This window comes from Erigeron canadensis, chromosome 7 (genome assembly GCF_010389155.1).
Source record: "Erigeron canadensis isolate Cc75 chromosome 7, C_canadensis_v1, whole genome shotgun sequence".
Lineage (NCBI taxonomy): Eukaryota > Viridiplantae > Streptophyta > Magnoliopsida > Asterales > Asteraceae > Erigeron > Erigeron canadensis.
The window spans coordinates 3,337,785-3,447,632 of record NC_057767.1 but is presented as its reverse complement, the minus strand read 5'-3'; the positions used below and the strand labels follow the sequence as shown (position 1 = coordinate 3,447,632).

Here is a 109,848-nt window from a genome sequence, read left to right as displayed (position 1 = left end):
GGCACTATTTTCCATTTCACTTAAATATATAAACAAGGGATATATAGCCCACCTTATAACATTGTTATGTCACTATTTTATTTTAGACTATGACTCTATGAGTGTCACTATGTAAAACTCATAGTCAGATGGGACTTAGTAGACGACCGGTCGAGGTCCAATTTTTTAACGGTCACGACTTTTTTATTTTTTTTATGTATATATATATAATATGTTATTAACTATTTTTGTTACAAATTTTAATAATTATCCAAAAATTAAACAATAGTACTTAACAAAAAACTCACGTATCAATTTGCTATATCATTTTTATATCTTGGTTTATATAATTATAATTGTTGCACTTATCCTCCGGAGACTTTTTTTTTCTCGGCAGAGGTCCATAAATCCTCAAAGACGACACTGCTCATAGTCTAATTGATATATGTGTAATTCATTATAATTGAACGGGCTTAAGCCATATATCCATACATTATTCTGATATTGTAGAATGTAGATTAATATCATATGAGATTTACTATAAAAATACCATGAATTCAAAAACAATATGTTATATGATATATAATCTATTGATGATATTGTATGTATATCGTTTTCAAACCTACTATTATTATACATGAGATCATGTAGTTTTTATTAATTTACTCTTTTCTTAACCTCTTATTGTGCAAATTAAAAGTTATTTCAACATCTTAAAATTTGTAAATTGGTAAGAATATTTTCTTTTGGAGACAAGAATATTAAATTATAGATTGAGAGATAACAGAATTATATAGACTTTGATCATCGAGAATATATATATATATATTTATTTTTTGGACAAACTGTAGATTAAAAGATAACGGAATACATGTAACAAAAATGCATATAAAGTTTGATGAATTAATAGAAGATTTGCATATGTACCCTACGCTCAAACGTCCTACATTTTTCTTCACCTTAGTATTTTCAAAAAAGCAATTTAATATGTCTTGTCCAAGTTCAAAATGTAAAGTTGTAAACCATATTTAAACCAAAGGCACGGTCTTCATAAGTATAGAATATATGCACTCGATAGATTATAGATTTATAGACATATAGTTAAAGTTAACTATTGTGGCCATTCTTCGGGTTTTTAGTGGACAACTTTTGTCCCATTTTATCTTTTCTATACTAACAGCTTTCCAAAAGTCTGATAATGATACACTTTATGGAATCTTATCAGATATATGTGTACTTTAAAAACTACTTTGTGTTAAGAAAACTTAAATATGGATTTTAGCAAAGAATAAGACTTTTTTTTTTAAACAGTTAAATATTACATTTACTAATATCCTACTTCTAAATTACCCATGTATTCCTATGCCAAGGGTTAAACCTTGGTTTATTCTCCAAGAGGCATAAGCCTCTACCAAGTGGGCTAGTCCCACATTGACAAAAATAATACTCTCTTATTTTTGACACATTTTATGTTGAGTATGTAGTCATAATTATATAATTATATACTATGAGAGATAGTGTATGCGCATTGCGGCAATAAGATAAAAGAGGTGATAGGTCAAGTCATAGAGTATGATAGTCAAATGTCTTAGCCATACGGTTCGGATTTATAAATTCGTCGAAATTATATTGAATCACATCCCTCAGACTCTAATGAAAAAGAATGAAATTTTAAGAACAGCCATACAATTTTTATAATTTATCGACATACGGTGTTTAAGATAAAAGATTTTTTGAATGAATTAAAAGAATAAGATGATTTATGGACGAAAGAGAGAAAATGAGTGGTTGAGATTTGAGGAAGAAAAAAAAATGAGTGGTTGAGATTTAAGATTATTATAGGTATATTAGATAGAAATGTTTAAATTAGTAAATAAAGAATAAAGGTAGTTTGGGTAGTTCAACTTCAAATCATCTTTTCTTAAAAAACAAAAAAGGGCAAAATACTTTATAAAATAGTACTCCCTCCGTCCCAATTTAAATGTCCAAGTTTGACTGTCCAAGTCAATCTTTCGTAACTTTGACCGTTAATATTATTAATTGTGTTTTATAATACTTGACGAAAGTTATATCATTATAAAATATATCTAAAACTTAATCGATTCATGTATATTACATCAAATATTACGTAACACAAATAGATTTCTAGACGGTCAAAGTTAGACAAAAAAGACTGAAAATGTCAAACTATGACATTTAAATTGGGACAGAGAGAGTATTAGATATCAATTATATCTAAGTTTAGATAAATTCTTCACTGTAAAGTAACAAACATACTTCTATTATTAAACCATTTCATAAAATCTAACAAAGTTTTTTATAAGACTAAATAGTATAATAGGATAGTTTTTGAAACTTGAACAAATGATTAGGTGGTGATCGATTTTCAGTAACATGTAACATTATTAGCTTATGCTCAAAGACGGTATCAGAAAAAAATTTCAGAAGAGCAAACTTAGAAAACTTATGAAAAATAAATCTAAAAGGGGGAAAAATGTTAAAAACCTATATAATTATTTTTTTTTTTAAATCTATGAAAAATTTAAAAATACATGACAAAATTTAAATTTGGAGGGAGGCATTGGATCCCCTTGCCCCCCTAGTACCGCCCCTGCTCATGCTCCTGTTTGCGGTCATCAATTGTTTAAGTAAATTCTTTACGCCACCTTCTTCTCTACTCAAATGTTATGACCTCACTTTGTCACACAATTCCATTGTTTAAGTACATCTTAGGAGCAAAGATGTAGAGCCGATTTATCAATTTTTGGCAAAGTTATAACCAATCAAATTCCAACACATGGCCTTTGTAAAATATAGCCAAAAGAAGCCAAAATCTACAAAATATAAAGGTATAGTAGGAAAAGTGAACCGATCGGCTCTTTCTATATCTATATCAATTTTTGGCAACATTAACCAATCAAATTCCCACAAGCACATGGTCCCATACACCGCAACGTTCACATGCATCTGTCAAAACTAGCCGATGTACCTTGCTAAAACTTGCCAATATTAGCCGATGCATGTGTTGTAGGATTGCCAATGAGCCGATATTAACCGATGCTTTTTGCCGATTACACCCTTGCTCCTTATTTGGGCCTGACTTTTAATCAAGTCATGTAGTTTAATTACACAATAATTAATCAACAACGAAGTTGCAGACTTTGTACATAATATTATTATACTTATTTAATTTATACGTACACGTTAGTATATTAAAAAAATAATATATCATTCTAATAATTAGCCTAATAATTCTTCTAAAAGTTTTAAAACATGACAAATAAGATCTACATACTCAGTTTATTTCCTAATATCATCATTTGATTTTATTAAGTGCAATGCGCATATAGTTAAGAAGATATTTAGTAAGATTGTTTAGAATAATTTATTATTTTTTAGATTAAAGTACATCAATAAATAAATATAAAACAAATTAATACCAAAGCCAATAATATTGTGACACATGTCATGGTTATCTCATAACGCCAACTTTTATAAAAGAAAAAAAAAAGCGATATTCAGTGCACGAAAAGGTGCATGAAATGTGAAAGAAAAATAAAAAATAAAAAAGAAAAAAGGCTGCATCACCACTACTACACTACATATATAATCTCTCACTAGTCACTACAGTCTATATATATACCAACCGTCTTTCCTGACGTCACCACCGTGCCTGACCAACATCACGCCGCCGTGCCGTAGCGACATCGCGCCGCAATGGAAATTTTGACGTTTTTATGCCCAAGTTCTCCTTACGTACGTACGTATATTGATTATTATATATTTGATATTTATTTATTTGAGTTTGATAATCATTTCAATTTTCAACCAACATGTACGTAGAATATTTTATTACGAGTTAATACCTAAGCCCAGAAGCAAAATGGTCATGTATGCTATTTTTTTTAAAATTTTAAATAAATGTTTAGGCTCATTTTTTTTAGGGATAACAAGTATGCTGCTAGAAGCACCATACTTCCATGATTTTGTGAGGGGGAAGATTTTGTATTTACACATGTGATTTTCATGGGGGAGTTTGTGAGGGGGAAACATGTTTCTTCCCTACTGCTAGATACATATTGGTTTTTTCCTTTTTTTTTTATGTATTAAAAATTGTTATGTGAGGGTATTTTTTACCTAATTTTGTGCCTAACATCCCTATATATATATATATATATATATATAGGAAGAAGTTATTTTAGGAGATTGTAAAATATATAATATGTGTAAATTAACTGATTTTGGATTCAATTAGCTAGCTAGCTTTAGTTTTTGTAGTTAATTAGTGATCTTGCTTAAAATGTTTGTAACTTGTAACTCTTTTTACAGATATGGGATGGAAATGGAATTTCAAGATGTTTCAACAACCTATATCCTCTATTCCTTTCTAAATTTTTTTAAACAACGAGTTGGTAGTCGGTAGTTAGCATTCAAGAGTGGGCAGTATGCAGAGCTCGAACTATATATAGATATAAAGAAACAATCACAGGATCATTAATTTTTATTATACTTTATAGGTTGTATCCTCTTAACAAGATTTACAGTGCTAGGTTTTGGAGCAAGTATGATAACATGTGTTATATTTGTTGTGACCACAATGACCGAAAGGACTACCAGAGGACGTCGAAAGGTAACTGTTAGATATATAAATTAGTGGTGTTAAATTGTAAATTTCCATTAGTGGAAGGGGTGTTAGTGTTAAATTAGGCTTATGTATAAATATCCCCTTCCACCCATTTTGCAACTAATGCTTTCATATCAATAATATCTTTTTTATACATTTATCAAGTTTCTCTCAAAACACACACTAGACATAATCCACCATATTTCCATAATTAAGCTTAATTCTATATATTACAGTAACCAATGAAGTAGTGATTATAAATCGATATGATGTTGGTGTTACAGGCTGATTACACGATTCTATTCGTTGCAGTCCATACATACAGTATTTTCCGACTTTATATGGTGGATCAACTAGTGTGCGTTAAGTTCAATATGATCAATACATGATGTAGTTATATCAGTTTTTCAACTTGTACCAATAGTTAATTGGATAGCGGATGCAATTCATTACGTATAGTTATTATGTTGATTTGTTGTTTAATGATGTTCATTACAGATATACTTCTATGAGAAAGTCTTTTTGCTACTTCTACCTGTCATTGGGGCATGCATTGCATGTTTTGACATGATTATGCTATTAAGCAACACAAAAACGGGTCATCCTGCTTTATATCACGAGTGGCTTGTTAGATCTTCTCAACTCATAGTTTGGGTAAGACTGCCTCTGATTCTTGCGTAGGTGTGAAGTATTATACTTGTAATAATTCTTTTGATGTACATTACAGGTCACATTACTTCTTGTCTCAAGGTGTGATTGCTGGTTATTTGTTTTATCTAATCGGGTCTTGTGCTTTTGGTGGATTATGAAACCGTTCTTAGCAATTCCATCTTTACAAGCAAGCTTCTCTTATTTAGAGGTACTTTTTGTATGTTCATATATTATTACTATGAAGGCTTCTGTTTGTTTCCATGACCTTTTCTTATATATCTACCATGTGAAAGACTTTATACGATTCTCAACTTTCTTCGTCGTTTAATAATGATCAGAGAAAAATCTTACCGGTAGGTGCTTTATTCTATAGAAAGAATGAAAGACATAAGTTAAGTTATGACGTTGTTCTGCAGGTTTTTAGCTGTATTAATGAGAGCTTAATAGTTCTAGTGGATGTTCTGTTTGGTACCTTGGTTAATATCATCAGAGTGAAGCAGGCATCTCGTAGGAACAGGTAAACCATGACGAATTTCAGTCCTCTTTAAATTGCAGAGAATCTTTTTTAAATTTCACTCCCCCGATTTAAAGTTTTTCTAAGGAACTATAGTAAGCAGCTAAATATGTTGGAGATTATTATCAGACGAATATTTATTTGAAAGATCCAGAGAGCATAAACCCTGCCAAGACATGAATTAGTGTTGCATACTTTTCTAAGTACCATCTATAAATATCTATTTTCCTGGCAATTGAAGAGCAAACATTATTGTTCCTAAAACTGAATTTGTTTCTTTCAAACATGTAGTTCAATGGAAGAGTCGCTACTGTCCAGTGAAATGGCTATCGACGAAACTTTTCAAGAAAGTCCTGTATGTTATTTATTTCTGTCAGAAGCAACTTTTATAAAAGATTAACAATATCTCATTGTTACCTAGTTTGGAATAAAGTAACTTATGTGTCATTTACTTGTTTATCAAAGGGGGGTCTTGCCAGATTTTGGAATGTCATGACATTTAAATCTATCAATTGTGTAATGGAACACGGTGCAAAGAAACAACTAAACTTCGACGATTTGATTCAATTGCCGGTTGACATGGATCCCTTGTTCTGCCATGATTCTTTGCTAAAATGTTGGGAAGATCAAAGAGGACTTGATTGCTCTCATCCTTCTTTGTTTTGGACTATATGTTATGCATACGGTTGGCAATACATTTGCTTAGGCCTGTTAAAGGTACTTTTGAGGATTATATCTTTCTTTTTTTCTAGATTACATAAAAGAAACAAATATCGAAGTTTACAAAATAGAACATAAGGATATCGTACACTTATGAGAGTTACTTTGATCATTTTAGAATGGTATGGGTAAAGTAGTTGATTTACAAAAACATGGGGACTTTTTTGCCAAGAAACGGCCGAAAGCAACATGGGTGGCCTAACTATACAATATCACAAACAACAATAAAGAAAAGTTAAACCCTTAGATTAATGAAGTAGTAGGCTTATAATGTCAATTATCTTCCAATTTCAGGTAGTCAATGATCTTCTTGGTTTTGCTGGACCCTTGCTTCTTAATATGCTGATCAAATATCTTCAAGAAGGTCAATTGCTACATTTGCATCTCATTTGGTTTCTAGAATAGTATTGTATTGTCCATGCTTCCTATAAGAACGGTAGGCCTTTACAACTGTCATGCATAAAGTTATGGTTATCCTTCTTCCTGTTAATCACTTATGATTACAGTTTTCTGTATGTGTAATTAACGTTGAATTTTCAAGAGTCTTATGACTTTTTCACATGCAAATGGAATATTAAAAATCATAAGTTTCTATATACAGGATCAGGAAACTTTAATGGTTATCTCTTCGCCATTTCCCTCGGCTTAACTTCCATTTTGAAGTAAGTCTTATGGTTATATTTTGATTACTTTAGCATAAAATACTTATTCGTATTAATGACGTGTTCCGAGGTACAAGTCTAATACAACTGTGTTTCTTCTCATGATTAGATCATAACTTGTACCTTTTATTCCATGAAGTATTCATGTGTTTCACTGATAAAGGTGTTTATACATTGCTTCTAAGTTGCAAAAAGAGTCTAAGATACTCACTGATGTAAACTTATGTTCTATCATAACTTGTAACAATTCTTGTATGAACTCATTTCTGCAGATCTTTTCTTGATACACAATATACATTTCGCCTCTCCAAGTTAAAGTTAAAGCTACGTTCTGGTCTTATGACTGTTTTATTTCGAAAGGCAAGTACTTATCGTCTGATATATTGTATCTATTTATAGATAGAGACACACATATATGTATGGATGTATAAATTCAGGTAAGTTATGAGCTAACCATCAAGGTTCCCGTCATGAAAATTTCAGTGTCTCCATGTAAGCCTAGCTGAAAGATCTAAATTTTCCGAGGGAGAAATTCAAACATTCATGTCTGTGGATGTGGACCGGACCGTCAATATGTGCAACAGTTTTCATGACATGTGGAGGTCTTTATCTATTTTTTTGACATATCTGCAACCATAGGTGTTGGTCTTTTATGCTATCATTATAGTTAAGGTTAACATGTTTCTAATAGAGTAATAAGCCTTATCGGTCGTATTGATTCTCTAAACCTTTCAGCTTGCCACTACAAATTGGAATTGCCCTGTATCTGCTCTATACCCAAGTTCAGTTTGCTTTTGTTGCGGGAATCACAATAACTATATTGTTGATACCAGGTAAAGTCTCCTTGCATTTGTTTCTTTACATGAATACAGTATGTAAGTAACGGGTCAAAATCGGTATATTTTCTGTTAGAGTCAAAACAGGCCTGGTCAGGCTGACCCGGAACACTTTTGCTCCAAACATTATCTGTTAAAAGTTAATGTTAGACACGATTACAAAAGATGAATGTCTGACATTACATATAAATTGTGGGTAAACTTTGACCCTTTGATCTGTTTTCCTTTCAGATATTCTCTTTTTATACATTTTCACATTTCTTACTTCTTTGATATATGATATCTATGTAATATTGTAATCATTTATTCATACTGATAAAGTTACAATAACAACATGTAGTAAATAAATGGATTGCTGAGTTGATTGCTAGTGCCACTACAAATATGATGAAGCAAAAGGATGAAAGGTGAGTGCACTTTGCAGATATCTTCATAGTTGTTACCAAACCAGTTTTCTCTGTTATTACTAATAGTCTAATAGTATTGTTTTGGAGACAATTGTATCTTGAAGTCTTTGTGATAGAGTTCTAGATTAAAATATAGGCCTAATTTATAACATGTAACACCTGGGACAGGGTTAGAAGAACTGGAGAGCTATTGACATACATTCGAACTTTGAAAATGTATGGTTGGGAGCTTATTTTTACTAGCTGGTTGATGAAAACAAGATCCTTAGAAGTGAAATATTTGTCAGTAAGAATTACTCTTTACATTAAGATACATTGATATAGCTGGCATTTCGATTCATCGATATATGAATGGTTTGATTCATGTTATGTACTATCTTTAATGGGTCAAACATGCAAAATAAAGAAGTTGGCTAACGAAACAGTCAAATTAATTTAATGGTCAAATGGGTTGAAGCCTAGATTATATTTTGAGTTCGTGAAACCTTATAATCATTTAACTCGAAATATTTATAAAAAGAAGTGGAACAAAAGTGCTTTTGGTCAACCCCAAGACAATCTGTAAAAATTCCCGTTTTGACGGGAACTTTGCTTTGACATGCCACCCCTAGTTGAAGCCTAGATTATATTTTGAGTTTATAAACCGCCTTTCATCATAATGCAATGAATCTTTATTCTGATCTCTTTTTTATAGACAAGGAAGTACTTGGATGCATGGTGTGTATTCTTTTGGGCAACAACACCAACTCTTTTTTCTTTGTTCACATTTGGACTTTATGTAATGATGGGAAATCAACTTGATGCAGCAACGGTATAACAGTTCTTTCAATACTTGGAGTTCCCTGTGGTTTTTTCTTATTAGCATTTTGATTTTTTGGTAATTTTATCATCGAATTTTGCAGGTTTTCACTTGTCTTGCTCTATTTAACAATTTGATCTCTCCATTGAACTCATTCCCATGGGTCATTAATGGGTTGATCGACGTGAGTTATGCAAATGCCCTCTTGTAAACAAACAGCTTCATGATAAAGTTTGTAAATTAACAGGCAATATGTTTTGTTTCTGTTAAAATTTCTCCACAGGCATTCATATCTACAAGACGGCTGGGCAAGTTCCTCTCATGTCATGAGCATGAGCCTCGTAACTTGCAGACAAACAATTCTTCATCATCATATGAAGAAATGGATATTTTCATGAAAGATGTTTGTTGTGCATGGTCAAACAGTGATCAGGAAGTCAAGAAGCCGATTCTGAATCATGTCAATCTTGCAATTCCAAAGGGTTTTCTAGTTGCTGTTATTGGAGAGGTCAACTCTGCTCTTAGGAGTCTTGCCACTTTGATTGGTCATTTAACTTACCACAGAGTATATCTTGATCTGGAAAACGAGAGGGTCGGGTGGGTCAAAAACAAATGGAGTTTCTTGTCTGGATTAACCATCAAACACATTTTTGTCCAGTTTAATATCAATATATATATACACACACACAGACACACACACACACACGAAAAGTTTATTATTACACTAATAATCTCAATATTTGACCATTGATTTAGGAGGTTGTAATGGGTGTCTTTAAACCCATTTTGCCATGATAGACAGCTACACTTCATACAAAAGTCCATAAATTTTTACTACTGTATAAGATTGTGATATAATTGTCAGCATTACATAATGGAATGCATGTGTTCAGGTTGGTTCAGGTAAATCATCCTTGTTAAATTCCATCCTTGGAGAATTGAAGCTTATTAAGGGATTTATATATTCAAGTGGATCTGTGGCCTATGTCCCACAGGTTTGATAATAACCTTACTAAATATGATGAGCTCATACTTTCTTTGAGTCATAAATTTATAACTTATACTTATTAACCTATCCATGTTTGGAGCTGTAGATTCCGTGGATTCTTTCTGGCACTATCCGTGATAATGTCATATTTGGGAAGGACTATGATCCGATAAGGTACTTTTCTCTAAGAATGAACTTGAACAAACCTTTCAAAGATATTATTGATCCGCAGAGTTTGATCCCTAATCTGTCCAAGTGTACTCCATTTATTTGAGGTGGCAAAATGTGCAAGTTGGGTAATCGATAGGAAGGGGCAAATTTCTAGCATAGTTGGAAATGGGTCAAATCAGTTTGACCCGAAACATTCTGTACACAAAATGATACAAAATTTATAAAATCACAACAGCAATCTACTTATTGTACAAAATGATTTAGGAGGTTATACGCTTTAAGCAAGTTAGAATGCTTTCTCCATTAGAAATAAAACATAGCCTGAAGTGACCCATTCAGAATTACATTTTTTGTACAGAATGTTCACTTTGAAGATAAGGAGTGCAATACATTTTGAAGATCTCTATTGTTTGGTAATAACGTATGGGTCAATTTCTTTGTACAGGTATTCTGCTGTTCTAGAGGCATGTGCCCTTGACACAGATGTGTCCCTCATGGTTGGAGGTGATATGGCTTATATTGGAGAGAAAGGGATTAATCTTTCAGGTGGACAGAGAGCTCGTCTTGCACTTGCCAGGTGCCGTTATCTATCGTTTCTCATTGGCATTCACAATTGATAATGTGCAAGAAGTTTATTGTTATTCATGAAAGTTCTTATACTTAAGGGGATGAACAGGGCTGTTTACCATGGATCTGACTTAGTCATGCTGGATGATGTCCTTAGTGCAGTTGATGCACAAGTGGCTTCTTGGATATTATCACATGCACTCCTTAGTCCTCTTATGAATCAGAAAACACGCATTCTTTGCACCCATAATATTCAGGTAATGACTGTATGTCCTTGTTAGAGGTAGCTATGTTGATGCATTTACTTACGAGTGGGTTGATTTGGGTTATGTTTTATATCTAATGGGTCAAATAAGACACAAAAAAGTTTATCTTATTAGAATATTGGTTCAATGGATTGGAAGCCGCCCAAATTATATCTTTAATGCATAAAATCACATGAACCATTATATTAAGAAATTAGATGATGGATGAAATGCTCAAATTTGTATTCATATCTGACACACTAATTATTTCTAACTCTTTTGACCAAGGCGTTTCAGGTGAATCCAACACGACTTGGCCCATTTCGACCGAAACAATAACTTACCCATTTTGACTTGTTAGGCTGTTACCAACCCGGCCATTTTGTCACATATTTTCCTTGCTAATAAATAAACAACTGCTGAAATTCACTGGACTTCATACACTAAATAATCTTTTACATTTAACAGGCAATATTCGCTGCAGATATGATTGTTATAATGGACAAAGGACAAGTGAAATGGGTAGGGAGTCCAACTGAATGTTCAACTTCTTCATACGCATCATTGTTTAGAACTGAAGAGTTTAACACATCTTCTGAGACCAAATTACAAGGAGAAAGTGGAGATACTTGTATGGAAGTTGAGGAGAGTGTTATGTTAAAGAGCGAAGGTGTAGATATTATGGATACCACTGACAATATTATCGGGGTTGAAGAGAGAAAAGAAGGCAGAGTTGAAACAACCGTGTACATGTGAGTCAATCTTTCAGTGAGTGACATTTTTCAAACCATCATTCTTGTGAATATGCAAAGTAAAAAATTTTAAAACTTTTTTATAGATGCAAGAATTTGAATATAAGTTCCAAGTAAAATGCTCTCTTTTATCTGTATCAACATTGCTGTAATTATTTAAAATCAATTGTTTCTGCAAACAACGGTGTGTATAGATGGCAATATCGACTTGTTTATTTGTTAATGCGGGTGCATTTTATCTCAAATGGGTCAAATAGATAGAAGAAAATTTAATAGAAGAGGAACTAGTTAAATGAGTTAAAAGCCATATAACATTTATTTTTATTGCGTACAACCTTGTCATTTTTGTTCAAAGATTTAGATTATGACTATTGCTTCATTTTACCTGTTTCCCAATCCCCCATCCTGCTTCTTGTGACCTTTAAGAATGTGTTTCAGCATACTTGCTAGGTTGACACTTAATTTGAAAAGAAAGGGCAGTGGTCCAAAAAGTCGCCTTTTCTATATTAGTGTATCCTGTCTAAAATTTATAAAACGGACTAAACTTCAGTTATTTTCTTTTATTGTACAGGAGTTATGCTGCATTCACTGGTTGGTGTATTACAGCTGTAACATGCCTGTCAGCAATTTTAATGCAAGCTTCTCGAAATGGAAATGATCTATGGCTGTCTTACTGGGTTGATATATCAGCATTAGAACAGCATCCAACATCCTTTTATCTGGTAAATTTTATTACTTGCTGATGGTCGGATTTCATGCTCACACTAACTTTAGGCAGTATTAGTGAATCATAGATTGTCAATATAAACCGAACTAATTCCAAGAGCTCAATTCCTAACGAATATGAGTCTCACAGGAATCTTATGCTGCAATCATATTCATATAAGAAATCATCCTTTGAACTTTAAAGTGAATAAGTGACAAGCTGGGTGGGTGAGGTAATGGGTCCAGGTTATATCTATAAACGTTTTAGTAGGGATTAAAACCGATTGGATTGGTTGGTTTGACCATAAAGTTTTTATATCCATTCCCCTTTAAGAAACTTTTTTGTTTTGACCCATTTGAGATTCTTGACAGCCAATAGTTAATCAATCGAAATTGCCACTCTAGCATTTATAAGGACCACATGCTTTTCTGTTTACTCAATGCACTCTTTTGCATGTTTACAATGCAACTGCGCATGAGACTGCAGATGCATAGCTACGTAACTGGCAAAATAGGCATTTGTGAACTTTTTATTGACACTGCAGGTTATACTCTGTATCTTTTGTGTGGCGAACTCCTTTCTTACTCTAGTTAGGGCGTTCTCATTTGCATATGGCGGTCTACGTGCAGCAGTTCAGGTGCACAATAACCTGTTGAAAAAGCTTGTTGATGCACCTGTTGCATTTTTTGACCAGACACCAAGTGGAAGAATACTGAACAGGTAGCTTAAATTCTAAAATGAGCATTTCAGGTAATGGGTAATAACAGGCTGGGTAGGGATTGGCCACACAAAGATTTCCAGATTTTATTTTTACAATTACTTGAGTTTTGAATATGATTTACAAATAGTATAACACCACAACAATGATCTAATTTCCGAATCAAGATATTCAGAATGGATTAAAAATGCAATTTGGCAATTTCCGTCTCGTTTGACCAGTTTCCTTTAAGCTATTATTTTACTTTACATAACCCAAATCGGGCTAACTTCCTAGTAAATGGTCAGAATTACGATCTCTGATAAAACTTCTTCGATAAAATGAGTATCATCTTTTATGAATGTACATATTGATTATGTTTGTAGGCTGTCGTCTGATCTTTACACAATTGATGATTCTCTACCTTTCATTCTCAATATTCTACTTGCCAATTTTGTCGGCCTCTTAGGAATTGCTTTAATTCTGTCCTTTGTGCAGGTAACTAATTGATGAAATAGGGTCATAATTACATTTATTATATAGTTTATATATTAAATTTTACGAACTTTGATCGATATACTTTTATTGTAGGTCATGTTCTTGCTTCTCATATTGCCTTTTTGGTATATCTATAGCAAAGTGCAGGTATAAGCATGAAGAGGAAATCTTGTCAATATGTTTTTCTTGAGCTTGTTGCAATTTATCTTTCATATGCTTATGAATGGGTCAATTTGGGTTGTGGTTTAACTCAAATGAGTCAGTCAAACAATTTAGCTAAATGCCGAACAGGTCAAAATGTGTTAAAAGATTGCCAAAAGTACGTTTTTTGTATAGAAATTCCTAAATGGCTTTGTTCAAAGTTTTGAATTATCAACACGTGACCTTAAAAACCGAAAATCGTTTTGACCCAATATCCAACGCATCCATACTGCTACCTCTACAAATTGTATCAGTGTCACAATAGTGACATTACCCTCTAAATAAGGGACCATTCAGTTCTACTACAGGTCAACATCAAGAGAACTGAGAAGGCTAGACAGCGTATCACGATCACCCATATATGCATCATTCTCCGAGATACTTGACGGGTCATCAACTATAAGGGCGTTCAAATCCGAGGTAAATGCTGTGCTAAAATTTTGTTATATAAAGATTTTTATCTTAAAGACTCTTTACATTAGCAAAGTTTTCATATTTTAAGAGCCTAACAGGGATGAGCAAACCTATTAGCTTAAGATTTCATATATAATAGCTTGAAATTTATTACTAGTACGATACATGTATATGTACTTCAGTCTAATGAGACTAAGTAATGCTCTTTGTCTTTACGCAGTACTTTTTCATGACTGTATTCATGGACCATGTCAAGATGTATCAGAGAACTTCGTATTCAGAGTTAATTGCAAGCCTGTGGCTATCTTTACGCCTGCAGGTATTACCAATAAACACAGAATCAGTATGGCATTGTAAACAAGATTATATGCTAACGTGAATCTATGTAATGTAACTTTTTATTACAAATTACTTCAATGGAATCTTTAGAAAATATTACGAAATAGTAATTACTGTGTGATCTTAGTTCTTAGCAGCTTTTGTTGTCTCATATGTCGCGGTGATGGCGGTTGTTGGATCTCACGGATATCTTCCTGTCAATTTAGGTACCCCAGGGCTGGTAAGTTTTCAGTCTCTTTAGTTTGTCATTTAGTAAATTTTATTACTCATATTGTTAGTACTTAGTACATGTCTAAACCAAAATGTACAATAATAGTACTTATCTATTGCTTCTTTTATCTTTTGGTTTCTTAAACATTTAACAATCTGTCAAACATTCAACTGTCGGGTTATTAGATATTGTAACCTCAGATAGGAGAAACAGATCCAATCACTATCTTAACACCCCTTTAAGGTTATATGTCAGTTTTCTTATTCTTTCCATAAACATTATTTTTAATATTTGAAAACTTTGTAAACAGGTTGGATTAGCCCTGTCATATGCAGCTCCAGTTGTATCATTGTTGGGGAGTTTTTTGACAAGTTTCACCGAGACTGAGAAGGAATTGGTCTCGGTTGAGAGGGTTCTGCAGGTCTGAACATGAGAATTATGTTTGCTTGTTAATGCTTACTTTAAATAAATGAACAGTTGATTGCATCTGTTATAGTACATGGACATTCCACAAGAAAAATTTCAAGGGAACAAGATTTTGGATGCAGCTTGGCCATCTCATGGGCAGATTGAATTTCAAAATGTAGCACTCAGATATATGCCGTCTTTGCCTCCTGCATTGCGTAATCTAAGTTTGACTATAGCTGGAGGAACACAGGTTTGTATATTTAGTAACATAAATATATTTATATGTATTCTATTCCTATGCAATTCCTTGAAATGTTATTGTATATATGTCATACTTTATACAAACATCAATGTAATTTTAATCAGGTAGGAATTGTTGGAAGGACGGGTGCTGGAAAATCTAGCATTTTGAATGCTTTATTCCGCCTTAATCCAATATGTCAAGGACATATTATAGTTGATGGCATAAACATAGCGGACATTTCTCTAAGAGATCTTAGGTCACGTTTAGCGGTCGTTTCTCAGACTCCATTCCTTTTTAAAGGAACTTTAAGGTAGAATTGGATACATTTCACTGCATTGATTGGTGATAGAAAATCCATCTATGTCTCTTATATATGTTAACGTTATCTGATACAATATCCAGGGAAAATTTAGACCCCTTAAACTTGAGCGACGACCATATAATGTGGAAAGCTCTAGAGAAATGTCATATTAAAGAGGAGGTTCGAGCTGCAGGGGGATTGGATATGCAAATGAAAGAGTCTGGAACTTCTTTTTCAGTCGGCCAACGACAACTTATTTGTCTTGCACGTGCCTTTCTTAAGTCTACTATGGTCAGAACTCACCCTTTGTCTCTTGAACATGTGGCAAAATGGGTCAATTAGTAAACAGGCCAAATTGGATCAGGTTTATTGACCCAAAACACTATCTTTCCATAAAACCTTTAATATCTACATTATATATAATTAGCACGTTATAAATAAATTACATGAAGTATGTTGAGACCGTTTACAGCACAATCATCAAGCTAAAGGGGTTCAAGTCTAAAAGCAATTGTTAATAGAGGGAGTAACCTACAAGCTTATATACATGCTTAGAGTTTATATGATTTCTAATGTGGGACTTGGGTTTACACCCAACAAAAATATATTTTGGTCTGTTTGATCCATTTGATCCGTTTCCTGCGTAATAAACTTTTGGTATGGATCATTCTACCACTTAGAGATGACACATAACCCATACAGACCCATAAGTAGATGGGTCAGCATTGAAACCTGTATCTGGTCTTTGGCTTTTGTGCTGGTATTCTTTCTAAGTCTCTTAACGGTATTAAATGATGTAATGCAGGTGTTATGTTTGGACGAATGCACAGCAAATATAGACACTCAAACTGCTTCGAAACTGAAGGATGCCATATCTAGTGAATGCAGAGGGCTGACGGTGATCACAATTGCTCATCGCATCTCTACAATTCTAGACATGGACAATGTACTGATTCTTGATCAAGGAGTCTTGGTATGTTCATGGAATTGACATTGCTCATTCTTTACCTGTGTCACTTTATTCAACACTGCATTATAAAAACTTAAATATAGAGGATCTATAGGATAGCATATGGCACTGTAAGTCTAAGCTTCAAATTTTTTAGAGGTGGCAAATGGGAGAGCTGGGTTGAGGCAGTTTGGGTAATGGGTTAAAGTGTTAAACAGGTTCTGATTGAAACAGTTCTTTTCTAATATTGGGTTGAAATGGTGCGAGATGGGTTGACGTTGACCAACAAACAGTTTTTTCTTCATTTTGTTCTGTAAATAACTAATGTTTTAGTTATAATTATAGAACCATATCAGCCGGAAAACAGTATTAATGTTTGAAAAATTATCATTTAGGAGGTTGTATACTTGTATGTGTAGAAATTTGAACGACTTTCATCTCATGGTGACATGTTCCCCTTGATACTAAATTTTCGATTTGACGAGTTTGAGATGCAATCACACAATCCAAATCAATTCATTTATAAGTAAATTCTTAAAGTTGAGAGGACCTATAACATATGAGTTAAATTTTTTTTTTTTTCTATTGTAATGGCACAGGTGGAGCAAGGGAACCCTCAAATTCTAGTCCAAGAAGAGTCTTCCAGATTTTCAAGTTTTGCTAAAGCATCTTCAATGTAATGTAATTTTCATCACCACTGATCGAGTTTGTGTGTTTTTGTATGTGTTGTAATATTACATTACACACTGTGATAGCTAAACTTAGAACAACATAAAGTAGTAGTTTCTTGTAGTGTTTCTAGGCAATTAACCCTTTCTTGTAGTGTTGTAGTATCTATCTACATATTCTCAAGAGGATATAATACTTGCTCAAGTATGTATTGCTTATATGGTCATATTTCACCTTACTTTGCTTAAAATTGACAATCTTTTTTATTTCAAACGAGTCATGAATCTTAAAAATATGGATCATCAAAGTGGTCGTAGACAAATCAAAATACAATACGTGTAGAAAATTGATACTAATAAGTAAGCATGTGAATGATGCGCCAAGGACCACAAAGGATGTCCAACATATAGCAAAACTTAATTTGAGACACAAAAGTCCACCCGAGGTCTATGGTTCCAAACTTGGAGACGAAGGAGTGGATCATTTGTTATGCTCGTGGTCGCGTATGCCGTATGGAATTGTGTCAGTTTATGATGGAAGACGTGCCCACTATATGATTTTAATGTTTAAATTTTAATAAATATTTACAAGCATGTGGGTTTAAGAGGAACGAGAAGAGATATTTAGGAAACATTATTATGATAGCTTGTTGGTGTACTTTATAAAATAATGACAACGTCAAAATGAAGGGGATTGTGCACAGTACTAAGTCTCTGGGCTTTTTATTATGGTATAGTAGTAGTAGATCTAGGAATGGAGTTATTAGTTGGGAATATTAGTGTAAATTTAATATCTTGTAAGTAATTAGTTGTATATCGCTACCGAATTTGGGGGAGAAAATTTGGCAATTAAAATGTACTAGAAAATTTGATTATAAGGACTAAAAATATTAAGGACAAGTTTAGTTGTATAAAATGTTTTCTAGTTTTTTATTTTTAATTCTTTAAAAAACGGAAGGAGTTTTTATCTCTAAAGGAGTTTTTATCTCTAGAATATAAATGAAAATTTTAAAAATGCTAACATTATTTTCATTTTACTTATTAAAAAAGATGTTACAATATACTTAGTTAAATGGGAAGGGGCGTAGGTGAAAGTTAATATAACTTGATTTTCAAAATTTTAAAATAGAAAATGAAAAGTGAAAAACAATGAATAGATGCTTCCTAATTTCCAATATAAAAAAGCGGAAAACCATATTTTCTGTTTTTTTTTAAAAACAATTTCGAAAATATATGATTTGAACGTGTTTTTTTTTTTTGTTAAGTGAAAATTGGAAAATGATTTATTTTTTACTAAAGTGCATCCATGGAATGCAACTTTTTACTACCATTTACTTCAATGAACACTTGAAAATATTAGTAACTACTGTGTGACCTTAGTTCTTAGCAGCTTTTGTTGTATCATATGTTGCTGTGATGGCTGTTGTTGGATCTCATGGATATCTTCCAATCAATTTAGGTACCCCAGGGCTGGTAAATGTTAGTACATGTCTTCCATCAATATTTACAATAAAAGTACTTTTCTACCGCTCTTTTACTTTTTTCATCTTTTGTTTTCTAAAACACTTTAGAATATTTCAAACTTTCAACAGTCGGGTTGTTTGATATTTATGACCTCAAATAACAGAAACAGATCCTAACACTATTTCAACACCCCTTTAAGGTTATATATCAGTTTTACCATATGAAAACTTTGTATACAGGTAGGATTAGCTTTGTCGTATGCAGCTCGAGTTGTATCATATATTGTTGGGGGAGCTTTATAACAAGTTTCACCAAGACCGAGAAGGAATTGGTCTCGGTTGAGAGGGTTCTGCAGGTCTGAACATGAGGAATTATGTTCGCTAGCTTGTTAATGCTTACTTTAAGTAAATTAATGAACATTTGATTGCATTTGTTATAGTACATGGACATTCCTCAAGAAGAATTTCAAGGGCACAAGATTTTGGATGCAGCTTGGTCATCTCATGGGCTGATTGAATTTCAAGATGTAACGGTCAGATATATGCCGTCTTTGCCTCCTGCATTACGTAATCTAAGTTTGACAATAGCTGGAGGAACACACTTTTGTATATCTAGTAGCATAAATATATTTACATGTATTCTACTTCTATCCATTTCCTTGAAATGTTATTGTATCTTTGTCATATTTTATACAAACATCAGTGTAGTTTTAATCAGGTAGAAATTGTTGGAAGGACGGGTGCTCGAAAATCTAGCATTTTATTCCGCCTCAATCCAATATGTGGAGGACATATTATAGTTTTGCGGTTGTTCCTCATACTGCATTCCTTTTTGAAGGATCTTTAAGGTAGGATTGGATACATTTGATTGTGTTATTTGGTGAATTGGTGATAGAAAACCCACCTATGTCTGTTATTAAATGTTAACGGTTAACTGATATCCGATACACCATCTTGGGAGAATTTAGACCCCTTAAACTTGAGCGACGACTTGAAATTGTGGAAAGCTCTAGAGAAATGTCATATTGAAAAGGAGGTCCGAGCTGCAGGGGTGCTGGATATGCAAATGAAAGTCTGAACTTCTTTTTCAGTCGGACAACGACAACTCCTTTGTCTTGCACATGCCTTTCTTAAGTCCACTATGGTTAGAACTCATAAGCATTCCTTTGTCTTTTGTATGGGTGGCAAAATGGGTCAACTGTTTAACGGGTCATATTGGATCAGGTTTCATCACGCGAAACACTTCCTTTTCACAAATGTTTTTAATTTGTTATATAAATAAATAGTGCATTAAATATAATTATATGAAGATTAGTCATCAAGCCGAGTATAAGCCCAATGGGGTTCAACTATAAAAACCAATGTGGGACTTGGGTCTACATCCAACAAATATTCGTGGGACTGTTTGATCCATTTGATCGGTTTCCTGCATTATAAACTTTTTGGTTTGGACCATTTTACCCATTAGAGATTAAAAATAACCCATACAGGTCCGTAAGTAGATGGGTCAACATTGAAACCTCTATCTAGTCTTTGGCTTGTGTGATGATATTCTTCCAAGTCTATAACGGTGTTAAATGATGTAATGTAGGTGTCATGTACGTTTGGACGAATGCACAGCAAATGTGGACACTCAAACTGCTTCGAAACTGAAGGATGCCGTATCTAGTGAATGCAGAGGTTATCACAATTGCTCATCTCATCTCCACAATTCTAGACATGGACAATGTACTGATTCTTGATCAAGGAGTCAGTATGTTCATCGAATTGGCTATGCTCATTCTTTACATGTGTTACTTTACTCAACGCTGCGTTATGAAACTAGAAGAATAAAGGATATAGGATAGCATATAGCTATGTAAGTATCAAATTCTTTAGAGGCGGCAAATGTGAGAGCTGGAGGTTTTAATAGTTGGGTAGCAGTTCTTTTTTCATACTGGGTTGAAATGATCCGGGATAGGTTATTGACGTTGACCAACATACAGTTTTTCTTCATTGTGTTCTATAAATAACTAATCACTAATGTGTTAGTTATGATTACAAAACAATATCAGTTCGATAATAGTATCAATCTTTGAAAAACTACGATTTTAGGAGATTCTACGTATAAAAATTTGAACGACTTTCAACCCATTGTGACAAGTTTGAGATACGACACAATCCCAAATCAACTAAGTAATAAATTCTAAAAGTTGAAAGGACCCATAACATAATAGATATTAGATAACATTTGACTCAAAAAAGTGTTTCTATTGTATAGTATAATAGATAATGGGGAAAAGTGAGTATGAGTTTCATATGCATCCAATTTAGGTAAAAAACTTCTCACATATTAATTTTTTAATATTTTGAATAAATGTTTTGCCTCCTATGATTTTTATGGTTTAAAAAAAGGTATGTGGGGTGTTTTTACCCAACTTAGGTGTCTAACAGCCTCATATTCCCTTCCCTAGATAATGTTTTGATTAATTAAAAAAATTAATATGTAATAATACTAAAAAGATTACTAAAAAACATACAACTAATGAAAACAAAAATAATATGTGATAAATCATAAAAACTTTAAAACTTAAAAGCATTTTATAATAATAGCTCAAAATCATTTAATAAAATTGTAACAAAAGTGGTAAGGTTATATAATTAAAAGCTTAAATTGTAATATTGTATAACCATAGGAGGTTTAGAGACTTAAGTCTCAATATTGGATACAATTAAATTGTATATGGTACAAAATTAGTATTTGGTGTAGGATGAAACCACTCTTTTTCTTTTCAGTCAAAGACATTTTTGGTATTGAAGAGCACTTGGGGCTCGGGAGTACTATCAAGAAGATCTTCAAAGGAATCCTATTTGTTACCTGTTGGTTACTTTGGCGTGCAAGAAAAAATAAGAGATTTAATGAAGAAAAAATTGTGAAAGAGAAAGTATTTCAGGAGATAAAAGCTATTAGCTATTTTTGGTTTAAAAATAGATCAAGGAATTGTACAATTAGCTTAAATGATTGGAATATATTTGATGTTTGTAAATAAGAGGAAATTGTAATTGGGGTTTCTGCACACAGTTGTGGGTGAAACTGATTGTGAATGAAAGTTTAATTTTTCTTTTTAAAAAAAAGATACATTTAAATTGTATCTAATAAACTTGGTAAAGTCATCGTTTGAATTAATTAATGGAATATGATTAATTCTTCTAATAAAATAGTTTAAAAAATTTTCTAAGAAAGAGAATTAGTGGGTAACACATGTCACATTTTTAAAGTGTTAGACGGATTTTAGACTATTTAGTTAGAAAGATGTATCATTTTTTTAACGAATATTAATGATATGAGAGAAGAAATAATATAAAAAAAAGCAAAATCTTTAGTATTCATTATCACAAATACACAATTCATCAAATACGGACCCAATACAAAGTCAATACATATCACACACCTAATGATATAACATGTATTGAACTCGAATACATTCTCAATACAAGTCTCATTGGGAGTCGATGATAAGTTTTTATGGTGGGATAGTAACCATTTTTATATTAAATTAAAGTATTATTATTGTGTCTTATGATCACTAAAAAAAATTTTCATTTGTTTACATTTGGTTATAAAAAGTATGAAAAAGTTTATTAATTTAATCACATACAAAATTGTGTAGAAAAAAATTACATTTAAAAGTATGAGTAAATTTTAAAAGTTATAATTTGTTCACACTTATGTGTAAACAAAATGTTAATACTTAAAAGTGTGAACAATTATCAAATATTTGTGAAAGTCAATTTGTAACACATTATTTCTTCACATTCCCCATGTGTGAAGAAATTAGGTGTTACAAATTAACTTTAACACTTAAGAGTGTGAACAATTAACATATTTTTACACACTTGAAAGTGTTAACTTTTCTTTTTCACATGTATAAGTGTGTAAATATTATGATTTTTTAAATTTCTTCACATTCTTAAATGTATATTATTTCTATACACTTATAAATGTGATTAAATTAACAGAATTTTTCACACTTTTTAAAAGTATTAAAAAACAAGGGTGAAAAATGACATATTTGTTTGTAGTATGTCCTACAACAATCTTTACGAACTTTTGGCTTATGTAGGACCATGGAAACTAAATATCCTTTTGCAGCTGGAGTTTCCGATGTCACGTTCAATCAAGATTAGTAACTTAATAGAGTAAAATATTTACTTTTCTTCAAAAAGCAAGAAAGAAAAGATTTATACTGCGCTTTTGAATACTCCATCCGTTCCATTAAAAGTGTTTTACTTTTAATATTCAAAGTCTTTATTTGTAAACTTTAACTTTAAATAAAATTTTTTGTGTTATATAAAATTTGATAAAAGTTATACCATTAAAAAACACGTCTAAAACACAATCAATTCATATATATAACTTTCATCAACTATTATCTAATACAAATAAAATTATTTAAAGTCAAAGTTTCAAATATTAGACATTGAAAATTCAAAACATGACACTTTTAATGAGACGGAGGGAGTAGTTTTTTTTAAGCATACGGATCTTCTAAAGTTGAAAACAAACAACTTTAGGAATCTTGAAGTTTAGATTAAAATTAATGTTAAAATTAGAAAAAATATTTTTAAATATTGACTCTTGATTTTAATCAAAAGGTCAAAGAACCTCCAAACTTTACTAGTATAATTGTCTCTAACTTTAAAAATATCAAAAAAATATTTAAAGCATATGTTCAAGTAAATTGAAGGAAACAAATATTTTCTAATAAAGAGAACTTTCATCCTAAAATAATAAACTCGATTTATAATGTGTCAAATACATAAGTTATTTATGATCTTTAAAACTAAGATGAATTGTTAAATATATATATTTAAATGTAAAAGATATTGGTAAAATCAAATTAAAAAAATGTAATTTTAAAACATTGAATATAATTAACAGAATATATTTTTTAAACATCTAATGCATATATCGTATTTTATTTTATTTTTTGATATCATTTTGTAGACAATATTTGTTTTAAGTTTTTTTTTATCTAACATTTGTTGTTTATCATCACCTTAATATTTTTTTCGCTTTAACTCAAGATAACACACTTTACAATTGTCCGTACTTCAAAACTGGTTGTTGTAACTACAAATCAACTTTTGATAAAAATAGTTTAATACAATTTACATGATCGACATGTGACACCTTATTAAAGCGACACATATATCTTTTCTAAATTTATATAATAATTATTTTATTTATATACCATAAATAAATGCTTTAATTAAATTATCCATAGATTTAGATTTATAATACAATTAAAACTCTTATATTCCATTGGACGGTAATATTATAATAATTAAGCGGGAATATTATAATTAGTAGATACTATATGTTATTTCTAATACTTGTAGATTATTAAAAATTATAATGTAATAAATCTATTAGAAAATATTATAGTAAAATGATTACTAGATATTTTTAAATTTTATATTACATGTGTAACTACATATATAACTTGTAAGAATTTGTTTTAACAACAAAACTCTAGTATAAATTTTACATGGTATAAAAAAGAGGAATGTCATCTAATGAAGTTATATATACCGAATGAAATGATAAATGATTTTAAATTTGTAAATTCATTATTAAAGAGATAATAAAAAAAATAAATAAATTTAATGAAGCCTTTAGACTAATTGTAGAGATTACAAATCTGTTAATGTTTTATAAAAAAAAAAGTAACTTTAGTTGTATAATTAACAACGATCTCATTTTTCACCAAAATTTTCAATTACTTCTTATTCTTAACTCTTACAAAAATGACGTATAATTAAATGAGTTTGTTAATAAAACAAAATTTCTAAATATAATATTACAAAAGATGCATAATTAATTGAATTGGTCATAAAAGAAAAAAAAATGAAATCAATAAAAAAAATCTTGTTGAATGACAATAAAGTAAGAGGTAAAACTTAAAAGACAAAACAATTAATATATCTATCTTAGATGCACAAAACAATAAAAACATGATTTTCTCGATTTTAAAAGATCATTGTGTTGTTAAACACTTAAATAATGATAATTAGTTATACACTATGTTAGTTTTATGATATTTTAACACATCAAATAAAATTTTTAAATCATATTCTATTTTAAGAGTGTTTTATTTGATTGGTCCTCACTCTAAATATATAATCCTGGTCCTATTAAAACACATTTGATTATGATATGTAACATAACAACATTTGCTAGGTGTCTAATAATACACATCATATCATATCATTATATATTCCTATTATATATGTCGACGCCAACCAACGGCTTAATAATAAATAGATAAAGTTCATATGCTTTATTGTCATTATATATAAATATATAAATTATATAAACATGAAACACAAAGAATATACTTCCAACCATCATAGAACCTAGCTTTAGCCCAGCGAAAATAAATTCTTATATACTGTGCAGAGGTCATTTACGACCAATTTGTAACATATATATAATGGATGATCCGTTAGACAATTGGCGCTCCAATGAACACATAATCTTTGGCAAATACGAAATGGGAAGGCTGTTAGGGCAAGGAACATTTGCAAAAGTTTATTACGCCAGGGACTTGGCCACGTTAAAGAGTGTTGCGGTTAAAGTTATCAAGATAGAGCAGGTAATTAATTAATTAAACGTACACTTATATATATAGATCTAGCTAGGTAGTCTATGAATTATTTTATATATGCTCTCTTTCTATATATATATATATATATACACTATATAGGGTAACACTCCAGTGAGAACAGTCTTAAAATAAGAACGGTACAAACACTTAAAAAACATCATTTTGATGCATTAAAAGTCCATAAAACTAACATAGTGCTTCACTAATTATCATTATTTAAGTGTATAACAACACATTGGCCTGTAAAAATCAAGAAAATCATGTTTTTTGTTTTGTGCATCCATCTTGGATGCATATTCTTCAAAATAATGCATCCACCAAAAAACGTGATTTTTTCGATTTTGACGGATCAATGTGTTGTTAAACACTTAAATAATGATAATTAGTTAAGCACTATGTTAGCTTTATAGACTTTTAATGCATAAAAATGATATTTTTTAAGTGTTCTTACCGTTCTTATTTTAAAACTGTTCTTATTTTATTGTCCCCATATATATATATATATATATATATATAGTGGTATCAATTTGACTGTGACATATGAAAAATCAGGATGAGATTGGAAAAAAGAATTAGTGGTATCAATTTGTCACTACTAAAGCTATAATTAGAAGATTTTTAGGCTAATATTTTAGAAAGGATAAATCATTTTCTTTTCTTCAATTAATAATATTGGGTTTGGGTTTGGGATTTTTAACGTGTAGATGGATCCACCCGTGCAGGTAAAAAAGAAAGGTTTAATGGAACAAATAACACACGAAATTGCGGCCATGCGGCTTGTTCGTCACCCGAACGTGGTCCAACTAAAAGAAGTCATGGCCACCAAAACGAAAATATTTCTCATAATGGAGTACGTTAAAGGGGGTGAATTATTCGCGAAAGTTGTAAAAGGGCGACTAAAAGAAGATTTTGCTAGAAAATACTTTCAACAACTAATAAGCGCGGTAGACTATTGTCATAGTCGTGGCGTCTCCCACCGCGATTTGAAGCCCGAAAATCTACTCCTAGATGAAAACGAAGATTTAAAAGTTTCGGATTTTGGGTTATCTGCATTGCCAGAGCAACTATGGAATGACGGAAAGCTACATACGCAGTGTGGTACACCGGCGTATGTAGCACCCGAAGTCCTTAGGCAAAAAGGATACGATGGTGCTAAAGCGGATATATGGTCTTGTGGGGTGATATTATATGTACTTTTGGCTGGTTATCTACCCTTTAGAGAAGAAAATGTGATGCACATGTATGGGAAGATTTTTAAAGCCGAATATGAGTTTCCACGGTGGATTTCAACCGATGCACGGCGATTGATTACGAAACTTTTGGTTGTTAATCAGTCAAGGAGGCTTACGATTCCATTGATCATGCGAACTCCATGGTTCTTGAAAGGGCTCAAAACATGTGATAGTAATGGAGTCAAAGATGGACTAGCAGGTGCATAATTTTCCACTTTTTAATGTTTTCAAAGTCAACATATTTAGTATCAAGAACAAAATACTAGTAAACAAGTAGCATTAATTAATGTCATTTTTCACTTGGTCCCAATATCGTCTTAGACAATCCTGCCCTATCTAACGTAGAGAGGATTATTCCAAGATCTACCAAGTAAATAGGACCCTTGACCTTAATTTTGAGATAGAGTCAAAGGAGCTCCAATCACCACTTGATCCGATCTAGTTGGTTTATTTGGTATCAAAGACACTCTTTGAAAAAAGGTTACTCATATAGTTATAAATGTGTAAATTTTAGTTAAGTTGATAAAACAAAGAGAATTTTTATAAACTAAAGATGGTTAATTTTGAAATATAGTACAACCACCGTAAAGGTGATTTGTTGGTTCGGTGTGCTATTTCCTACACAAGAGGCGGTCTCAAGTTCAAAATTTTCTCTCGATAGACATAATTGCTGGAAAAATGGTACGAGTAATAAACAGTCACGTAGGATATTCCGGTTGAACCATATATACATATGGGTCAAAATTGATTAGTCATCCCTAAATAACTTGAATAGTCGAATAGTGATACCTCATCTATTTACTTGGTTTCATAATGCCTTTACGAATAGCAATTAACTAAAAAATTGACACACACACACACACAATATACATTTCAACATTTGTAAAAGTTGGATACATTGAGAAAGTCAAATGCATAATACATTTTGGCCGGTGCCCCCAACTACGCCTAAAGTACATGACACTTTTATGTTTTAGGCTTAGCACAAAAGCATCAATCAATCGTAATATATGCTGATATATATATGAATTTATATCTATTATTGCATCGATTGTTATACTAGTTACGGCCAAGTGATCAATCATGTCCTGTATTGGACAAGTATTTTCCCAAGCTCGACTTGATCTATTTAAATCTGACTTAAATTGCCACCCCGGCCTTGTAAATAAATTCGTTGTGTAGGTTATACATCTCAATTATTGCTTAGAACTCCAAGTCTAAATGAAGAGAAACAAATAAAAGATGACAAAGTATGTAGTGAAGAGGAGAATGCAATTAGAAGGTCAAAATCATCGCCGTCTTCCTACAATGCATTTGCATTCATCTCCTCCATGTGTTCGAGTTTTAATCTATCCGGTATGTTTCAGACCAACCTTAAACTGGGCTCCGTGTTCACATCAAAATTTAGCGCATCTACTATTGTGAATAAACTCCAAACTGTTGCTAAGAAAGTTAATTTCAAGATCTCGTACTCAAAGAAAAACGATTACAAGCTAAAGATGCAAGGGGTATCAGAAGGACGTAAAGGAAAGGTATCGGTGATGGCCGAGGTTTTTGAAGTGGCACCAGAGGTAGCCGTTGTAGAATTTTCAAAGGTGTCCGGGGACTCACTTGAATACGAGAAGTTTGAAGAGGACATTAGACCAGGGTTACAAGACATTGTTTGGAGTTGGCAAGGTGAGAATAGTAATGGTTAACTAATAACTACTGTCAAACAGTAGATAACATATATATAGCAAGTTGTACGATACTTTACTTACATTGTACTAAAGTACTGCTATGTATTTTTGGACTTATTAACATATGTATGCTTGAATTTAGGTGTGAATTATTGTATAAAGTAACTTGATGATTTTGCATAGTTTCATTTTTCCTCTTTCAGGATGTAACTTTTTTATTTATTTATTTATTACTGTATTATCATATAGAACTGCATTTATATATGTATGTTCACAGGACCATGAACGTCTGTTTATATCAAGGATAACAAAACTAAACTCCGAGCATGCTAAAGTTGTAGAAAATTCCAGTCATGAAAACGATTGGCTCCATCGGTATGTTTAGTTTTTCTTTGTGGAGAAACAAAATAGCCAAAAGTTGATTAAGCAGCACATAAGTTGGCAATACTGTAGGAGAGTAAGGATCAACATGGAAACCAAATGGCCGGATGAGATGGCAAACAAAGAAAGCAATCCAATTATCCTCACAACCTTAGGAGATGATTTTCATAAAAATCCATTAATGAACTTGAACTCCACATATTATAGACTTGGCTCATCTTGGCACCATCTTGTCTTGATATAAGAAGATACGTATAAACAAATAGCTCTACACAATGAACTTGCACTCCACTGCACATATGGTTAATGCAGTACATAACTATTTATAAGAAAAGTAAATAACCTCTCTAATAGTATAGATTTTGTAATCATATTGCCATAATTATTTGAAGGCTAACTTCAAAAAAGAACATAACAGAGTTGCTAAGGCCTGATGAAATTTGACCAGTTACTAAACCCAGCCAAACCCACCCATTTTGCCACTTCTAAAGCACTAGCTAGACTTGAAATCTTGTATTTTTAACACGTTATTTACATGATGTAAAAACAAGCTAGCTCAAATTAGTTCAGGAGTTGCAAATACAGATAAAAGTAACCCATTTATCAACAAAAGAACCTCACACATCCTGAAAATCATGTGTTGATCGCCAAACTAGCATGATTTAACCAGCCTTATAAAACTAGCTCAAATTAGTTCAGGAGTCGTTTTCAGCCCTTGTTTTTTATGTTCTTTTCAACAAGATGGAGTACTCTCGCGCACCTTTCAGCCTTTAAAAATCGTTCCTGGGCAGCCATGAGCTCTTCACATCTCTTTCTCAGATCTATCTGGGCAGCTCTCTTAACCATGTTTACTTTCGTTTCCATAAGCAAATCAGACCTTTTCATGGCCCCCTTCCTTAAGTGAAGGGCCTCCAAGTCAGCTCTAAGCCATGCCACATTAATGTTAACCGCCTCTGCATCTGACACCCGACACTCTATATCTTTCATTTTTTCAATAACATCACCTGTTTCAATTTGCACGACAACTTCACACACAACCTCAAGGAAATGTGATTTTGCAGAAGCTGTTTTGAACATGCATTCAGCTGCAATGTCACCATGTTTCTTGAAGATGGCTTCAAGAATGGGTGCAACATTCCGCTTCACATTGTAGCCTTGGACACAAATTGTGCCACATTGAGGAGATGAAACCTTTACACAAAAGCAATTACGTTATACACCTAGTATATTGTAGCATAATAAAAAAGAGCCAAGTAAAACCAATTTAAGAACATACAGAGAGGTAGAGAGACTTACAGAATCTGACATAGGAGACACATTCCCAAGTGGTTGAGGATTTCCCGAGGATATGGATCCTTTGGTGGTAGTCTTTTGTTTCTTCTTTCGATTCTCTGTGTTTATCCAAGCACATTCCCGAGGATATGGATCCTTTGGTGGTAGTCTTTTGTTTCTTCTTTTGATTCTCTGTGTTTAAAACAATCTTTAAAAAGACAATAGACACATGCACCCATATCCAATAGATCACATACGCACCATAGACAATAGTAGACTCATCTAATGTCATAATTTTATTTCACACCATGATTTCGATACTATGGTTTGTCCATGCTTTTAACCATCTCTTTAACTTTTTCATAAGGGATAAATGCAATTTGAGATAACGTATTATGCATGGATCCTCATTTTGGATAACATTGTTTTGCATCCCTCAATGTAGCAATACACTAATTTACCCTATTGTTATTCCTAATATTTTTTTGGGAATAAGGCCATCTACAATGGGGTACTCTATACCCTCCTGGCTTACTCTATCTCTAAAACTACTTTTTCTTAATAATCTACTTGTTTACTGCATAAAGGTTAAGTAGTAAAGGATAATGTAAATATATAACAAGATTCTTAGAATAATGGTCGGAGATGGATTTTTTTAGAGGAATATGCTATTAAAGATACCCTTTTTCCTCTAATATATAGAAATACAAATAGAGGTATGGTTAGAAATGGCCAAAGGGTAAAATAGTCATTTGTAGATCAACTTTACCTGCCCCAAATGTTTAATGGGTCTGTTTATAGGTTAAAACTATTAGAAAACAAGAATAAACCTACTTTTTTTCTAAATATGTTCCTCCAATATAGCTTCACAAAACAACTTTTATAAATCAAATTAGCAACAAAAAACTTGCAAAGATAGAAATAGATGAATAAAACTAATATTTTTAGATATAGAGAATGCAGTAGCATCATGAACATTTCAATGGGTTAGAAATCACCAAAATCTATTCAAAATGCATAAAGCTTCACATGTGAAATTTGGCCAAAAATATTAGTTCTCATGTGATAACATATATTTTAAGCAAAGTTAAGACATTATATATTTTACTCACCGGAAGCTCATCGAAGTCAGCCTGAGGGGGAGATGAAGGCTCGGCAGCCGGAGCTAATGGTGTTACTGGTGGTACCTGTTTTGATGACGTTATTGGTGTAGAAGCGTCAAATGGTTACCTCCTCTATATTGTTATATTTCAAAAGATTCAATAATTATTTTAACAAAAATGATCATTAGGCCAAAAACATGAGCCTAAACATATGCCAAAAATATGAATGGGACTTTTAGCAAAACAACATATAAATAGTAACCGTTCAAAATAAAAAAGATAAATAGTAGGAGAGGTAACGAAAGTATTCCATGTACTAGAAGTTGAATGGATTGTGTTTGATTTTAGGTCCATTTTTAAGGCGTATATATCATTACTCAAACATTAGATATATACTCACTGTCACTTCACTTGAGTTGTGCAGAGAGGGGGAAGAAGGTTCGGCAGAGGGAGCTGATGATACTACTGGTGGCAGCGATTCTGATGATGTTGCTAGTGGAGTAGGCAGCGGATTCTCACGGGAAGAGTCATAAATAGAAGGGGCAATTTCAGTGGCTTCTGCTGGTTGTTTCGGGTTGAAACAACCTCGTTTAACAAACTTTTTGGAGCTTTTTTTATTTGATGGGTTTGTTTCTTGATCTGATTCGCTCTCAACAAGCTCATCCAACAGAAGCGGAGGATCAGGTTGTTGGAACGCTTCACAACCGGATGGACGCACATAATGTTGTCGACATAACCGTGTAATGAGGGAGGGGAACCACAAATCCCCAGACTTTAGGCTAGCACATTTACGGATTTGTTTTGCAATTACTTTTCCCACATTAATCGGCTTTCCAAGCATGATACAATACAGCAAAATGGCTCTATCTTTTGAAATTGCTGTATCATAAGGAGTTGGAAGAAGGTTAAATTTGATGAACATAACCCAAATATCAAGGCCTGCCTTCAGATCCTCCCTGGAAATGTACATATTTTTTGCCCTCTTGCAAGTCACTCTTTTTCCGGTTAACTCCAGTATAATGTCCCTCATTGCAGAAAGCGACAATACTTTGGATTTGGAACCAGATTCAAAGAAACTAATTTGATGGTCCGTGAGTAAATATAAAGAGTTAATAGCTGATGCACTTGCATTTACTAACTTACCTCGAACACGCACTAAATTGGGGAACTCTGGATCATAATTAGCATAAAATTCTCTAACCAGGGGAATAGATGCGGAAGAAGGGTTCTGACAAAAGGTTTCCCATTTATGAGCCTCGATAACTCGAGTAATGGAATCCGGCAACTTGAGTAGGTCAGATTCTGAATCTGTGAACCCCCTTTCCATAAATAGGTCCCGGTTTGTAGTATACATTTTATATTTACTCGCTGCATCATCGGTTGGGAATCGGATTTTAAAGGATGGAATCGCCTCTCGTTTCAGCGGTTGCGAGTCTGAGTTTCTCCAGGCACGTTCCTTCGTCTTGGTCATATTTTAACCAATCTTTAATCTGACAAGATAACATTTACTATCAAAAACATAGACACATGAACCACCCATATCTAATAGATCATATGAGCACCAAGGCTAAGGGAGTGTATGGATTAGCCTTTCTTAAAGAGCTTAATCGCCAATTGAAGTATCTTAAAGCTATTAAGCACCTTAAAGAGTTTGGATAAGCATATTCGAAAGTGTGCATAAAGTTTTCGAGTGGGAATAAGCTAAAAGGCTTAAGCCACATTTCTTTTACAAGGAATAACTGTAGCTTGAGGAAATAAACAACGCATGAATCCTTATTTCGGGTACAATAGTCATTTGTAGGTCACACTATTACCCTAACTAAAGAAATTAGGATATTGCCCGAATTGGAGAAAACAAAAAGATTTACCAAAATTCAGGATTTATGCAAAGTATGGTACCTCATAATGCATTTATTAATTTATTTTTTCTATTAACACATGAACTCAACATTCATTCAATCAAAAAACTAGCTTTCGAAAACAATTATGCATAAAAAGAACAAAATGAGATACATTATTATGTCACATAAGAATACATTATTAGGTCTAAAACTTTAAGCATTTGTTTAAGCATTCGAAACTCCTAATCTCACCAACTATCTATCCCTTTTTGATTTGTCCCAAATGTACGGAACTTAAATTTGTAAACCTGTATACATTAACTGTGAATTACTTTATATACTGATATATTATATTATACAAATACATTATATAATATAATACAATATTCAAGAGGGAATTCATACCAGGGCTGGAAGTTGGTTGATGTGATGGTTGGAGATTGTGGCGGCTGGCGGTGGTTTGAGGTGGCCGGAGGTGTTGGTAAGTTCATGGATAAATTGGGGATTGGAGTGTAAAGATTGGATTAGAAACGAAATTACCGCAATTACTGATATCTAAATTGGGGTTCATGTAATTTTAATTTCTCATCTGTTTCGAGTCGAGACTAATTTGAACCGGATTCGAGTTTAAGTCACTCGTTAATAAACGACCTCGACCTTGAATTTCGGATACATAATTTTTAGTCCCAAAAATAACTTAAAATTTAATTAGTTAAAACATATTTCCATACTTACAGTGCCGTCTTTGAATATATAAAAAACTTTCAGAGTCTGGCCCGAAAATTAAAAGTGAATTTCTAATATAACGAGTCTATAATTAAATATAATACCATAGCATTATGACGATAAACGTCTCTTTATTAGGTAATTTTCTAATAAACAAGCTTGTAGTAAACCGTCTCCCATATCTATCCTTAGGAGTCTTTTCAATATTCAAATCCTTAGGCTGTGCAAGGACGGACTCGTAGGACTGTAACTTGACACAAGAACAAATAGGTTTTTTATTGATTTTAATATTTTTTATACAATATGAATGGTCAATTGATGGTAATTTGGAATTGGAAACAGAGCACAGAAGGATGTATGTTAAAAGTCCATGCCCTTTTTATTTCATTCCATGGCTTACAAAAGCCCACATATTAATTTAGACACCAAATTCAGAATTTTCGTACTAAAGATGTAGAAAATATCTCTATTCCTTTATAAAGCAAAAAGGCTCTTTTTATTTTTAGTAATTTCCGTCTTTAAATTACCAGAATTGTCTTTGACATTTATTTTAATAATTAACATTTTAAGTCTTTATCTTTTTAAATATTCCACTATCACATTTACATCAATCTACATCATTTAAGACTTGACACCGCTACCACCAGAAATAATACCGTCACCAACAATACTAGACCATCGTACCCACTACCGCCGCCGCATTGTGCGGGTACCATGCTCGTATATATAAACAACCTTTATAAAAAGTTCTGGGCCCCAAAAAAAGGTAGGCCCGACTCTTTAGCACCATATGAACTATGTAAAGGCCGGCCCTGTAGTCAGCTCAAGTCGAATAAAGGAGCTCATGAAAAAGACGATAAAGATTTTTGAAATAAATCAAGCCTAAATGATAACTTAAAAGATAAAAAGAACACAAGTTTTAGACCAACGTGTAGAATATGCACTTTTCAAATGAGACTTAGATAAGTAGCATGCATTAATTCCAAAACGAAAATTGAAGAAGAGAAAATAATATGAGTACCCAATTTTTAGAAAAAATATACCAGTTTAGCGAACTTTTTTTGGATTTTCACAAAATGCCCAGCAAAATCGCAATGAAAAGTGAAAATCGCAATGAGATTTTCAAAATCGTTATGAGATTTAGAAAATCGCAATGAGATTTAGCAAAATCGCATAAAGATTTTAAAAAATCGAATTGAGATTTTGTAAAATCGCATGGCGATTTTTAAAATCTCATAGAGATTTTGAGTTGTTTCTAATTTTGACCCTTTTTTTATTTTGATTATTTATTGAGATTTTGGTTTTTGCATTTTGACTTTAAAAAAAAAATTCGAAATCTCAAAATAAAAAAAAAAAGTCAAAAAACGTAATGCGGAAGTTAAAATTTAAAAAAAAAAGTCAAAATCTCATAAAGATTTTGAAAATCTCTATGCGATTTTGCAAAATCTCATTGCGATTTTCTAAATCTCATTGCGATTTCCATTTTTTATTGCGACTTTGTTGGGTATTTTATGAAAATCTAAAAAAGTTGACTAAATTAATATATTTTTATAAAAAATTGGATACTCATGTTATTTTCTCATTCAAGAAAGATGTTCCTCCAATTGTCTTGCAGATATATATTTGTAAGTTTATGTTTACCAAATATTATTCTCTCAATAATACTGCCTATCAGCAGTTCTTAGTGTTTGCTAAATTCTGTATATATCAAACATCATTTGTATTCAATGAAGAGTAATTTAGGATTATAGTTTGTCTTTTAATCATTTTATTCCACATTATTTATCGCAATTCTTTAATTATTCATTAATAAAAATTTTTATTGAAAATTTAACTTTGTATTTTTAATTTTCATTTACATTATTATTGTTAAGTGTTTAATCTTTCACTAAACAATTCAGACCTACACATAACTCGATTAAGCTCGAGCTCTAAATGAACTTTTATACACATACATAATTTAATAGGTATATAAATATCATTTATTATATATGTATAATTATGACTAACAAGATTAGATTCGATCATTTAGAGTTTATATGATAAAGGTTCGACCGAACTCGAGCTCTCAAAATTTTAACAAGCTTGAGCACTCCCATAATTGGCTTAACTCGGCTTGTTTCAACTTTCGTAATCATAAAAGCTTTATATTTTGGGAAAATTACTTAAATGGTCTATTTTTAGTATGTATATCTAAATATGGATACCTACTAATATTTTTACATATTTAGTCATTGAATTCTTATTACCTAACCTATTTAGGAAGAAATAAAACCACCCAATAAATTTATGCCAAGTGTTCATGTGGTAGGTTCCAAAACTTGTACTAATTAACTTCTAAAAAAGTACCTCCCAAATTTTTGGGTAATACTTGTTTAAGGAAATATCAAATATTTGTATAATGTACTGCATTATGATTATGCTATGTAATATAGTACTCAATTTCAGCGATGAGGGGTCGTGATTGTGAAGAAAAAAAATGAGGGTGAACAACATTAAGTTGATTTTGATGGTGTTTGATCCTTTAATGAGTTTTTTTTTTAAAGGTGAATTTCGCTTGAAAATTTCGTGTCGTGATTCGACAGCGGGAGGTCTAACATACGTTGTCTTAACCGGATCCGCGTTAGAGAGCTCCCTCGAAGTAGAAATGCCTATTTCAAATACCCGATGGGGGGAAAACCCCTTACTAATCCGCCCGAAGGCACGACGATCAATAGGGGTAAACCCTGCCTCCTCAGACTTGAACTTGAGTATACCTAAGCCAAGTCTTCATAGAAAGACTTCTTATGTACTTCCCAAGTCTTGAACCCAAGACCTCCTGCTTATAAGGCAGGTGCTCAAGCACTTGAGCTAATCAATAGGGGTAAACCCTACCTCTTCAGACTTGAACCTGGGTATACCCAAGCCAAGTCTTCATAAAAAGACTTCCTATGTACTTCCCAAGTCTTGAACTCAAGACCTCCTTTGATGAGTTTTGACAAAGCAAATTTGATAGTTTTATGACTTTATCATTATGATGCTTTCATCTGTAGTTTGAATAATAGATAAAATATATGAAATAAGAGCTCAGATCTTCTTAATCTTTTTATTTTAATGTCTGTGTATTATGTCAAAACTCTTGTTTTTAAGGGTTTTTTTTTTTATAAAAACTTACAAGTTAATAAATGTGAAAATGAAAATTTATAGTTTATGTGATACTTTGCTAGATAAAAATGAAACAGTTTTAATAACCAAGTTAGACTATTATTTTTTAGTACAAGCAGCAATAAAGTCGATAAATGAGAAAATGTATTAGAGGGCAAGTTTATAGTACAAAGTTAGTATAAGTTTTAGAACCTACGGTGAATACCATTATTTTATTGGAGGATAATTTTTCTTACTAAAAGTTAGATAGTAAGAATTTGTTTGACAAAATAGGTAACAAATTTAGTAGGTGTTTATATTTAGATATAGACATTAAAAATAGACCATTTAGGTCATTTTCCCTAGTATTTTTACTACTTAACTTTATATAGTACTTCCTAGTTAGCTCAAGTGGTTGAGCACCTGCCTTACAAGCAGGAAGTCTTGGGTTCAAGACTTGGGAAGTACATAGGAAGTCTTTTGATGAAGACTTGGGTTGGGTATACCCAGGTTCAAGTCCGAAGAGGCAGGGTTTACCCCTATTGATCGTTGTGCCTTTGGGCGGATTAGTAGGGGTTTTCCCCCCATCGGGTATTTGAAATAGACATTTCTACTTCGAGGGAGCTCTCTAATGCGGACCCGGTTAAGACAACGTATGTTAGACCTCCCGCTGTCGAATCGCGACACGAAGTTCTCAATCGAAATTCACCTTTCAAGAAAAAATACTTAACTTTATATAGATCATAATTTTTTTAAAATTTAACTGATTTAGTGTTATAAGTTCTAACCCTTCAAACCTTCATTTGAACAAGAGTTGACAAAATTCATCCTAGAACAACTCACAAACCCATCAACACCTTATGTTTGACCTAAAACCAACTCACTAGCATGTGAAAATGCCAATTGTTTGACAAGTGTGACCTGAAAATAACCTGATAACCCGTTATTCAACAAGTTAGGTTCGATTGGTTTTGGGTCACACACGTTAAATAGGTTGTCGGGTTGGTTTCAAGTTAAACATATCAAATGGGTTCATAGGTTTAGATGGATGTTTGAGGTATTAAAAACACCAACACTAGTAGTGAATACAATAAATAACTAAACTTAAGCATTTTAGTATTTTAAAAACTAGTATAACTCAAGCCCCGCATTGCGGAACCTCAATCTTCGTTTTGAAATTGTTGTGTTGTTTTAGAGTACTTGCGTTGAACCTCCATCCGCCTAATTTCTGTTATAGATAAGTCAAAGTTAGGAGTGGTAAAATGAAGTTAGTGAAGAATGGGTATATTATATGTATCACCAAAACCTCTCAATCTAACTTAAATTCCTTTCCCGATGGTAGAATTTGATGTAGTATTAGGTATGAATCGGTGGAGTTCGTACAATGTTAAAATGTGTGTGTGATGAAGAGGCGATGCAATTTAAGACTTCTGGTGGAGATTTGGTTGACAATCGAAGGGAGCGTTCTATACCGTTTGTACTTTTGCTCGCGCCCGTCGTTTATTATCTCATAGATGTCAATCCTATTTTGCTCATATTTTCGATGGTGAAAAAATATCTTCATTTAATGAAAATAAGCCATTTTATTTGTGAATTTGCCAATATTTTATCCAAGGACTTGTCGACATTCATTCTGAATGGCAAGTTGAATCTTCTATTGATTTAAATCCAGGGACTACCCCCATTGCTAAATCTCCCTACCATTGACTCCAACGAAAATGCATGAAGTAACGAAATGAGTCCAAGAATTTCTTAACAAAGACTTCATTCATCTTAGTAATTTTCATTAGGGTGTGCCAATTCCTTTCGTCAAAAGAAGGATATTAGCTAGTGGATGCATACCGATTATCGCGAGCTCAACAAGGTGACTATCAAGAACACACATTCGTTGTCAAGAATCGATGATCTATTCAACTCAATGACAAGGACCTACATAGTGTTCTAAGATAGATCGTGGTTCGAGTGGTCATCAATTACAAGTGCGTGATGAAGACATTCCCAACACTGTTTTCCGCTCTTGTCTTAGTCATTTTGAAATTTCTAACCATGCCTCCCTAGATAAAAAAAACGCGTTTCTCGGCCCATGTTTAACAAAACCGTAATCGTTTTCATTAATATGGTACTTATTTACTCCGAAACAAGCTAATCGTGAGATTCATTTATGGGAGATGTTGAAGATCTTATATTACCCGTCTTTGCTTATAGTTTGGCTCACGAGGTTGTGATCCATTCCAAGTTGAGGAGAGTTGTAACATCCCAAGATTTTTAAGATAAATAAATTAACCCCTTTTTGTAGTTTTAACATTAAAATAATTTCCTAGTATTTAACTTTTGGATATGGGGTTAATTTAGTTGGAACTTTAGCGAATATCAGGTAAAAATTTCCCACAAAGTGGATATGGGCGTGGCATCTCTGGAGAGTGCCAACCACCTATTTTCCCCTTAGTCATCCTTCCACTACCTAATTCTTATTATTTCTCAAATCTTCTTCAAGCTTCTTCCACCTCATTCTAACTATTATCTAATTCTCCAAGCAATTCAGGAACTTCTTCAAAGATTAATTTTAATAATAATCTTCCATCCTCTAAGAAATTGAAAAGTGGGGGTTTAAGTGTGGTGGTGGTTGCTGAAAAATTAAGAAGAAGAAAGGGAAGAAATTGTGACTTGAATCCCTAATTTTATTCTTTCATTTTTTAAGACAAAGATTTTCTAACCTAGTTTTGATTTCTATTAAGAATTAGGGTTCATGGGAAATCCAAATTTGGGGATTTTTGGGTTGGAAAATAAATTATTATTATTTCCCTAAATTTTAATTACATCTTGATATATGATTATAGTGTTGCATGAAATTGTTGATTTGAGCTTGTTAATTAGTGACCCTTATGGCCAAAATAAGAATTTGGTAACTATATATATAAGGGCCATATGGTGATGACAAATGAGATTTTAGCAAAATGATAGTTGAGATTGATGATTTTGAAAGATTCAACTTTGTTAATGAGACTTGAAAATGAGTCTACTCAAAGAGAATGAGTTTGGGTGGGAAGGAATGCTAGTGAATCGATAGTATGGCTAAGTGAGTTAGCCAAGGTTGTGAATAAAGTCTTATATGCATATTGTGTTGAATTATTAGGTTGAATTAAGCTTTGCAATTGTTTGGTAATCTTGATTATTGTTAGTCGCGGAGGAGGTGAGTAAATTTGCATACTCTTATATGTGCGTTGGGTCGATTACCATATGATGGTGGATTCCGTGTATGGTAATTGATTTGGCGTTAGGGCCTAATTTTGAGGTCGGGGCCTAAGAATCCCATAGTTGTATTGAGACGGGGCCTAAGAATCCCATGATTGTATTGAGATGAGGCCTAAGAACCTCTTGATTATTGTTTAGCGTATATGGATCCATGTATGTGTTTGTTAGCGCAAAAGTGAGTATGCAAATGGTGGTATGACGGTACCATAGGCTACACGCGATAGTCTTTTGTGGTTTTGCCCTCCTTCGTATATATATTTGTATGCAAGTTTATTCACTAAGCATTCGCTTACTTTTTAGTTGTTTACCCTTTTATAGGTGGTTCCGGAAGAAGGAACTAAATCTAGTTGATTTTGAAGTGTTGACGTTTGGCTTGCTAGGATCTTGAGGATATTTTGCCATTCTTGGAAGAATGGTGTTTTTGGTAGACACTTAGTATCCCACCTCATATGGCTCTGGCTTCTTCGTAATTTTCTGCAAATTATGGTCATGGTTTGGTCTTTTGATTTCAAAAACAAGTATGGTTATTTTGTATAAATGTTATCTTGGGTAAATGACCTGTTTGGATGTGTAAATGATGTATGGTCAAATGGGCACTTGAGTTATGTTGTAATTTATGTCATGTAATGGTTTGCAATCAGCTTTGATGTGTTATAGAATTTTGCATTGGAGTTTGAAAAATGTTGTATGTTGATTTTGGTGTCAAAATGCTTTTACTAGCCCACTTTGACGGCTTATGTTTTGAAATGGGTCAGGCCTCGATGAAAGTTAATATTTTTGTTTGAAAGTAGACATCTTTAGCTTCAAATCGGTATAAGATATGTTTAGTTTTGAAAAAAGGAAGGTCGTTAAAAAGGGTGGTCAAAAACTGAGTTTAAGCGCAAGAAAAGCGGAATTTTCGCACTAGTGAAACATCATCCGCAGATTCTGACCATCGTCCGCAATTTACTATCTTCGGAAGACCATTCTTGTTTGTTTGTCGGGGCTTCGTTAGAGCTTTCTGTGACCTGAAACTTCTATCGTAGCTTCATATTAACATATTATGATGATTGTAACGGCTACTTTTCAAAAATAACAACTTTGGTTTTTGAGTAAAAATTCGATTGAAATTTTTCGAAGTAAAAAAAAAATTGTCTTATTTTGGGTCGAGATTCTTTTCATATATAGGCATAAAAAGTTGCAATATATTGCTTGACAAACTAAAAATAAAAAGAGTGTACGGAAAACCAATAAATAACATGTAATTAAAGCAAATGGAAACATGAATAGTAACTCGTCTGATGCAATTTAGCAAAATTTAACGGGATGTTAGGTGGATGAATAGTAACTCACCACGTAGACGAGTTACTATTCATGTTTCCATTCGCTCTAATCGTACATATAATGTATATATAATAAGTTACATGGTCAAAAAGATTACTATTTTTCAAAGTATAAGATTTTACCTTAACATTATAAAAATAAGTTACATGGTCAAAAAGATTATTATTTCAAAGTGTAGGATTTTACCATAAAAACATGAAGTAGCTAAAACGATTATTAGACTAAAGCTTATATTGACATCATCTTGTCTTGTATTTGATATAAGAAGATATAAACCTCAACGACAATTTTTTATTCCTTTTGGAACAGATCCATTCAAACAAATAGCTCTACACAATGAACTTGAACTCTACGTATGGTTGATGCGCGCTAGGCAAGCGGAGGGCTTTAATCATTGATCATGTTTTGGACGAATTGTTATTTTATGGTCTCTATTCCTTTCGTTAACTAGTTTACAAATGGCAAATGGGAAGACATGCTTTTATTTGATAGCAAAGCCTCTATCATATCATATTATCATATTAAATAACAATCTCTATTCAACACAGAGAACAAAACTATCTCAGGAGCTTTCCACGTACTATTTCAGCATTTCAAAATGACAGTTTAGAATATAGAATATAGATTTAAGAAAAAGCAATACGAAAATGGTAAAATAGATAAAAACACAGCCACTTAAAGAAAACAAATATCATCTTTCAGATAAAATACCTTTTGTAATCATATTGCGATAAGTATTTTATTAATTATTATTATTTTTTTGAACGACTATTTTTAAAAAGAACACAACCAAAGCCTGATCCATTTTAATTTGACCTTTTACTAAACCTAGTGATAATTATTTATTGTGATAATTATTTAAGAGCTTATTTTTAAAAAGGGCATGAGAGTGTTGCTAGGTAAATACAACCAAACCTGATCCATTTTTACCTGTTACTAAACCAAGTGAACCCGCCCATTTTGCCACCTCTAAAGCACTAGATAGATTTGTAATCATAAGATCTATTAACACGTACATTATTTACATAAACAAGCTAGTTCGGTACTGGCTTATACATAAAACCTGATGCATCTATCAACAAAAGGATCTCACACAACCTAAAAATCATATAGCATGATTTAAATAGCCTTATAAAAGTCCTTGTTTTACCCACAAGTTGGTTTCAGCCTTTGTTTCTGAGAGAGTGTTTTCTATATTCTTTCTAACAAGATGGAGTAATCTCACGCGCCTTTTCAAATCGTTCTTAGGCAGTCATGAGGTCTTCGCATCTCTCTCTCAGATCCATCCGCGCAGCATGCATTCTCAACCAAAATGGTGTTTACTTTCGTTTCCATGGCTCCCTAGCTTCCTTTTGTGAAGGGCTTCCAAGTGAGCTCTAAGCCATGACACATTGATGATGTTGGCCTCTGCATCTGAAACCTGGCCCTCTAATTCTTCAAGAGTTTCTCATTAACATCATCCACTTCGATTCTTGTGACAACTTCACAAACAACCTCAAGGAAATTTGATCTCACAGATCGAAGCTGTTTTGAATTGGCATTTTAGAAGCAATGTCACCGTGTTTCTTCAAGAATGGGTGCAACACTAGCTCCGCTTCACATTGTATGCAGCCTTGGACACAAATTGTGCCACTTTGAGAAGATGAAACCTTTACACAAAAGCAATTACGTTACACCCCTAGTAAATTAATTGTAGGACGAAAAGAAAATTAAACTATCAACAATTGTCAATTTGTCATGTTACCTCAATTTGTTTTATTCAGAAAGTTTAGTGATTACTTTAATACGGAGTAGTATTATCATACAATATTTTTTTAGCTACACACAATTTAAGAAAAATGACAAAGGTCAAGACAAGCTAGGTTGACCATTTTAACCTGTAAGTTCTTACCTGTAAGAAGAATAAATCTTAATTCTAGCATGTTCGAATATGATGATTCACCCCATAAAAAAAAAAAAAATAGAAGTACAAATTCAACCAGCTTTGACTACTCGGATAAAATACTCCCTGTCTAATATATTATATATAACATAGGAGTGTATAACATAAGCTATAGCTTAAAAAGAGCCGATCGAGTGAAACCAATTCAAGAATATAAAGGGAGGTAGAGAGTCCTTCAATTCATCACCATCATCATATAATAACTAATTAAAGATACAGTATAATTGTGAAGTGCTATTTATGTTTATTATCAGGGCACTAGAATTCAAGGTGGCAATTTTCAACCTACTTATGGGTTAAACAGTTCAAATAGCGATAATATAGATTTTTAAGCATACTTAAACCTTCAGAGAAATCTTTGGCAGGGATTGATTATTAGTAAAGATAAAAAGTGAGTGTTAGGCATCAAATGAAATATGGCTTTTTTTAGGTCCATATTATAGGCCTATGTAACATTAATTAAATGTTTCATTCACCTGCAGCTCAATCGAGTCAGTCTGAGGCGGAGACAAAGGCTCAGCATGAAGAACTAATAATGGTCCTACTGGTGGCAGCGAGCGATTGTGATGATTTTGCTTGTGCAGTAGGCGGCGGGGGCTGCTGAAAAGAGTATGTCAAAATGCTGTGGAGCATTTTCAGCGGCATCTGCTAGAATAGGTTGACCTGGAACATGAATCTGGAAATATGCCTAAAAAAAATGATTGGCACACTCAGTGACTCAGCAAACCAAAGATAAAATAAATATTAGAAGATATAAAAAGCGAACTTTATGTGTTAGACATTAAATGTATTATGTCTAACTCTTTCGTCTTGGCCGTATTTAAGCCAATCTTTAATAAGACAAAAGACACATGCACCACCCATACATTTAGATTTAGATAACGTAGTAGCATCATGAACCATTCCAATGGGTTAGAAGTCACCCGCAATCTATTCAAAATGGATAAAGGTTCCTTTGTCGAATTGGTTAAAAAGTTCAGTTATCATGCAATAACATAGAATTTAAGCAAAGTTAAAACATTATATATTTTACTCACCGGAAGCTCATCCAAGTTAGCCTGAGAAAGAGACGAAGGCTTGGCTGCAGGAGCTGATGGTGTTACTGGTGGTAGTGGTACCTGTTGTGATGATGTTATTTGTGTAGTAGGCAGAGGAGGCCGGTGAGAAGCGTTAGATGGTTACCTCTTCTATATTGTTCTATTTCAAATGTTTCAATGATTATTTTAAGAAAATGATCGGTATAGATGAATAGAGATGGATCTGTTTTTGAGCGTGTAATTAAATCCAAGGTGTTGAAAAGTACTTGATAATCGTTGGAACCACGCTCGGGGGGCTTGTTTGAGGCCATATAGAGATTTGTGTAAACGACATACATGATCCGGTTTGTGTGGATCAACAAAGCCCTGAGGTTGTTCTAAATAAATAGTTCCTTGGGATCGCCATGTAAAAAGGCATTTTGGACATCAAGTTGTCGTAATGACCACTTTTGTGCAACAGCTAGAGGAAGGACAAGACGGATGGTGGTGACCTTAACAACAGGACTGAAAGTCTCATGATAATCAATGTCGGGTTAAGTTGTTGTCGAAACCCATTGGCAACTAGGCGGGCTTTGTAACGTTTAACAACCCCGGTTATATTAGTTGGACATTTTACTTTTCCATGCAACGCATTCTTTTTGATATTGTACCCGTGCATAGGCTACACAAGCGGTACACTAAACACCAACCCAATCTTTTTTGAAAAAAGTAGAAGCAACTAAAGAAGGGTGACGAAGCTTCTTTGCATCCCATAGTGCCTCAGTTACTAAAAGGACGAAGTAGATGAACATACTCTGGAGTAGGGGTTCGTTCTCATTGATACTGAGGGAATTCTGTGATGGATGCTCTTGATGCCACTTGCAGAGAGTCCTGCTGATGTAGCTCTTGTTCAAATTGATTCAGATAAAAAAAAGCTCTTTTCATCATTAGAAACACCCTTATTTCCGACCTCTTGCTCGGGCGGTTAAGAAAGCAATTCTGGGAATTGGTTGATTGGCTAGAAAGTTGAGTTTGTAGAGTCGTCCATCACTAGTACCCATAAGGAGTGAATTGTGTGAATGTATGTCTTTGACAACAAAGAAGGTGGGGTAAAAGCTAAAATAAACATTGTTATCATGGCAAAATTTTTGAACAGAAAGGAGATTTTCTTTGATTTCTGGAACATGAAGAATAGTCTTTACAGAAAAGGTTTTGCTAGGTGAATAATAACGAGATGAACCAATATGCAAAATGGGTAAGCCGTTACCGTCACCAACATGTAGATTGTCGCTACCATAGTAGGGTTGAGCGATATCAAAAAGCGACAAATCCTTTCCAACGTGGTTGTTTGATCCGGTGTCGCAAAGCCATGAACTAGATGTCTGTGAACGATGATGGTGGACATAATTGACAAACGATTGTCTCGTCTGGAAAGTGGACGGGTCACGATTCGGGCATTGTGATAGAATATAAACAATTCCACACTTGTTACACGTGCCATAAACCTTATTGCGAAAAATAAACGAACTTGAGTTTTGGTTTCCTTTTTGGTTGAGGTTGTTATCACTGCTTGTGTTATAGTTATGTGAGTAGTTTGTGTAATTCTTGTGTAGTTGTGAAGAGACCGGTCCTATTTTTAAACCAAGCCGAGCAATTAATTGTTGTAAAATTTGCATATAATCAGTCATTATTGTGTGTGTGTGTGTGTTTTTTACTATAGCAATGGCACTGTAGCAGCGGCAGTGCGGCACTGTAGTGCGTTTTTTTAAGGATTTTGATCGGAATTTGCTGAATCGGAAGATGGCGGCAGCGGTGATATCAGACTCGCCGGAAAAATGCAGATCTGATCGGATTTTGTAAAATCCGGCGACTGGGTCAGGTGGCGCGTGGCTGCTTTGGCGATGAATTTTTATGGGTTTTTTTTCCGAAATCTTGATCTAAATCTAGTGGTAGTGAAGGTGAAGTCGAATTCGAAGATTACAAGGGTTAATTGGTATAGATCTGAATTCGAAAATTACAAGGATTAATTTTCCGGTAAGGGTTGTTGATAACCGGAATTGTTGCCGGATTTATGGCTCTGATACCATATGAAACCTTGTAGGTTATTGTATTTGATTGTACCTAATAGGGATTACAAGAGGCTATATTTATAGAGTAGCCTAAATCAATACATGGAAACTAATATTATAGAAAGTAGATATATGGAAACTAATATGTCTAATAGTAGCATTGTGAACCATTCCAATGGACTAGATGTCACCCGAAATCTATTCAAAATGCATAAAGCTTCCTATGTGGAATTAGTTTAAAAGTTAAGTAATCATGCGATAATATAAATTTAAAGCAAAGTCAAAACATTCTATATATGTGTATATATATATATTACTCACCGGAAGCTCACTTAAGTTAGCCTGAGGGGGAGACGAAGGCTCAGCATCAGGAGCTGATGGTGTTACTAGTGGTACCTGTTGTGATGATGTCATTGTTGTAGTAGGCAGAGGAAACTGGTGAGAAGTGTCAAATGGTTACCTCTTCTATATTGTTCTATTTCAAAAGTTTCACTGATTATTTTAAGAAAAATGATTGGTAGGCCAAAAACATGGACCTAAAGATAGCCCAAAAAAATTAATGGAACGATTAACAAAGCAAAAGATAAATATTAGGAGAGGTAACTAAAGTATTCCATGTCATAGATGTTGAATGGATTGTGTTTAATTTTAGGAGTATATATAATTGCTCAAACATTAAATATTATAACTCACGGTCACTTCATCCGAGTCACACTGGCTGGGGGGGGAGGTTCGGCAGAGGAAGGTGATGATACTGCTGGTGGCAGTAGTTGTGATATTGTTGCCTGTGAAAACTGACAGGAAAAGTCAGAAAGTGATGGAGCATTTTCACTGGCTTCTGCTGGGATAGGGCGATTAGGGTCGTGACCAAAGCTGTCATAGAATACTTAGGATCCCAAGGGTGGTAACTTTTCCTAGCTACAGGGGACGATGGGTCATGATCTGACAGGCTTTTTTTCCTTTTAGTTTTACTCGTTTGAGTCGTTTCCAACAGAAGAGGAGGATAAGGTTCTTGGACAGGTTCACAACTAGATGGAAGAACATTATGTTCTTCACATAACCGTGTGATGAGGGAGGGGAACCACAAATCACCAGATTCTAGGCTAGCACATTTAAGTATTTGTTTTGCTATTACTTTCCCCACATTGATTGGCTTTCCAACCATAATACAATACAGCAAAATGGCTATATCTTTAGATATTGCTGTATCATCTTTTGATATAGCTGTATCGTAAGGAGTTGGAAGAAGACCCAAATATCCTGGCCTGCCTTGAGGTTCCCCAAAGAAATGTACATACCACTTTTGGCCTTCTTGTAAGTCACTCTCTTTCCAGTTAACTCCTCCACAATGCCCCTCATTGTGAAAGTCGATACATTGAAATTAGAAGCAGATTCAAAGAAACTACTTTGATGGTCGGTGAGAAAATATATAGAGTTGATAGCTGATGCACTTGCATCTACTAACTTACCTCGAACACGCACTAAATTGGGTTTCTTTGGATCATAATTAGCATAGAATTCTCTAACCAGAGGAATAGATGCAGGAGAAGGGTTCTCACAAAAGGAATCCCATTCATGATCCTTGATAACTCGAGAGACGGTATGAGACAACTCCAGTTGGCCAGATTCTGAGAATGTGAACCCCCTTTCCATATACAGGTTCCGGTTTCTAGTATACATTTTATATCTACTCACTGCATCATCGGTTGGGAATCGGATTTGAAAGGAGGGTATCTTGGGTATCTTCTGAAAAGTGAAAGTCATTCGTCTCACCAGGTGTGTGCCTGTGTTTCTCCACACACATTCCGTCGTATTTACCGATCTTTAGTCTGACAAGATAACATTTACAATAAAAAAAATAGACACATGAACCACACATATCTAATAGATCATATAAGCACCAAGTCTAAGGGGGTGTATGGATTAGTCTTTTTTATAGAGCTTAATAGCCTACTCAAGTATCTTAAAGCTATTAAGTCTCTTAAAAGTGTTTGGATAAGCATATTCGGAAGTACTCATAAGATTTTTGTGTGAAAATAAGCTAAAAGACTTGAGCCACATTTCTTTTGTGTTTTTACAGGGAATAACTGTAACTTGAGGTAATATACGATGCATGAATCCTCATCTTGGGTAACCTTGGTTTAAAAAGCACGTCTGACGCTAGGCGCACCGAGCTTTTTGGTACCCAAGGCGCAGGGTGTACAAAAATCGAGCACTTTTTGAGCTTTTGGATTAAGCCCGGGCACTAAAAAGCACAAGTTTTTTGTACACAACAAATAAATTTTTCCTTAATATGTAAAAAAAATTTCCTTAGCTTTTCTTTTTTCAACAAGATCGATCTCTTATTTCTTCTTCCTCAATGAGACCAACAACCTTTTGGGGTTTTCATTTCAAACACTAAATTTGTCAAAGCCGGACTTATACGTGGCTATTAATGATGGTGTTTTGGTATTTTATGTGTTATATATACTATATAAATAATTGCAAAATAAATTTCACAAGTGTGCGCCTCGCATATGAACCTCTTCCTTTTTTGCGCCTATCGCCTTTTAAAACCAAGTGGGTAACATGGTTTTGCATTTTCCAACTTAGGCAATAAGGGTACAAAGTCATTTGTAGGTCAACTTTACCCTAATTAAAGAAATTAAGATATTGCCCGAATTACGGCACTTAGTATGTAACACTATGCTTTGGATAATATAGCCTAACTCACAATTTTTAATTTGTCCCAAAATTACGGCACTTAATATAGTATACTTACATTGATTGTGAATTACTTTATATACTAACGTTTTATATACAATGTATATATACAATATAATTATATACAGAGGGTATCAATAGGGGGTTTAGGATAATTCATACCTCAGGTGTGTGTTTTCAGTTGGTGTGTGTCAATTCATGGATGTGCAGACCGACTGACTCACCGACTGGGGCTTAAGATGGGATGGTGGAGGTTGAGTGTTTGGAGATTGTGGCGGCTGGCGGTGGTTTGAGGTGGCCGGAGGTGGTAGTACTTTCATAAATATGGTGGAGAGTGAGGATTGGATAAAGAACAAGAAAATTAACACAATTTATTTTACTGCTATGTAAATTAGGAAAAGTAAAATAACTCGTGGGATTTTATACGTAGACAATTCTACCCGCAATCAAAAGTAAGAAGATTGCTTTTAGGTTTTACCAAAGATAAAAAAGACTGAGTATAAGGATCGAACTCATAGCCTCTGTTTTCAGAAAAGACAACGATATATAAATTGGGGTTAATGAAATTTTATGGCAAGGTAAACAATAGTTTTAACCAAAAAATATTAAAAAATCATATAATTAATAATAATAACATTTTAACCATATAATATATATTATTATATTAAAAATTAATTTAAAAATTATTTATTTAATTATCTACTTTTATGTCTAAATTATATGCATTTTTGAAATAAAAATAATACTTCTACAAAATCCTTATTAATCCATCTCACAAAATATGAGTAGCAGGTATCAAACACAAATTCTACAAAGGTCACGAACCCTATTGAATATTATTCATTTGTTATTTTTTATTACTTAACTTTTATCAAAATAATAATATAGATTAAAATGTTGTTATGGTGGTGGATTAATAAAGATTTTTCGAGATTCCTGGGTTTCATCCCAGGAATGCGTATAATTTAGAAATAAGAGTAGATTAGATTGTCGTTCTAAAAAATAATAATAATAATAATATAAATATTAAAATTTAATCGAGTAAGAATTTTAACTACTTAAAACTTCAAAAAAAAAATATAATTCAATATCTGAAGCGACTATTCTGTCAAAATTAGGTTATAAAAATGTTATGAACCTTATAAAGTGATATAAGTATATTAAAAAAAGCACAAGATTAACTATGAATTGCGATAGCATATATTGCGCAAACATAATATTAATGATAATACCTGGTTAATAAAAAATTTTTGATACACTCGTGACTCGTTATTTATTTTATCAAGATGTATGATCAAGTTTATTAAACTTATTTTCTATTTTTTAAAAATTTTTTGTGTTTGTTTATTGTTGTATGGAAGGTATATAGATTACATAGTATCATAGTCAAACCAATTTCACAACCTTTTTTAATGGTATATTGTTTTAATCCTAAATTACAAGAATATTTGTGATGGAACTCAAAACTTTCAAAATGCCATGATAAACCCGTTGTAATTTTGGGCCTTTACTTTAACCTAATGAGTTGGAAATAAGTTGTAATCTACGAAATTAATCCAAAAAACTCCGCTTCCTTGAGATCCATTAAGGAAATAAGCATTACTTACCCTTTTCCAGTTAACTCCTCCAAGTCTCTAACAATGTCACGGACTCACGGTTGTCATTTGTGAAAAAAGGTATTCTGAAAGCAGATCCAAAGAGGGTTTTATTTTTATGGTTTTATTGTTGTCATGAATTATTTTTCTTACGGGTCAAAAGATACTTAATACTGTTTTATAAGCCAAATCAACTCGAGGTCCATTGCAAGATCTCACATCAACTATTGGTCTTATATTCTTATGATATATTTTGATATCGAAGGATGATACCGTCACCAATTTCCTGATCACCCTATAACGGAAATCATTGGGGTTTTACCTGAACCAATGAACCTCCCACATATGATCAACATTACAGAAAATGAGTAGAGCGGCATGCAACGATAATCAGCATTACACAAAAACAATCAGGAAGCTCAGGATCTATATAAAGAGGAATGAGAACATGCAACAATTTTAATATAAAAAAGTGAATATATGTACATCACCTCTGGCCTGTTTTAGCCTCACGCGACAAATTTATGTCTTATGGTGTAGTAATTTGGGTTATTTGGCGTTGTAAAACATAAATAGTGGTAGGCTAAAAGAGACTGTAAATAGATAGCATAACACCTATAAAGGAAATGGATTGAAAATTTGAACGGGTTTAACAAGTCTAAAGTTAGCAGACTCTTGGCTCTTCACAGGTTTATAAAAACATAAAAGTGCTGCAATGTTCACCCAAATTGCAATGTGGACCGAACCCAACCAGAGTCTGTGACCCAGACTAAGATTTAATGTTGAACCAACCCGCTTTTACTCATTACTTAACCAACCCACCCATTATTTTGTGAGCTTTAACTAGAAAACCAAAAGGATGATTTATACAGAAATCTAATCCCAAGCACTTAGCAAACAAGCTATATAGATAAACTTACCCTGTCTTTCCAGAAAGGGCTCTCCTACCATAGACATAATAGGCGTTTAGACAATTAGACATGACTCTGGCAATCTACTATTATACACCTAGCATGATTTAGTTAGCCTATAACATTGGTTGTCTACCCCACGAGTCTTTTTCAGCCTTACAGTCCAAAATGTTAACAAGTTTCTCTTCAACAAGATGAAGTACTCTCACGCACCTTTCCGCCACTTTAAATCGTTCCTGCGCAGTCACAAGCTCTGCACTTCTTTCTCTCAGATCCATTTGGGCAGCTTTTTGAACCAAAACGGTGTTTACTTTTGTTTCCGTAAGCAAACTCCACTTTTTCTTGACCTCCTTCCTTTTGTTATTGTAAATGGCTTCCAAGTGGACCCGAAGCCACGACACATCAATTTTAGCTGCCTCTGCCTGTGTCAAATGGGACTCAATTTCTTCCATTTTCTCAATAACATCATTGGCTTCAATTTGCATGACAACCTCGCACACAACCTCAAGCAAAGATGCTCTCACAGAAGCTATATTGAAAATACATTCAGCTGCAATATCACCGTGTTTCTTAAATATGGCTTCAAGAATTGGTGCAACACTCTGTTTCACTTTGTAGCCTTGGACAAGAATTGTGCCACTTTGAGAAGTTGAAGCCTTTCTAGGAAGTTGCATACCCAGCTGTACAAGATGAATACAGATTAGAGTTGGCAATATGACCAGGTTGTGTAATGATAAACGCATTTTCCTACGTTCATTTCAATTATGTTGAAGCAATTATATCAAATGGAACTTCAGAATCCATTGGTTATTACTTAAACAGTAAATTGTTGCATTAAAAGAACTAAACTAAATACAATGGTATTAACTGCTTACCTCTTGTGTTTGTTTTGTTCCATAAAAAATAGAAATTTGTTTGGTAGTTTACAATCATATCTAGTATTTTAAATATTAACAGAAAAATGACAAAAGTCAATACAAACTGAAGCCAATATAACAGAAATTATTTTAATAGTATACCTTCTACGATCATATTAATATTTTAACTATTTTTTTTAAAAAAAAAAAAAGAAGCCATTAGCCCATTATAAAAACTGATTTGACCCATTTTGGCCTGCAAACTGTTGCCAACATTCGTCATTCCAGGCTTCTAAGCCGTTCGGATATGTTGTTCCGGCAGAAACTAGCCTATAAAGCTATTTGCCAAAATTCCATTTTCAACATAAACCATTTAAGTGTACCACATAAACTAGTTCTAAAGAAAGCTAAGTAAAATAAATTTAAAATATAAAGGGAGGTAGAGATATATATATACACAATCCAACATTGTAGATGCATTTTCATCCAGCCCGTTATCATCCTTCACATTCAGCTAAAGTCAGTGATTGTAACATTCACATGAAAGTTTAGGGGTTAAATTTATAACTCAACTAAACTAGCGGCAAAATGTGACTGCTTAGACATCCCCCCCCCCCCCCCCCCCCCCCCCCCCCACATAAGAACTCCTTTAAGTAATAACATTCACTAACATATTGGAACACATATGCCTACGGTTATACCTGTATAGTCGTGGGTTCCTTCGGCCATCCAAATGAAAGAACCGAGTCATCGTAGCTGTTATACAATTCTTCTACACAATGCTCTACATGTGGGGTACCTAATCCCTCGGCTATGTTTTGTGTGTCAATGTGATTCAGTTTACCATCATTACTTCCTAATACATAATTCTCTGGAGCTTCATTGTTGTTGTTTGCATCTTCGTAAACTTGTGTGTCTGTTTTGCCAGAAACACATGCTAACCGATATGATACACAATCAGTAAACTTCTTTGTATATGTTAATAGTTTTGATTACAAAATAACTTGCTACAAGATTCTACTGTGTCGTCACTACTACTAAAACATGGCTTTTACACAGTTTTGCTTTGGGTATATAAAAACAGTGTAATGATACTTACCCTTTTTTACATGGTTTTTAGCCCGAGTAAAAAGGCCTCTACTTTGACCCGGTTGTTGTGATTGGATCGCATGAATTTGCTCCTGCATATGCTTTTGTTGATCCACATATTTAACATTAGATACTTTCAACTCTTTTATCACTTTTTCCTGATCCTCAATAGTTCTTTTAAGCGACTCCATGTCCTTGTGTTTTCTTTTCTTACCTGCAAGGCCTGGAAGGGTAGTTCTCACTCCGACATTGTGACTTACTCCCCTAGTGCCACCCGAGTGGTCCTTTCCCATCACCGCCACCAAAGAATCTTCACCCGGTGCTAAATGTTCTTTTTCAATCTGTCATGTTAGATATCCAGAATGAGGGTACATGTTTTATAAAAAATTACTCATAAGACAAAATAATAAGAATAATAAAAAAAACATTTACAATCTGATTTGCCAATGGCAAAAGGTTCTCAGGTAGCTCATATTCATCAGGCCCAACTTTAACCCGCCTTGCTAGTAGAAATTCACGTGCTCGCTCAGTTGATAGGCTAAATAACTCCGGACATTTACCTAGCTCCTTCTCTTTTGCCCACTGATCTTTCTTCCCAAGGTACCCTCGTGATCCTAGATGGTGTGGGTTCTTGTTCAACTTCACAAGCTCCTTCCCTTTTGCGCTTTTAACCTATATAAGCAAAGACTTGCATAATAAGTTTTAGATTAACTTACGAAAAGTAATAAATGTAATGAATAAGTAATTTGCAAAATGTTAAACAAATAAAGTAATATACTTTTATTTTGAATGACCGGTAAAGAGTAGAAAGTTGAACAAACCATAAATTCACGAGTCGACTTAAGGCGACAGAACTCTCTCCATGTCTCTTCTTTGATGAACTTGTATTTTGAAAAAGGGGTTTTCCCCGTCCGCACATATATACGAATAAGGTTTTTCTTAAAGTTCCTCCATGACGTATTAGCAATCTTCAAGGTGGACTTCTTGATATGTAACGTGTTTTCGTCATTTGGTATATTCCAATGTTTCTGTTTCATTTAATCAATAAATATGTTAATGATGTACAATATATATAAATGTAATGATATTACACACAATATATATATGGATATATATTATTTTCACCTGAATAGACGACCACAAACGATCCTTTTGCACTTTTTGAACTTTCTTCCAGTCAGCCAAGAGGATCGAGATAGATGTTCGTGTCTTCAATCCTACCCAATTAGTATACTTTGTACCAGGGTCACCAAGCGGCATAAAAGTGACAGGATGGAACTCAACTGATGAATTCACAGCTTTTCTGACCTTGTCTAGAGAAGCCCGTCCACGAGTGGCTTGACATGTATTTTCTTCCATCACAACAGCTGAAAAATGCTAAAAATAATACAATTTAACATAACAAATATAATAAACAATGAGATGAACTGCCTATACAAAATACTAACTTTCATCCTCGCCAACCAATCGGTCCGGACTCGAATTTATGTGTGAAACTACAAATAGCAAGAACTAAGTAATAATGAACTAATGAAGTGAACTATATTATGTATGCTACAAACCTTATTAATACATATATAAATATATACGAGTCATATGCCCGCGCAATGCGGCGACGATAATGGTAGTAACGCGGGGTGGTGGTGGAGGCAGTGGCGGCGACGGGTAGTGGGGGCAGCAATGGCGGTAAATGTAAAAGTAATTTATGTAAAAGGAGGTCTTGTGTTAGGTAAACTTGAGGGAATCTCCATCCTTTGAGAAAAGGGAAAGGAGGTTGACGCATTATATAATAGTATAGTTATAGATATATACACACACAAAAACATAAAGTATATATTATACCTAGTCCATGGCTTAATAGCCTAGTGACATCTTGGTGGTGAGATAAGGCCTAGAGACTATAAGGTCATAAGTTCGAATCTCACATAGGGGTTTTCTCATGTTTAATGAATTTCCTCCTGAATTGGTGTATTGGCATTATTGCCTAGTGGGAATATGATCGGGATGCTACTCCAGTGATCCAAATTCGCCGTTCAAAAAAATATATTATACCTACACGGCAACACACAGACTTGTTATACATAAGCATATACACCAACTGTTATACATACATAAACACTAACCTAATTTTATTTTCATTTCTGAAAATGGATTTCTTTAAAAAAACAGACCCAAAATTTGATAAAATATGCCACCTAGTGACCTAGGCTTACCTACTTTTACCAAATAAAAATAAATAATATAGATTTCTCTAAAAATGCATAAGTATATCACTGTCTAAAAAACATAACCTAATTTCTGCAAAACCGTTATATATATGCAATTAAATCAAATAACTTGGTAAAGTAATGGGATTTTTCTAAGAAACAGACTCTACATTTTATATAAAATAAAAACCCCACAAATAAAAAAACCTTAGTTTAGCATTTACCGGAGGTAATCCACTGGCAAAAGGAAAATGTAGGAGATGACAAGCAGGTAGCAGAATGGTGAAAGAGATGGATTGAAATGAAAAAAAGTCAAAAAGAGTTAAAAAGATTAATTGGGAATTGGCGAGAGATGAAAAAAAAGTAAAAAAGGCCGTCCTTTTTTTCGTGTCATTTTACACGCGTCACGTAAAAATACTGTGTAACCTGTAAAGAGTTTTCCTATCTTTTTTGTTTTTTTTTTTTCTTTTTCTAAAAGGCTAATCTTATTAAAACACCAAAAACTCATACACCATTACAAGTACAGCTCCGATGAAAGAGCTTCCTATCTATAGGATATGTTTAACAAGAATAACTGTAGCTTGTAGTGTCATTTTTATGTTTAACAAACATAAATGGAACTCACGACTCTCCACAAGTTATCAATCTATCACCGTTTATTTATCTCTGTTTGCGACTTATTTATACTTAAATAAAAATATATAATGCAAAACCTGTAATGAAGCTTTCAACGTTTTTGAATGACGCAATAATATGAGTCTTTGTTATTCTCAACATATCATTAACTATTTAAGTATTTAGAAGGAAGGATATAGTGTCATTTTTTACCAAATGATTTTTGGTATTTATTTTCAACTATGTATATATAGAAACAGTGACGATATTCTTACCAAAAACTCACCAAATTATGATGGGCAGTACCAATTTTTACCAAAACTTTTCAACAATGGGACAAAAAAAAAATATATAAAATAAAATAAATAAAAAAAGTCCAATTTGCATACAAAGAAGGAAAAAACCCAAAAAGAATCAAATTAGGCCGATTATCACCTTGCCGATTTTGCCATAAAATAAAAATGTAAGGAAACCAAAATGTCAAAAGTTACTAATGACCTTGCCAACGAAACAAACCGATTATTCTTATGGATCAAAAATGCATGTTCGTCTAATAATAATTAGTGTCTACCGTGATATTGACACATAAGTTTTTAAAAGTCATTGTCAACTCATAAAATTTCACCTTTACTTTCTAGAATTTGTTTGCTGGTTAAAATTTTGATACTTAACATTCAGTTTAAAATTAAAAAAGAACAAAGAAAAAGTTAACGTCCATACTACAAGTATGGGACGAAAGGATCGAGTAAGTAATGTATAAAATGATCTAGTTTAATGAAAATCCAGGTAAAAGAATAAGAAATTCATATATTTAAAGGGTGATCACATAATACACATCTGACATAAAATAGAGATTGTCAACCTTTGTTTGAGAGGCATCGTATATAATACAAATGTTGAAACAATTTCACCATTTTAGTTTAATAAAATTCTTCAGTTGTTCAAAAAAAAAAAAGATCTTCAACCAAGTGTTGCCTCTTGCCATCTATGTGTTTTTCAGATAATCATACATTACCATCCAAAAAATTGACAATCTTACTATTTTAAGATTTCCAAAAACAACTTCTACAAAAGATTCGAGATAAACTATTAAGTTTCTAATACTACCTTAACTGAAATAAGTATGATAGAGGTTAGAACTATTATTTTCTTCAAAAATAAGATACACTAATTACATTGTTTAAACTGTATTTATTTTTTCTTCTATTGGACTACTTTAGGTGGCGAAGATGGTGGCTTGTGGTGATTAGAGGCTGACAGAGGTGGTTGTATAATGATATGAGTATCTTCTAGTTAAAATTGTATTGATATTTTAGTAAATAAAGAATCCTTATGTAAATATTATAATTGTATCCACTCATACTTGTTTCTATAAATACGATAATATAAAGCAACACTTTTACAACATTTCAAGATTACGTAACATTTCTATTTTCAACTGATTTTTTTTAATGAAATTAAAAAAAGTGACATATACATGTGCCACGCCACCACAAATCCACAACCGTCACTGTTGTTGTTGCATCGTATAATGTTGGACTAATAACTAACATATGCTATCACACATGTTATTTTATGTGTCAAAAGACACTTTTAGTGCTCTAAGGGAATACAATTTAATATTAATCAACAGACATTCAGAAACATAACTTATTTGCAAGTCAAGAGGTCGATTGAAAAATATTTAGATATATCAAGATTCAAGGATGATACAATTGTCTGATCACCCTAAATATCAGCAATCAATGGAATTTTACCTGAACTAAGCTCCAGAGTCCAGATATGATCATCAACTAGTTCAATGCCACACTAATCCTGACATTATTAGATTCAATATGCAGAATTTTTTGCCAGAATAAACGAGTAGAGCCGCGTGCAACGGTAATCAGCATTACATAAAGACAATCAGGAAGCTCAAATCTATATGAACAGGAAAGAGAAGCTTGCAACCATTTTAATATATAAGTTTAAATTTTGAACTTTAAGAATCAACTGCAGATGTTTTATATTTAGTAAGGGTGAATATATGTACATCACCTCTGGCCTCTGTTAGCCATCACCCCACCAAATTTACGCCTTACGGTGTTGTAATCTGGTAGTGTAAAACATAATCAGTGGCATAAGGCTAAAAAGGCCAAATAGAATGCATAACCTATAAAGGAAATGGATTGAACATTTGAACAAGTTTAACAAGTCTAAAGCTAGCAGAATTTTAGCCTTTCACTGGTTTATAAAAATATAAAAGTGTTGCAATGTGAACCCAAACCTACCTAATTTGTTGTGACCCTGACTAAAGATTTAATGTTGACCCAACCAGCTTTGACTCATTACTTAACCAACCCACTCTTTAACAAAAAATCCAAAAGGATGATGTATATACAAAAGCTAATACCAAGTACTTCAGAAACGAGCTATATAGATAAACTTACCCTGTCTTTCGAGAAAGGGCTCTCCTGCCATTAGACAAAATAGGGGTTTAGACATGACTTTGGCGATCCTCTGCTATTACACATCTAGAATGATTTAGTTAGCCTATAAAACTGGTTGTCTTCCCCACGAGTCTTTTAGAGTCCAAAATCTCGTTATTTAGCTTCTTTTCAACAAGATGAAGTACTCTGATGCACCTTTCAGCCTCTTCAAATCGTTCTTGTGCTGTCACAAGCTCTGCACATCTCTCTCTCAGATCCATTTGTGCAGCTATTTGAACCAAACCAGTATTTACTTTTGTTTCCATAAGCAAACTCCACTTTTTCATTACTTCCTTCCTTTTGTAAATGGCTTCCAAGTGGACCCAAAGCCATGACACATCAATTTTAGCTGCTTGTGCCTGTGATACAAGGGCCTCTATTTCTTCCATTTTCTCAGTAACATCATTGGCTTGAATCCGCCTGACAACTTCACAAACAGCCTCTAGAAAAGACGCTTTCACAGAAGCTATAGTGTATATACATTCAGCTGCAATATCACCGTGTTTCTTAAATATGGCTTCAAGAATCGGTGCAACACTCTCTTTCACTTCGTAGCCTTGGACACAAATTACGCTACATTGAGAAGTTGAAGCCTTTGCAGGAAGTTGCTGTCTCAGCTGTCCAAAATGAATACAGATCAGAGTTGGCAATATGGCCGGGTTGGGTAACGACAAATGCATTTTCCTACGTTCAGGTGAGTTATATTAAAGCCAATGTGTCAAATGGAACTTCAGAATCCATTATTTATTGGGATTAGTTTCTTGGAATGTAACTATCTTTGACCGAATGTCTATAGTAAGAAAAAACTAAAGTTATGTGTATTGTATGTAAGCAACTTGAAAAAATGTTTATTGTATGTAAAAAAGCATACGTGGCAACCATATACAGGTGCCACTTGTCAGATTTTAATTGGTTGAAACGAAATTTTTACATACAATAAACAATATTTCAAAGTTGTATACATACAATACACACAACTTTAGTTATTTCCTACTATATACATTCGTTCAAAGTTTCTTACATTCATGGAAACTAATCCCTTATTTATTACTTTAACTAGTAATTTGTTGTATTAAAAGAGCTAAATTAATTACAATGGTAATGTTGCTGGTTAACTAAAAACATATCGCCTCGAACCCTGAGCATACTGCCCGTTTGGATGTCACTGTTCAGCTCGATCGATCGAACGACCTTCCCACCCGTCGTTCAAAAAAAAAAAAAAAAAACCCTAAAAACATATCAACTCCTTACCTCTAGTATGGTCCTATATTGTTTTGTTCTATAAAAGTTATAAATTAGTTTAGTATACGATTATATTTCACATTTCAAATATTAACAGAAAAATGACAAAAGTCAATACAAGCTGAAGGCAATATATATCAGAATTTATTTTAGTAGTATAACATTGACGATCATACTAATATTCTAAATATTAACAAAACGACAACTGTCAATACAAACTGATTTGACCCATTTGGGCCGCAAACTATAGCCAACATTCATTACTTTTAGGCTTCTAACTTATTTAGATATGTTCTTCCAGCCAAAACATTTAGCCGCAATTACAACTAACTTTCAAAAAGTATCAAAAAGCCCAATTACAACTAACTTTCCCAGTTTGACCAAAACTTTCATTTTCCACATAAACCATTTCAGCAAATAAAAGTGTAAGGGTTAAAATAATAAGTCAACTAAATTTAGCCGCAAAAAGTGTCTCGCATGCACAAACATAATGGCAAATACATATGTTTACAATTGTACCTCTTTAGTTGTGGGTTGCTTCGGCCCTCCAATTGAAAGAACCAAGTCATCGTATTTGTTATACAACTTTTCTTCACAAAGCTCTAGATGTGGTGTACCTAATTCCTCGGCCATGTTTTGTGTGTCATCGCGATTCAGTTCACCATCACCACTTCCTACCACATCATTCTCAATGCCTCCAGTATTGAACTCCGCCGCTTCTAATTCCATCAACATATCTGATGTCCACAAGTTGATTACTGGAACCAATGTCTCCTTCCCTGTATTTTTTGGATTGATTGAATGTGCATAGAAAACCTTAAAAAGTAAAAAAAAATAAAAATTGTTAAGTTTATCGTAGTATAGTATTTCCAAACTGATAGACAAACATATACACAATCAATTAAGCATGAACAAAACATAAACTTACGACCAAAAAGGCCATTGGGCCGTTGAAGTAGCTAATCGGATTCCATTCCCTTCTTGTTCTCACCAAGCACTCAAGAATGTATTGGCACCAATCCATATTTCTCACATCCTGCAAATTTTTCATACACCCCAAAAAATTTTGGTTCACCACCCCACCATGACTTCCCACCATAACTGTAACAAACAAAACTAGAAAGTTCAATTTAAATAGTGTGCCACCTTTCTCCTGCTCTACCATCTCACGAATTACATCCGCAACACGTATCGATTTCTTTGTGGCTGGAAATTGCTTCCTAAATTCTTGTGTTGCAAGATTCCACTTACAATTTGTAATGAATGTATTGATTCTCGTACCACCCATTGGAACACCTAGAACATCATGTATTGTTTTATTTGTGACTTTCAATGACGCATCCCTAATCTTTAACGTGCATGCCTTATGATCAAAGTTCTTCACAGCCCAATATCCCATAACTGTTGGAATCTTATCTATTTGAAAGTCAAGCATTGACGCGAATCCCATTTCCCTTATCGCAGCCTTTTGATCATCACTTAGCCTACACATCAAACGATAAAAAGAGTTCGGGGGTGACCTTGGTTTTATCCGGTAGGGCATTCTTTTGCGCCCACGACGCCAAGGGAACGAGCTTGGCTGCTTTACAGGTTTGTCTTCCGTCTCCACAACACCCTTCATATTTTTCAAATAAGTTTGGTCACTCGCTACATAATCATCATTTGGTTCATCATCAAATTCTTCCCTTTTCAGCCTTTTATAGATATTCCATTTCAGTTGCATCGTTTCATCTAAAACATGTTAAACCATATTACTTACTACAACTACAAAACACTACTTAACAATTACACAACAGTTACATTTATTACTAAACAACTTTATGATACAAAATAGCAAAATATAAAACAACAATCTACTTAAAAAAAACTTAACACCAATGAAATTATTGATCTTTTTTATTTATTCAATCTCTCTCATTGTTTTATTGGTCCACATGGGTTAGTAAGCCTTGTCAGTAAAAGTTTGTTTGTCACTCAAGCAGTTCTCATGAAACAATATGTTATAGTCAACATATATAACACTCAAAAACATATAGAGCTATATGTATCATCAATATGTATGAACGACACAAATACTAATCTATACCGGCCACTAGTCACAATAGTTACACTTGCACATATAAATCATATATTTTATCTAATAAAACTCGATAACATTTGTTGATCAATCACAATGTACATATCCAAACATTCTACCAATTAATATTTGAAACTTTTATACTACGTCTAGGGTCAGTTCGGTCCAAATGATCTCAATGAGGTCAAGGTTTCTCCGCCGATTTAAGCATTTTGCTAAAGTACTACTATACGGGCCCATAATGCCGGCCTTCACATCAGTTATCAGTTTTATATAATCTTAATTAATGTCGGAAACATCAGTAGTTTTTTTGGGTTTTCCGTTTACTGTTAAAATGTGGGATAAAAAGTATTACAGTCCTTGATAATTTCATACCTTCTTTGGTTGTTACATACATATTTGTACCTATATAATGTATATATATATATATATAATAAAAAAGTATGTATAATAGTATATATAAAATATTTATATAATAAAATAAAAAAGTAGATGATAATTTCATACCTTGTTCGGTTGTTGGCATTCTTTTAGCGTGTCTTTGTTCCTGATAAAACGTTTGTTGTCTTTCATTTTCTGCTACGATTATGTATGTTTCCATGCTCATTATCCCCCTTTTTTTTGAAAAATTATAAAATTTAACCCCTTTTTTTATACCGATTTTAATCCCCCATTTGCTGCTGTCGAGAAAAAAAAAATCAGAGAAAGGAGGAGGAGGGGGAGTTTTGTGCTGGCGGGTCGGAAGAAAAATAGAGAGGGAGGGTTGAAAGAGTTATCTAATTTATTTGTGTGTGTGTGTGTAAAGGAAATTTAAACGGGTCATCATTCCATTTTATGCGATTCAATTGGACAAAGGGTTTACACTTTCGAAATACACACCAATTTTGAAATGTTGTAATGAATTTAGCCTTTAATGTTTGGGTATCATAAAAAAAAAATAAAAAATGGGTTGTATTGAATAAAATACACGTGATACGGCTGATAATTTTAATCGAATATAGAAATTAAACTGAGATCTTGTCTTTTACATCAATTAACTCTTATTAAACCAGCGTTATAAAGATTAAAATAAAATTGAAAAAAAAAACTACTTTCAATCTACATGACTATACATAGTGAATAACCTGCAAACATCTACATACCACAATATCCATTACCTAAACGCACAAATATCTCTATTCCAAAAAATGAATGATAGATACGTAGATGCATAAGATTTTTCTAAGGGTATTTTAGGAAGTTCAGGATTAAAGTGTTTGAGAAAGTGTAAATTATAAGGTAAAATAGGGAATTTAATGGTATAGTGTTTAATTTGGGGAGGAGGTAGTTTGTTTATATAGGGAGTATAGATTTTATTTTTTATATCAAAATTTCACTTCTATAATTTATGGTAATTATACAACTAATTAATCCAGTTTAACGAAAGCCCTTAGAACTTTGTTTAGCAAAACCCTTTATTATACCTTTTTTAATTAAAAAGAAGAATACCATAGAAATAAAAAGTGTGAAAGAATGAAATGCTTTATATAGTATATAGAATATAGATAGATAGATAGATATTATATAGCTATTAAAAATAATTGGTTGACGAGTCATAAAAAGTTAAAAACCACTAAGGCTATCTCCAATGCTAAGAATGCTCTTAGGTGTCCTTGAGCTGTCACATCATATCCTTACAAATCCTTATAAATCCTTATACATCCTTACAAATCCTTCAAATCTTATAATTTTATCTCCAACTATACAAATATCTTTACATATCATTTTATCTCCACTAAAAACAAAAATATATTAGGTAAGTACAAGTAAGGGCATGCCGCTAGGTAAGGGCATCCTTCAAAAAATCCTTAGTTTTAGACAAGCTTCAACGGTAAAGGATATCCCCATTGGAGATAGCCAAAGAAAATATGAAAATGAGGATGTAGAGCTCGAAATGAGATATTGGGGTGGGGGGAGGGGAATGGGGTAAAGAAGGCGTTTCTTCAACTCTTTAAAATTTATTTATTTTTTCTAGTCATTATTAAAACTAAACAATTTTATTAACAACATACCGTTACATTAATTAAATTAAATAAATTATTTAAAAAAGAAACAAACTTATTTCATTAATATTAAAATCTAAAAACGACTATCAAAACCAGATACTATAAGGTTTGTTTTAAAAATAACAAATACTAAAAAAAATAAGAAAAAAGTGGCGGCTCCATCTTCTTCATTCTTCAACATATATACACACAGAATATATATATATATATATATATATTGCACAAATATAAATTTTTTTTAAATGAAAAACTATACACTTGAGATTGTGGGGTCCCCCTCCTAACGGCTATTTCTCTCCTCTCTCCATCTATGAGTAACGAGTCTAATACCCTGCGAGCAACCCGCTGGCACCGGCGGCGGTGTAGCCGGCGGTATGGAGCCATAAACTCGCCAACCCGCCCTCCACTCTGTCCCCCCTAACATGGTTGGTGATCACAAAATGAGAAGCTTGCACCAATTTTGATAAAGTTGAATATATGTACATCACTTCTAGCATCTTTTAGTTACACACCACCAAATTATGGCTTATGGTGTTGTAATGTGGTAGTCTAAAACAAAAATTAGCGGCATAAGACTGAAAAACTGAAAAAGAAAGCAAATAGAAAACATAACCTATAAAGAAAATGGATTGAACATTTGAACGGGTTAAACTTGTCCAAAGTTAGCAGACTCTAGCTCTTTAGTCTTTTCTGGTTTATAAAAACATAAAAGCGTTGCAATGTGAACCCAACCTATTTCACCGTCACCCAGACTTGAGATTTAATGTTGACCCAGCCCACTTTGACACATTACTTAACCAACCCACCCATTATATGTGATCTTTAACAAGAAAACCAAACGGATGATTTATACAGAAAGCTAATCTCGATTCTCAAGTACTTAAGAAACGAGCTATATAGAGTAAATAACTAACCCTGTCTTTCACGAAAGGGTTCCCCTACCATTAGACAAAATTAAAGTTTAGACATGAGTCTGGCGATCTACTATAACACATCTATCATAATATAGTTAGCCTAAAACATTAGTTGTCTTCCCCACGAGTCTTTTTCAGCCTTAGAGTCCAAAATATCTTTATCTAGCTTCTTTTCAACAAGATGAAGTACTCTCACGCACCTTTCAGCCTCTTCAAATCGTTGTTGCACTGTCACGAGCTCAGCACGTCTCTCTATCAGATCCATTTTGGCAGCCTTTTGAACTAATACAGTGTTTACTTTTGTTTCCATAAGCGAACTCCACTTTTTCTTGACCTCCTTCCTTTTGTTTCTGTAAATGGCTTCCAAGTGGACCCGAAGCCACGACACATCAATTTTAGCTGCCTCTGCCTGTGTCAAATGGGACTCAATTTCTTCCATTTTCTCAATACCATCATTGACTTCAATTTGCATGACAACCTCACACACAACCTCTAGCAAAGTTGCTCTCACAGAAGCTATAGTGAATATACATTCAGCTGCAATATCACCATGTTTCTTAAATATGGCTTCAAGAATTGGTGCAACACTATGTTTCACTTTGTAGCCTTGGACACAAATTATGCTACATTCAGAAGTTGAAGCCTTCGTAGGGAGTTGCTGTCCCAGCTGTACGAAATGAATACAGATTAGAGGTGGCAATATGACCGGGTTGGATAACGACAAATACATTTTCCTACGCTCATTTCAGTTATGCTGAAGCCAATGTGTCAAATGAAACTTCAGAATCCATTGTTTGTACTTCAACAAATAAATTGTTGTATTAAAAGAGCTAAACTAATTACAATGGTAATGTTGCTGGTTAACTAAGAAAGTTACGAACTCCTTACCTCTACTCCTCTAGTATAGTCCTATATTGTTTTGTTCCATAAATGTTACTCGTATAAATTAGTTTAGTAGTTTACCAGCATATTTCATATTTCAAATATTAACAGAAAAATGACAAAAGTCAATACAAGCTGAAGCCAATATATATCAGAATTTCTTATAGTAGTATAACTTTTATGATCATATTAATATTTTAAATTACTAACAAAACAACGACAAAAGTCATTACAAACTGATTTGACCCTTTTTGGGCCGCAAACTATTGCCAACATTCGTTAATTCCAGGTTTCTAACCTGTTTAGATATGTTGTTCCAGCCAAAACTAGCCTATAAAACTATAAAAAAAATAAAAATAAAATAAGCCAATTACAATTTACAACTAGTTTTGCCCAGTTTGACCAAAACTTCCATTTTGAACATAAACCATTTGAGTCAGTGTACCACATAAACCATTTGAGCAAATAAAAGTGTAAGGGTTAAAATAATAACTCAACTAAATTTAGCAGCAAAAAAGCAACTCCTTTACTTAATGGCATGCACAATTATGATATCATATACATACATATGTTTATAATTGTACCTCTTTAGTCGTGGGTTCCTTCGGCTGTCCAATTGAAAGAACCCAGTTATCGAATTCGTTATACAACCCTTCTTGACAAAGCTCTAGATGTGGTGTACCTAATTCCTCGGCTATGTTTTGTGTGTCATCACGATTCAGTTCACCATCATCACATCCTAACACATCATTGTCAATGCGTCGTCCAGTAATGAACTCCTCTTTTTCTAATTTCATCAACATATCTGATGTCCACATATTGATTACTGGAACCAATGTCTCCTCTATATTTTTTGGATTGATTGAATGTGCATAGAAAACCTTAAAAAGTTTAAACAAATAATTTGTTAAGTTTATCATAGAATAGTATTTCCAAACTGATACACAAACATATACACAATCAATTAAGCATGAATAATAAACCATAAACTTACGACCAAAAAGGCCACTGGGCCGTTGAAGTAGGTTTTCGGATTCCATTCCTTTCTTGTTCTCACCAACCACTCAAGAATGTATTGGCACCAATCCATATTTCTGACATCCTGCAAATTTCTAATACTCCCCAAAAACTTTTGGTTCACCACCCCACCATGACTTCCCGCCATGACTGTAACAAACAAAACTAGAAAGTTCAATTTAAATAGCGTGCCACCTTTCTCCTGCTCTACCATCTCATGAATAACATCCGTGATACGTATCGATTTCTTTGTGGGCGGAAATTGCTTCCTAAATTCTTGTGTTGCATGATTGCAATTACAACTTAACCTGGATGCATTAATTCTCGTACTACCCATTGGAACACCTAGTACATCATGTATGGTTTTATTTGTGACTTTTAATGATACATCCTTGACCAGTAAAGTGCATGCCTTATGATCAAAGTTCTTCACAGCCCAATACCCCATAACTGTTGGAATCTTATTTATTTGAAAGTCAAGCATTGAAGCGAATCCCATTTCCCGTATCGCGGACTTTTGATCATCACTTAGCCTACGCATCAAAAGATAAAAAGAGATCGGGGGTTGATGTGACTAATTTATACCCATTACCCACATCATTATTGACCATTTTAATATATGTTTCTAGTCGTTTTTGTATGCATTTGACGCGTTTATGGTGTTTGTTAGTGTTTACAGGCTCTAAACAGGTTATGCGTCCATTTGGTACATTTTCGAGTGATTATTGGTCAGGAAGTACGTTATGTTGATGAGAGTCGATTTGAATGGATGAGACGGCAGAGCTTAGCGAGTAATCAAGACCGAAACGAGTTGGTTCTATACAAGCTCTTGACTGCGCCGCAGTGGGGATGCACAAGCCCACTGCGCCGCAGTCCTGCTCCACGGAATTAAAAGGAAAAACCCCACTGCGCCGCAGTGGGGATGGCAACAAAAGGACTGCGCCGCAGTCGCTTGAAGGAGGAACGAAGCCGTGGAATCATACTGCGCCGCAGTGGTGATCACACGAACCACCGCGCCGCAGTCAGTCAAAGTCGTAGTCGCCCAACACCTCACTGCGCCGCAGTGAGGAGAAGCCAAGACCCACTGCGGCGCAGTGGGTGCATGGGAAAACAAACCCTGACCTGTTTTTGCATCAGATTTTGAAGGGGTATAAATAGGAAACCCTAACTCGAAATTAGGCATCAAATACTCTTTCTAGGAGCCGCTCTATAAGGATTCTTCCTTCTCCAATCAAGTGTTTCACTTAGGCGGATTCATCGAAGATATTACGAGCACCCATCTAGATCGTATCTACATTATTGTCTTGCAATTTATTTTCTTCAAACAATTGGTACATCATGTTTCTTTTCTATTTCTTTGATTATTTTGAATTGATCATGAGTGGCTAACTGTTTAATCATCCACCTTGATGAAACGAGACGGATAATGTGATTGCTATATTTTTAATTCAAAAGGGTTTGTTTAATTATCGTTGTTCCGTGATCTTGATGGTTTTAATTCTTTTCGTTAATTAATTTTGATATTGGTTGCATATGATTATTCGTTGGTGGTACCAGTTGAATGTGTATGTGATTTTAAAACGGTTACTTGTCTATAAGTAATTATCACTAGTTCATGGTATGATAGTGAATATCATTTTAAGAAAATATTAAATTTGTCAACGTGATTGATATCGGTTGGTGGTACCACGTTATTGTCACATAGGTTCAATTGATAATTTGATAAGTCAATAAAAACTGATCGTTAGGAGAATTGTCTTAGCCTTGGTGGTACCGGCTTGGGTAATTCAACTAGTAGTTAGGTGATTTGATAATCTGTTCACGGTTGGTGGTACCACGTGAATAGTATAATCTTGTTACGACTATCTTTCAAACTCTAGAGAATTTGTTACTCATTAAAAGCGATCACATTTGAAGTCAAGGGAAGTCAAGGTGGATGACTTTTAATTATATCGTCTGAACTTGTATTTTAATTTTATGCAATCATATTGCAAATCAATTTATTTAATTGTCAAAAGGGAATTTTGAAGCAACACCTGTTTTCCAAACCATTCAACAAGCAACTAATCATTTCACAATCCCTGAGAACGAACTTAGACTTACCTCTTGACTATATTACAAATGATCGGGTCCACTGCCCGTGAGTGCGTAGTAGTTAGTTCTTTGGTAGTTTTAGTTTATAAATTTAAAGCTCGATTTTGCACATCAGGGGTGAACTTAGTTTTATCCGGTAGGGCATTCTTTTGCGCCCACGACGCGAAGGTAATGAGCTTGGCTGCTTTATATGTTTGTCTTCTGTCTCTAAAACACACTTCCGCCTCTTTTTCAAATAAGTTGGGTCACTCGCTACATAATCATCATTCGGTTCATCATTATATTCTTCCCTTTTCAGCCTTTTATAGATATTCCATTTCAGTTGCATCCTTTCATCTAAAACATGTTAAACCATATTACTTACTACAACTACAGAACACTACTTAACGATTACACTACAGTTACAATTACTGCTAAAAAACTTTATGATACAAATTAATAATATGTAAAACAACAGTACTACTTAAAAAAACTTTATATATCATGTGAAGGAATTTTATTTATTCTTACTAGATGAAACAATATGGTATAGTCGACATATATAACACTCAAAAAGATATATAGCAATATGTATCATCATAACGAATGACACAAACACTAAACTATACCAGCCTATATTCACAATAGTTACAATTGCACATATTTATCATATTTTTTACAAGTACATTATAATAGCTTGATAACATTTGTTGATCAATCCGAATGAATCCAAACATGTCACTACTTGATATTTGAAACTTTTCTAGTACGTCTAGCGTTTTGCTAAAGTAGCGTGGTTTGGATCAGCGGTAAATACCCTATCCTCTAGAGACAGAGATCAGAGGTCCAATCCTCATCCCATGCAAAGGCCGGAGGTCCTTTTCTACCATTTAGGTAGAACCTGGAGGCAGCTTCTCTACCTAGAGGTAAGGTGTGTGCCTACATCTTAACCTCCTCATACACTGTCGAAGTATTGGGGCCTAAAACTCGTGGAAGACAATAGTGGCAATTCCTTTTCCTTTCCTTTGCTAAAGTACTACTATTCTGAGCCATAACGCTGGTTTTAACATCAGTTATCAGTTTTATATATTCTTAATTAATTAATGTCGAGACATCAGTAGTTTTTTTGGGTTTTTTGTTTAATGTTAAAAAGTGGGATAAAAAGTATTACTACTTAATAATTTCATACCTTCTTCGATTGTTACATACATATTGGTACCTATATATGGGGTAGGGTTAATGTGAGAACCACAAATATGGAGAGAACCGTGAGAACCACTAGTTTCTTTCTCTCTTTCTTCTTATTTGTGTGGTGTTTTATTTTTTTTAATTTTTATTTTTCATATTTTGAAACTTTTTTTTGTTTTTTATTTTCTTTTAACAAAAACCCATTCCAAAAAAAAATAAAATAAAATATTTGTAAAAAATCTTATGGGTTACGTGTTAAGAAAACGTATGGATACAATACGGGCGTTGCCCTACATCCGTTATTAAGGGGTTGTCACCGGACGCATATGGGAATGGTATGGATTGGATGGGCGGCGATCCAAGAGATGGTGACGGTTGTTACGGTACGGGCGTAGCCCTTAATTCTAAAGAGATGATTTTTCAATGGTTCTTACGGTTCTCACCATATATGTTGGTTCTCACTAGATCATTTCACCCAAAAGATGTGTATATATAAGGGTGAGATATTTTGAGACCACCTCTTATTTTAAAATAATAAAGTATGTATATATAAAAAAAAAGAAAAAAAAAAAGAAGATAAATGCCCAAAACCCCCCGTCTCATATCTATATAAAATTAAAAAACTAGTTGATAATTTCATACCTTGTTTGGTTGTTGGCATTCTTTTAGCTTTCCTTTGTTCCTGATAAAACTTTTGTTGTCTTTCATTTTCTGCTATTATTATGTATGTTTCCATGCTCATTCTCTCCCCTTTTTTAAGTAAAAATAAAAATTAAATTTAACCCCCTCTTTTATACCTATTTTAATCCCCCATTTTCCTTTTTAGCTCTTGCTGCTGTCGAGAAAAAATCAGAAAGAGGAGGAGAAATTATGTGGTAGTTTTGCTAGCTGGCCGGTCAGAAGTAAATAGGAAAGGACATTTGCCATAATTTATGTGTGTAAAATGGAAAGGACATTTCTTGTAAAAAGCAGACGAAATTATAGACTTGAAAATAGAGAGGGGTATTTCATTATGGGTGTATCCAAAAAAATAGAGAGGCAGACTTGAAAATTATTCAATTTGTTGTAAAAAACACACGAAAAAAAATTAGAGAGGGGTATTTCATTATGGGTGTATCCAAAAAAAAAAAAAATAGAGGGGTATTTCATTAACTAGTTAGGGGTATTTAGTAAGATCAAATAAAAATAGGAGAAAGAAACTTCTTTGTTTGATTGTAACGAAAAATGAAATCGAGAATAGAGAAGTGGTAATGGTTTTTGTCCTCTTCATTCTTTACAAATTGTAAACAATAGGTGAAAATGGAATTTAATTTTTTTTTAATGATTTTATATGTGTTAATTTTAATTATAAATTAAAATTTTGTATTTCTCTTATATCCATTATCTGTTTGCACCAAACGATGTAATTCATTTTCTTTCCAAATACTCGTTTTTTCCCCACTATTTTCATCTATTACATTTTCATTTCTTATGATTTCTTCCTACCAAACACTTATAGTTTTGGATGATTAGTTAAAAATAAATATAAGATAAGGAAAATACTAGGCTCCAATAAACGTGTATAAAAAATTGTACTTTTCATATCAAAAGACCATCTCCTCAGTTTTTTATATAACTATATAATACACCTTAATTGCACCTTTAGGGTTGCATATAACAAAACCCTAAAAAAATAAAGATGATAAAAAGGATAGGAAAGAGGACGGGGAAATGTGGGTTCTCGGGGAGTATTAATTTGAATATAAACATGCATTTTAGTATTTTGGTTGATCAGTTGTTCTGAAGGCAGAAATTAAGGATTTGATCCTCATGCACAACAAGGTTGCTTTTCAACCTTTGATATAGCCTGGAAGCAGTCTCTCTACATTTGATAGGGGTAAGGCTTTCTATATCTCATTATCTCCCATACACCGTCGAAGACGGTATTATGACTCAAAATCCGTGAAAAATGGTATTAGAAGTTACTTTACTAACATGAAAATGTTCAAAAATTATTTTTTTTTTTTCATTTTCCCCCTTAAAACTTATTAAATATACATACTGTGATACTGAATCCTTTATGTGTAAATCATTTCAGCCACACACCACCAAATTATGGCTTTTGGTGTTGTAATTTGGTATTGTAAAACGTAAATTAGCGATTTAGTGAATTGAACATTCAAATGGGTTTAACAAGTCCAAACTTAGCGGACTGTTTGCTCCTTCACTGGTTTAGTGGTTTATAAAATCATGAAAGTGTTGCAATGTGAACCGAACCCAACCCAACCTGATTCGTTGCGACCCAGATTTAAGAATTAACGTTGACCCAACCCGCTTTAAATCATTACTCAACCGACACAACCATTCATTTTGTGATCTTTAACAAGAAAACATAAGGATCATTTATACAGATAGCTAATCCCATGTACTTAAGAAACGAGCTATATAGATAAACTTACCCCGTTTTTCGAGGAAACAATATCAACTAAAATTCAGCAACTTAACTTTTGGCCAAGTTGTTGAAGTTCCACAACATTATTTATCTATGTATGAACAACAATTAGTGATTGCTGCTTAGCTTGTCATCTACTGTTGATCAAATTTTACCAAATAATGGAAGTACAACAATACAACATCGTCAATTTTCATCACACCCTCACTATGTGGTTGAGGGATGTCATTCACTTGGTTGTACATTTTGTACCTCAAAAGTCAAAAAGTATTTCTAAGTTCATGGCTATATTCCTTAAAGGTAATATATATATATATATACATATATATATATATATATAGGAAAGTTATTTTAAGAACCATCAAAAAAAAACACGAGAACCAATCCTTGCCATTGATTTTGATCTTGATGATATTTAATTTTCTCTCTCCTCATTTTCACCCAATTCATTCAAATGGTTTTATCTCACAAACCGTACATCGTTAAACGAAAAAAAAAGCATGGGTAGTCTTAAAATTTCGTGCTCTTTCATTAGAGATGCGACTTGATATACTTTTGACAAACTTTTAAATTTCGATTTTTTTTTTAATTTTTTTTTTAGCGATAATCCTACACATGTGCAGGACATGTGTAGGGTATACATCATACACATCCTACACATGTGTAGGTAAAAAAAAAATTTCGAAAAAAAAAAAAATTTCGAAATTTAAAAGTTTGTCAAAAGTATATCAAGTCGCATCTCTAATGAAAGAGGACGAAATTTTAAGACTACCCATGGTTTTTTTTTCGTCTAACGATGCACGGTTTGTGAGATAAAACGTTTTGAAAAATTTGGATGAAAGTGATGAAAGAGAAAAAAGGAGATGAAATTTGTGGCCCAGATTGGTTCTCACGTTCTTCTTTTTTTATGGTTCTCAAAATAACCCACCCCTATATATATATATATATATATATTTGAATGACAAGCCTAAAAACATGTTTAAAGTTTCGATAGATGACACATGGATTTTACTGATTCTTACTTGATCTTCATCTTTGATATGCCATTGTCACACCAAATTTTTACCTTATTTACAAATTACAACCTATTAAATTAATCACATTTATCATCTTTCAATCCTCAATTACAATAAATTAGTAACAGACATAGTCTTCCCCAATTTACCGGAATTCCTTATGATTAAACTTAATCCTCGACTGGTCATAATCATTCATCCAGCACAAGCAGACACCTCCTAATCCAGAAATCATTTGGGGTTTACCTGAACTAATGAATCTCCGGACTCAACATTAATTATTAAAGGGCTTATTTCGAGGGACAAAAAAAAAAGTTGCTAGACAACCTAACCTGATTGGATTTAACCCCAACCCATTCAACCATCTTGCCACAATGCCACCTGTGAAGAATAGACTCTTGATCTTGAGATCTTTAGCACATAAATTAGAATAATCTAAAAAAGATCTAACACATAAAACTTAGTCCGTCTTCCAACAAAAAGATCTAACGCATAGATTTAGAAAGAATAGGGGATGTAGGTGTGTCCTGCCAATCATAGATTTGATTACACAACTAGCAGGATTTAAATAGCCTTATAAAATTCGTCGTTTTACCCACGAGTCGGTTTCAGCCTTTCTTTCCGAGATAGTGTTTTCTATATTCTTTCTAACAAGATGGAGTACTCTCACGCACCTTTCAGCCTTTTCAAAACGTTCTTGGACAGTCATGAGCTCTTCACTTATCTCTTTAAGATCCATCATCGCAGCACTTTGAACCAAAATGGTGTTTGCATTCATTTCCATAAGTTTCATGGCTCCCTTCCTTTTGTGAAGGGCTTCCAAGTGAGATCTAAGCCATGACACATTGATGTTGGCCGCCTCTGCATCTGAAACCTGGCCCTCTAATTCTTCCAGTTTCTCAATTACATCATCCGCTTCAATTTTTGTCACAACTTCACAAACAACCTCAAGGAAATTTGACCTCACGGAAGCTGTTTTGAATTGGCATTTAGCAGCAATGTCGCCATGTTTCTTGAAGATGGCTTCAAGAATGGGCGCAACACTCCGTTTCACATTGTAGCCTTGGACACAAATTGAGCCAAATTGAGGAGATGAAACCTTTACACAAAAGCAATTACGTTACACTTGCTAGTAAATTTTAGCATTAAACAGATAAAATTGAACTAACAATTGTCATGTTACCTCAAATTGTTTTATTCAAAAAGTTTATTAATTACATTAATAGTAACAGTTTTTATTATCATACAATATATTTTAGCTACATAAAGTTTAAGAAAAATGAAAAGTCAACACAATTGAGTTGACTTATTTAACCTGTAAGTTCTTGAGCGCTATCTTAATTCTAGGCAGTTCAAATATGATGATTCACCTCATATAATCCATAATTCTAACAAAAAGAAAAGTACAAATTCAACCAGCTTTGTCTACTTGGATAAAAGATTCCCTATATAATATATAACATAAGAGTGTATAATATAATCTAGCTTAAAAAGAGCCAAGTAAAACAAATTCAAGACTATAAAGGGAGGTAGAGAGATATATACAGAATCTGACATAGGAGACACATGTTCAAACAAAATGATTGGCACACTCAGCAAACCAAATATAGATATTAGGAGATATAAAAAGCGAACTTTATGTGTTAGGCATTTGAATGTATTATGTGTAAGTCTTTGCAGATATAAATTAAGCCTATGTATTATTACACGAACATTAGAAATCATACTAACCGGCAGCGTATCCGAGTCAGTCTGAGGAAGACACGAAACCTTGGCCAGAGGAGCTACTGGTGACAACGGTTGTGATGATGTTGCTTGTGCGGTGGGCGGTGGAGACTGCTGATACGAGTCAAAATGGTATGAAGCATTTTCCACGTCAGAAACATTTTCTGGAGCTTCTTTGTGGTTGTTTCCATCTTCGAAAACTTGTGTACCTGTTTTGTTAGATGATACACAATCAGTTAACTACCCTGTCCAGGTTTATACTTTTGATTGCAAAATAACTTACTACATGATTCTAATGTGTCGTTTTTTCTCAACTTTCTCTTCGAGCTTGTCATTCTGTCTTTTACTGGTACATCATCGTCTGATTCGATGACAATCCATTTCTGGATTGCCGACTCCTCAATGCGCCCAATATTGAACTCCTTCTCTTCTAGTTTCATCAACATACCTGATGTCCACGTCTTGATTATAGGAACCAATGTCTCCTTCCCCATATCTTTTGAATTGATTGAATGTGCATAGAAAACCTTAGATAGTACAAAAAATAATAGTAGTTAAGTTTATCAGAGTATAGTATTTCCAAACTGATACACAAACATATACACAATCAATTAAGCATGAATAATAAACCATTAACTTACAACCAAAAAGGCCAGTGGGCCATTGTAGTGGCTTTTCGGATTCCATCCCTTTCTTGTTCTCACTAAGCACTCAAGTATGTATTGGCACCAATCCATATTTCTCACATCCTCCAAATTTCTAATACACCCCAGAAATTTTTGGTTCACCAACCCACCTTGACTTTCTGCCATGATGGTAACAAACAAAACTAGAAAGTTCAATTTAAATAGCCTACCACCTTTACCCTGCATTTCCATCTCATTAATTACATCCAAATAATGTATTTTATTCTTTCCAGGAAATTGCTTCCTAAATTCTCGTGTGGCATGATCCGTTTTAGAGTACTTTAAATTGAATACATTGATTCTACCCATGGGAACACCTAGTACATCATGTATTGTTTTATTTGTGACTTTTAATGACGCATCCCTGACCTGTAACATGCATGCCTCATGATCAAAGTTCTTCAAAGCCCAATATCCCATGACTGTTGGAACTTTATGTATATTAAAGTCTAGCATTGATGCGAATCCCATTTCCCGTATCGCAGTCTTTTGATCCTCACTTAGCTTACACATCAAAAGAGAAAGAGAGATTGTGGGTGACCTTACTCTTATCCGGCAGGGAGTTTTCAATGATGTTGATTTGGGTCCAGGAAGCGAAGGGAATGAGCTCGGCTGCTTTTTTGGTCTGTCTTCCGTCTCCATAACAATTGGTCCATTTATTGATTTTTTTCTTTTGTATTGTCGTTTTTGAGTAATTGTTCTCTTGACATCAGGTCCTTCTTTAGCATACTTAGCCTCTGCAACTATAACGCTCTTCCCCCTGTCTTCTAAAAAAGTTGGGTCACTCGCTACATAATCATCATTCGCTTCATCAGATTCTTCAATTTTCAGCCTCTTATAGAATTTGCATTTTAGTTGCATCTTTTCATCTAAAGCATGTTAAACCATGTATTAGTTACAATTAAAAAGTAATTACAAAACTTACTATTAGAGAACAGTTACTTTTAAACATTTAACTTTTTGATACAACATGTAAAGCCTCACTATCTGGGGAAAAAAAACATTATACATCATGCATGCTATGTAGTTAAAGACCGAAATTTGTGTGTTTCGGTCAAGAACTCGGTGGAATTTCGATAACTTTTAATGTTATGCAATATCTATATATTATATAATAATTAATACTTAATCGATATACATAAGTCAAGCTTAAAAGTGTCTACATTTAATAGATTAGTGTTAATACTTGCAAAAATTGGTGTTTATTATGTTGTTTATAAGTTTGGACAAAAAAAAAAAAAAAAAAAATTTAAACCTGGAAAATCGGTATGTATACCACTTTCGATGAGATTTTGGTAAATTTCACTGACAATCCCGGAACCGAAATTTTGGACTCTGAACATAAATACCACTGGTATACCATTGAAACTGACTACTTAGCATGCATGATGATGAATTTTTTTAATTCTTACCAAATGAAACAATATGTTATAAGCATAAATACCACTGGTATACCATCGAAACGTTGAATTTTAATTTTCAATTTTCAACAATTCGTCAAAACCACATTACATCAATAACCTACACTACACGCCGTCGTCACCACCACCACCAATAGCCGCCACCACCGCCGCCACACAGTGGCGGATCCAGGAAATTAAGATGGCGGGGGCAAAAAAATTTACCTTAGTCGGATAGCCTCATATGGTAACATCAAAATAGTCAGCCCCAAATTTTCAGCAAAATAGCCTTCTTGCAACATCAAAAAATGATCAGTAAAAGTAACTCCCAATGCCGTCTTCCACGGGTTTTGGGTCCCAATACCGTCTTCGACGGTGTATGAGGGAGGTTGATATGTAGACAGCCTTACCCCTACCAAAGGTAGAGAGGCTGCTTCCAGGTTCTAACATAGGTAGAAAAGGACCTCCAGCCTTGCTGGGCATGAGGATCGAACCCATGACCTCTGTTTCCAGAGGCATGAGATCCAACCACTGATCCAACCCAGTTGGTTTTTAAAAAAAAAACACCATATATGACAAATCAGTAAATTGCAAAAAAAAAAACACCACCAAAACAGCTTCTTAGCAGGGGCTAAATACAACAGTTTTATATGAGCAAAACCCCACCTAAATAGCCTCAGATATGACAAATCAGCAGCTCTCGGGCAGCCTTAAATCTGCAACAAAACAGCACTATGAACAGCCCTAGACAGCCTTAAATCTGCAACAAAACAACAGCCTAACAATAACAGCACCAAAAAGAGCAATAAATCAATGTAAAACAGCACTATAAACAGGAGTAAAAAACAGCCTTAAAATCAGCATACATACAACATTTAAAACAGCTTAAAAAACTCCCTAAAACAGCTTAGAATCAACATAAGAAAACTACTAACAAAAGTAAGTTTCAATGCGGGTACCAAATTACAAATTTCCGGGGACCCATCTTCAGAAAGCGTTTAATGATTTTTTTCACTTGTGACAAATTACAAAGAAATATATACTAGCAACTTCCTAACAAGATGAAGGCTTCAAGTACCACTGGGGAAACAATAAACTCGGTATAACACACATGTGTTTTGCTGATGATTTATTGGCTGTATGTTATGTAAATGTCCAATCTGCACAAATTATAAAAGATGCCATCACTGAATTTAGTCAATGTTCTGGGTTATATCCTAACGTTGGGAAATGTTCGATGTTCTTTGGTAATGTTAAGCAAGATGTTAAGGTGCATATTGCGGAATTACTGCAATTTAAGGAAGTCTATATATATATATATATATATACTCTGATCTATAATTCATGAGAAATCAAACACACTATTTTTAATAGTAATCTGGGCTGTGATTCCTTAAAAAAATCCTAACAAGAATTAAACAATAAAAAAATTCATAAAACTACGACCTAATAGTCTAATTAAAAGTAAAATTGAGGATTCAAAATACCTGTTCAATATCAAGGTAGAATAAACGAATAATCATAGATTCAATATCGAGATAGAATAGTTCATGTTATTGCTAACTTGTTGTATCCTTTCCCCAAAAGCTAGTAATGAACTCACGTGATTTTAAGGTCAGTTTAACTGAGATGAATTTACTTTATTTCCAAAAGTATAGGTTTTTTGTTGGGCTGGGTTCATTCTAATTTTTGGACTGGGTTCATTTTAGATTTTGTTAGCCTAAATATTTATCAATATTAGTGGTTCTGGGCTCACTTGGTTGGGTTCTACATCCCCCTCTAGACTTTTGAATTCGCTCTGCCGCCGCACGCTACACGCATGTATCTTTCTAGTAACACTCAAAAAAACATATATAACTATATGTATCATCAACATGCATCAAGAACTAGCTAATGTATGATAATGTACGATCGAATGACACACAAATATTAATTAAACTATACCGGCCTCTATTCACACACTTGCACATATTCATCATATTTTTTTTTACCTAACAATACTTGATAACATTTGTTAATCAATCGCCCAATGTACGTATCCAAACATTTGTGATAATATTAATTTGAAACTTTTCTAGTCCGTTAAGGGTCAGTTGGTCCAAATGAGCTTAATGACGTCAGGGTACTTTTTCCGCCGATTTAAACATTTTGCCATATCGTCAGTTTCCAATTTTATACCATCGGAGCCTCGGTTTGACGGTTTTAACATCAGTGATCAGTTTAATGTCAATAGTACTATTTATTTATATTTTTTTTGAACAATTAGTCGGAATTCCACATCAGGAAACATCTCACCGTATAATGGTGAAGCCCTGAACATACTTTAAACTACGAGATGTATACCATAAGCCGTTATAGGTGATTCAAGGAATAAACCCACAGACTTGTCACTTCATGAGAATCGAAATCAATACCTGAAGAAAAAACCACCAGAAGTAGCTTCATTTCATTTGCACTATTTATTTATATTCGTTAAAAAGTGGAATACAGCTAACTTGAAATTAATTACAGCCACATATTTGTACCTATGGAGTATATATAAAGGATCCGTAATGCAGATTTTACCTAAGCTTAGGTACTGTCACATTAAAAAAAGTTGTAGATTAAACTTTTAAATTTGATAAACATATATAACCTTCACCATAAATAAAAAAAAAAAAAAGGGGATACTAATTTGAGAAACTTCATACCTTGTTTGGTTGTTGGCTTTCTTTTAGCTTTTTGTTGTCTTTTATTTTCTGTTAATAAAATGTGTGCTTTCATTTTCTGTTAATAAAATGTGTGATTTCATTTTCTGTTGTCAAGAGAAAAATTAGAGGAAGCTAAGAGAAAGAAGTTTTGTTAGCTGGTCGCTCGGAAAAAAATTAGAAAGGGAGACTTGACTTGAAAGAGTTATCTTAATTTATGAATGTGTATGTGTGGAAAATCGAAGTAAATTTATTGTAAAAACATACCAAGAAGTGAATTATAAAGAGGAAAAGATTGAGTGTTACAGAGGAAAAACATTCATCATGCCAATTTACGCAATTCAATTGAGAAGTGAGGGTGCGGTGGCTATATCTCTTAATAAGTAGGCTAATATTTTTTATAAAAAATATAAAATAGAATACAGTACTTGTAATCTTTACTTTTTTCTAATTCATTTTTTTAGTTCTATTAAATGTTACTAGCATTGTACCCGCGCGATGCGGCGGCGACTTGGTGGTAACGACGATTGGCGGTGGTGACGGTGGTCGTGGTGGTGTTGTTTATGGTGGGTGCAACTCTGTAAGTAATTTGTGTAAAAAATAATTGATGTAAAAGGATAGTAGATATAATTTAGAAGATAAAAAGATTAATGATGTAAATTAATTTATAAAGGATAAAATGGTAATTTTCCATCTAACACTTTTATGAGAGAGAAAATAATAATTATTATAAAATAGTATAGATATTAAATGTTATGATCAAACAATTAAATGTTTTTTAAGAGAATTAATTAGCAATTATATATATGTACTAAAAAGCAAGTTTGCTTTGTGAGACAAATGTACTGTAGCTAAAAGTATAAGCTATAAAGCTAGAGATACAACTATATAATGCATAGATAAAACAAAAACATTTAATAACTTTAACGGCCGTTAAATATAACCATAAAAAGTACTACAAATCAGGTCCTTTTTTTAATTGTCGTTAACTTTCATATTTACAGTTTGCTCCCCCAAAGATTTATTATTGCACAACCAAAATAATTAACAACGGTTAAGTGTTGTTTGGCTAACTAACGATAGGTACAAAATGGCATTTAATGGAGATTTTTTTTCAATTTTAGTTTTTTTAACTTTTGCCACTAAAGTTTGCCTTAATTACTTTTTGCCATGTAACTTTTGGTTTTTAATCTTTACCCAACAAAAAATTTATTTTTTTTCTTATTTTTAACAAATATCTTTTACTTATTTCATAACTTTAACAAGCTTTGCTTTCATGTTCAAGTTTCTTAACTTTTGTACTTTTTTTCTTCATAACTTTGCTTTTTTTAGGTCTTGCTCTAAAAATTTTCTTTTATTTGTTTTTTACTACATAACTTTTGTTACCAAAATTTCATTTTCTTTACTTTAAATAACGACTTTTATTTTCTTAAATTTTTTGGCACGAGAATTTTGTTTTTTCGGCTTAATGTTTTTTAACATTTGTCACGAAAGTTTTGTTTTTCTCCCGGGGCAACACCCGGGTAGAAATACTAGTATTTACTATTTTTCATTTTGAATGTTGTAATGTATATAGCCATTTAAATAATTCGTTAAAAGCAGCGTCTCTTTTGAAAAGATGAAAAACAAAATCAACAGAAGAGGATAAACAAGTAAAAAAAGGAAAGAAAATGCATTTTACTCATCAGTACTAAATACGAGTATTTGTTAAACTAAATTCCTACGAGTATTTTGTAAGCGACAGGTTATTTCTAAAAGATATTCTAAATAGTTTAATGCCATTTAAACCAAACGAATTCTATCACTTGAAGCTTATAAAACCCATATTCCAAAGTTCCAAACATACCAATGAGTAAAATTAATACACAATATTATCTACGAGTAAAATTAATGTCTTACTACTAAAATTTGACGGAATTTACCAAAATTACTGTCTACTACAAAAACAACAAAATATATTGGACATTTGGACGGAAGATCGAGTATGAATAACTAGCCAATGTTTTGTACTTTTTACTCTTCACTTAGATTCACATTACTATATTTCTGTTACAATGCCACACTAATCCATGACATTATTACATTAATTATGCAGAATTTACTGTCATTACAGAATAAACGAGTAGAACGGCGTGCAACAGTATTCAGAATTACACAGTAACACAGAGACTATCAGGAAACTCAGAATCCATATGAACAGGAATGAGAAGATTGCAATCATTTTGAGATCAAAGTTTAAAATTCCGCCTCTAAAGATCAGCTGCAGATGTGTATTATATTTGCAAGGGTGAATACATGTAAATCACCTCTGGCCTCTTTTAGCCACACCACCAAATTATGGCTTATGGAGTTGTAATTTGGTAGTGTAAAACATAGATTAGTGATACAAGGCTAAAAGAAACCATAAAAAGAAAGCAAAACCTATGTAAGAAATGGATGGAACATTTGAACAGGTTTAGCAAGTCTAAGGTTAGCAGAATCTTACATCTTCACTGGTTTATAAACACATAAAAGTGTTGCAACGTGAACCCAACCCAACCTAATTGTTGTGACACAGACTTAAGATTTAACGTTAACTCAACCTGCTTTGAATCACTACTTAACCAACACACCCATCAATTTGTGACTATTAACAAGAAAACCAAAAGGATGATATATACAGAAAGCTAATCCCAAGTACTTAAGAAACCAGCTATATAGATAAACTTACCTTGTTTTCGAGAAGGGGATCTCCCACTAGACAAACTAAAAGTTTAGACATGATTCTGGTGATCTTCTACTATTACACATCTAGCATAATTTAGTTAGTAGCCTATAACAGTGGTTGTCTTCCCCACAAGTCTTTTTCAGCCTTAGAGTCCAAAATGTTGTTATTTAGCTTCTTTTCAACAAGATGAAGTACTCTCACGCACCTTTCAGCCTCTTTAAATCGTTCATGCGCTGTCACGAGCTCTGCACATCTCTCTCTCAGATCCATTTGAGCAGCCATTTGAACCAAAACAGTGATTACTTTTGTTTCCATAAGCAAACTGCACTTTTTCATGACATCCTTCCTTCTGTTAATGGCTTCCAAGTGGACCCAAAGCCACGACACATTGATTTTAGCTGCCTCTGCCAGTGACACAAGGGACTCTATTTCTTCCATTTTCTCAATAACATCATCGGCTTGAATCCGCCCGACAACTTCACACACAACCTCAAGCAAAGACGCTTTCACAGAAGCTATAGTGTATATACATTCAGATGCAATATCACCGTGTTTCTTAAATATGGCTTCAAGAATCGGTGCAATACTCTCTTTCACTTCGTAGCCTTGGACACAAATTATGCTACATTGAGAAGTTGAGGCCTTTGTAGGGAGTTGCTGTCCCTGCTGTACGAAATGAATACAGATTAGAGGTGGCAATATGACCGGGTTGGGTAACGACATATGCATTTTCTTACGTTCATTTCATTTTCAGTAATGTTGAAGCCTATTCATCAGATGGAACTTCATATTTAAGAATCCATTATTTATTACGTCAACTAATAAATTGTTGCAAAAGAGAAAGAAACTAATTATAATGGTAATGTTGCTGGTTAAAACTAAAGAGATATTGGTTTGTTCCATAATAGTTAGAAATTATTTTAGCAGCATAATTTTTACGATCATATTTAATTTTTCAAATATCAAAAAATAAAAAACCCAACAAAAGTCAATTCAAGCTGATTTGACTGGCAAACTGTTACTAACATTCGTTATTCCAGGCTTCTACCCGTTTGGATATGTTTTTCTGGCCAAATTCAACTAGTTTTGCCCAGTTTGACAAAAACTTCCCTGTCCATAGTAAACCGTTGACTGTACCACATAATCTATTTCAACAAGCCAAGTAACACAAATTTAAACAGATTATAAATTTAGGGTTGTGATCATTTGAAAACTAAAATTTTCGTGAAAACTAGAAAACTGGCCAAAACACATTGTGATCTAAATTTAACACAATTTATTTTTAATGTGTTTTAACAAAACACATTGTATTAAGTTCATATCACAGTATGTTTGAACACTTTTCTGATTTTCACACGCAATCAAAAACACATTGTGATTTGAAACTTACCACAATGCATTTCTAGATTACACAATGTGTTTTGTGTTTTGGTGGTCAGTTTTCTAGTTTTCACAGAAATTTTAGTTTTCAAATGAACATTTCACTATCAATTTAATATACATCTCAAATTTAAACAAATTTAGCATATCTCATAGCTATCAAAAGCGAAGGCGACCTCAAAGCGCAAAGACCCCAAATAGGGCGAAGGCGAGAGGCGCAAAAAAAGCGCACGCCCGGGAAAAAAAAAACGCACTAAGTAAATATTTATATATAGTGAAAAATAATGGTAAAAAAAAATCAGACATCAGTTATAAAACCAAATATCATTCAAAAAATAATTTTTCCACCAAAAACTTCAAATTATTAGATTATTATAAACATATATAAAAAAAACATAATTTTTTCTTCCCCCCATTTTATATTTTCACTATCTTCTTAAACGACTATGGTCACTCATTAGATCTAGCCACGATTCGGTCGGATCTTGAATGAATCTTGACCCATTAAACCATTTTGACCGTCGTTGACCACCACAGTTGACCGTTGTTGACCGCCTTTTTCATGGTCGACTTGGGCCTAGGGTTTGAGGCGCTGGAGGTGCACCTCGCCCGCCTTTTGCGCCTAGGCGCAAGAGGCGCTAGCCTTTAACAACACTAGCATATCTACATCTATATTATATTACTAGTACATTATAAAGCATTTACTCCCTTTCTTTTTTTCAATAAAATTTTTGATAACCCAACATGTTCTTTTCTTTTAGTATAACTATAATACTCTAAATAAAATTATGTATTCAAATTAAAGTTATTATAACCCCAAAATATTCATTCTCTTTTTTCACTAATTTTTTGGTAACCCCAAAAAATTTTCGATCTCTTTTGTTCACTAATTTAAACATTTCATATATCATACTTCGCATTCATTCAAATAAAATTTTAAGGGTTAAAATAATACGGAGTAAAAAGTAAAGTAACCCCCAATGCCGTCTTTTACGAGTTTTGGGTCCTAATACCATCTTTGACGGTATATGAGGAAGTTTGAAATGTAGACAGCCTTACCCTACCAAAGGTAGAGTGGCTGCTTCAAGGTTCTACCAACGGTAGAAAAGGAGCATGAGAATCGAACCCTTGACCTCAGGGCTCCAACCATTGATCCAACCAAGTTTTTTTTAAAATAAATATACGGAGTAACTCAACTAAATTTAGCTGCAAAATGTGACCCTTCTCCCAAAATAATAAAAAAGAAAAGGGAAACTCCTTTGATTAGAGGCATAAACTAACATAACGACATATTATTATATTTATACATAAATGGTCAAGGGTTATACCTCTTTTGTCGTGGGGTTCCCTGTCTTGTTTTTTGTTTTCCGTTTTTTTTGGAACGGCACAATGTTTTTCTGTTTGCCAGCCAAGAAATCATCTAAAAGCTTCCTCAGCTTGAACAGTGTATCATTACTGAGAGTGCCGAGATCGAGCTCAATCCCCTCCTCCATTGTTGCATTTCCATTTGAACAATTATCAAACGCGAATTTAATAATGCTTTCCGGTAAATCCGCTGCCGACTCCACCAAGTCAGAGGCCAGTTTCTGCTTTTCAGCAACAGACATAGTGTTCGTCGGGTTCATCGGTTCTTGCTTCATTTCGTTTCCAAACGATGCGGTTTTCTTGACCTTTTTTGAATGATGCATTTGTGTAGTGGTTTCTAGAATGTCAGCGGCGGTGGCTGTGGCTGATTCGATTTTGGACGCGGTGGTGGTGGTGGTAGTTTTCCGGTTGGGGTTTGAATAATAGAGTATGTTGTAGGATTTAATTTATTTAAAACATCAAAATAACCCTCCAATCATTTCTGGGTAATTTTGGTGTTTTACACAACATTGTGCGGGAGGGGGACCCTCAAGTGAATTCTAAGGATACAGTTAAAACCATTTTGACACATAGATTCTATTGTTTCTCTTTTTTAATTTTGTCATTTTTTTCACTTATTATCTTTCTCCTTAATAAAATAAGGTTCTTTTAGCTTCTTTTAGCTAAAGAGCTTTTAAAAAATTGCCAAGTATCAACCTCCCCTCTGCTTCGGGAAAATTTCCATCGTAAAGTTTATGACAAAAGAAAAAAAAACTATTTTACAAAAGAACAAATAACCTAACAACAAACACCGAATCAAAATCAAATAAAGGAAAATCTTATTTTCATATCTTTGTATTGAATCTTCCAAACTATATATCAAATCATTCTTTTGTGTATTAACATCCTCATCATATCCCAAAATCAATGGATGCATCAAGTAAGTATGAACATCTTAATTTTACTGTTCTTTTCTAAAGGTTTCTTTTTCTTTTTTCTTTTTTTGATATAATGTTTCATGACTATTGTTTTCTATACATTCTTGGAAATTGTTAGCTTAGTTTTTGGATTTTAGGTTTTTTTATATAATAAAGGGGATTTGTGGGGTTTTTTAAAAAGTTTATCTGGGATTATAGCTAAAGGATAATATGTTTGTTATTTTATTGAAATTCTTCGACTTTGTAGCTTATCTTTAATAGGTTATCCCAAAAATTTGAAAGTATAAATAAGAAAGATTAAATATAAAGATGAACCTTTGAGTGCTTTCAGTTTTTCTTCTTCGATATAATTAAGTAGAATAAAAAGTTGTCACCGGAGTTGATCCCCTTGACCCCTTCACTTAGGTTTAGGGTTTACCGAGTATTCAAGCTGGTAGTACGTCTATAAAGGGGTTGTGTCTGCATAATTGCGTTTTGAAAACCGAAAATGAATTAGTGTTAGTTTATGCTGAAACTGGAAAACACTTTCATTTCAGGAAATGTACTCATTTACTTCACCAGTGGGGTTTAAGGATTACCATTTCGGTTGGTTCAAGTTTATATTTGAGATTTTAAGTTGCGCTTTTTAAGAATGCAAAACCTATCAACGTGAAAAGACTAAAGAGTTGGAGCGTTTACCTAAAGAAGAGGATCACGAAAAAGAAAGAATTGTTAAAGAGAAACTAGAGATTGGCATGTTGTTGAAGAATTATCCTCAAGAAGATGTTTTAAGGCGAAAAAACTGGTCAAGTTTTATAAGATCTGCAGAAGAAGTGGAAGAGGTAAGCGTTTGCTATAATGCTATGAATTCTTCTAAACATTTTTGTTTTATTAACGATAATTACTTAAATGCATTTTCTCAAACTAATTATTGCCACGTCAAGTATCATATTCAAAATTAGAGTGTATGTTTGTTACGGATTGTTGGGTAAGTATAGATGTTATGCATCAGCACTTTGATCAGGGACTAAGTAGGATCAGGGACTAAGTCAAGCTCAAATCAAAGACCAGTCTGATCGACACAAGTGGATGATTCAGTTTTACTTTGTTCAGAACACTTATAACTTATAACCAAGACCGGATATAACACTTATAACACAAGTGTTATGATATCCTCGTCCACGACCACGCCCTCTATTTGGAGCACGACCTCTTCCTCCACCTTGTCCACTTTGGTGATCTACCGCATTTGCTTCAGGCAAAGGGCTTGAACCGACTGGTCGCGATCGATGATTCTTAAGTAGGAGCTTATCATTTTGCTCCGCGACCAATAGACATGCAATCAATTGAGAGTATTTCTTGAATTTGCGTTCTCTATATTGTTGTGATTACAACATATTTGAAGCATGGAATGTAGAGAACGTTTTTTCTAGCATGTCTTCTTCGGTTATTTTTTCACCACACAATTTGAGTTCTAAAGTGATGCGAAATAGGTCAGAGTTGTATTCACTCACTGTTTTAAAATCTTGAAGCCTTAAATGGAGCCAATCATATCGAGCTGTTGGTAGTATGACCGTCTTTTGATGGTCAAAACGCTCGTTTATATTTTTCCAAAGTTCCATTGGATCCCCAACAGTGAGGTATTCACGCTTCAAGAGTCCAAGGGAGATAGTTATTTCCCGAGATACCAAGAGCAGCGAATTCAAGTTTAGCCAAGTTCGACATATTATCTAAAAGAATCATAATTTTAAAAATCATACCATTAGACTAAACAAGCTAGAAAAGAATGCGCGCATATATTAAGTCAAAATACAGAGTATTATGGAACGTGAACTTTTTGAGACTTGACAAATAACAAAAGATAAAATAGGTATCTTGAAATGAGTTGCATGTTTTTAAGCTCATTCTCTCATAAAGAGATTCACACATATAATCATATAGGAGCTATTATTACTTAAACAAATAAAACCAAAGTTTTTCAAAAGAAATACTGTAGTAAAGAGAAGTTCATACAGGAAATGCAACTAAACTAATAAATCTATATTTTAATCATGTTACACTATAAAAACATTAACATACTTCCTTTTCATTATGTTTATAAACACACTACTATGATCTATCCATGTAGTTTACAGTAGCACACAACAGAACATTACCAATTTATTAGTAGTATTACGAGTATTATCCTACTCATAAATCTCTAAAATTCGTAAACGCATCAAACATGCATAGTGATATATATACCAATCATCTATTCATCTTCTTCACAAAAACAAAGGATCTATATATATCTATCATCATAAAAATGAATTCTACGCCAGAAAAGAAATCTATATAATCAAATATCAATAGACTTCCAAAAAGATATAGTAGAGATAGAAACAAATTAAATACTTTCACATACATATTGAAAAGTAAGATTAACATATATTAATTATATATATATATATATACACCAGAACAACTTGACACATAATCTATATACAATATTGCATATATATAGTCTCGTTAATTTCTATCCTGTTCCAGATTGTATAGTGAAATTGTATACTCAATATAAAAAAAAAGGAAAATGATAATGACAACCCTAAGGGTTGTCATTAACAGCTTATTACATGCATAAAAAGTAGTACTTTATATATCAATAACCGCCCCCTGAATTTTCACAAAACAAAGTACAAATTTTAATGCATCAAATTAACTAATACTGAGGGCTGTCATTAACAAAACTCAAAAAAAAAAAAACTACTCGTATTATTTATAGTGAAATTATTGTTCCAGATTGTATAGTGAAATTATTGTTGATACATAACTAATGTGGAGAAATATCCGTGATAGTTTAGTAGAAGATCAAGGGGAATCGAAAACGTGGGGAGAGGAAGTCAATATATATATATATATAGATAGATATATATATATAGTGAAGATACTATGAGAACTAAGAAATTGTCGAGAACTGCGAGAACTAATCATAACCATTAGATTAGTTAAATCAAGGGTTAGAAAGCATCAATGGCATTTGTGTAAATAAAGTTTCTCTTTTAAAGACGTGGTCCGTGTAAAAGGGTAGAAGAGGAATATTGAATTGATATATAATTTAATTTATCTCCTAATTAAAACACAATTATCCTGATGTTCACTGCCACCGATTCTCTTTCAACAAAATACGGTAAAAAAATAAATCAATCTATAATGAAATGAAAATCACAATTTCAAGCAAATATTCTGTGGAATTAAATTGATCAACTAACAATCCGGGATATACTAATTGGCTGTTTAGAGAAGACACTCATTTTATCAATATGAAAAGAGGTATTTTTTAACCTAAAAAGTTTCATTGCTTTTGTAAACTTTTTTATATATTAGTCACCTAAATCAACTAATGGTTTTTCGAGTGATTGTTGTTTCCATTAATTGGTTGGAATACGGAGATATAGCGAGATGATAAGAATATCGACATCCTTTAATAGGGATACCAATTAAGTTTTTCTGATTGTTTGGGGGAAAATGAGGGTTTCTTAAGTTTATAACTGGTTATTCAGTAATATTCAATACTCTTAATGTAGGGTTTTTTGTTTTTTCCTTAAATAAGATAATAGTCAAGTATTGATGTATGAACAAGTATTTTGACATTTGTGTGATGTAGTGAACTCAGATTTGTCTGCACTCAAATGGATGATTTTTTTTGGTGGGTGAGTAAAGAAGATAGTAAGTCATAGAATGATACACATGTTATTAGATACATGTATGATTTTTTTTTGTATTGTGGACACATGTTCTATCTGTGTGCACCTGAATGTGAATCGGTTCACCTGTGTTTATGTGATTCCGTGTATATATGTGTGGGCTCTCTGTACACATTTGTATGTGAGACGGTTCACCTGTGTCTGTGTGGTTCTGTGTACACATTTGTATGTGACTCGGTTCACCTATGTTTATGTGTTTCACATGTGTTGTGACTGTTTATGTATGTGTGTTTTGTTTGACTAAACATATGTGTTCATGTGGTAAAAATGTGGTATGATGGTTAAAGTATGAGGTTCGGATTTAATAACGTGTGTTTTGGGATGTACTAAAACGTATGTGTGTACTACATTGCAACATATATTACATAAATGTGTTATGACTTTGTTTCTTTTTAATGATTTGGTAAATGCATATCGACACATGTTACTATTGTTTTTAGTGATTTGTTAGATCTTGGACCCATGTGAAAATAATGTTGGTATTGTGACAATGTGAACAGGTTTAAGAGAATTATCGTTGGGTAAACGGAAGCTTTCACAACAGAACTTCAAGAATACATAGTTGGAGACTTGGGGTTTCCTCTACTGCCGTGGCTGATAAGTCCATTCCAAGGTAGAGAGCTATCCGAGGCAAAAACCGAATACAACAAACACCATTTTGCAACATGATTGGTGGCCCAGGGGGCATTGGCCCGTTTGAAAGACGTATGGAATATGATTCATGGAGTAATGTGGTGACCCAGACAAGACTAAGTTACCTATAGGCTATAGCTTAGTCTGGCTTGTTACATCCTTCATAATATCTTGACATGGAAGATGTCTGACTTTGATTGTTAAACATGACTCGGGGTATCGCCTTGAGGCTTGTGACATGGTGAATAAGATTGCGTCACTTTCGAGAGAAAAGTTGGCTTTTACTTGTCGGGAAGACTACATGCTTGATCTTTTTTAGACATTTGGTTCAAGAATGTGTATATTACATACATAGCAAAAAGATTAAAGCTTCAGATAGTAGGTGTTTGTATTTACATATATATTTTATAAGCAGATTGTACTTTTATCCAATTTGCATTCTTATTAAGGTTTTTGAGAGTTTGAAATTAACTATTCGATAGTTCGACTCATATGATAAGTTTAAAAGTTACTTATCTAAAATCTTAACTATATGAAGCTGCATAACTATAAAACGCAGTCTTAAACAATGGTGCTAGCTATCCTCTTCCTTTGAAGGAATTTTAATGTCATTTTTATAATCCATTTTGATTTTTTTTTTTAAACAAAACTTTGCTAAATGCGGATGATAATTACCAATTCATGGAAATGATCGGGTAAAAAGAGTATTGTTAACTTAACAGCCTTGAGATTGTAGCTGCACCAGCGATTCACAGGGGAATTTTAATTTCAACTGATAATTAAGTAATTGTATTTATAGAATTACAATACTACCCTTGCACATATTAAGGAAATAATGGTTCTCATGGGTCTCAGACATTTTTTGTGGTTCTCACTTTAACTTTTTAATATATATATATATATATATATGATATATAACAAGTAAAATATACTTTCCACAAGAAAAACATATCTATTTTGTTTAAAATGATTTAAGAGGCTTTATACTTTCACCCATATTACTATCAAAAAATTGTATCACTATCAATGAAGTCGGGCACCATGATCAAATTACCAAACTGCGTAGTTTCAACCCAATGCACATTAAGTGCAAAAACCAATTACAAGCCACTAAGACGCTACAAAGAAACACAAAATAGTTAAAGTAGTTTATATAATACGTAGTTTAATACACTGTTATTACTCTTGAGCTTTAGCTCATGTGGTATGTGTGATAACACATCAACCATAGGTTATATGTGCAAGTTCAGTATAAAAATTTGTTTATAGAGCTCGATAGAATTGAAGTAGACTGAAGATACAAAAAACAAAATAAGAACCATTGTTTTAAATTTATAAACAAAGAAAATTTTAATCCTTAGACTTTTATACACAAATAGTGTATTTTAGTATAATTAGTGTATGTTATGGAATAAGTTGTGGAAGTGTTTAGATAATGATCATCTCAAATTAAAAATCAAATTGTGTTTTTTTAGTGCAAAATAATGTGGGATTTTTACGAGTTTTTTTTTTTTTTTTTTTTTTTATTATAGTTCATTATCTCACGAAATGAGATAGAGCCCCGGAATGTATATATGTTTCGGGTTCAAATCTTGCAAGTATAGAGTTTTTTCAATTATTTGGGTTTTCTTATAAAAAGTATTTTGGATGATTGTGTGGTTGCCACTAATTGCAAAAAGTGATAAGATGAGTTATTGAAATTGCATTTAAAAAAGGAAATATAAACCTCAGATAACTTGAAAGTTGAGAAGATTTTTAAGTTTTCAATCTTGTTGTACTATGTGTTTGAACCATTGTACCATGCTAGCTTTTAACTAATATTCGTATTTGTGTTGAAGAAACCAAGGGAACACTGTTTGTATATTTGTAGTACAGTGCATTAGTTATTTGTATACTTGTCAAAAGTTTAAATTTTATCATTTGAAAGTTGAAACAAGGAAGATTAATTTGATACTCTTCGTTAAAAAAAGAAAAAGAGTGAGATATTGTGAGGGGAAACAAAGAGTGGAGCTTTATATCAACTACGGCCTACGGGTATTTGGCTATTTGCTATTTTGCACTCCATCACATCCCATTACTTGTCCGGTTGTCCCCCATCAATCAAATCTATCAAATTTGACAATTTAACTTATTGTTTTATACATTTAAAATTATAATTTGTTTTTTTCACTATATAAAGAGCAAATAATTCACTTTGAAAAAAAAAGTTTAGCCACCAAAAACTTAACTTACTCGTCATTTCATTATATTACTTATTTGATTTTTAAGTCACGTGTGATAGTCATATCAAATTTGTTGGTCTTAATTATATGCCTTAATAATATTAGTCAATAAGTACTCACGCCTTATCAACCATGAATTGTGGGAGGCAAATAATCTAGATAAGCGTGTGCTTATTTTGGTGGAGTGGTTTTACCGTGTCATGAGATGTACGGCCTGCGAATGTCAGCACTCGACATCAATGTGATACCAGGAATCGGGGTGTCCCTCCTATACCAAACTTTTTTAGATCTAAGTTGTAGCTTTTTTTCTTTATTTTAGAACGACGAGTTGTAGCTCATTTAAAAGTTATTTGGATGCTCAAGTAATTTCATGAGCTCAGTTTAAAAAGCAAATATTCGGTAAAGCTCATGGAAAATATACCTACTTAATTCGGTTAAACGAGTCAAACAAGCACAGTTGAAAAAAACATGTATTATATCTGGTATCAAGAAATAAACAAAAAAACATGAAAGACAAACTATTATCCCTCATGTGAGGAGCACATGATCGACCCATTTAACAGAGGATAATAGACGAAATATTAAAATGGACTGAGCTTGCAACGAATCTATAACTCAAAGAAGGGACCGCCATTGCAAGAATTGACAAAGCACAAGGACCATTCTTGCATTAGCTCTAAAAGTTAACTTAATTAACCCCCATGGGAGGAGAGGCGTTAAAAAGTAAAAAGTAGATAAAGTTAAAGAGGAGAAGAGGAGAGGGCAGAAATGGAAAAAGGAAACATCCAATTATTACAAGAGGAGGAAAATGCGAAGAGTGGGATTGGGCCGTGGTCGGAAGAAGAAGACGGGATACTTAGTGATTTAGTCAGCAAGTTCGGAGCGAGGAATTGGAGCTTTTTTACAACATTTATCCCCGGCAGATCCGGTAAATCTTGTCGTCTCAGATGGTGTAATCGCCTCGATCCTTCCCTTATGCGCATCCCCTTTACTGGTCTCCTTCTTAATTTACTTTCTTTTATTTATTTATTTATTTATCACTTTATTATTATTATTAGCAGCACCAGCTGAGATTAATATTTATCACTTTCATTTACGAATTTATTTATGCAACATTTGTCATTCTTATAAACTCCGTACCATACAATAATATTAAGTTATGAATATCACAAATAACAATAAAATAAATGTAACACCCAATCTTGTCTTCCACGGATTTTGGGTCCAACTATCTCGACGGTGTATGGGGAAGGTTGAGATGGGGAAGGTTGAGATGTAAACAGTTTTAAATCTACCTAGGTTGAGAGGCTGCTACAGGTTCTATTTAAATGATAGAATAGGACCTTTGGCATTTGAATGGGGTGAGGATTGAAACCATTGACTTGTGTCTCACAAAAAAAATGTCTTTGTTAAAAAAATGAAATAAATTTGGAGACAGAGGTCAAGGGTTTTATCCTCGTGCCTTGCACGGCTGGAGGTCTTTTTCTATCTTTAGATAGAACCTGAAACAGTCTATTTGACACCGTCGTGGTAAGACCGTGAACATCTTAAACTTCCCCATACACCGTCGAGGTATTGGAACCCAAACCCGTGGAAGACGGCATTGGATGCTTACTTACTTGCTTCTTTTAAAGTATTATCAATGGTGTACTTATATGATAAGTTATCCGTTATATTTGAACTAACTCATGAATATTTTACAGTATTGAAGTTTGTATTTTCGGAAAGTTCTATGTAATAAATCGAGGTATTTTCTCCCCTGCTAAACCACCTGCGACAACCACATAAAAAAATTGTCGGATTTCGCTTAGGAATAATATCTACTCTTGCCGCGAGCCCGGGGTAGTTGGAAATTATTATGGGCTTGCCTTGTTCCTCTCACAGGCTCTTTTTCTTCTGATTTCACAGTTCCTATGCCATGGCAAATTGGCAATCTGATTTTCTGGTAGTTGTTTAACTTAGATATGTTGTTACATTTTGGCAGATGAAGAAGAACGTATTATAGCCTCAGCTCACGCGATTCATGGGAACAAATGGGCATCGATTGCAAAGCTGTTACCAGGAAGAACTGGTAATGCTATTAAGGACCATTGGAATTCATCACTTAGCCGACGGGGTGGCAATTTCTTTGGGTCGGAGGAGGGTAGTTTAGATAAATCAAATGCATCATCAGAAGAAACCCTATCATGTGGAGATGTAAATTCCTTCAAAATCAATCAAGGAGTATTAGATGTCACGAGTGTTGGCAATGTGGAAAATGAGCGACATACCCTTCTTCGTCCCAGGGCTGGTGTTAGTGCATTTAACTTCCAAGATGGGCTTGTGAGTCCTGTGCCATTCTCCCCAAAACCTGATTATGGTATAATAAGCAAGTGCAAGTGGCTTCAAGGTGAACGGTTAGTCCCTCATAGATGCGGTCATGGTTGTTGTGACCTGTCAGCTGATCAGATATCATTGCTGAGTGGTCCCGAATTCGTGGAATATGCTGACCCGCCATCTTTTCCAAGCCATGAACTGGCTGCGTTAGCAACGGACATATGTAACATTGCTTGGCTGAGAAGTGGCTTAGAAAATGGCAGTGTTGATCATTTGGTTGGTAATAACACAAGGGTAACAGGGACATTTAACAAGGCTGATGTGCTTTCTTCTAGGCCTTCAAATTGGAATGGCAGCCTTTTGTGCAACTTGCACATGTGAAAGGAGCTGCTCGGGCTAACAAGGGTAATGTTTTGGTTTTTCCTTGGCCATAACTAATTAAAGGAAAAATGTGGCGTCTTTTTAGTCATTAACGATTGATAGTAAAAGCTAAGTAGATGTTTGCAAAGCTAGCTTTAATGTTGTTGTAACTCATTGGGTGAATGATTTTTGGATTTGGGACAGAAACGTTAATTGATGATATCTGAGCTAGATCAGATGTTGACTTCATTACCTGGTCAAACCTATGGTATATTTTGGTTGTATCTGGATCAAAGAAACTGAGTATTTGATCTTGATTTAGGTTCAGGTCTTTTTTTTTTATTGGCTTAAGATATGTTTGGTTGATACTTTTGATAGACGTTATCTGGATACTGGATCGAAGTAAAAATTATGAACCAGCAACTGTAGACTCTGATATATATGTAGTCAACAGCATTTTGTCAACTAAAATGTTTATGTCTAAAAGCTCATTGTCATTTCTAGAAATTCGTTGAATTTGAACTTTGAACTAGAGCTATCTTTGATGTGGTTGTCACATTCTATTGAAAAACGTATTTTGTAGAGTATTATTATGGTATGATGCTACGAATTGTGGTCTTGGGTTTACGTGGTAATGAGTAGAATGGTACGAGTATTATTTTGTAAAAAGCTATATTTCAAATAGCGTTACTTTTATTGTTTAGGGACTTTCTCATGTCGTGCTATATGATTTGGGGTTTCAAGTTCAACCTTATGTACTTAACGTTATCTGCTTAAAAGTGGGTGGTAATGTTGTTACATACTATTTATTACATAAAACCAATAACATGCAAATTAACACTTCTTGCTTTTGTGAGTTATTACTGTGGCCGTGATAAACCATTAAAACACAACAGTTAACAAAACAAAGATAAAAGTGGTTAATCAAGAAGGAAGAAATTTAGGAACGATTATTCATGTAAGCACATGAAATCACCTTATAATCTGAATTCATAGGGTTGGTTTTTAACTAATGAATCTCCACATAAAATCATCAAATTATATAACTTAACACACTAGACCTGAGACATATATATATGCAAATTAATAAATTTATGTCATTACATTAATGACCGAGTAGAGCAGGTTGCGACAGTAATTAGCTCCATATAAAGCAAGCCAGGTAGCCTGGGGATTTCAATGAATAAGAATCGGAAATTTAACTTACTCGTTTTCATTATATTATTTGTTTCATTTTTAAGTCATGTGTGATAGTCATATCATATTTGCTAGTCTTGATCATATGCCTTAATAATATTAGTCAATAAGTACTTACGCCTCACCAACCATGAATTGTGGGAGGCAAATAATTTAAATAAGTGTGTGCTCTATTTGGTGGAGGGGTTTTACCGGATCATAAGGTGTGCGGTCTGCACATGTCGGCACTCGGCATCAATGTGATACCAGGTATCGGGGTGTCCCTCCAATACCAAACTTATTTAGATCAAGTTGTACCTTTTTTTTTTTAGAATGGCGAGATGTAGCTTATTAAAAAGTTATTTGGATGCTCAAGTAGTTTAACGAGCTCAATTTAAAAGGCAAATATTCGGTTCAGCTCACTGAAAATACATCTAGTTAATTTGGTTCAACGAGTCAAACAAGCACAGTTGAAGAAAACATGTATTATTTATGGATTAGATGATACTGATTACAGGTGTTAAAATGGAAAATGATTGGTAAAGCTAGATTATGAGTCAAAAAATATAAATGAAAATGCTTTATTTTATTATTATTATTTTTTTTTTTTTGAGAAATCAATTTTTCATTTCATAATTATAGATGGGCCATTTACTTTCTGTACAAATGACCAAAAATATAAATATGCTTTAATTTTAGTCTTTAATAAGCAACTAGTGTCGCAAATGACCAAAAATGGGGATCTATCAATTTTTATTTTAGCTTTAAATGATTTAAGAGACTTTCTAGTGAAAGGAAAGAAAATTGAAAGCCACAATGGGAGAAACCTGCTCTCAATTTAAAATGATGTAAGCAAATGAAATTACCCCTTAAATCTGAATTTTTTAGGGATTTTTAACCAAAAAATCCTCACATAAAATCTTCAACTTATCTAACAATACACTAAACTTGGCACATAAATATGTAGAAATTTGTGTCATTTCATGAATGACCGTGTAGAGCAGGTAGCAACAGCAATAACTTCACGTAAAGAAATCCAGGTAGCTCAAGATTTTAACGAAGTAAGAATCACGAGTTGTCAACCATTTCAAAAAGCAAGTTTAGATTATCAAACTTTAACGGGTCAATATGGGTTGTATGTTCTTAATACTAAAAGTCTATAATAGAAATGAGTCGAATGGGTCATACAAGCCTTAGAGCGACACATGCTTAAAATCTCTCTTCACTCGTTAATTAAAAAATTGTATAAGCTATTTTTAATAATATAGTTTTAGTAATCCTATTTAAAATATCAATGTTTTTGGAATTTACTTTAGAAGAACATAAAAGTGTTTATAGGTTAAGAGTCCCAACATGACCTAAACTTCTTTGACTCAAGCTTAACGTGTGACATTCATGAGAAACATTGTTTTTATATACAATTTAGTCTGTATAAGTTAGTTCTTTTGAGTAGAAACTTATTGGTTGTAATTTGTCATTGAAGTAAGTTGTTTAGATATGTGTAGACTATTTTGTTTTGCAATAACCCTGTTATTCGTTGTATAGATTCATTCTTAATAAAGTGGTTACATTGAAAATATTACAATGTGTTGAATTTGAAGTATTATTTCTTATTTACTTCCTTCGATATTTTATCTAATTCTGTTCTTTACAATTTACTTTTATATCTTCGAATTAGTAAAGTCGTTTCTTAAGCTTTTGTAAACATACAATTAAGTTGTATTTAAACTTTTCTCTGATTATTTGTGCTCATTATAACTTGATATTCTTAATCACTAGTATATACATAAAATATTGAAGATAAAAAGTTGAAATGGATATGAGGAAGATAATGGTAAACAAATTAAAGAAATTAATAATTATATTATCCCACGTGTGAGGAGCACAGGAATCGTTAAAAAAAATGGACTGACCTTGCAAGGAAACTATAACTAAAGGAAAGGACTGTCATTGCAAGAATGGACAAATCACAAGGACCATTCTTGCATTAATGTCTAAAAGTTAACTTAATTTACCGATGGGGTAGAGGCCTTAAAAAAGTAAAAGCAGATAAAGACAGAGAGGAGAGAAGAGGGCAGAAATGGAAAAAGGAAACATCCAATTATTACATGAGGAGGAGGAAGAAGAGGAGGAGGACGGAAAGGGTGAAAAGAGTAAGAAAGGGCCGTGGTCGGAAGAAGAAGACGGAAAACTGAGTAAGTTAGTCAGCAAATTCGGAGCGAGGAATTGGAGCATGTTAGCAAGAGGTATCCCCGGAAGATGCGGTAAATCTTGCCGTCTCAGATGGTATAATCAGCTCGATCCTTCCCTCATGCGCATCCCCTTTACTTGTAGGTCCCCCTAATTCCTTCTCCCTTTTATTTTTTTTCTATTTATTTATTATTTATTACTCCACTTTATTATTATTACTTAATGGGAAAATGATTTATGATGTTAACATTACTTTAAATCAATTTCTACACATGTCAAAAAAAACCCCATGATTTTAATGGTTTGTTAGAGCAACATCATCCAACCAAAATAATGTTAACATCATCCAAGTTATCCCCTTACTTAATTAGCAGCAGCTGAGATTAATATATCTCTATCCCACTAATAATAAGTTATGAATATCACAAGAAAAACAATAAAATAAATGTAACACCTCTTCCACGGGTTTTGGGTGTTAATATCTCAACGGTGTTTGGGGAGGTTCAGTTGTAGATGTCCTTACCTAGCTTCTATCTAAATGATAGAGTGAGGATTGAACCATTGACCTCTCTTTCACAAAAAAACAATGTCTTTGTAAAAATAAATAAATGATTTTTTTCTTCATAATAAAGTATTAAAACCAGCAAGGTTGGATAAGTGGTTAAGCCTGGCGACAGAGGTCAAAGGTTCTATCCTCATGCCTTAAACGGTTGGAGGTCTTTTTCTATCTTTAGATGGAACCTAGAAGCTCTCTTTATATACCGTTGAGGTATTGAGACCTAAAACCCGTGAAAGGCGGCATTGCATGCCTACTTAATTTTTTTTTAAAGTAATATCAACGGTGTGTATTTATATGATAATTATCCATTATAATAAAACTAACTTATTGACATTTTATACTGTATTGAACTTTGTATTTTTCGAAATTTCAATGTAAGAAATCACGGTATTTTCTCCACTGCTAAACCACCTGCGACAACCACCTAAAAAAATCGTCGGATTTCGCTTAGGAATAATATTTACTCCTGCAGCATAGCGCGGGGTTGTTGGAAATTGTAATGGGGTAGCCTTGTTCCTCTCTGTTTAATTATTGAAGCCCATAGTTCACAGGCTCTTTTTCTTCTGATTCCACAGTTCCTATACCATGGCAAATTGGCAACATGATTTTCTGGTAGTTGTTTTAACTTTGATATGTTGTTACATTTTGGCAGGTGAAGAAGAACGTATTATAGCTTCAGCTCACGCGATTCATGGGAACAAATGGGCATCGATTGCTAAGCTGTTACCAGGAAGAACCGATAATGCTATTAAGAACCATTGGAATTCATCACTTAGCCGACGGGGCAATATCTTTGGGTTGGAGGAGGGTAATTTAGATAAATCAAAAGCATCATCAGAAGAAACCCTATCATGTGGAGATGTAAATTCCTTCAAAATCAATCAAGGAGTAGTAGATGTCACGAGTGTTGGCAATGTGGAAAATGAGCAACACACCCTTCTTCGTCCTAGGGCTCGTGTTAGTGCATTTAACTTCCAAGATGGGCCCACGAATCCTATGCCATTCTCCTCAAAACCCGATTATGGTATAATAAGCAAGTGCAAGTTGTTTCAAGATGAACGGTTGGTCCCTCATAGATGCGGTCATGGTTGTTGTGACGTGTCAGCTGATCAGAAATCATTGCTGTCTGGCCTCGAATTCGTGGAATATGCTGAGCCGCCATCTTTTCCAAGCCATGAATTGGCTGCATTAGCAACGGACTTAACTAACATTGCTTGGCTGAGAAGTGGGTTAGAAAAAGGGAGTGATGATCATTTGGTTCGTAATAGCACAAGGGTAATAGGGACAATTAACAAGGCTCATGTGCTTTCTCCTAGGCCTTCAAGTTGGAATGGCAGCCTTCTGTCCAGCCTGCAAATGTGAGAGGAGCTGCTCGGGCTAATAAGTAATGTGCGGTTGTAATTTTCCCTTCACTGGCTTCAACTAATTAAAGGAAGAATGTAGCATCTTTCTAGTCATTAAAATTAATCGTAAAAGCTAAGTAGATGTTTGCAAAGCTAGCTTTATGTTGTTGTAACAACATCGAATGAATGGTTTTTGTATTTGGATAGGAATGTTAATTGATGATGTTTGAGCTAGATCAGATGTTGACTTCATTATCTGGTCAAACCTATGGTATCTTTTTGGTGTATCTGGATCAAAGAAACCGAGTATTTGATTTTGATTTAGATTTAGGTTCAGATATTCTTTTGTTTTGTTTAAAATATGTTTAGTTGATACTTTTCATAGACGTTATCTGCATACGGGATTAAAATAAAAAATTTAGTACCAGCAACTGTGAACTGGTTTTTTAATATACATGTAGTCAAAAGCATTTTTGTCAAGTAAAATGTTTATGTCTCTAAGTTCATTGTCATGTCTAGTAATTCATTTTGAACTATCTTTGATGTGGTATGGGGAGGTGAAATCCAAACAGTCATACCTCTACCCGAGGATAGAGAGACTGCTTGCCGTAAGATATCCGGCCACATCCCACAAGGCAAATACTTTAAACATCATACATAAATTCTCCTTAGAACAAACACAAAACCATAGAAGTTTGGGTTTGCTAAGTTTTACCAAATTCTTTATTGCTAAAATTTTGTTGATACACTGGGTTTGCTAATTTAGGAATGATCATTCATGTAAGCACATGGAATCACCTTAAAATGTGAATTCATAGGGGTGGTTTTTAACTAATGAATCTCCACATAAAATCATCAAATTATATAACAACACACTAAGTGACTAAACCTGAGACATAAATATGCTGAAATATGTCATTACAGTAATGACCGAGTAGAGCAGGTTGTGACTTCATATAATTTACAAAGAAAGCCAGGTAGCTCAGGGATTCAATGAATAAGAATCAGAAACTTCCAACCATTTCAAAATGCAAGTTTAGATTATTAAACTTTAAGGAAGTACAAATTGGAAACACGACATATGGGTTGCATTCAGTTGCATCGTCTTAGTAAGAAAAGGGCTATATTAGAAATGATTTGAACGGGTCAAACAAGTCTAATAGTGGCACATGCTTAAAACCTCTCATCACTCGTTAATTAGAAAATTAAATAAGCTTATTTTAAAAGTAAAGTTTTAGTAATCCTACTTAATTTATTAACGATTTTGGTACTTAGTGAATACCTATTCAGTTCCAACCTGACCTAATCTGCTTTGACCCCAACCCATTTTGACCCATTTACTAAATCCAACACACCCGTCTTGCCACCTGTAAAACACAATATGGAATCATGCTCTGTGATCTTTAGCACGCATACAAAACGAATGATGTAGGAACAAGCTAATCCCAACTCCCAAGTACATTATAAATGATGTAAAAACAAGGTGATCTCCAATAATTTAGATATTACTATATATGAACAAAACTCAAGGTGTCTTTCAGATAAGAGGCCGCACACCACTAGACCAAATATAAGATGTTTCTAGAATGACAAAACAAGGGTTAGGCATGACCCTGTCGATCTTTCTATTAATTATATGTCTAACATAAGTTAATTAACTATAGAATTGGTTGTGTTACCAATAAGGCTTTTTCAGCTTCAGATTTCACCAGATTGTCTCCCAGATATTTTTCAACAAAGTGAAGAACACTCACACACCTGTCTGCCTCTACAAATCTTTCTTGTGCGGCCAAGAGCTCTGCACATCTCTGCCTCTCAACCTTTAGGGCGGCTTGTTTAACTAAAACAGTGTTTGCTTTCATTTCTTCAAGCAAACTTATATTTTCCATAGCATCCTTTGTTTTCTGCAAGGCTTCCAAGTGAGCCCGAAGCCAAGACACATCAATCTTGGCTTGCTCTGCCTGTGACACATAATGTTCTATTTCTTCCATATTTTCTACAACATGATTGGTATTAACTAGCCTGACAACTTCACAAATACCCTCAAGGAAAGAAGATCTCATAGAAGTTATTGTGTATATGGATTTAGCAGCAATGTCACCATGTTTCTTGAAAATGTCTTCAAGAATCGGTACATTACTCTTCTGCACCTTGTAGCCATGGACACAAATGCCAGGAGATGAAGCCTTTATAGGAGATGCCTGTCCCAGCTGTACAAAATGGATACAGAATTCAAAGGTGGCAAAATAAGTGGGTCACGTAACTGGTCAAATTGGTCGTATCCACACGTTACTTTTTCTATCTTCTTATGAATCCCGTAACTATCAGTCTATCAATATTCAATTTTAAAAGTTAGCATTCATAGATTTTTACATTAGTGAGCTGTAGCATAAAAAAGAATCAAACAAATTACAGTTGTGATGTTATGGGTTACAACTTGAAAGGATTGAACACTTGGCTCTCCAGCATTGTTATTTTAAACAGATTCAATTTAAAAGTCTGGTTCTTTTTAACCATATTCAACATTTTAGTCATATAAGAGTTAGGAAAACTACAAAGGTCAACCTGACCCAACCCATTTTGATCTGCAAAATATAAAGCACTTCCTTCAATTTAGCCGATTTGGATATGTTATATCACCCAAATTTATCTCAAAAGACTCACGAGCCCAAATTCATTCACTTTGGTCCCTTTGGGCCAAAATATTTCTTTCTAATATAAATAAAGGAGTGTATAGCATAAAATTGTTTAAAAAAACTTAGTACAACCAATTCTGAAATATAAAGAGATGAAGGAAGATACATACACAATCTAACATAGAAGACACGTTTTCAACCAACTCCTGCTGTTCCAGTTTGTGGTCTAAGAGTTCTTCATCGCCATCATCATCCATTAACTAAAACGATTTACCATCACATGTTAGTCTACATACAATTGAAGTAAATTTTTTGGTTGAATGGGTCAACTTGAGTTATATTCAGAGTCTATTGGGTCAACTTGAGTTATACTCAGTGTCTATTGGGTCAAATGGATTAATTTTATATACGAAAAGTTTTTAAGATATAAATGACTTGAATGGTTCCAATCTGTTAATGATCACCTAAAAGTTACTCAAAATGCTTAACACCTTCTAAATCATTTTATTCAGAAGTTCAATGATCATTGTAATTATAATATCGATTTAACTTTTATCATAATTTATAACAATAAAAATACTAATCACCAGCACGACTTCTGAGTCACTGTGAGGCAGAGATGAAGGCTTGGCAGGGGTTGAAGGGGCATGATATGATTGGGTCGTTTCCTGATCTGATTCGATCTCAATAGGGTTACTCTTCAGTGTTTGCTTACTCAGATTCACAGCAAGAGGAGAATAAGGTTGATGGATAGGTTCAAGATTGGATAGGGGAACATTATGTCGATTACATAATCGTGTGATGAGAACAGGGAACCACAAACTGCCATCATTATGGCTAGCACATACCCCAATCTGTTCTGCTATCACTTTTCCAACATTGATCCGTTTTCCTACCAAGATACAATACAACAAAATGGCTCTATCTTTTTCAACTATTGTATCATCAGCAGATGGAAGAAGGTTGTGTTGGACAAAGTTAAACCAGATATTCAAGCCCGCCTTGAGAGATTTTCGCGGGAATGTAATAGTCCCATCTGATGCTCGGGTGTGTACTGTTCCAGGTTCAGTCAATTTCTCCAGGATGTCGCTCATTGTGGAAAGCAGTAATTTTGAGGAAAGTTCATATAGAGTACCTTGATGATCAGTGAGTTCGAATAGAGAGTTGATAGATGATGCAGTTACATCAACTAATTTACCTCGAACAAACACTGAATCAGGTCTATCAGCATCATAATTGGCATAAAATTCTTGAACTACAGCAATACACGCAGAAGAAGGATGCTGGCAAAAGTTTTCCCACTTATGAAATCGGATAGCTTGAGTAATGGTATCGGGAAACTCAGGTGCGCTAGACTCGGACCATGTGAAACCTCTTTCCATAAATAGTTTCCGTTTGCTGGTAAACTTATTAAATCTTTTCTCAGCATCATCAGACACAAAGAGGGATGTCTTCTTAAGTGATTGAGGACTTCCCTTAGATGTTGAAGCTCGGGTGGTAATTTTTTGTATTTTGTTTCGTTTGTACCCCTCTCCATTTGAATTTCTCCAGGCGGGTTTCCTAGTCCTCCCCATCTTTTAACAGTCTGCAATCAAACAAGACAGCATTTAGTAGCAAAAAGATAGACACAAAACCAATATTAAGCATCAAATAGGGAGAGCAACTCCTGACATGACACTGTCCCGTCACAAAAAAAGGAGTCAGAGTTAGGTTAAATGAGCTCCGGTCAGGGATTGACACAGGTAACCCATTTAATAAAAGGGCCAGGTTTATTATAACCTGACCATCCCCCATTTTCAGCCTGCAAACCATTTAATACCCCCAAACAGCACCAGAAGAAGACTCATCCAAGGCATCATTTAAAGCTTTAAACTATAACATTCAAGTCATCCATAACTAAAGAGTCAGATTAATATTTGATACCTTATATTTACAGAACATCAAGAAACATTATGAGGATTTAAATTGATGCATATTGAATGTATTAAGGCATAATGCTGCATTCAGAGTTAAAGTCTTGCATATGGTGCAAAAAGAGCATACAAGAACTAAACACCCAATTATACAATTAGTTCAAGAAATAGACACACGAAGCGATATCTAATACTAGATGTTTTGAGACGGCAAATAGTCAAAAGATAGTGGTTGGCAAACTCTTCAAAAAAAAGTGATGATATGCATTATCTTGATGAGAAAACACATAAACAATTTTGAAAAACACAAGTTAAGACACGATTTCTCAAAATCCTGTCTTCAAAATCTAAAATCTGTAATTACAAACGCAATTGCAAACACCCCTTAAAGACTCATTCAATGTCATCACTTAAGATCACAGAAATGTGTTTTACCCTATGTAGTCAATTTCAGTGGTATACCAGTGGTATACCGGTGGTATTTCGGTTTTTGGTCCTCCACTGGTATACCGGTATAGATTGTTGTCCAAAATTTCGGAACCGAGATTTTCGGTGAAATTTACTGAAATTTCACCGAAATCGGTGAAATTTCGGTGGTATACCAGTTTTCAGATTTTTATTATTTTTTGTTAAATTATTTTTGTCCAAACTAACAAACAACATAATAAACACTCAATTTTTCAAGTATTAACACTAATCTTTCAAATATTGACACTTTTAAGTTTGACTTTGACATTTAGATTGAGTAGTAACTTAATATTATTGCTATTTGTGTGTATAATTGCAATCTTTTTGGTATATATATAATTATATATAATATTTTTCATACTATTAAGGTTACCGAAATACCACTGAAATAACCGATATTTCAAATACCAGTGCTTGACCGAAACACCGAAATTTTGGTCCTTAACTACTTAGGTTTTACCCAATCTACCAGCACATGCTATCAAGTTTTTACTCACATTGATTTCAATAACATATCATACTACTTCAACCGTCCCAAAATAAGTATCCCCTTACTATTTTGCACGTACGAACATATTTATCCTTTTTTTCTATAAATGTTCAATATAACATATTGTGTTTCAGATAGTACCGTTTACCCCTAAATGAGCTTAGTATCACAAAACTCAGGAAGCATAAACCCGAAAACTGACGCTTTCCTAAAAAGGTAAGTCGTAACACTTACACTTTTCAACAACATGTTTTCATTCAGTGCGAAAATAGTAACTTCTCCCTGTGTTTTTATTCGTCAAACAAATGCTATAACGATAAAATTGTTACTTACGTAAAAGGGAAGTTGCAACGATTACCCTTTTCACAGGTGGTCAAATGGTAAATTAGTAAAATTATCATGTTCATCAAAGATAAGTAGCAACAATGACACTCTACAACAGTGTGTTTTTGATCAGTGGACAACGCAAAAACCGCAAAACAAAAAATAAGGGTAATGGGGGAACCCTAGCCCGGTACCACAATTGGATAACGACTCACCCGCATGACCCATATGATACCGGTACAATACCTCCAATCTAATCCCCACATGATCCCGTGTATTTAAACTTTACATATGGTCTAGGCTTCATTGGTAATGGTTACCTTAAAAGGAATTATTTTTTGTGCCCAGCGGGGATTGAACCTGAGACCTTACGGTCATCAAGTATTTGCCTTACCACTAGGCTAACTCCTTGTTGGTAAAAAACCACATTGGTCATAAAAAGTAAGCCGTAATAATTATCGAGGGGACACTTATTTTGGGACGAAAGTAATATTTATTCATTAATCTATAAGCATTAAACCACAAGATTCAACACAAAACACAAAAAGGCATGATCATTTCATAATACAAGTAATAACAAAACATTAGGCTAAATTAAATATAAAACACCCATTTCTACCCAATACCCGTTTATAAAAATGATAACTTTTTTTTATATATAAAACAGAGACCCATATTACAAAATTGGTGCATTATTATGGGGTTTTAGTTGATGGGTATTAAACTAAAAGATTATAAACAATATTAAATACATACAGAAATACAATATATATATATATATTATATATACTGACATACATTTTGAAGATTCTGATGATGGACGTTTAATGATCGGTGAAAACGGTGGTTTTAGGTAAATGAGGGTGGTGGTTTCAGGCGGGTGACGTGGTGGTGTGTGGCATGGAGGGTGTGGGGGGTTTTGGGGGTTTATATGATATAAAAGGATTTTTTTTATTATTATTTTTTTTCTTTTTTGTTATTTATTGAGAAATGACAAATGGTAGGTGTGTACAGTACAATGAATGGAAAGCTCTTTTTAGCAAAAGATAAGTTGGATTATATATATATTTGTTTGTTCCTTCCAAAATAATTATTTACATTTTTTGAAAAATAAAAAAATAAAAAAACTTTTGTTCACATTTAAATGTTAACTTACACAATAAAAAAGTGGCAACAATAATACAGGCAAACTAATTACATTACATTGAAAAAGTTCAATCCTCCCAAATAATCGAACAAAACCTAAACTTATATATATATAACAAGAAATCTAATCGATCTTTGATGGAATACCTTAATATCTAATACCTTATTAATTTTTCTTTATGATAGGTTGGAGCGAGTTTTCCTCCAAACATCGGAATGATAATGGTTTCTCAACAAAGGGATTAAATTTAAATTTCATTCTACAATATACTTACCGTCAGTAAGTTACCAATATTTGCGACTAAAGAAAAGCAAAATTTATCATTAAACCACCTTAGTCGTTACTGGTGGCTTTAAAACGATATATGCAGGAAGTTAAGATGACATTTCTTCTACTTAGATAGAGAGGTTGCTTACCGTTCTACCTAAATGGTTAAAAAGTACTTCCGGCTTTTGTATTGGATCAGAATCAAACTCATAACTTCTGTTTTTAGAAACTAAAGTGTTTACTAATCCAAACCTGACTACGTTTTACTCATGGCTTTAAGAGCATCTCCAATGGTCATGCTTTGTTAAATGCTTTTTATAAAAAGCTTTTGATCAAATTATTGCTCCAATGGGAAAAGTAAAAAAAAAAAGTATTTCAAATATTGTTTAATAACAAAACTAAGAAGAGAGAGAGTGTCATATTTCTTCAAAGACTTGAAGATTGTCAAACTATTGATAAAAAGCTTTTCACTCCAATAAAAAAAATGATACAAAAACTTTTTTAAACAATGAAAAGCTTTACAAATTTTTTTTAAAAACTACCATAAAAAATGCTCCAAGTATCTATGTACCTAAAAGAGATCGTAAGGTGTGAGAAGATCTTTTTTCAATTTGTGTGTAATGATAACAGCTACGTTAATACATTCTTAGCATTGCAGGTGTAAGGGGGGGCGGAGTGGAGGAGTATAAATTTATCAATCCTCCCAAAATCCACCAATAATACACTTACAACTCAATTTAATCTTTCAACCCTCCCAACCAACCCTCCCAACTATTTTTATTGGTGCTCCATAAATTTTCAACCCTCCCAAATTTATTTTTTCTTTTCAAAATTAAAAACTAAACAATTTTATATAAACAACTTATTTAAAAATTAAAACACTTTTAAATACAAACAAACTTATTTCAATAATAATTAATCTAAACTTATAAAAGTAAATCACTAAACTTGTATATATGTAATATTATAGGGTTTGTTTTGAAAATAATAATAATAATATACGAGTAATAAAGAAAAAAGTGTCTGCAAGTTATCTTCTTCCCACAAACACACAGCCACACACTCAATCGATTGATATATACAATATACATACATATATATATACTAGGTTTTTTACCCGCACGACGTGCAAATGTTTAATTGATTTTTCAAAATTTTTAATATTGACAAAAGATTATATACTCAACTGAACATATTCATCAGAGACCTAATGGTGTTGCTTTCCTACCTGGATCGTGAGGATTAGTTTGAACAAGGTT

The 109,848-nt window shown here is 33.5% G+C and overlaps 10 protein-coding genes, 1 long non-coding RNA gene and 1 pseudogene across 21 annotated transcripts; 4 read left to right on the top strand and 8 right to left on the bottom strand.

Moving 5' to 3' along the window:
- The first annotated feature begins 4,533 nt into the window (after positions 1-4,533).
- LOC122606676 (ABC transporter C family member 13) lies at positions 4,534-17,772 on the top strand. 2 transcript variants are annotated; one of them, XM_043779516.1, is made up of 34 exons: positions 4,534-4,609; positions 5,102-5,257; positions 5,331-5,462; positions 5,671-5,771; positions 6,060-6,123; positions 6,234-6,485; positions 6,783-6,852; positions 7,090-7,150; positions 7,423-7,510; positions 7,634-7,752; positions 7,886-7,983; positions 8,327-8,393; positions 8,562-8,679; positions 9,088-9,204; positions 9,296-9,376; positions 9,476-9,700; positions 10,086-10,187; positions 10,287-10,354; positions 10,797-10,928; positions 11,076-11,175; positions 11,632-11,915; positions 12,487-12,637; positions 13,166-13,341; positions 13,705-13,816; positions 13,910-13,963; positions 14,315-14,437; positions 14,652-14,750; positions 14,898-14,990; positions 15,292-15,402; positions 15,478-15,639; positions 15,756-15,943; positions 16,036-16,225; positions 16,740-16,907; positions 17,483-17,772. In XM_043779516.1, the coding sequence occupies exons 1-34, from the start codon at positions 4,544-4,546 to the stop codon at positions 17,561-17,563; spliced, it is 4,209 nt and encodes a 1,402-aa protein (XP_043635451.1). In that variant the 5' UTR covers positions 4,534-4,543; the 3' UTR covers positions 17,564-17,772. The 2 variants fall into 2 exon arrangements, with proteins under 2 accessions (XP_043635451.1, XP_043635452.1); XM_043779517.1 differs by lacking the exons at positions 4,534-4,609; positions 5,102-5,257; positions 5,331-5,462; ... (6 more) ...; positions 7,634-7,752; positions 7,886-7,983 and having other exon boundaries at positions 8,257-8,393; positions 11,028-11,175.
- A 7,776-nt stretch (positions 17,773-25,548) lies between these two features.
- Positions 25,549-28,763, top strand: LOC122606677 (CBL-interacting serine/threonine-protein kinase 25-like). Its single transcript, XM_043779518.1, has 3 exons — positions 25,549-25,652; positions 26,387-27,095; positions 28,124-28,763. The coding sequence occupies exons 1-3, from the start codon at positions 25,551-25,553 to the stop codon at positions 28,591-28,593; spliced, it is 1,281 nt and encodes a 426-aa protein (XP_043635453.1). The 5' UTR covers positions 25,549-25,550; the 3' UTR covers positions 28,594-28,763.
- A 515-nt stretch (positions 28,764-29,278) lies between these two features.
- On the bottom strand, positions 29,279-33,755 carry LOC122607520. Its single transcript, XM_043780508.1, has 5 exons — positions 33,578-33,755; positions 31,732-32,821; positions 31,341-31,415; positions 30,253-30,420; positions 29,279-30,147 (listed from the first exon to the last, which is right to left on the bottom strand). The coding sequence occupies exons 2-5, from the start codon at positions 32,800-32,802 to the stop codon at positions 29,665-29,667; spliced, it is 1,797 nt and encodes a 598-aa protein (XP_043636443.1). The 5' UTR covers positions 32,803-32,821; positions 33,578-33,755; the 3' UTR covers positions 29,279-29,664.
- An 8,825-nt stretch (positions 33,756-42,580) lies between these two features.
- On the bottom strand, positions 42,581-49,695 carry LOC122608126. Of its 2 annotated transcripts, XR_006325169.1 has the most exons (4): positions 49,489-49,695; positions 46,945-48,452; positions 44,015-44,226; positions 42,581-43,245 (listed from the first exon to the last, which is right to left on the bottom strand). It is a non-coding gene; the product is annotated as an uncharacterized LOC122608126 (long non-coding RNA). The 2 variants fall into 2 exon arrangements; XR_006325168.1 differs by lacking the exons at positions 46,945-48,452; positions 49,489-49,695 and adding an exon at positions 44,576-46,738.
- Positions 49,696-51,759: 2,064 nt separating this feature from the next.
- Positions 51,760-56,374, bottom strand: LOC122607800. Its single transcript, XM_043780849.1, has 7 exons — positions 56,210-56,374; positions 54,904-55,155; positions 54,600-54,806; positions 54,211-54,450; positions 53,789-54,119; positions 53,391-53,626; positions 51,760-52,512 (listed from the first exon to the last, which is right to left on the bottom strand). Exons 2-7 carry the CDS (start codon positions 55,135-55,137, stop codon positions 51,949-51,951), a joined length of 1,812 nt encoding a protein of 603 aa, XP_043636784.1. The 5' UTR covers positions 55,138-55,155; positions 56,210-56,374; the 3' UTR covers positions 51,760-51,948.
- Positions 56,375-58,521: 2,147 nt separating this feature from the next.
- Positions 58,522-63,173, bottom strand: LOC122607801. 2 transcript variants are annotated; one of them, XR_006325099.1, is made up of 5 exons: positions 62,895-63,173; positions 61,239-62,041; positions 60,830-61,126; positions 59,030-59,685; positions 58,522-58,692 (listed from the first exon to the last, which is right to left on the bottom strand). XR_006325099.1 is itself a non-coding variant. In XM_043780850.1 (4 exons), the coding sequence occupies exons 1-4, from the start codon at positions 62,992-62,994 to the stop codon at positions 59,128-59,130; spliced, it is 1,758 nt and encodes a 585-aa protein (XP_043636785.1). In that variant the 5' UTR covers positions 62,995-63,173; the 3' UTR covers positions 58,925-59,127. The 2 variants fall into 2 exon arrangements, 1 of the variants encoding a protein (XP_043636785.1); XM_043780850.1 differs by lacking the exon at positions 58,522-58,692 and having other exon boundaries at positions 58,925-59,685.
- A 2,200-nt stretch (positions 63,174-65,373) lies between these two features.
- On the bottom strand, positions 65,374-66,076 carry LOC122607253. The gene has a single exon (XM_043780190.1). It carries the CDS (start codon positions 66,074-66,076, stop codon positions 65,447-65,449), a length of 630 nt encoding a protein of 209 aa, XP_043636125.1. The 3' UTR covers positions 65,374-65,446.
- An 8,275-nt stretch (positions 66,077-74,351) lies between these two features.
- On the bottom strand, positions 74,352-79,355 carry LOC122607554. Of its 8 annotated transcripts, none has more exons than XM_043780549.1 (8): positions 79,252-79,355; positions 78,843-78,924; positions 78,431-78,524; positions 77,990-78,053; positions 76,320-77,233; positions 75,962-76,205; positions 75,685-75,887; positions 74,352-75,052 (listed from the first exon to the last, which is right to left on the bottom strand). In XM_043780549.1, the coding sequence occupies exons 5-8, from the start codon at positions 77,223-77,225 to the stop codon at positions 74,528-74,530; spliced, it is 1,878 nt and encodes a 625-aa protein (XP_043636484.1). In that variant the 5' UTR covers positions 77,226-77,233; positions 77,990-78,053; positions 78,431-78,524; positions 78,843-78,924; positions 79,252-79,355; the 3' UTR covers positions 74,352-74,527. The 8 variants fall into 8 exon arrangements, with proteins under 8 accessions (XP_043636484.1, XP_043636488.1, XP_043636489.1 ...); XM_043780553.1 differs by having other exon boundaries at positions 75,965-76,205; XM_043780554.1 differs by having other exon boundaries at positions 76,911-77,233; positions 79,252-79,351.
- Positions 79,356-83,148: 3,793 nt separating this feature from the next.
- LOC122608286 lies at positions 83,149-86,354 on the bottom strand. The gene is made up of 2 exons (XM_043781375.1): positions 85,867-86,354; positions 83,149-83,824 (listed from the first exon to the last, which is right to left on the bottom strand). The coding sequence occupies exons 1-2, from the start codon at positions 86,224-86,226 to the stop codon at positions 83,264-83,266; spliced, it is 921 nt and encodes a 306-aa protein (XP_043637310.1). The 5' UTR covers positions 86,227-86,354; the 3' UTR covers positions 83,149-83,263.
- A 7,804-nt stretch (positions 86,355-94,158) lies between these two features.
- Positions 94,159-96,325, top strand: LOC122607275 (transcription factor MYB1-like). The gene is made up of 2 exons (XM_043780211.1): positions 94,159-94,394; positions 95,385-96,325. Exons 1-2 carry the CDS (start codon positions 94,169-94,171, stop codon positions 96,095-96,097), a joined length of 939 nt encoding a protein of 312 aa, XP_043636146.1. The 5' UTR covers positions 94,159-94,168; the 3' UTR covers positions 96,098-96,325.
- Positions 96,326-99,302: 2,977 nt separating this feature from the next.
- LOC122607698 lies at positions 99,303-101,699 on the top strand (annotated as a pseudogene).
- A 1,134-nt stretch (positions 101,700-102,833) lies between these two features.
- Positions 102,834-108,067, bottom strand: LOC122608381. The gene is made up of 4 exons (XM_043781480.1): positions 107,974-108,067; positions 104,568-105,565; positions 104,151-104,240; positions 102,834-103,554 (listed from the first exon to the last, which is right to left on the bottom strand). The coding sequence occupies exons 2-4, from the start codon at positions 105,552-105,554 to the stop codon at positions 103,003-103,005; spliced, it is 1,629 nt and encodes a 542-aa protein (XP_043637415.1). The 5' UTR covers positions 105,555-105,565; positions 107,974-108,067; the 3' UTR covers positions 102,834-103,002.
- Between the last annotated feature and the right edge of the window lie 1,781 nt (positions 108,068-109,848).

Coding starts and splice junctions, on each gene's coding strand:
- LOC122606676 (XM_043779516.1), top strand. CDS start 4,544: ATGATAACATGTGTTATATTTGTTGTGACCACAATGACCGAAAGGACT. Junction 10,188..10,286: donor CTGTGGCCTATGTCCCACAG/GTTTGATAATAA, acceptor TTGGAGCTGTAG/ATTCCGTGGATTCTTTCTGG. Junction 15,403..15,477: donor CGGTTGAGAGGGTTCTGCAG/GTCTGAACATGA, acceptor CATCTGTTATAG/TACATGGACATTCCACAAGA.
- LOC122607801 (XM_043780850.1), bottom strand. CDS start 62,994: ATGAGCATGGAAACATACATAATCGTAGCAGAAAATGAAAGACAACAA. Junction 62,042..62,894: donor AATGCCAACAACCGAACAAG/GTATGAAATTAT, acceptor AACATGTTTTAG/ATGAAACGATGCAACTGAAA. Junction 61,127..61,238: donor GCCCAATGGCCTTTTTGGTC/GTAAGTTTATGT, acceptor TTACTTTTTAAG/GTTTTCTATGCACATTCAAT.
- LOC122606677 (XM_043779518.1), top strand. CDS start 25,551: ATGGGAAGGCTGTTAGGGCAAGGAACATTTGCAAAAGTTTATTACGCC. Junction 25,653..26,386: donor AAGTTATCAAGATAGAGCAG/GTAATTAATTAA, acceptor CCACCCGTGCAG/GTAAAAAAGAAAGGTTTAAT. Junction 27,096..28,123: donor AGTCAAAGATGGACTAGCAG/GTGCATAATTTT, acceptor GTCTAAATGAAG/AGAAACAAATAAAAGATGAC.
- LOC122608381 (XM_043781480.1), bottom strand. CDS start 105,554: ATGGGGAGGACTAGGAAACCCGCCTGGAGAAATTCAAATGGAGAGGGG. Junction 104,241..104,567: donor GTGACTCAGAAGTCGTGCTG/GTGATTAGTATT, acceptor AAATCGTTTTAG/TTAATGGATGATGATGGCGA. Junction 103,555..104,150: donor TGTCTTCTATGTTAGATTGT/GTATGTATCTTC, acceptor CATTTTGTACAG/CTGGGACAGGCATCTCCTAT.
- LOC122607275 (XM_043780211.1), top strand. CDS start 94,169: ATGGAAAAAGGAAACATCCAATTATTACAAGAGGAGGAAAATGCGAAG. Junction 94,395..95,384: donor TATGCGCATCCCCTTTACTG/GTCTCCTTCTTA, acceptor ACATTTTGGCAG/ATGAAGAAGAACGTATTATA.
- LOC122607520 (XM_043780508.1), bottom strand. CDS start 32,802: ATGACCAAGACGAAGGAACGTGCCTGGAGAAACTCAGACTCGCAACCG. Junction 31,416..31,731: donor ACAACTCAAGTGAAGTGACA/GTGAGTATATAT, acceptor TCATCAAAACAG/GTACCACCAGTAACACCATT. Junction 30,421..31,340: donor CTGACTTCGATGAGCTTCCG/GTGAGTAAAATA, acceptor TTTTAAACACAG/AGAATCAAAAGAAGAAACAA.
- LOC122607554 (XM_043780549.1), bottom strand. CDS start 77,225: ATGCAACTAAAATGCAAATTCTATAAGAGGCTGAAAATTGAAGAATCT. Junction 75,888..75,961: donor CGACACATTAGAATCATGTA/GTAAGTTATTTT, acceptor CTAACAAAACAG/GTACACAAGTTTTCGAAGAT. Junction 75,053..75,684: donor CTGACTCGGATACGCTGCCG/GTTAGTATGATT, acceptor TTTTGTGTAAAG/GTTTCATCTCCTCAATTTGG.
- LOC122607253 (XM_043780190.1), bottom strand. CDS start 66,076: ATGTATTTGTCGTTATCCAACCCGGTCATATTGCCACCTCTAATCTGT.
- LOC122607800 (XM_043780849.1), bottom strand. CDS start 55,137: ATGGAAGAAAATACATGTCAAGCCACTCGTGGACGGGCTTCTCTAGAC. Junction 54,807..54,903: donor GTTTGTGGTCGTCTATTCAG/GTGAAAATAATA, acceptor TAAATGAAACAG/AAACATTGGAATATACCAAA. Junction 54,120..54,210: donor TGCCATTGGCAAATCAGATT/GTAAATGTTTTT, acceptor CTAACATGACAG/ATTGAAAAAGAACATTTAGC.
- LOC122608286 (XM_043781375.1), bottom strand. CDS start 86,226: ATGCATCATTCAAAAAAGGTCAAGAAAACCGCATCGTTTGGAAACGAA. Junction 83,825..85,866: donor GGAACCCCACGACAAAAGAG/GTATAACCCTTG, acceptor CATTTCGTACAG/CAGGGACAGCAACTCCCTAC.